Genomic DNA, 123798 nt, shown 5'->3' on the forward strand with positions numbered 1-123798 from the left:
TGCTGAAGCATTTTAATCTACTCCATTTGGCAAGCCTGCCATTCATCATAGTTAAAGTGATGTTAAATGGATTACTAATCTCCTGTGTGCATGGAGTTTGTCACTGTGTGGTGTAAACAGGCCTTTTTGTGGTCACTGTGGTAAAATCAGCCATTGTTTCTAATCAGCTGCCCTGCCAAGAAGCAGTCCTGCCTGAAATCCGAGGCAAGCTGTTGTGGAAGTGGTAACGCACAGGCTTGACCCTGCAGATTGACCCATCAGGCGACGTGTGCCGGGCAATGGCCTCGGCCCTCGCAGGACGTCAGGAGGCAGGAGATCGCCTTCAGCAAGGCATGGCTTTACCAAGTTGGCTCCAGAACCGCCGGCACGGTGCGGCGGTTTAGCTGTCTAATCCCATTAGCTGTCTTAGGAGGAGCTATTTTGATTGTTCCACAAACCTCTTTGCTTTAAGCTCATAAACCCCGTGACTGGATAACGGTGGAGAGGAGGCGAGGGCAGCAGCATGCTGGCACAACGCAGCGGGCCGTGTACGCGGCGTGACCACGCTGCCCGGGGCCACCGCAGGTGGGCTCACCCTGAGCGTCCTCACTGCCCCTGGCCTCACAAGCTGGGCCCCCGTAACCCCATTTCTTAAATTCTCCCTTTTCCTGAGGGCAGGTTGAGGGACCTGTACCTTGTTGGGAAGGGCTGATCAGTGTGTGATCGTCAGAGCTTGCAGCTGACTGGGACAAAGAAGCGATTCTCATCTCAGTCTAATCCATTTTATTAACTCTGCTTGCCACTGCAAAACGTTTATGCATTACAGAAATATGTGACAACTGAGACCTGGCAGCATTGTCATGCCTGACACAGCCGCAGGAATTTATTTAGGTCCCTGGTTTGTCACGCAGCACAGGGCCTCAGCTCCACTGAGCCTGGCTCCGAGCCGGGGCGCTCGGCCTGCGGCCGCCATCAAGCCTCAGCTCTCTGTTCCTTTTTGCCTTGACATTTCCATCAGTGTCAGGGAGGTTCTGGGTCGTTCGGCCTTGCCAGAGACCAAAGTGCTTGGTTAAGGTCTAAATCAAATCATTATCAAAGGATGTTTTAAATTACTCTGCTCTTTTTTCCCCTTGAAGGAAAGGCACCTTACACTTGGTTCAAAGCCCAAAAAGACTTCTTGCATGGGCTTAGTGGGATTTCTCCTCCACAAAGTGCTGCTGTTTTTTGTGCTCATTTGTTTTGACAGAAATATTCATCAGCAAAACGATTTACATAGTTATGTATTATGAAAAATGTATGAAATTAAGGGAACTTCAGCTATGCTCTTAGATTTCTGGATTCTGACCCTAACTTGTGCAACTCTAGGAGGAGCTCTATACTTGGCATTGGTGTCAGGCGGCACTGCTTTATTTTCCATAACCTTGTGCTGTTTGTAACAATTGTTTTGCTTTTAGCACAGCACTGGTGGGTTTGTCTCCCAGATTCTGGGCAGGGTGTATGGCGTGCCCCTATCCCTGCCCCACTGGCTCTGCCTTTGCCATTGAACCAATAAAGAGGGATTTTCTCCCCCACTTCTGACTGCCAGGGATTGTTTCTCTTCCCTCTGTTTCGTAGCATGGTTAGGATCTTTCAGCTGTAGCTGTCTGGAGAGTTTAATTTACACGACATAGTGAGAATCTGTTATGTTCAAAGCTAAGCCCAGGAAAGATTTCAAATAGGTGGAAGTCCTCTAATGATCCTGGCAGTGCTCTGGGTGCAGCCCAGAGGCTCGGGTCCCTGTTTCCACCTGCTTCAGGCTGACTGTGCCATCATGTCTGCCCATGCTGCAGCTTCTCCAGCTGTGACATGCCTGTTATAGTGGCAGCTAATATTATTTTCCATGATCAGGTGTCAGTGACAGGCTTGTGAAGGAGCCCAGTAAGAGATCTCATAGCAGAGACAGGAATCTGTGCCATCAAACTCAGATAACCCCAGGAAGGTGGAACACCCACCTCTAACTTTGGGAATGTGTCTGTCACACAAGGCCACCTCCTCCCCACCCCTGCTGACCCATTTTTGGAACGGAGCAGCTGCTGGAGTTAGGAAACCCCAACCCCTTGGCCCCAGAGCAGCCACACCAAGGGAGGGAGCTCCATTGAGCAGGTCTGGTCACTGCCCGCTGCTGTTCAGCAAGGGGGTGCAGTGACTTCTGCAGAGTTGCAAGTGAAACCCGTTCGCAAATCTGTAAGAGGAGAGTTTGAAATGAATGCAGCTAGAGAGCACTGGTACCATATAAAATATTTATTGATTTTGCAAAATGTTGTAAAATGCATCTGTAATAAAAATAAGAAACCATGCTGTGCATCTTGCACATTTTTATACCAACAAAAGGTATTTTTTCCTACTGCTGCACAGCAGCAAATTATAACCATTCATTTCTTTCAAGTCTTGCACTTGCGGTCTCCCTCAGTCAGCCAAACCTTCGCTCTTCTTGCTGGAACCACCACCAGGTACAACAGGACAGCAGAGTCTCTTGTGCTTGGTTGCTCAGCAGACACCACTCAGGCTGTGGGGCTCTTAGGAGGCATGCTGCCTGGTCACCAGGGCCCGCTGCATCACCACCGGCTTCTTGCTCTTTTCCAAGATCAAATCCTCCTGTTTCTGAGGAAGCATTTGCCCTCGTGTCGGGGCAGGTTTCTTCTCCTCCTCCTCCTCTAGCCTCCCTTCGGAGGTGAAAGGACTGCACACTGCCTCCACCAGACCGATGACCACACCGAAGAAGGCCAGCACACTGCCCAGCATGTACAGCTTGACCATTTTCCTGTTGGGCTTCTGGCTGAGCAGTTCTTTGGCAAAGGGGATCAGCTCATGCATGGTTTCCATTTTTTATTTTTTTTGCAGCAGGTTTGGAAGATGTCAGTTCTACAGGGGAAGAGCGAGGGAGAGGCATGTTAGTTAAATCCGGCGGCTTTCTCCAGCAGTGTCAGAGCGCTCCCCTCGGCCCCCGCTCCCTACAGCCACCCCCGGCCACGTGTACGTGGGGAATTTTAATTTCTGCCAGAGGAGAACGCAGCCGGTGGAGGAGCCCCGCGGCTCAGCAGATGCTCGGGGCTGCGGGAAGGGGGGGTCCCCGCAGCATCCCCCCGCATTTCGCGCAGCGTCCCCCCGCGTCCCCCCGGGCTCCCCCTTACCAGAGGCGGCTGCTGCGGGGCCGGGGCAGGGGCGGTGAGCGCTGCGGGCTGGCTCGGCTCGGCTCTGCTGGTCTGGCCGCGGCTCGGCTCTGCAGCTGCTGCCGGCCGCCCGCTGCCCCCGCCTTATATCGCCGCCGGGGCGGGCGGGGCCGAAGCGGGGGGGCCGGGCACGCCGCGAGCACGCCGCTAGCACGGGTCCCCCGGTGCCCCCCCCCCGCTGCCCGCAGGAGCCGGGCCAGCCCCCGGCAGTCCCCCGGGGGCCGCTTGGCAGCGGGGCTGGCCCGAGCGGGCGCTGGGAGCCGTGCTGCGGGCGGTAGCGGGCGCCTCGGGGGGGTGCGAGGGGACAGAGAGCGTGTGGGCAGCTCCCAGGCGGGGTGCTGGGGTGGGGGGCTCGGGGCTGGGCTTCCCTCGGCTGGTGGGGTCAGTAAAACTTCGTGTCTTCCTGCTGCCCCTTCTCACAGCGAGGCAGGTAAAACGCGTCTCGGCGAGCACAACGGAGATGTTGCGGTGTGAGGGTATTTGTTAAAGGCTTCACGCGCGGCTCGTGGCCAAGGGAGCCGGCAGAAAGCTGCTGGATGCAGCGTGGGACGGCACCTTGGTTTGTTGGGAATCAGAGTAACTGGAAATGACCCCCGCAGTGAAACCTCCAGGCTGCCTGTTAGATCATATTGTCACTTCCCTGTGTTTGATGCTGAAACTCCGTAACACCCCATTGTAATCTTAACTCCCTTATGATTCACAAAAAGGACAGCATATTTCCTTTTTGGGGAGAAAAGAACTCGGCACTGTCACACTTCTTCCCTGGCTCGCTGCCCAAGAGCGTTGCATCAATAACATACAGCCCGTTGCATCAACTGCGCCGCTGCCCTTCTGCTGCCGGCTCCGTCAGCGCACGTATGCTGCTCCGGCCGGGAGAGCCGCGTACCCCTCAGCTGCTGCTGACCTTAGCTAAAGCCACGAGGAGCTGCTGGGACCGACAGCTTCTGAATTTGCAGGGTCCGGACAGGCTTCCCACCCGATCAGTATGGCTGAGATGCTGGGGGTTTCTCTGCTAGGGCAGCCTACGTAAATACATGTGGTGCGAGCTGATGCGCAGGGGCTGGTGGTGTCTGTGGAGAGAGGTAAAGCCCAGAGAGAGCCTCGGTGAACGATGCTGTGAAGGAGACTGCTGGCTCCCCTGGGTCTCCTCCGGGGTGGCTGGATGGCCACGAGCCCTGGTGAGGCTCAGCCCCACAGGGACCAAAACAGGGCTCATCCTCCAAGCAGCAGGGGAAACGGGGGGGCTCTCCACCTGCCTCCCCACAGCACATGGGATGGGGGGATGGTGGTGCGGGGGGGGGGGCTTGATGCCCCTGAGCTGGCTTTTAGCACAGCCTGCCTGGGAGAGACCCCTCTGACACCTTCCTGCCCCTGCACCCAGCGTGGGTGGGACACAGCCAGGGAGCCAGCACTGGCTTCGTCTCTCTGAGGGGGAAAGAGGCACGGAGAGAAATTCAAGGAATTTGGGAATTCCTGGAGCTTGTGTCAGTTATCCGTGTCACTTCTTTCCTCTTCTTCAAGGATCTAAACACCTTCCCTTCTGAAAAACTGCTCTAAGAGGCAATATTGCCCAAATTATGCCCTAAAATCACTGGACTGGGTCAAAATTAAATGAATCTAAAGTCTGCCTTGTGTCAGGATGGCAATGCCAAGCTTCTATTTGCAGTCCTCGTGCTGTTTTCCTCCCCTTCTCTCCTGGCACACCTGGGTGCACGACTCACTGGCCATGTGAGGCTCAGCAGTGGTGGGAGGTGAATACCTGGGATCCTCACAAAGGAAAGTGTTCATTAAATGTGTTGGCTTTTTTTTTTTTTTTCTCTTCCTTGCTGAGCTCTTCCCTGGGCGCATGTGAGCGAGTGACTCACCTCCTGCTCCTCACATCCCGCACGTAGTGGGGAGGCTGAAAGTTTCCCCACAGTCACATGGGGTGGGAGAGCTTGCGCTGCAAGCAGGGCTCCAAGGAACCTCTGCCAGTGAAAACTCGGGGGTGTTTTTTTCTTTTTGCAAGTTTTGAATGCACTTAGGAAATTGTATTGCAAGACTGGCTGTAAAAGTTGCTAAAGACTTGTCTATCCCTCCTTAGTGTCTTTTTTTTTTTTTTTTTTGCTTCTTAAAATAAAGTCCTTATCTTTTCTGCCAACTTGGCAGCAAAGGTTGTGGCCAATTCTTATATTTAAGCCACATTTTTCCCTTCTGCAGTGTCTTGAAAAATGAACATTGCAGAAAAGATAGCTGGAGGAGACAGCAATTAGACAGGAAAAGTTCAAGGTCACTGTTCCTGCAGCCAGGGCTGGCTGCTACAGCGTGAGATGTGGTCTCCCTTTCCAGCCTGGGCAAGCGGTGAGTGCTGCAAGCTGCTTGGGCCCTGCACAAACATCAGAAAGCTCCGAGCTGTGCAGGGTGTAATCCCAGAAACAAAGGTCAGCGTGAAGTGCTTGAATCATGACATTTTGCCTTAAAAATAAAAATAAAATTGAGACAGGATTTTTCTTTGCCTCCTGAACCGTTTATTTGAAAGCCTCTTTTCCAACCTGGGGGCTAGAAAAGGAACTTTGTATTAATAAAATATAGATGGGGATGTCTGCAAGCACAGCATACTAAGAGCTGGAGCTGCAGGGAGCACGCAGTGCTCGGGATAATGTCGAGGGTTACCCAAGCAGCTGATAATTCCTCTGTGGCAAATGCTTCCTATGGCAGCACTCAAGTTGTGTTGATTTAACTAAATAATATTTAATTCAGTTTTGTTTTAAACTGGAGTAACAAAGTCTGTGCAGGCTCGTTGTGTGGACATTTAAATTGGATTAAGAATGGATAAAAGGATTAATGATTAACATTAAATTAGACTAATTTTAGCTGTTCCTAATCTTATTTAGGAGAGTCCACACAAGGAGGTTGTCAGGCTTAATTGCAATTTTGATTAAGCCGGGCATTATAGCTGGGAAAATGACAAGAGTTTAACGTCATCTGGAAGAAGAGCTCTGCCTGAATTCGCAAAGCGGCATAAGCACCCGAGGTTTAACCTAAATACTGGCGGCAGGGAGGCCGGGGCGTGCGATGGCTCGCCAGGCGATGCCCCTGGCCCCGCACGTGCTGAGCTCGGCCGGAGCCGTGCTGTGCCCAGCGCCGGAGCCACCAGCTCAGGTGAGGCTGCTCTGAAATGGCCGCAGGGCACAGGCTGTGCTGCATGGGGCTGCTCCCGGGGAGCTCTGCCTGTGGTTAAGCCGTGTCCTGCTGCTGCGGCTCGTGTTGCATGGGGATGATGGTGCTGATGCTCCCGGGGATGCTCGGAGCTGCTGCAGGGGGATGCACTGGAGGGGCAATTCTGAATCCGAATACTGTATTTTCATTTAATATAATTTACCTTGGAGAAGGGGTTCAAATGCAGTTAACACAACACGTTTGTGCACAAACAGCGAGTCTGAGGGCTCCTGACTAGCTGTGTGTGGCTGGCCACACGCCTGGGTTGGACGAGGCCCCCCCTGCCCAGCTCCACTCGCAGCTCTGGGCTTTGCAGAGCCACGGAGGTGACCTCTGGCTGTCAGTGAAACTTCCCAAAACGTGGCTTAGCGTCATCCCTGCATCTCAGCAGCAGCAAGATGAGGTGGGAGTATTTGTTGCCTCATCTTCCACGTGTCCATGCCCGGACAAGGCTCAGGCTCTTCTGGACCCTGTGGCGGCGGGGGCTGAGCGGTGCTGGCACCACTCAGCATGGGCGGCTGGCCCCGGTGTGGTTGGAGATGCCCGGGAACAGCCGGAGCAGCTGGGGAGCAGAGGGATGGGGACACGTGGGGCAAAGATGGGGAAAAACATGGGTTTACCACAGCAGGATCAAAACCTGCACAAGCTGAGTCCCTGGTTTCAACTCCAGCAGGTGGGGGGAGGAACAAACTGGCAGTCGGGAGCAGAAAATAGTGTGACTTCCCCTGCAGTCATCACTCGCGGTGTCAAAGAGGACACGGGGCTTAGAGGGAGCTCTTGAAATTATTTTAACCCTCCTGCTGTTGATTGTTGTGGGCACAGGGCTGTGCTGAGGGTCCCTGCTGGCCAGCAGGGGTGGGAGCGTAGGAAACCCCTCCCTGCTCCCCTGCCATGGCCCGAAAAAGCCGCCTCCAAATCCTCCAGCCTGCAGCCGCCTGCTATCCTAACGGGATGATTTCTCCTTTAGACAATGGGGACATGACCAAAATAAAGATGTTCCCCTGCAATTATAGTTGTGTCCAACCTGCCAGTGGAAACAGGCAGGCTGCCCAGGCCCCTCTGCCTGCCTGCTATCACGCCCGTGGCCGCAGAGCAGGCGTGTGGAGGGGCAGCAGGCCGCAGGCTGGGCCCGAGGGCGCTGCGCCCTGCAACAAGCCCCTGGGGTAACCCCATTTAGACCTAAACTAGGTCAATGATTTTTCAGTTCAAAGTTTTATTTGTTTTCAAAGCAGGCGTAGGGGTTTCAGGAGATGAGCTGGAACTGCGTTAGAAATTCCTGAAACGCTTTTAGAAGATGACAATTAGCAAAGGCAGTGTTTTAGCTCATCTGCACGTGCCGTAGTGAGGAGGTGGTTTGCCGGCCGGGTTTAATTAAAATAGGAAATTAAAAGATTCTGTGGAGGAAACATCGTTTTGTTACTGAAGTCAGTGGAGACAGCTGCCCAAAAGCTGTGACACTGGCAGGGTTTCTTACCTCTGAACAGATTTTCCCCGATTTTCTTCTTCTCGTGTAGCTCCAGTGCTATAGAGTTATACTAAGTTAGTGTCCTTTTTCCTGTAATGGAGGTTTTATGTTTCAAGAGATTAAGTGTCCTTGCAAGCAGTGCTCTGCCCCTGATTTCCAGTTACTTTTGTGTTCCTCTGAGCTCAGCAGAGAGAGACTTAAAGTAATTGAAGGCAGCCATTCAGGGCTGGTCAGTGCTTGCTAACGGGTGTCACGCCTCGACAACTGGATCGAAAGCTGCTGTATTCGGACGGTATCCCTGGAAAAGCTCCCGACAGACTAAGGCACTTGTGTGCCTTTCACCCCAACAGACAGCAAACATAGGAGGGAGGAAACAAAACAAAGCTACTCACACACGACTCATCCTTTTCAGCTCTGGCTGCCCGGGGGCACTCACTACTGGGTTCACACCGGGCACAGCACCTGGGGAGTATTTGCCCGCGGTGCCTCCCTCGTGCCGTGGCTCATCCCGCTCATCCTGCTCATCCCACTCATCCCGCCTCGGCACCCAGCTCAGAGCCCGGTGACCTGAAGGCACGTGGTGCTGGGCTCTGTCTGCTTGTCAAGCTGGGGGCCTTAATTTTAAAAGCAGGGGCTTGGTGTTCGCTAGCTGTTACAGTGTGAGCTTGTGACACTGGCCAATGTGCATGGGCTGCTCTTCCCACCCTCACAGGAAGGTGAGCTTTTGAACCACTGGCTGTGATGCGTTTCTGTTCTAAACGTTGAGACCTCTCTCCACCTGAAATTTAAACCCAACCCAGCAGCATCTCTCTTGGTTGCTGCTGTTGTGGAAGGGACAGGGTCCTCTGTTGTGTGTCCCCTTCAGACCATTGCTGGCACTAGGACCTGCTGATGCCAGCCCATGCCATGGGTATAGGATCGCATACAGTGGGGCTCTCCTGCCTCTGATGAGCACCTCAGGGGTAGGATACACAAGCTGCAAGGCTGATCACACACACACACCACAGAGCAGGAGCTGAAATGATCCTGTCCACAGGAATGTCACTGAGCACGAGGAGGGAGCGGCTCCATGTGGTGCATCTCATCTGGAGGAGACGCTTCCAGCAACGGCTTTTTTTTTTTTTTTCTCCTCTTTTTTGTGTGTGACTTACTGCTTTGCAGTAGGTATTCTGTAAAGGAGGCTGTTCCCACTCTTGTTCTTGTTTGAACTTGCCGAGCCTGGAATGCCAGGTGACTGCTCACCTTGTTTTGGCAAGCTGCTGGGACAGCCTGGAGGAGCAAAGGCTGGCTGAAGGTGGTTTGGATAGCTCATTTGAAAAGCTTGTGGTTAAGGTAGCATTTTCCAGGCCTACCTTTGTTTGCATGGGCGAATTGCAGCAGCCCGTGCTTTGCAGTAACCTGGGCTGGAGTTTTGACATTTCAGAGCAGCCTGGAGCTCAGCACTGCTGGCTCTGGCATGGTCGGTGTGCGGCGTTGGTGGGCTTCCCAAGAGTTGTCACCGTGCGGTGCCTCTGTTCTGCTGCTGCTGGGCCTGATTTACGTGGGGAAGGAAAGTCTGGAGGGAACTAGTGGGAAGATGAACTGAACAGCTTGGCTGCATGGAGACTGGGGACAGCTCGGATGGGTCGGAGGGCGGCTGGTCCTCCCTGGCGTCAGCAGTGCGGTTTCTGATGGAATGAGCATTAAACTGACCTGCTTGGCTTAGTGCTCTTGGGTTTGACTTTACACCAGACCGAAGAGGCACCCAGCTGCAGGCGTTCAGCCTAGGCTCACAGGATTGCTGTGTCCATCACCCTCAGCCTTGCCCGCCGAGCGGTGCGCAGGGAGGTACCTGAGCTGGCTGCGCGTTTCCTCTCTCTTTCTCTGAAAATCGCTTCAGTGTTTCCTTCCACTTCCCCTGCTCAGCCGGCCGAGACAGGAGGAGGCATCTTACAGGAGGAGGCATCTTTGCAGCAGGCGCAGGAATGCGGCGTTACCGCATTGCTGAGCGGTGGCTCAGGGCCGGCACGCCCAGCCCTGCTCCCTGCTCGCCAAGGCCGCGGGCACACCTAGGCAGAGGCGGATGCGGAACCAACACTTCACATTTTATAGCCTTAGGGACAGTATTTTTTTCCAGCTCTGTCGTGTACCATTTCTCTGAGCTCCTGAGCCTCAGTGCCCGTGCTGCTCGGTGTGAGGATGGGGAGGTAGGTAGCACCCACAGCACAGGCACAGGCGCACGGACCCGGAGTCGTCCGGCGCGATCATCTGAGCCCCCGGCAGCAGGGCAGGATGCGATGTTGGGGTTGAGTCAGTAAAGTAAATAGCAAAGACTCAGTGTGAGTTTTTTTCTGAGTATTGGCTTAGACCATAAAAACAGTTTGATAGAACAAGAGCTTGGGGGGGGGGGTCTGCATGGTTTGGGGGATTTGGCAAGGTAAATGCGGAGCTTTCCACCTCTGGCTCCAGCTGCAGCACAGCTTGTGAGAGGTGCCTGGGGGCACTGGGGGTGCAGCGAGCTGCTGGGCTGGGCTCCCCACCGCACACATGGAACAGCTGCCAGTTTAAACAGATGTTAGAAACTGGGAAAAAAAAAAAGAGAGAGAGAGAGAAAAAAGAAAAAAAACGGGGCAAGAAAAAGCCTCTGGTGCTACCTCATACTTGTTGCTGGCATAGTAAAAAAATAAACTTATGAGACTGTTTCCATTAATACTGATGTAAAGTAGCGGTGACCACTGAGGTGTAAAGCATAAGAGAGGTCTGCGTGAGGTCTGAAGCAGGGAGACGGGCTGCTGTCATCAGCTGGGCATGAAGCTATGGGTCTGGCTTTTCCATGGGCTCCCAAGGTGATATTAAATCCATCCTGGTTTGATAAATACAGAGTGCCTTTGGAAATCCTGGCACTTTCCTAGGTACCCAAATGAAAATTGTTTCTTAGAAAATTTGACTCTTCTTTGAATTTTTTTACAGCTGGTTAGTTTATGGTATTACATTCTGTAGATAATGTAAGCTGAGCTTGAGAATTATTTTGTGCCTTGAGGAACTCTGCTACCGGAGGCAGGAGAGGGTCTGTGAGCCCTGTACAGCCCCGTCTCTGTGCTCAAGGTCGTCTGCAGGCTGAAGCCTGCGATGTGAATACACAGTGCAATCGTAACTCACACAGAAGTCCCTGATCGGGCTTTAAATTGCCGGGTTCAGGCACTGATAGCGGCGCTGCCCTGTTGCTGTGGGGCTGATCCCGCTACACAAACCCACAAAACCTGCCCTAGAGGGTAGGCGCCGTGCAGCCCTGGCACTGGTGTGAGCGGGTTTCAGGCAGCCTGGTGATGTCCTGGCAGCGCCCACCCGAGCCCCAGGCACACCTCAGACATGTCCCATGGCTACAGGGATGTGTCCCGAGGTGCTCGCTGCCAGCTACCTGCACAGCCGCTTGTTCACGCTGCCGTCATCCCGGTCCCAAGTGACAGCTGTCTGCGGCGGTGCGCCCTGTCTGGGAGCTGTCCGGAGCTCCCTGGGAACTGGGTGGGGATGCCTGCGGACGCCTGAATCACGCCTTTATCGTTACTACACCCACAGGCACCTCTCTCCCAGGTGAGGCAGCCATCTGTTAAAAACCGAGGGAGGACGGAGGCAGCTCTCAGAGGCTGCTGCGATTGTGGATCAGCCGCAGGTAGCGCCGGGGAGAGCCCTCGCCGTCAGCCAGGTATGTGGGGACGCCGAGGGGACTGGGGACGTCGTGGGGACTGGGAACGGGGCTCCTGGTCACACCGGGAAGGTGACAGGGGAAGCTTCTTGACGCAGGAGCATGCTGGTGGCTGTTCCTACGTGCTGTCCTGCGGGGCTCCCCGCAGAAACCCCGCGGCATGCACTTCTCTGCAGCATTTCTGCAAGCCCGAGGCTCCCGGCCATCGGGCGCTTTGATCTGGAAGCACAGCAAGGGTGGGGCTGGAGGACACAGGGCAGGGCGGCTGCCGGGCTCATCGCCGCATCGTCCCTGGCGGTGCTGGCACCGCTCCCTGCCCGCTGCGGTGGCCGTGCTGGGTCTGCGGCTCCTCGAAGTCCCCAGGAGCCGGACAAGCAGAAATCAGCTCTGCTGGGGGCGAGGAGCTGTGCCCGCCTCTGTGGTTCACCTCTGCAATACCATAAAGATCCAAAGATAGCGTCGGGGTGAGAGGGCTGTCTTTGCACAGCTTGGGAGGATCCTGGGTGTGCTTCGTGAGTCCAAAGAGAAGCCGGGATTCTTTGTGCGGGTTTGTTTTGCTGCACGGTCTGAGGGGCTGATCTTCCTCTGTTATTCCTGATTATCACCCATGCTGCTGTGTTGTAGGCCAATTAAAATTACCTCACCATAGAAAAGTAAGGAATGTGAAGGACCCAGGCAGAGGTTTAAGCTGACATTTTCTGCTCGTTTTTGCTTACGCTGCATATTCCTCCTTAGGTGTGTCCTTGTCCTCGCCAGTATGGAGTCTCGCTGCCAGCTTTGGCCATGGGCATTATTTGTCCTCCTGGGTAAGGCTTGCCGTACAGTGTTTCTAGAAAAAATGGTGGAAAGCTGACTAAATGTTTGCTGCCTATTGGAAATGACCTTTCTCTTTTAATTGGGGTTGTATATGAGTAATGAAGTGAGTTATATTGCCTAGAGCCTCCATGTGTACCATGATTTAAGCGAGGTGGGTTTATGTACAGCTAAACGTCTTGCAAAGGGAATTGGAAAATTAAGTTTATTGATGAGAAGTGAATGATAGGAAGTATATGAGGCTAATAAATGCTGCTAGAGTAAGTGCTGTATTAGTAGCAGTATTGTGGCAGCAACTGGGAGATTGGTGTTCAATAACAGTGCTGGTCCTTTGGCAAAAGGTTTCTCTCTGACCTGAGCATCCTGCTTTAGGGGTCTGGAGGTAAATGGGGAAAACCAGTGTGGGCTGTTCAGCACAATGGGCAGGGAACTGAGCATCCCTGAAACCCAGACACAGGGGATTTTGGGTAGGTGTCACGTCAAGGAAGAGTTTCAGAAGTAATAGCTAACAGAAGGTGTTTTAAGTGCTTTGTACTTTTTAAAACGAAGGCAATTCAGGGGCTAAATACCCTTGTCCTTTCTGGTGTGCGCATTTGTGGCTTTGTCCCACACACGACCTGGTAGCTGATCTGTTGTGGGAAGTGGCAGGGCTGCTGGTTGATGACCGCGTGCCACCCTGCCCCAGCCCCAAGTCCTCTCCTGCTGTTCCAGCCTCTCTGCGGCTGCTGGGCGCACAGCACGACTGCTCCAGCGGCGCCTGCTACCCACCCGGGGGGGATCTCCTGCTGGGACGAGTCCAGCACCTGCGAGCCTCCTCCACCTGCGGCCTCACCAAGCCCGAGACGTACTGCACGCCCCACGGAGAGGTACGTGCTCCTCCCTGCTCCGCGCTCCTGAACCCCGCGTGGGGATGCTAATGCCTTTACCCGTCCTTCCTGCCCTTTACAGTGATGTCTTTAACCTACTTCAGGTATTATTCCCCTCCCGATCTCGTGGGGTCACTGCACAGTCTGTCGTGTCCCCTCCAGCCCTGGAGTCCTCCTCTGTCCCCTTGTTAGAGCAGAGGAGCTGAGCATGGCTCATGGGAAGGGGCTGTGAAGGGGCCAAAATGGAAGCTTTTGCATCGAAAAGAATCCCAAGCCTTCTGATCCCCAGCCTCTTCAGCTATAAACTGAACTCATATTTCAGTTGTCAAAGTGGGAGCATTCCAGGTCTTTCACTGGAAAAGCTGCTGAGCCGAGCGGCTGTTTCCAATTCCTCGGTTGTGTGGGGGTAGGAAGTCGTGCTCAGGGGATAGCATTGCAGCCAGCTGCAGATTCCCAGGCTCCAAAGCCACCATCAAACTCAGAGTTTATGGATAATTCTGTAGCATTTTAAGCTCTGTTCTCTGCCAAGGGTGATGTCTGTGACACGAACACTTCCTAAAGCCTTTCTGTGTTGGTCTGAAAATGCAGCTGCAGTGGGGGGAGCTCAGAAAGGAGCGGGTTCAGTGCAGGGCAGGCAAGAAGGGATTTGGGAGGGTGCTTGGAAGAGGTGCTCAAGAGGAAAGGAAATGGCAGACCTCCATGAGGCTCTCTACAGTGAAATCCAGCTCAAGTGAGTCAGCTTTCTTCTGCTTTAATTCCCCCTAAACCTGAAGACCCAGGTGTGGCAGCGAGCAGATGTGTTGCAGAGCTGGCGGTGGTCTCGCTGGGCTGCAGACCTCCTGCTGTGTGCGTCTGGGAGCTGCTGCTTGGTGTGAAGCTGGGGCAGCTCCCTGGCCAGCGGGTGTGAGCATCATGTCCCCTGGCTCCTCTGCTGGTGCACTGCCTGGCCTTTGTCAGGCCTGGGAGCTGCAGCCAGGCATCGCCTCCGCTCGGGCTCCCAGTGGCTCCCCAGGAGCAGGGCTGGTTGCTCACCTCCTGGGCAGAGCACAGAACCCCCCCGCTGCTTCTCAAGGGTGGGGAAAAAGGCAAGCAATTATTTCTGGTCGGACTTAATTTTTTTTTTCTTCCCGGTTTCTGTTTATACTTAAGCAGAATTGTTTGTGTAATAACTACCAGGGTTAAAAGGATTTTGGAACAATTAACAGTGGTATGTTAATTTGGATTCACCACTTCTAGCTTTAGGGCCTTTGGGCACCTAGAGCCTACACATCTGTGAACCTTTCCTTTACTGGAATCAGAGCCCCTCACTTCTGTTCTGTTTTGCAGCTGTAATGGCTTCTGCAAGTTATGGATACTCCAGCTCCTATCTTAGCAGAAGGAGAAATCCTCATGTATTGAACACTTCACAATTTAAGCAAAAATTAATCCCCTGAACTCACTTTTTCCTTTTCCCATCCCATGGAAAGTGGGACATTTTATTTGTTGACTCTTCTGACTTTTTTTGTTACACGTCTCGCTCATGATTTGGTGCCAAATAGGTACAAATCTGGAGTCAGTTTTGCAATCTCAGCAGAGGGCATGGGATGAGGGGTTGCTCTGGCTGCCGATGCCCCCGTGCCAGCTGGCGGGTGCGAGCTGTCTGGCCCCACCGCCAGCCCCGCGGCCCCCCGGGTGCTCTTTTGCAATCCTGCTGGGCCGCTCGCTGCGGGCACTGATCTCAGCCCCTGCTGCGTTGTCTGCTCCAGCATTCTGGCTCCAGATCCCTCTAACCTTTATACTTTGCACTACCGATTGCTCCATGCCTTGGCTGTGGGCTCAGTCTAGCGACAGCCAGGAGAGACTTGGTATGGCCATTTATAGCACAGGGACTGCGGCGATGATTAGAAAAGTGATGGGGGGTGGAAACCAGGCAGACCAATGGAAATCACTTAGTGCTCAGGAAATGACTGTTCGAGTCAGCGGGGAAGCGAGAGGAAAATGGAAAATAAAAGAGAAAAATAGGTGGCCCCAGATTTGGAGTCCTAAAGGCACTGATGTATGTGGAAAGACTCCCGAGCGAGGTGTGATTCAAGGCCCGGTTAGCTTATCTCTGTATTTAAATGCTAAGCATAGTGCTTTGATAGCAATATGGGCAGCTGATGCCGCCAGCTGTAGCCGAGGGAAGGTGTGGTGTGGTTTTCACGCGGATTATCAGGTTCCTGGCCTGGCTGCCCCTTCAGAGGACAGCCATTCGGCTCTGCAGCACCAGCTCCTTGGCTAGTTATTGCTGCATGAGATTAATGCTTCTCAGGAGATGCTTCTGTCCTCTGGGCTCCTGCAATGCTTTCAGCCTGAGGACTTATTCAGAACTAGAAAAGAGCTACAGACTTTTCTGCTTGTTTTCTTAATTTGGAGGTATCCAGAGCACCCTCCACATCACTGTGAAATCTTTTGTCAAAGAATAGGCAAGATAAGGGAAAAATTGGTTTCCTTCTGTTTGTGTTGCTGCTCTGCTTCCCACTTCCCAGAGCAAAGCAGTTTGTGTCCATGTGGCAATTTTGTGGGTCCTCACACCTTGACCCTGGGAAAGTTGGGATATTAAAATGTTGTTGTTTGCATAAGGTCAAGGACTAAGGTTTTCTGCCTTTTCTCACCTGCTTTTCATGGGCACGTGGTGGATGTGAGCAATGAAGGGCGAGAATCGCCAAGAACACTCCTCATGTTGTGATGAGAGACTAGCTGGGTGAGGGTGCGAGGTGGCAGGCACCAGATGAGCCTAATCCTTGCACGACTCAGTGTGGGAATGCAAGACCACCGGGCGGTGGCAGAGGGCTCCTCCTGGTGCTGGCTGGCAGGGCTGGTTGGTAACATTTCTCCCAATTGTGTCTAAGCACCAAGTTGTGTTTGGCTGTTTCCAAAAATACAGGGCAATGCCTGAGAAAGGACGTGAAAATGTGTTTAATTCTAATGCTTCTGTCTGCCTTATTGCTACCATCTGATGGCTACATCTGCTTGCCACCTGCACGAGCCTGGCCTCGGTGCTGGTCCAGGCCGTGCTGTCCGCTGGGTACTCCTGCAGGATCCCTACGTGTGCTGGAAGAGGGGACCTCACACTAAAACGGCCCTGTGCCCCCCAGCTCATCTGCTTTTTAGACCCCAGTCGTGAATCAAACTCAAGTCTTTTGCACAGAAAAAAAACATCCTCAGAACTGGGAAATGACTGTGGTCAGATGGGACCGCAGGGGGTCCCCCTGCTCAACGCAGGGCTCCTGGTGTAGGGTGTTGCTTCTTAACGTTGCGGGTCTGCACCGAATAATTTGTATTCCTGACCCAGCAGAGGTAGCGCAGCAGCCATGGCTTGCTGCCCTGTGCTTATCACATCCTGCTCTGGCATCCAGACACACCTCGTTCTTGGCTGCAGGGATGTGTCTCTACCTGCAGTGAATACAGAAGAAAAAGGCAATTTCCCACTTCTTTCCTCCTCCGCCTCCATTCTCTGTATCTTTTTTTGCTCCACAAGTGCAAATTGCCACATATGCTCTGAGACATCACGTCATCCCCTCGCAGACAAGCTGCAGAGGCAGCCGGGCCCCAGCAGTGTGTGGAGAGCTGGGACCAGCTCGTGCAGTATGGATTTGCAGACTGTCATCCTGGCAGGTTTTAAATAAAGCTTTTCTGAGGGGAGATGATGCGAGAACAGACTGGGTGAGGAAAACAGGCACCCACATGCTTGCTTTTAGGCAAGAGGAATGAACTTCCTTTCCTTAAGCCTCAGGCATGGGATGTTTGTCCTGCTCCTGCCAGCTCTGCGATCGCCTCTGAATTTGGGGGGTGCCAGTAAAACCAGCTGGGGAGACAGAGCTCAGTTCGTGTTTTGAGCACGACCTCAGAGCGCACAGTGTCACTTCTGACCAGCCGAGCGAGGAGGTGGCGTGGGATGTTATGGCTAACACATCCACCTATGCTTCAAGCCGAAGCACGGTCCAGCTTTGCAGATCCAAATTGCTCACTGAGAAGTTTAACCACGATGATGTCCATTGGTAACCTCTACAGCATCTTCCCATGGGAAGCATATGGAGCACTTACTGCTCTGCTGGCCTGGTGCGGAAATGTGCAGCTGGTGCTAGCAGGGAAGTCAAACGGGCTGGAAAAGGGAATTGCATAACTCAGCTTTAACAGGTGTCCTTGTTCCTAACATAACTTCTTGCTGCCAGCCCTATTTTCAAATAATGCTCTGTCTCTCTGTGTGCACACATATACATATAAATTCCTACCACCTTCCACACTGCCCCCAAATAAACCTGGAACAGCAATTACCGTCCCAGCGCGATACTAATCGTGCAAGACCCCACGAGGTCCCCTGTGGGAGGCAGCGTGCCAGGAGCCCGACTGACACAGTGCCTCTGACTGACACGGGCCTGGGACAAGAACAGGGCCTCCAAGGTCTCCACAGCGATTAAAGGTTTTCATTTCATGACTGGACAGAGGCAGCTTCCCATATTTGCTGATGAGTGACTTCAGTTTATTCTGGGTTACGTGCTTCTGCCAGCAGATTATGTTTCAAGGGCTCTCAACTCATATTGAAATGGCAGCTGAAGCTATGTCAAATACTTTGGTCAGAGTCCATCAGCTTCAAATTGTTTGAGGTTTTCTGCCCCTGCGTGTGTGGGGATGGGAAGCACGGGGGGTGAGTTGGTGACTGGTTCACAAAGTCAGAGCAGGAGAGCAGCAAAACCCTGAAGCAAAGCTGCAGGGCAGGGGACAGGCAAGGGCTGCACATGCAGCCGCGTCCCTGAGCTCTGCAAAGTGTCCCAGGTGTGCCCGTGGCCTTCGCAGGTGGTGGTCACCTGCGGAGACGTGGGTTGTTCCTCTCGTGCAGCACGTCATGCACGTGCTTTGCATCCCGGTTTGCAGCCTTGGTCTGCTTTTCCGTGTAATACGTGGACATCCACAACAGCTGGCTGTTCCTCTGCATAGATTATTTTTCCTTCACCGTTTATTTCTAAAACACGAATCTGTTTATTCTCAACGCGCTAGCTTTTTCTCTCAAGTGACCTTCTCATGAGCTACCTTTCAAAAGGCTGGAATGAATTTCCTGTGTTCTCAGGATCTCAGTAGCCCGAGGTTTGGGTGACTGTAAGGGTGGCGTTGCAGCTTTGAGGTGCCGGAGGGCAGCTAGCAGTTTCCAAGCAGACCTACATTTTCTTTTGCTTTCCTATAGCCCTTTCCAGCCCTGCATCTGATAGCTACTAGAGATCACGCCCCTTCTTCGTGCCGCGGTAGCACTCGGCCTGCGGTCTTCGCTGTTTGGCAGGGAGGGGAGGAGAGCCGGAGAGCCGGGGCCAGGGGCTTGGTGGCCAAGCTTGGGCCGTGCCCTCTGAATTTCCCTTTCTGTCACGTACTCCCAGGGCCCTGGTCTATTCCTGGCAAGCCCAGCTCAGATGAATCTACTGAGGCTGCTGCTCTGCTGCTGAAAATGAGGGGGAGAATTGGGGAATGATGTGCTCCTGGAAACTCTCCCCTCAACCCGGAGCTGGAATGTCATTTTTGGTAATTCCCTCTGTCCCAAGGAACTTTGAGACACATAGTCACAGTCAGTAATAGTGAATTCTTGTGTTGTGCAATAGAGGAGTTTCATAATATGCTCAGAGTACATGAAATGAGTTTTGTTTCCAGTGTTAATTTTAGACTTAATAAAAATTGGGGCAGGGGGAGGGGGGTAACAACACTCTTTTCACACTCAGGTCTGTGGCTGTGGGAGGAATTTTTTTTTTGTAATTTTTTTTGTATTTTTTTTTTAAATTTTTTTTTCACCCCTTGGCAGGGAGTGGAGCTGGATCCGGCCTGGGCCCTGGTGCTGTGGGGCCGGCAGCAGGCACAGCCCGTGCAGGGGTCTGGGATGAGCTGGGAGGGCCCCGCAGATAAAGCAGGGAAACTGCGAATTGGCCAAGGTTTTTGCACCGAGCCCAGCCCCCAGGCTAGGCTGGGTGGGAGCTCCATCCTTACTTAGCTCTGCGTTTAAGTGTGATTGCAGCTTTGCTGCCAGCTCTGCTTCGTAGCGGCTAGGATGTGTTTGTGTCTGTGGCCCTATGAATGGTCTTAATAAGTATGCATGAGTAACTCCTAATGAATAATTTAGCTGACATTGACCTTTCCCCTTGCAGGAAGCCTTCCTCCCCCCTGCTCTAATCACAGTCAGAACCGTTGTGAAGTGTAATCATTATTGGCAATTGTTCGCTAGATTATTTCTGTGGATAATTGCCGTAGCTTTCCTGACACTCTGCTGCTAGCAGTCATTATCTGAAACGAATTCTTCTGACTGGATCAGATAACGTTTCTGATTTTATTGGCAGAGCCAGGAGGAGTTGGTAAAGCCAGGGAAATTGCATGATTATATAGTCTGAAGTCTCTCTGTTTGCTTACTCTGCAATATTGTTATAAATATTGTAGTTAGCCAACTCCTGTTCTGGGATATTTATAGACTGAGAACATAAAGAGTGGAAAATATTATGGAAACAGATCGGTTTACGCTGAGGATCTTCTCCATGCCCAATGCAGTGCTGAGAGGCTCCTGGGCCTGGGCAGGGCGCTCAGCTTGGGGCGTTGCTGGAAGCTGAACCCAAACCGCTCGGTGCCCAGGACCCCCCAGCTCTGCTGCACCCCCAGCCAGCACCCATGGATGGGGACAGGCACGGCCCCAAGGGCAGCCTAGCACCCAGCGCGGTACCAAGCAGTGCTGCTGTTCAGAGCCAGCCCCAGCTCTGTATGGTTTTGTGTGGGAGCAAACAAGCAGGTAATCCTGGACAGTTGTCCCATTAATTTTTCCTTAAGTTAAAAAAAAAAAAGTGTTGATGAATTTGAGTCCCTTTTTGTAGAAATAAGAGACTCATCTGACTTAGATGATCCTAGCTCAGGAGCAAGGAAATATGAATAAACTGTGAATCGACCTTTTCATGGTTTAAAAGGCAAAACAGGAACCTTCATCCCACCGCGCTTTCTGGGCCACTGCCTCCTGCTGCCTCTCCCAGGCACAGATTTCTCCCCAAACCCAGCGCGTGTAGGATCATCAGCTGGAACCTGCTCATTTGTTTAAGCAGCAGATGGGGCGATTTTAGCACAGAGAGGGGTACAAAGCACTGCTTGTTGCCCACTGCGTGGCTCTGCTGCTGAAAACCGATCTCATCACTGGGGTCCCAGATACACCCGCGCCTCCGGTGTCATCTCACGCCAGCCCCGCGGCCCCAGCCCTCGCAGTGGGGTGTCGCGTTGCCGTCCCAGTGACAGCTGCTGTGCCCGGTGCCAGGCGCTCCCCTCCTCTCCCACCAAACCCAGTTCCTCCGGGACGACCTTTCCGCGCCGTCCTGGCTGATCCTGACACTGCGGGCAAATGCAGTTCTTGATCTTCTCCAATTTCTCAGCCTTTGGGATGCATCAGGGTGAAATGTGTGCCCCACCCCTGCATTTGGGAGGCTGCTTCACAGCTCTGGTGCCTGATGACTTCAGCTTCCAGCCTAAATGATTCACATCATTTTTGCTTTTGGGACAATGCTGCCCTATGCCTACTGCAGCTCACGGCCCGCCTTGGTGTGCAGCCTGGGGACCCTTCCCAGCGGGTGGCATCTGCTCTCCATCCTCGTGGTGCCAGGCAGGAGATGCTGAGCGCCCTTCTCGTGCCTCCCCTGCTGGCTGTCCCCTGCCCGATGGCCACCACAGCTCGGTGCTGGGTGCTGCAGCCAGGGCTGTCCTGCTGCGGGGCTACCGCAGGCTTGGCCATCGCCCGCGGCTACACCGGCCCCCGGCACCTTCCCCTCCCCACCTCAGCTTCACCTGGAGGGTTTCCCCATGTCATGGTGCCCTCGCCCAGCCCATCTCCCTGCTCTGTGCCCGGCTCTCCCCTTGGCCAGGTTCTGGACCTTTCCTACTCTGTCCCGTCTCTTGCTCAATCTCCTTTCTGCCCCTTTCCGCGTGTTTCTGAGCCTGCTCATGTGCCGCATGCACCCGGCAGCCGTTCGGAAGCACCGGCACGGCGCGTTGCTTGGTTGGTCAAAACCAGGGATTTGTTTGCTCCCCGGGGACCCTGTTTTCTCCAGTCCCCGTGTTCCCTGTGCCACATCTGTTTGCTCCTTGAATGACTTGCTTAAGTGAAGGGCTGAACTTTGAGCCACTCGACTTCCACCCGCTGACTTTTCACCCGCTGAGCTGTTTGCTGCCGCTTTGCTCGGAGGGGAGAGTGCAGAGGGGCCGAGCCCCGTGCAGGGTTTTGGATGCGAGAGAAAGGCCTTTCTGTTAGCCCAAACAAACAGCCTGCTCAGCCCTGTGCAAAAGGCACGCTGGTGCTGAAAAGCTGCAAAGAGCTTTTTATCACGAGCTGTCATTGTGGAAAACAGGGGGGGTTGGTTGAAAAAGACATTTTTTTGGTGTTTTGCCAAAAATATGTTTTAGTCAAAACATTTTGGTTTTGGTTTTTAATCCTTAAATCCATGAGTTGCTTTTTTTATTTTATTTTATGGGGAGTGAGGGCGACCACTCTGGTCCTGGGCATCACTAGCCATGTTCCCCAGGCCTCCAATAGCTCAGCTCCATCGATGCTGTGCGCTCCTCGGTTCAGTCCCTGCTGCACTGGGCCCTCGTCCTGTGCCAGCGGGGCCTTTGGTGGGTCCGTGCCCGGCCGGGCTCCCACCCACCCTTTCTCCTTTCAGTGGAACATGAGATGCTGCAGGTGCGACTCCCGGCTGCCGCACTCCCACAACGGGCACCGCGTCGCAAATGTGCTGTCCTCCGCCGGGCGCTCGCGCTGGTGGCAGTCCCAGAGCGGTGAGTGCCGGCCGGATGGGGGGAAATAGGCGTCTCAGCTTGGGCAGCAAAACGTTTGGTTTTTTGTCTGTAGCCTGCATCTCTGAAGCTGCCTTTCTGTGTCCGCAGGCATGGAGCGCGTCTATTTGCAGCTGGATCTGGATGAGAAGTTCCAGCTCAACAGCATCGTGCTTGACTTCAGGGTCTGTATGCAGCAGCACAGCTCGTGGGGATATCATGGGTGATGGTGGATGGGCATTGCCGGCTCTCAGTGACACGTGGGGATCTCGGTGCACGGCTCCCCCCAGGCTCCCGATAGGAAGCAGGCCAGCAATCACGCCCCATTCCCCCTTTCCCCTGTTCCCCTGGTGTTTGGGAGGAGCAGAGCAGGGCGGTGGGCTCCCATCCTGCTGAAAAATCCTGTCCCCCAGCCCTGCGTGGAAGCCAGCTGGGGGCACGGCCTTACAGATGTGCCTCTCCCCACTGCTGCAGTCGCCGCTGCCCACCGCGATGCTGATCGAGCGCTCCACTGACTTCGGCAAGACCTGGGAGGTGTACCAGTACCTGGCCTCCGACTGCGCCGCCGCCTTCCCCCACGTCCCCCGGGGCTCCCCCGAGAGCTGGGGGGACGCTCGGTGCCAGGCGCTGCAGGCCCAGCACGGGTACCCTGCGCACGGGGGCAAGGTGAGAACTGGGGAGGTTTGGGGGGTTGGGGAAGGGACCCAGCAGATGCCCGTGCCCTGCAGTGTGACCCTGGGTCTGGGGAGGGTGGCCAGCGTGATGTCCTGGAAACATGCAGAGGCCCAGAAATCTGCAGGTATTGCACCTGGCGAGGGATGGAGTTGGTGTGCATCCAGCACTGCTGGGGGGGAGCTCCTCTGAGAGGAAAGCCCTGCTCTGTGGTCTGTGTCGGTTCCTGCAAAACCCTCTGGGGCCTTTTCCCTGCCTTAAGTGATGGCTCTGCAGAGGAGGCAGGTCTGGAGCACACACAGCCTCACTGCCCAGGGCAGGAAAGGACAGCACCCTGCTTTTCCTGTGCTTTAACTTTTCTCTTTTTTTTTTTTTTTCTTTTTCCCCCTTCTAAGGTGAAATTCAGTGTCCAAGACGTGGCATCTACCATTACTACCTCGTACAGCCAGGCCGTCAACAGTAAGCCAACAGACTCTTTTATGTCTGGGAAGGGGAGGGAGGAGGCAGCTCGTGGCTATTCTGAGGCGCCATGGAGGGCACGGAGCCGGGTTAGGCCCCGCCGGGGAGCAGCTCCTCTGCAGCTCCTCTGCGAGCGAGGCCCCGAGCTGCTGCGTGTCCGACGGCCGCCCTGGCACCTCCGTCGTGTCGAGGAGCAGCTTTGGGTCTTTGCTGATGATTCAGCCGATGCTCTTTGTGCCGACGCTGGCATCTCCGTCGCTCCAAGCCCTGCACGTGCATCGTGAGGCACTTCTGCTGTGGTGCCCTGGTGCCTGCTGCCCCCTCACATCATGTCTCTGTCCCCAACAGAGCTGGGGCAATTCACCAACCTCAGAATCAACTTCACCCAGCTCCCGCACGTCATGCGCCAGGGCTACCGCTCGCCCAGCACCTTCTACGCCGTGACGGAAATGCAGGTCCTGGGAAGCTGCTTCTGCAACGGCCACGCCGACCGCTGCGCCCCTTCGGAAGACCCACACGCCGCGGTGAGCCTCGTGACAGAGAAAAGCCCGGGGATAGTGCCGTGGTGTCAGACCCTCCCTGAGCCTGGGGGGAACACCGGGCTCCATCACCCACCCAGGGGTGCTCCCCAGGAGGCTGTTTGTAACGGGGGGAACACTGCCCAGTTTGCCTGCAGCAATGGGGTGGTGGCTGTGACACAGCAGTCTCTGTTACCCCAGCACAAACCCATGTCTCGTATGGGATGGAGGTAGAGGGGTTTCAGTTAAGGAGCTCAGTGGCTGTGGGAGTTCATGGCTCTGGGGGTACCTGCTGCACCTGCACTGGGTCTCCTGGCCTGGCAGGGCACACGCAGAAGGCTTCAGCAGGCTCCTGCACCTCCAGGAGGGCTCTCCAGCACAGGTTGTTCACTGCTGTGGGGTTGTCTCATCCCCAGTCTCTGCTTGCCCTCTTCTTGAAGGTGTTTGTCCGTGGGCAGGCGGTGGGATGGGAATTGCACTGTCTCAGAGGATGAGCAGCAGCGCATCCATGGTGCCGTGGTGGGGCTGCCTGGGGGGCCGGAGCCCCGTCTCCACCTGGGGAGCTGGGCAGGACCAGGCCAGGCGCGGCATTGCTGGAAAGGCAGCAGGGCAGCGAAGCTCAGCCCCAAGCAGATGCTGTCCGCGAGGTGGGGTAAAGCCTGGTCTCTGCAGCAGGTCCACGGACGCTGCGAGTGCCAGCACAACACCGCCGGCCCCCACTGCGAGCGCTGCGCTGCCCTCTACAACGCCCGCCCGTGGGCCCCTGCGGAGGACAACGACCCCCACGAGTGCCAGCGTACGGTGACAGCCTTTCCCCTTTCCTCTCCCTGAACACGAAACATCTCTGCAAAATGCCTTCCTGGAGTGTTGGCATAGGCTTTGCTTTGCTGGGGCTGTGGCCAGGCGATGCCAAGGGTGCACTCGTGCTCCCCCACTCTGCCCAGTGGGCCCCAGCTCCGTACTGGGGCACTTACTGGGTGCCAATGCACCATGCAGGGGACTCGGGCACCCTCTAGTGACAGCGTGCCCTCCGGCTGCTGGAGGGTCTTGCACGCTTCCAGCACCAGATGGGCTGTTTTGGGGTTGTTTTAGGGTGCAACTGCAACGGCCACTCAACCTCGTGCCACTTCGACCCGGAGGTTTTCCGCAGCAGTGGCGGGGTGAGCGGGGGCGTCTGTGACAACTGCCAGCACAACACGGCGGGGAACAACTGTGAGCGCTGCCAAACTAACTATTTCCGCAACCAGCGGCAAGATCTTGCCCATCCTGAAGCCTGTCTGCGTGAGTGCCTGGTTAACCCCTCGTAATGCCCTCCCTGAGCCCCCCCCCTGCTCCCCGGGCTCCTCTGCCATGCCACTTCTCTCACGTTTCCAGCCTGCGAGTGCGACCCCGATGGCACAGTGCCGGGCTCCATCTGCGACCCGCTCTCGGGGCGCTGCGTCTGCAAGGAGAACGTGCAGGGCGAGCGCTGCCACCTCTGCAAGCCGGGCTTCGCCCAGCTGGCCCACGCCAACCCCATGGGCTGCCGCAGTGAGTACACCCGAGGCAGCCCCTGCTTCCCACCCGCCTCCTCCCTCGGCATCCTCAGCGGCTCTGAAAGGGCCGTGCTTCCCAGCCAGCGCTGGTTTGGGGTTTCCAAGACAAAGCCCTATTTGCAAAAGCTTACAAAGCTCCTTGCTCGGGCTGCAGCCTGTCTCCAGTACACATTTGGCCACAAGCAGAGGGAAAGCAGAGCTCAAGGCTTGCAGGGGGCTGTGTCCCCTTCCCGAGCACCTCCCTGGGCGTGGGAAGCTGCGGGGATGCTGCAGGCGATACCATGCGGGCGAGCCGGGCTGTGCGCAGCAGAGGGCAGCCACGGCTCGGCTCCAACACGCCGAGCTGGGCTGGGGACACGGAGGACTCTCAGGCTGCTGAGTCTGGCTGCAAGGCTCGGACGGGCACAGTGGTGCTACAGCAGGGATGTGTCCTTTGTGCCAAGCTGTGCTGCAAAGGGAGAGGAAGGAGAGCACGTCTTGGGCAGCAGCTTCCCAGCTTTGTGGGAAGCCGGGCCGCTGCTCAGCACCTGGTTTTTGATCCAAGGAAACCCTCCTCGTTTCAGGATGCTCCTGCAACGTGCTGGGAACGCGGCAGGACATGCCCTGCGACGATGAGACGGGGCAGTGCTCCTGCCTGCCCAACGTGGTGGGCACCGACTGCGACCAGTGCGCGGCCGAGCACTGGGACATGGCGAGCGGCCGGGGCTGCCGGCCCTGCGACTGCCACCCCGGCGGCTCCCTCAGCACCCACTGCAACCAGGTACCACTGCCACTGTGCCCCGAGCACCCTTGGGTGGTCGCCAGCGGTCTCTGCACTGATTTTTCTTTGGAAAAAAAAACAGCAGTATTTACTATTGATTTCCCTGCCTGGTTTCACACACGCACCTGTGAGCTCACTTTCTGTTTTCATTTCCAACTCTGCAAGCACTGCTCTGAGGGACTGTGGGGAATGGGGACGAGGGTGCCACTGCCAACAGGAGCTGTGTCCCCGCTGGGCAACACCGCAGCCCAGGATCGCTCAGAGCATCGAAAGCACCTGTCCCGTGGCTCCGTCAGCCCCGTCCCACCTTTGGGAGCCTCCACAAAGGGGCAGTGTGTTTCCTAAGACGTTCTGCTCTTGTTTTCTTCTTCCCATTTCCTAGAAGCACTATGACAGGGTATTCAGGAAAGTGAATGGAGGTGGTAATTATGAAGGCAAGATTAAGCCATTTTAAAAGGCCTGGTATTTATTTAGTAAGGAAATCCTAATAAGAGATCTTCACACAGGCAAGGCAAGTTAATTATCCTCATTTGTCAATGCAAAGCATGTGTGTCACTTCAGTCTTAATAGACAGCTGGGAAAATTAAAGCTAAATGTAAAAATGCCTTGACAAAATCTAAGAGCCAAAGATAGGTCCAAACAGTGCAGGGAGGAGACCTGAGCCCACAAACTGTTTGCTTGTGGGCGATGCCTTTGTCTTGGGAACAAAACCATTGCTCGGCTTTGCAGTGCCCATGAGTGGAGGCTTCCTGCAGATCTGGCCGCACGGCTCTGTGCTTTGCTGAGCCTGCGGCCACATCCGAGGGCACGGGCTGAGGAGAGGAGTGACAGCAGGTGACAAAAACACTTCCTTCCATCTCGCCCCCTCTGTACCGGGGAGCAGTGCTCGCTGCTTTGCCCCCGCAGAGAAGCCGCGTGGGGAACAAGCTGCTGCTTTTGCTTCAGGTGCTGCTTTTCTTCTGCTCTGTTTCATCCCTCTCCCTGGGCACCTCTCCCTGGCTGGGTACTCCAGGCTAGGCGGCCCTGTGGATTTTCCTGCCTGTAGGTAGGAGACTACTGAGAGGCAACAGAAAGACTGAGGAGCGGCTCAGCGCTCCCAGCTGCGGGCGCTCGGTGCTGCTCACGTCGCGGCTTGGCTCTCATTAGGGACTGGATGGTGCAGGAGAGCTGGGTGGCCGCAGCCTCAGCCCCTGCCAAGCTGCTGGCACCTGGGGGGCTCAGCAGCAGGGCCTGGGGGGGCTGGAGCGAGGTGTGCCACCAGTGCTGGGGGGCTGGCAGCAGGACTGTGCCTGGGAGGTGCAGGGAGAGCTGCAGCTGCGTGTTCCCGGGGTGGGAATTTCATCGGCAGAGGGTGGGAGCTCGGGCACTGGTGCTCGCTAGGGAGCTGAGCACTTTCTCTCCCAGGGAAGTGCTCAGGGCTGGGTCTCCCTGATGGTTTTCTCCTTCCCCAGTTCACAGGACAGTGTTCGTGCAGAGAAGGCTTCACGGGGCGGACGTGCTCTGCCGCGCAGCAGGAGCAGGCCTGCCCAGACAGGCACTATGGAAACGTCAGGGTAGGGTGCACAGGTAGGGAGCATCGGTTTTGGTTTGGCCTGGTGTTTCTTAGCACTGTGAAATCACAGCTATTCTGGAAGAGCAGCACCCAGCCCATGTCCTGACATCAGCATTTCCAACACTATTTTACAAGAGTAGCCCCCCGGCTCATCCCTGTTGCCCTCCACGTGTCCCCTCCTGGCAGCTGGGGCAGGACCCTGGGCGAGCAGCTGGGTTAGGGGCTGCTCCGTCCCCTCTGCCCCACCACCTCCGTCCCAGGCACTGCAGGGTGGGATGGACTGCACGTTGTGTTGGTGTCTGGTTATTGGGATCTGATTTATTTCCATTTTCCCCTTTCCACGGCCTTCAACCCTCTCCTCTCCGCTTTTTATCCCCCAGAGTGCAACTGCGACTTCCAGGGCACGGAGGACGTGGGGTGTGACAAGTCCACGGGCCGCTGCCTCTGCCGCCCGGGCGTCACCGGCCCCCGCTGCGACCAGTGCCAGCGGGACCACTGCAGCACCTACCCCAGCTGCGAGCCCTGCCACCCCTGCTTCCACGTCTACGACGGTGACATCCAGCGCCTGCGCCTGCGCCTGCACCAGTCTGCCCTGAGCAACTCCAGCGTGCTGCTGCCCGGGGGCACCGGGGGCTCCCGCCTGGGCCCCCGCCTCTCGCAGGCGGAGGGCATGGCGCAGCAGGCGCAGGGCATCCTCGGCCGCTCCCCCGGCACCGAGCAGGGCCTGGCCCAGGTGGGCAGCGCGCTCGCTGCCATCAGGTAAGGGACGAGGGACGTGCTGACAGGTCCCTCCCGCAGCTGGGAGGAGGTGCTGGCTTCTCCATGCATGCTGATGCCACTCCTTGCACCAAACTGCTGGGCAGTTTGCCCCTCTTTGCTGGGGCTGGAAAGTGGCTGCTCACCATGTGCTCACAGCATCCCGGCATGAGAGGGCCCTGGTCTGTGCCTGAGGGTGGTTTTCTCTCTACTTAGATTCACGTTTTCTGCTTTTTCTTTCCCAGAGATCAGATGCAAGGCATCAACCCCAACTTTCAGTTTCTGGATGTGACTGCCTCTCTATCGAGCGAGCTCGAAGCCCTCAACAGCAGCCTGGTTATTATTAACAACCAGTATCAGAGCAAGAAGACCCAGTTTGAAACCAGCCGCAGCACAGATCTGTCAGGTACAGCGCTGTGGCTCTAAAATCTCTTAATTTGCAGCCGTTAATTTACCTTGACGTGACTGCATGCCTGGTGGTTTCCCACCGGCCGGGTGGAGGAGATGAAGTTTTCAACCCTCTGTCAGCCCAGGCACAGCAAGCAGATCCTCCCTCCCTCCCTCCTTCCCACACGGGAGATGCTTTCTGCCCAGCCTCTCGCCACTGACCGATGATTTTGGGTTATTTGCTGTGGTGGCTAGGGCTGGGCAGCTCGGTGTGCAGACAGTGTTCCCGTGTCCTGCTGGGGCCGTGTCCCTCCCGGCCAGCTCAGCTCCGTGTGCCAGAGCACTGCCACTGCCACGGCCCGGTGGGGGACAGCAGAGGGGGTGTCACGGAGCTGAGCCCAGCAGAAGGGGTGTCGCCAAGCCAGGGGGCGGCTGCGGCAGTGAGGGCTGTGCACAGATGGAAGGGATGGAGAGGTGGGGAGGGGAGCCAGGCAGTGAGCTGTCAGGCGCTTAGAAGAGCTAATTAAGCCCTGCGATGCTGCTGGTTGTAGGTGGCCATTAAATCCCTGCAGCAGCTAATTCTCTCCGAGTGCCTTGTTGTCTGCTGCCTCCCCCGTGCTGAGCTGCAGACCGTGGCCGCTGCCCACGGGGGTTTGCAGCCCGAGCAGGCTCAGAGGTCTGCGCCCTAACCGCGGGACGGGGGCTGCCCAGGAGCGGTGGAAAGGGTTCAGGGGGACCCCTGTCCTGTCCTGGCCGAGCCCTTCTGCGCTGCAGAGCCCAGCATCAGCATGGGCATGGCTTTTGCTTTAGGTTTATTTCAGTCTTGTGGCCCCGAACCAGAGGTCAGTCCTTCAGGAAAGCTCTGCAACTCAGTGCGAAGGAATGGCTGAAAGGCATTTAGAAATAAAAGGAGCTTTTTGTTTGTGCCTTAGTGACTAATCACTCTGGCTGTGTCCCCCTCCTCACCGTGCACACATCCACTCGCAGGGTATAGTCAATGCCTTCCTTTAGGTAGCTCTGCTGCATTTATGAGTCATGGAGGCATCCGTGTCATTTAGTGCTCTTATTCCTGCAGGAGCCTTCCAGACGATCAGATCTGCTTACCAGACGTCCGCCAATGCCAGCGGCCTCGTCGCCGGTGCTGCCGCACTGCTGGCACGGTCCAGGGAGAACCGCAGGAACGCCGCGGCGCTGGAGGGGGCGGCCGGCGCGCACAGTGCCAAGCTGCTGGCCCTCAGGGCCGAGGTGGCCGTGTCCCCCAACCTCACCCCCGCAGTGAACAAGGTGAAAGCACAACGTGGGTTTCTGGCTGTGCGTGTCAGGTCGTCGGGGGGGCCTTGTCGTGCTCAGGAGGCAGAAATCTCACGCTGTGGTCAGCCCACTCAGCGTGGCAGAGTCTTTGCTCAGAGGGACTCAGCCCAATGGCATCCTGGCAAACTGCTGCTTTGGGATGTGAGGGGAGAATTGTCTGAGCATCCCCTGCCAAAGGAGAACAGATACCGAGTGTTCCCCTGCCCCCTCCCAGGCACGCGCATTTTCCTCCAAAGACTCTCACGTGTCAGTTCTCGTATCTCAAAGACCCACTTAATTTCTGGATAAGGTTTCTTTTCTTTCTCCTTCACTGCTTTGTTATTGCCATGGAGATCCATTTCAGTGCCTCCTAATGCACGGTTGCTGTGGAGACCACCAGCCTCCCCTCTCTGCTTTCCAGGGCACCAAAACGTTCCCAAGCCATCAGCCGGTGCTGGTTCTTGCGCTGGCTCTGGGCTTGCACGTGCCCCTGCTGCAGTGCCCCCTCCAGTGGGTGGCAACTTTAGAAGATGCTGGGCAATTAAAGCCGTTGGTGTCAGGTCTTCTCATCCCGTTCTCTCCCTAAAATCAAATTGCAGCAGTTGGATGGGATTCCCCTGCCACGAGGGGAAGAGTAGCTGTCGTGAGAGCCGATGAGATGTTTGCTCTGTCTTGCACTTCGTGAGCCATTGCTCTCCACACGCCTGGTGCCCTTCGTGCATTTGTGCTGTGCGGCGTGCTCAGGGCTGGTGCTGGCAGCCAAGGTGCTTCGGCCACTGCTGCCAGGTGGGCTGGCTCTGTCTGTGTCCCCGGGTGAGCTCCTGCTGCACAAGCCTACCACGTTCTCCAGCTCCCTTAGTGAGAGTCTGTGGAAATGATGTCCCCGTGGCATGCTGGTTTGTCTCCGCGAGGTCTCACCCAGCCGGCTGGGTGCCCTCAACACCCTGCTGCTCTCTTCCCTCTCCAGATCTGCGGCGGCTTCCGAGTGGAGAAGTGCACTCCTGCCCAGTGCGAGGGGCTGCTCTGCCCGCGAGACAACGGCACGGCCTGCGGGGCCGGCCTCTCCTGCCGCGGCGCCTTCCCGCGGTCCGCCGGGGCCCTCGGCACGGCCACCAAGGCCGCTGGGGAGCTGGGCAGCCTGAGCGCGCGGCTGCGGGACACGGCGCAGCTGGTGAGTGTGGGTCCCGGTGGGATGGCCTGGGGGGCAGCCCGTGGCAAAACGCCCGGGCTCAGGGCTTGGTCTGAGGCTTGGTCTTAGGGGCAGCGTCAGAAACACAACAGTGTTTGGGCACGAGATTTCTGCTGTCTCTGCCTCTCCTTAGTGGGTGGACCCAAGGAGATAAGGTGTCCTGAGAGCACCTCGCTTTGTATTTCCAGTCGTGCAGGTGGCAGAAGGCAGCCTGGCCTTCTTGTGGTTTTGGGATTGGCATGGCAGAGGGGGTAGGGATCTGGAAGCATCGCTGAACCCACAGGGATATTTGAGCCCTAGGGTTTTGTGCAGCCTACGGTACGTGTGTTCGTGCTGTCGCACGTTTTTTCTACAGCCTTGGAGGGCTTGCACAGATCAAGTGAGTTTTCAAAGTCATTCAAAATCCATTTCAAATGTGTTTTATGAAGCTAAATGGTACTGCCCCTCTTTGAGAGTTTTCCTTTGCAAATCCAGCCCTCGGTCTTTAACATTTGCAATCCTTTAAAGTGGTGGCGTGCTAAAAATGAGAAATGGTGGAATTGCAAAGTGCCCTGTCCAATTCATTCAGGTGGAGGTATAGCTGCTGGGATTCCAGGTCAAGTAGAAGCGACTCCATCAGGATTTTGTTGTTTGCAGATTAAAACAACGGAGACATCTGCTAATCAGATTCAGAGCAATGTCCGGCGGCTGGTGGAGCAGATGAGCGTAACAAGAACCCAGATTGAGGGAGATGTGCGGCGCATCCAGCAGTTCATCCAGCAAGTGCGAAACTTCTTGTCAGGTAGCACTGCCAAGCTCACCCTGTGCCTGTGCAGGTTGGCTTGCACATGGAAAACCTAATTTTTACAGTGATGTTATATATGAGAACAGGGTACGAGGGAGTCAGCTGAACAGCTCACCCTGGATAGGCTCTCAGCTATCCAATTTATCCAGATTGCTTTGGTGCCTTGCTCTGCCACTGTGCCTCTCGCCATCCCCAGGGCCTGGGGATAAACCTGTGCCCGTGGCTGGTGCTCTCCAAGGGTTTGCAGGCAGCACTGACCACGACGCAGAGAAGTTTACCAGCAACCCTCACTGACCGCAGGGAGATAAATGGACAGATCTCTGGAGCAGACTGTTAATCACACGAGAATTCCTCATTGTCCTATAAACCAGTGGGATGACTTATTGTTCACAGACAGATTGTAATAACATAATAGGCCTCATGAGCATTAGCTGAATAAGAAAATCAGGTCATTTGGTGCTGCCTGGTGTTAATGATGAGTGAAGATATTTCTGAGCTAATCACTGGGCTAATGTCCCTTGGGCTTTGCCTGCCTCTGATTCCTCAAATTTATTAACTTTTATTTGTGCAATAAAACAGGCTTGTGTTGAAACACAACCTCATGTACTCAGTGAGGTCTGCCTGACTCTGCTCTGGGCTTAGCCATATTTTTCTCCTTGCCAAATTAAAGGCAGTGTTTCAGTACTTTCCTGGAAGTTTTGCTGGTGTGAATGAGAAGTTCATATCGAATATAAAACAGTTCTTATTTTATCCTGTGTAGTAGGGAAGCTTCTCAATAGTGAGACAATTTTTTGTCTCACTGTTTTTGTGTTTATTTTATTTGTCCTCCTTTAAATGCAATAGAGTCCTGGAAATCTGTAACAGTAATAAATGGAAGATTTGGTTCAGTCTGAAGTTTAAGACCCTGAGCAAATCTCCAGGGCGAGGTAAAAACACTTAAGAGCATCAGGAAGTCTGAAGCATCAAATGTGCCAGAGAATGCTGACCAGCATGTTGAGGGCATGCTATGCTGAGTGGTAACATGGAGTCAGGCTGGGAAAAGATGTCAGAAATGTTATTCAGAATAACAGAAAGAATCACAGAGCATCAACAGGATGCTTAAACCCCCTGAAGATAGGGCACAAAACTGGAATAGGCAGCAGGAATGAATCCCAGCCCTACGCACCAGAACACAGAGGAAAGGAATGAAAAAGGGCAGAGCTGGGTGAAGGGTTGGTACTGCTGCTCTGCTCACCAGCTTGTCCTGCGATGGAAGCTGAGTGAGGGGACTGAATTTGGGGTGGACCCCGGCAGCTGTCTGAAAGGAAGAGGCTGTGCGTGTGAGAGCATCCACAGCTGGGCATCTGCCTTCACCCTGCCTTCTGTTTGCACTCCTACCCTCACCTCTCCTGCTTCTGACACTGTCCGTCTGTTTGCCTGCTCTGCAGACAAAGACACGGACCCTGCTACAATCCAGGAAATCAGTGAGTTTGTTCTCTCACTACGTCTCCCCACGGATGCTGCTGCAGTCCTGAGAAAAATGACTGAGATCCAAAATTTGGCTACTAAACTGCAGTGCCCAGAGAGCATCCTGGCCCAGACAGCCGAGGACATCGCGAAGGCCAAGCAGCTTCAGCAGGAGGCAGAACAAGCCAGGTCGGTTTGGTTGAAGGGCTTTTGGCAGCTTTGGCAGCTTTGAAGGACTTTTTTGGTCATTCAGCCAGAGTGAATGCGGTGATTCTCAGGATGAAATCTAGCTCGGCTGGAGCTGGACTGACTTACTTTTAGCCCAGAATCTTCTATGTATGTAGAGTGGCTAAGAGTGACTTTGCAATCTCTACAGACACTTCTCTGCTACCCCAATACAAATAAGAGTCTGGCTGCCAACAACAGAACTTGTTATGGATACTAAAACAAGCAGGTCTTTACCAAAAGTAACAGAGGCTTTTCTCTATCTCTTGAGCCCCTATGATGGGGGATGACAGGCTTGCTCTGGTATTACTTGATATTGGTGACCTACATCCTAATTGCACAAGAGAGCATGAGGGGATTAAATGGGCTATTTGTTTTCTGGGTGAAAGTTGGAAGGATTATCCCATGGCCCCTTAAAAAGCAATTACAGAGTGCCCTTGCAAATTTGGAGCATCTGCTTTGTCACGTGTTGACTTGCAGCAATATCCCAGCGAGAAGGTTAGCGGGATAAGTACGTAAACTCCTTGATAGCGTCTGACACCTGCTTAGCCTGCTGGAAGTGATGAGACAAGGCAGTCTGCCTTTCTGTGGGAAGCTCTGTCACCTGGTCGGAACAGTCCCACTGCTAGCAGAAAAGTATTCACTGAACTGGTTCTGAAGAAACTGGCAACTGAAGCTGTTGCTTCCCCTTTAATACTTTGTCTTGCACCACTTGCAAAATAGGTGTTTCTAGAACATTTAAAAGAAGGCTTTTCTCTCTCCTTCTCAGTTCATTTTCTCTGCTGGGGGATGTGAAATGGAAGTCACACTTCTCTTGAACAGAAACCTGCTCTGTGGCAGATTTGTATGGTGTTTGTGGACTGCAGCCTTCTCTGTTACAGTCCTGTCTTGCTTCTCCAGCTTATTTTGCCTCTGCCTCCTTGACCTCCAGTCCATGCGATTATCTACACTCACTCTCATCTGCTTTCTGTGTTTCCCCAGGAACCGGGCAAATGCCGTGGAGGGAGATGTGGAAGAGGTGGTTGGGTATCTGAGACGAGCAAACACGGTGTTGCTGGAGGCCCAGGGGGCTATCAGGGGCTCCAGTTCCTCACTCCGGTTCATCCAAGAGCGTGTTGAGGAAGTGAGTAGTGGCTGGTGACTTCTGAGTAACGGTGCTGGGCCTTGCTTGCTGCTGCTCTGAAATTCCCCAGCTTGGTAGAGGCCTGGACCAGCGAACTGGAGAAACAAGGCTTTTTGTGTAAAACCCCGTCTTCCTGCATGTCTCATTTGCCTGCTTCCCTGAGTTCCAACCATGGTCCCTAATGGAAATCCCAGGGACAAGTTTGGGACGTGTCCACCAGGCCGCATAGCTGCTCCCTGCGTGGTGCAAAAAGCGTTACAGACAGTTCTTGGCTGCGCTTTCCTTCTTGACGTGTGGCGCTCTGCTTTCAGATCGAGGCCGTTCTTGGCCCAGCCGAGAGGAACGCGCAGGCCGTGGCGGAGCAGCTGGCGGCGCTGAGGGAAGGGCTCCGGCAGCTGCAGCAGGCGGCGGGGCAGAACCGCCTGCGGGCCAGCGACGCGCAGCGGGCGGCGGCGGCAGCGGGCGAGAAGGCCGGCAGCGCGCAGCAGGTACCGCAGCCACGCACGTGCTCCTGGCACGGCACAGCCGAGCCAGCTGTGTCCTGGCACGCGTCTGGATGGGGCGAGGAGGCCACCGCCCAGGCACTGCCCTGTCGCCTCGTTCACCTGGTGCAGGATCCAGCTACTGAAGTTTTCCAGGACCTTTCTCCATCTCGCTGCCTTTTGCTGAAGACTTCTTAGCTTGACGTGAGCTGGCAGTGCGCAGTTGCAGCCTAGAAGGCCAACTGCATCCTGGGCTGCACCAACAGAGGGGTGGGCAGCAGGGGAGGGAGGGGATTGTGCCCCTCTGCTCTGCCCTTGGGAGGTCTCACTCGTAGTCCTGCATCCAGGGCTGGGGCCCGAGCGTTCCATGGTTCTGCTCTCTGCCCCACCTGAGGCAGAGGAGCTCGTACAGCTGGTCAGCATCACTGGGAGTGCACTGCAAACTGTCGTGTGTCTGCATAGTAATGTTATCACAGAGCTCGAGCACAGTATCTGTTTAATATTTAAAATGGGTTCTATCTTTTTTAAGCCAATCCGACATTGGAAAATCCCATTTCCACCAGTTTATTTGGTTATTTGCTTTTCCAGTCTTTCCAACAGGTGAAACAAATGTACGCTGAGCTGAAGAGTAGGATGCAACAGAGCCCAGCACTGGGAGGGCAAGGCAGCCGGGTGCAGAGCATAGACCAGGAGGCAAAAGATCTGTTTGAGGAAACTTCGGCCATGATGCTTAGGATGGCAGGTAAACCTGTGAGCTCAGTGTAATGGTCTCATGCACCTGGGGAGGGCTTTTGAGTGCCAGAGGGTAGTCACGTTGGGTTTTTTTTTGGTGCAGGAGGGAGGGGGAGGCTCAGGCTGGGGAGTAAAACTGGACATGACGCCTTCCTCTGGTTGTGATTTCACATTACCCTTTCCTGCACTCTCTCCTCAGCTTTAGAGACAGAAATTCAGGAAAGCAACAGAGCCTTGTTGTCCAAGTCAGCCAGGCTGTCAGGCCTGCAGGAGCGGGTGGGCAGGATTCGGGATGCCATCAGCAAGCGAGTCGCCTACTACGACAGCTGCTCCTGAGCGAGGCGGTGCCTTCCTCCACTGCACACACTGGCTGGAGTATTTACTCCCGTTTTCTGGCTGCAGTTCTCATGTTCCTAACGTCTGCATATTTAGCAAATGGAATTTCTGTCCCTCTGGAGAGGAGCTGCAGTGAAACCATGGAGAGGTTCACGTTGGACAGACTGGCTGAAGCTGCCTGGGCTCAGAGGAAAGGGGCAGAGACATCGATCATTAACTGCAAATAATGAACACGTCTGCAACGTTGTTATTTCCAGAAGGGTTTATAACCACCTCCTCCCCCCCCCCCCAAATTCTTTTTCATGTTTTAGCCAATTCAAGCTCTTGTAGCAGGATTTTGCTGTTCAAATTAAAACCCTTGTTTGGGGCTTTTCACACTGCAGTTAATCTTTACAACTTGCCATGGCTTCAGTACTTCCCTCCTAGCTCTTTCTTCAAAGAACCAGGTCACAGAAATGGAGAATTTTATCTCCATTGTATCTGTACAACATACCTATATTTCTACTACTAAGAGAAACGCAATCTCATACTCAGATGTGAAGTCAAATGTCTCATTTGACTTTCTGCCACAATCTGCTTATTTACCGTGTAACATTTTGCCAGAAAGTACCAGAGGGAGCAGGTCTGCAGCTGCACAGGGAACGCTTTAGAAGGGACTTAATAGACCGTTTCCACATCAAATTTCTATGAATAACCAACAGGCACTTTACAAAACAAAAGTCAGCTTTATTAAGCAAGTATTTATTGTGCAATTATGGACTTGGAAGCAGGGAATTTAGACCTCACTGTGATTATTATCAGACATATGGAGGTTGCTAGCAGGTTGTCTCCTTTTGTAGCTGAAGTGAGAACTGCACAGCCTGGGCAGCTGCTTGTCACCGAGCTGCAGAGAGCTGAAGCCTGGGAGGAACTGAAATCCGAGGAAGGGGTAGGGTGCAGGTTGTAAAAATAACTGAGCTGCCACTGAATAAAACTCTGCATGGCTTTGGTTTATAGGATTTATGCTGTGCTGTGCAGTGCACTTATTATGCATTGGACAATTAAACAGTATACAGAAAACAAAAGCTTTACAGCATCGAGCAATGTTGTATGGATAATATATACTGAATATGCTAGCAGCAGCCTCAGACTTTCCCTTGCTAAAGTGCCTTGTCCCAGCATTAACGATTCAGAAACACGCTGAGGTCACTGCACTGATGGATTCCCAGGACTGATGTGCCGCTCGTCACCTGTCGGTCGCTGCTCTCCGAGATGCTGCTGCCCGTCCGCTCCTGGCGGGACGCAGCCTCCTTTCTTCTTGCTTGCACTGCTGATGTCTGGCTTTGAAGTGCAGAAAAGAGTAAAACAGCCCTTCTGTTTCTGCAAGAGAGAGAATTTCAATTGGGGATTGAACTTTGTTTCACTAGACCGCTGCCTTCACAATGTGCTCTGTTAATAAGCAGCAGCACGGGGGTTAGGAACAGCTTAGATCCTTTTGTATGCTGCATTTATAAAGGGCTATTACATGACTGATCATTGGAATTGACCTGTTTGGAGTCTGTAGTAGATCTTACTTGCATTTGTCTCATCTATTGATCCTTTGTACATTACAGTTCTGTTTGTATAATCTCATCAGTAGAGAGGGTCATAAAAGATGAGAGGACATAGCTCACTTGATGTAGTTTTTAATGGAGAATTATGCTAGCATATGCTCACCTTTTGAGGAATGTTTTTTTCTCCCAGAATCTAATAGCAATAGGTCTTACTGCTTGTATACAACGTGGGGCAATATTTAATTCTGGACTAGCTAAGAAGTTACCTGAGCTATGGTCAAACCAGAGGAAATTTTCCTTTTTGTACTCTGTTATTTCTTGCTCACCTACAAAACAAACATCTCCATGCAATGCTCTCTGGTAACAAAGCAACCTGAACTGCCCTGCCTGGACTGAATCTGGGCAAGGGCTGGGCTGTTCAGGCTGCAGGACATCTCTCGTCTGTGCTCAGCCACCAGCCAGCAGCTCGTTGTCAGCCCTTTCCTCTTGGCTGCTGCTGAGACCCAGCTGAAGCCCCCTGATCCCAGCTGATGAAGCTGTTTGGTTCCAGTGTGATTCTCAAAGAGTAGTTATTAATAATTGAAGTGTTTGATATACCAGGTTCATGCTTTGCTTCCTTTCACACACTTCTTGTACAAGCCTGTTGTGGTATAAGAGGCTGGCAATAATTGCCTTTAAAACCAATTGGTTTTAGAGTCACTGGACTGGCCTAAATGGAAGCTGAAAAATGATTTCTTCCTTGGAAGATGATTTAGTTAAGGTGTTTTTCTGTTGCAGAAAAACTGCAAAGACAATTTATTTCATGCACAAGCACTTTGCTATTCTTGCCATTCCCTTTTTCATGCTGTAATGGGATTAATTGAAAGCAGCTTGGTCATTGGGTTGTGGTGCACTTACCGCTGGCAATGGGGGAGCCTGGTGGCTGCCATCCTCATCACATAATCAAACAAACTCCAGTCTGCCCAGTCCCACAGTGAGAAGAGTGCTTACTGTTTTTCATTGGAACAAGAACTTCTGACTTGAAATGACTGGATGAAAATGGAAGAATTGGAAGAGGAAGATTGAAAAATATATATATATAAATAACAATGTTTATGATCATTCTGCAGGTGAACTGAAGTTGTATTTTTAATATAAAGAATATCATCTGCTGAAAGCAGAGTAGGGGTGCAAGTCAACACTGCAGCAAAGGCAGGGTGCACTCAGTCAGCAGCAGCTGAATAACTGGCATCAGCAGCTTTAACCATAGGCAATTTCAGTTTCTGGAAAGCAAATGCACTGATGTAAATGGAGTGTGACAACCAAACCCCTGCCCCCTCAGCTCACTGCAAGCCTGGGCACCGTGCCTCACCTCATGCTCATACGAGCACAGAAGATGCTTGGCTGGGCACCGCCACCTAGCCAGTCCAACGTTTGCTTCTGGCCTTTTTTCTCCCTCCTTTCTACTCCACCTGGAGCTGGCAACTTATGTGCCAGGCAACTACTTCTAGGGAGGGTTAGTCCCATACACTTAGTCAGAAGTTATGCCTAATGATTTGGATACCTACTGGGATTTTCCAGGTCTTTTAAGGAGCACCGTCTCAGAGCAGAAGGACGCCTTGGCTTTCTCGTGCCCCATGCAGGCTGGGCTGCAGCCACAAGTTCTGGCTGGTGGGCTCTGGTTGTCCGGCGAGACCGGGCTGCTGCCCGCAGGCAGCGATCCGTTCACCGGGGGGTTTTGCAGCTTTCCCTCTCTCGTTCCTGTGTCTTGCTCCAGCAGAGCAGGAGGGTTGGGACAGGCTCGTGCAGGGACCAGAGGGAGCGACGTGTCCTTGTCATTGTTCGGCGTTGGTGGCCGGGTGGCGCTGGGCGTGCTGGGTCTGGATGCTTCTGAAACTTGTATAACGGGGAGGGTGCTTCCAGCTGCGGCGTGACCGTTCATGTGGAGCTTCTTCATGTGGTGCACCACGACTGCAGCATTGAAGGCTTGCTGGGGAGGAAGACAAAAACCCCATGGTGCGTGCCTAGCAGTGTGGTGCTGTGCGGCTGCAGAGGGATGAAGGGATGTCTCCTGCTATGGGATGAAGGGACGTCTCCCTGCAGCAGCACGGGGGGATGATGGCGCTGTACTGGTTAGCACTGCCTGAGTGTTTGCACAACGTGTAGAAAGTGGGACGTGCTCTTTCCTGGCATAAACACTGCGGTTTCCCCTGACTGCAAACTGCTGATGCTTTTGAAGATTACAACTATTTCTAGATAAGGAAATCAGGGGGAACAGCTGTAAATTACCCCACAGTGTGAAACAGAGACTCGAGCTGAATTTTGAATGTAAGTATTTAAAATACTATCATAGAAGTGGTTCCTATGGCATTCCTCTCTCCACCTAAATTCTCACTAAAACTCTTGATATAGATGAAGTACCAATTTATGTCCAAGGCTGAAAGAAGGAAAAGCTGAATTAAGCTCACAAACCTGCTGACGGAGCATCTATTTCATTCCCCTAGGACAGAGACAAGAGTCCTTTTTCCCTAGCCTTTATTTTGTTGGCAAGGGCACTATAGGGCAATGTATTTGGTAAATGTCCCAGTGTGCAATGCAGCAGAGAATATTGGTCCAAACACACTATAAACAGTAGCTGCATATGATTTTCAGGCAGCCTTTGGAGGATCTCAGCTTTTGGGTGCTTACCCACACAGCCGAAGCCTTGCTCATTGCTAGATGGCAGCAACTGGCATTTGTTATTGAAATGGCTCTAGGCTCCCAACAGCAAACAACTTACCCTCCATTTGCTCTTTGCAAAGTTTTTCTGAATCTGAGCGCTGACAGATGGGTATATGTCACGGTGAAGGGCTGTATTTCCATTAATCCTGCAGATGGGGAGAGAAGAAAATGGGCTCGTAGGCAGATGGCATTTGTAAGGCATTCCACATTCTGGAGGCAACTAACTGCTTTGTACATTCAATCAGCAATAATTAAACCCAAAGGAAAAACAGCAACAAAATGTAACACAAACACACACTTCAAAGCTTGGAAAAGCTCAGAATGGGATTTCTTCTTTGCCTCTGTTTATGGAGACAAATATTACACAAATTGCATCTTTAATTATTCATCATTTTCTTTCTTCGCACAGAAGAAAGAAAGACCCAGGGCCATGCGGAGGCAGCCGGTGACGTTAGCAAGGGGCTGGGGGGACACCTCCATTCTCAGCTACCACCCAGCACGGCGGCTGGCAAACCCCCAGGGGCAGCAGTCGCTGACGGCGCCCGCTCCGCTCACCATGGGTGCCGCAGGGCTTCTTCGCAGGTAAACCTCGTGTTCGGGTTCTTCTCTAGCAGGTGCCTGATGAAATCCTTGGCTGTTTGGGAGGAGAGGAGAAGCAGAGAGAGAAAAGGTTATTTCCTCCCCGTTCCAGGATGCAATCCTAATGGGACGTGACAAACGCTGGCAGACAAACACTGCAAAGGTCAGCCCCAAGAAGGAGGTGTTCGTACCGCCCTGTTACACTGGTAAAGGGAGGTGTTTGTAGTGAGGTGCTCCTGATGAAAAATTGTGTACTGGAGATGTACCTAACCTCACGCTGAGATTAGGTGAATCTGAACTGATTTTTTCACTGCCAATTGAAAAGAAAACAAAACAAAAAGTCTGAACTGAGCAGATTTAGAAGTTGCTTTACAGAGCAGCTGCAGAGCAGGGGCCGGGAGCGCGGCGGCTGTGCGGGGCACGGGGAGCAACGCGCTGCCGGTGTCTGAGCTCTACCTGACTCGGAGATATCATCCCAGAACGGAGACTCAAACTCGTAGTAGCCTTCCTTAATCTTTTCAAACAGTTTGGATTCAGTCTCTTCGTAGAAAGGAGGGTACCCACAGAGCCTAGAAGAGAGCAGCCCAACAGACGGCCTTCAGTGCCTGTGTCCGCACAAGCCTCCTGAGCCCGGGTGGGCTGGGCACACGCGTGCAGCACAAGGAAGCAAGTGACAGAGGAGGCTGCTCTAGGGATCCATCTGTCCCTCGCATCTGAGCGCATTGGGAAAGCTGCAGAAAAGAGTTAAAAACTTAACTGCAGCAGCAAAAGGACAAAGCCACAGCTGGAACATAACTGCATGGTGTGGGAGGAAACGAAACAAAATGTACAGAGGAAGATCGAACGATACTTGTAGGCAACTGAAAAAAAACAAAGGATAGGATGAGGCACATAATAGAGAAAAATGTGATTCCTTTCATCTCCGCTCTGTTTCTTGATTCCCAACATCCCTTTTGTTTTTATGGTGTGGTGAATCTGTGCAGAGGAAGAACACTGCTGTGGCGTTACTGCAGGGAAGGAGGAGATTCGGCATCGCCTCCACTCTCACTTCCACACTGCAGAGGTGTACGAAGCAGTACACGAGTTGGGAAACTCATGAAAAAATGGGATGCTCTTTGCTTCTACTCACAGGATGTAGGTGATGACTCCAATGGACCAGCAGTCCACGGCTTTGCTGTATGGTTTCTGGGCGAGGACTTCAGGGGCTGCAAAAAAGCAGAAAGAAATGAAAATTACAAGCAATAGTAAATGACTCAATACTGGGAGAAGGAGGAGTTTCTTGTACACTTGGTTCTGAGGTATCAGTGCAGAAGCCATTAACAGCCCTCTTTACCAGTTGGTCTCTGCTTTTTGTATCTACTTTATACCGTTGAACAGAAAGAACCACTGAGGATTTCTGCCTGCACCCTGAGGGTTTGACCAGCAAGCTGCTGATCAAGCCAATGCAGTTTGATTGACATTAAACAACACCCCATTGTGTTAAAATTATTTTTATAAATTTTCAATAAATACATGAGTAACAGAGAAATCTATTGCTTTTAGAATTATCCTTTTCTTGCGCTTTTAAACACTCTGGGATTCTGCAGTCTCTAAACTCATCTGCAATCCATTTCTTTATGTGGTCTCTGCAGTGCATCCGTGACTGACGTGTTGTTGTTAACGTGATTATGTATTTTTTCCTTTCTGCTAGGCAGCATGCTGTAAATGCACAGCCTTTTCCTCAACAGTCCACCTGTACAGCCCCGTTCCTGGTCCTTGGCTTACCAACGTATCCCGGAGTCCCGCAGGCAGTGGACATGATGCCATTCTGCTCCATTTTAGACAAGCCAAAGTCTGTGATCATGATTTTGGAGTTCTCTTCAGGAGTAAGGTAAAGAAGGTTTTCAGGCTGTGAATACAGAGAGTCAGGGGCTGAAATTTGTGGTGCAAAAATGAAACAGCAGAAAGTCATGGGACAGAGAAGGGGAAGCTAGGCAGCTGCAGAGGCAATGCTGTGGCTGAGGGACAGGCTTCACCTTTAAGTCGCGGTGAACTATTCCGTTTTCGTGGAGGTACTTCACTGCTGTCAGCACCTGGTGGATCACCACGCTCGCGTCTTTCTCAGTGTAAACCCCTCGCTCCAAAATCCGGTCAAACAACTCTCCACCAGACACCCTGTTGCAGTGGTAGTTCAGAAAGAAAAAGAAAATTAAACAAAGGCAGTCGTGCTCTCGCCTCTGAGGCGAGCTGACTTCCTCCTGCAGCAGAGCAGTTCCTCGAGCAGCAGCACCCTGAGGGGCTCAGAGCCAGCAGAGTCCCTGAGCCCACCTGCAGAGCACCAGCAAGCAGTCCTGGTAAAACGCACAAATTCACACAGAGCTGTGCTGAGATGCGGTGCCTTGCCCTGCTCCTGCCTCCTGCTTCCTCAGAGGCCTACACAAAACGGCCCTGCTCGTACTTACAGCTGCATGACCAGGTAGAAGTGGGTTGTGCTCTCGTAGATATCTTCCAAAGTCACAATGTTCTCATGCTTTATTCTGCAAAGATAATCATGGGTCAGAAACAAAGCTGAGAAGGAAAAAGGTTGAAGACCTGACAGTTGTCTTGCTCTTATCACAAATGCAAGTTCACTGGGCTGTTTTGTGGCCGATCCGTGCAGCAGGAATCGTTGATGCCACAGCAAGCTTCCTTCGGAGAACCTTCTGTGCCGGCATCAACACCAAGGGGCAAACCCTCAGTTTTTGAGCAGCTGCCTTCTCGGCATCAGGTGTATTACTTGGACTGCAAAAGTATTAACTCTGCTTCTCCCTTCCCTGCCTGCTCTTCTGCCTGATCTGTTACACTTCCCAGACTGGGACAGCGTGGCTGTGGTGGGGTTACAAACCCGGCAGGGGAATGAGAGAAGGAATGCTCCTAGTCTACTAAGTGGCACCAGTATTTATATATGCTTTAAAAAGATATACTTATTTCTTTGTATTAGTCTTGCTCTGGAGCCACATCTTGGGAAAGGATGTTTGTTCTACTTCGCTTTACAACATGTACACAGACTCACTTTTTCAACACTGCTATTTCATTCTCCAAGCTGCTGTCCCTTGTGAGAGGAGACTTCTTGATGCATTTCAGAGCAAAGAGCTTGCCAGTGCTTCTTTGTTTCACTAGGAAAACTTCCGAAAAGGCACCTCTGCAAAGAGGAGAAGTTGTATTTCAATAGATGCTGTTCCTGTGAACCGGGAGGATAGTTACAGCGAGAAAAAGAAAAAAGCAGAAAAAACACTCTGGTAGTAATTTAAGTCTAAGTGGATGCTGATTGTAAAGCTGGGACTACATTTCCAGCAGCCCCAAATTTAGGATATGCAATAAAAGATTTCGCAATATGTATATATATAATAAAAATTTTCTCTGTAGAGAAAAGGTTAAATTTGCATAGTTTATCATGAAGCTGTGTTGAGGGCGTGGACATATTTGCTCCCTGTGATGGAATTATGTCACATTTTTCAGGACTGTGCAATGACAGGAAGCGTTTTACTGCTGCATGTGCCAGGCTTTGCTTAACTTCAGCCGTCCAGGCTTGGAGCAGGCTGCTGGCGAGGCAGGTGGCCAGCAGCAGGCTCCTCCAATCCTTTGGGACCGCGGGGGATTTTCCCAGGCTAGGTGCGAGTCCTGCAGAGATGACCACCCCTCTAACGGGGCTGCCTGCAGCTTGAGTGCTCACTGCGGCTAACGGCCCCAGGGAATGACCAGTGACCTCCGTTCCAGCCAGGCCAAATTCCTGCTTAATACAGATTGTGTCTCCTCAAAGGGCCTTTGTTTTAGCCAAAGCAGTGCTCACTTTCCCTGGTCAGCATTGCCCTGAGGATTGAGACAGCCAAATTGCAGTGAGGAGAGCCCAGTTGTGTCGCAGTTGGAGTATATCAGTCAAAGTTTTGTGTATATAGAGAGGAAAATGACTGGACAACCTTAGCCTGTTCCTTAGTATTTCCATTCAGCATTTAATGGGTTTTTCTCTCTGTTTATACCTGCGTAACCTTAGTCACAAAGTGACAAGTGAGTGCCTAGTATGTTCCTGAGGGGGTTCAGCTCAGTGCACTGACAAGCGGGTATTTATAACATGTCTTAAGCTTGCAAGCCTGTTAAAGGTTTTTCTCAGGCAGCAGAACACGTGTCTCGGGACAGTGACAGTGCATACTTTGCCAGGTCACTCCCCAACAATCCTCATCAAATGAACAACAGATTAATTGATGGCAGTTAAATGGGACAAGCCACTGAGTCTGCAAGCCCTGCAGGGCGCTGGCAGGTAGGGTGAGGAAGGTGAGCGCGTGGAAGCATGCTGTCAGCTGGGATGTTATTGCAGCAAACCCAGTAAACAAGGGCAGGAAACCTATACCTCCTGTGATCCACTAACAAAGAACCCAGGGCACCGTGCAGATGGGTTTGGTGAGCACGGAGCTGTGCCCATCTGGCGCTTTGCTCGTGTGTCTGCGTTAGCTACTGGCAGCCAGCGATGATGCAGAGGGAGAGCAGGAGCCCAGGGCAGCTCCGCCGGGCCCTGCTTTCCTCCTGCTTTGGTGCTGCAAAAACCACGTGAAACACCATGGGGGCTGTGAGGAATTAGGACTGTGCCAGGACAGGTTCCCAGCAAGGTTAAGAAATTCTTTTAAAAACAACAACAAAATAAAAAATATTTACTTTCAGGAAAGCATCCCAACAGATGAATTTAAATCTTGGTTTCACTCAGTAAATTATTTGTAATGGCCTTCTGTCCTCTGGCTCAAAAATCAGCTGGCACGGGGACTTTTTCCTTGTTTCACACATTTTCCCTTTTTATCCATTTGAGCTCTGAAGGCTGTCTCATGGAAATTCTTTTCATGTTCCTGAAAACAAGGAATGGGCAGGGGTTTCCTCTCTAAGGTGCCTAATCCGACAGTTGTGGATGCTCTGGGAAGACGATGGGAAATTTCCAGGTAGTTTTAAGTCCCCGATCTTCATTTATTTTCGTCAGCTAGCTGAAGCAGTGCGTGTGGAAAAAATTCCAATTTCTTATACTAAATTTTCCTACTAATGTAATAGTAGGAAATGAACAACCTACAAATCAGATGCTGGGGCATCTGTTCTATATATCTGTCCCAAACAGTTTATAATAATTATGCCCCTTATTAAAAAATGATGAATCAACAAGTTGGCTAGGAGAGGCAAAACCTTTTTTCTAGCCTCATTCCTTTAGGGAAAACTGCTGGGTAATTTAACTAATTTCGGAGGCTGACCAGGAACACGATAATTTAAAACATAGCCGAGCTCTGGAGTAGCTGTTTTTTGGAAGCTTTGCTGTGGGTTCTAAAGTCAGGGAAAATCTGGACGTGGCAGAATCTCCTACTGGAGGTAATTCAATTCCTCCTCCGCCACCTTGGAAACGCTCTCTCGTCTCATTCACACAAATAGGCAAATTAAGCTGTTAACTCACAGAGAAATATCGTACAACTTGAACATCCTTGTTCTTGTTTCATCCCTCAAGTGATTCAGGGTTTATGAGCTAAATACACGACGTTATTATAGCTCTCAGAGCCATCCCTTGACCTTACTCGACCTTGCAGCAGCGAAGACCAGTGCGTTCACAAGGGAAAGAGCAAAAACTTAAACACAGAATCACACAGGATCACAAACACGCTGCATTGCAGGCTTGGAGGGCAAGGAGGGAAGCACAGGGCTCATGGGGTGCCATGCGATGGGGATGCAGGGCTGCTCCGGTGCCGCTCGGTGAGCATCAGCACCAGCGGGAAACCTGCGCTGGGCTGCGGCACCCCCAGCTCGTCGGGAGAGTGCTGCTGGCTCGCCAGGAGACGTCTGCTTGTGCCACTGGCCCACGCCACGGTGCCCTGGGAGGGACTCGCTGGGGAGGCGATCTCTGGTGTGGCTCTGCCTGGGGAGCAGCTGCAGTACTTACGATCCCAGGGCCTCCATGAAAATGAAAGTTTTTCGGATATTGCTCGTCTGTTTCTTCCAGGAGCTGCTGTCGTCCTCTTCCTTGCGGCCCATCTCCTCCAGAGTGGAAGCAGGGAATGCTGTGAGGAAGAGGAGGAGAGAGCTGAGAGATGTGGCAGAGGCTTGCGGGGAGAACAGGACTAACCAGGAGCTAGTGCGCTCAGGATGCCACGCACAGTGCTTGCTTGGATTCAGACTTTACAACAGCTTTGAAGGATGTAAAGTTTTGTACTTTTTGTACTACTTTTTCTACTTAACATATGTTAGAGCTGACTGTGTCCCTGCCATTACGTCCAGCTCCAGCTGCCCGTGCAGAGCAACACCAGATCAGCTGGGTAGGAACCAGTGGCCATATGGTAATCCAGTCTTGTCAGTACACCCCTCTAGTGCATGTTGGCAATTACAAATGTTTATATTGTGCTTCATATTGAGTGCTAAAAAGCCCTGCTGAATGGTTGCTAATTTTAGCTAAAGCATCCATGACTTAATGGATTAAAAAGTTAGGTACAACTAGCAATGCAGACGGATTATAGTTGAGCTGCTTTATTGCTTGAATAATAAATAGTTTAAAGAGCTCGTGACTGCAGGGAAGGGAATTGATATAAAACACTCTGTTGATCTGCCTTGGACAGTTTGCGCTGCTGTTGTCCTTAATTGCTGTTAATTGACTTCTCGATTCATTCTGGATCATGACCTTCCTGTTGCCTTTTCCTCGTAGGGCTCCCACGCCCTGGTGCCCGCTGCTGGTGTGGCAGGGGGTGCCTGTGTTCCCGCACGGGGCCAGGAGCCTGGTGCTGCCTCTCTGAGCCGCCCCTGCTCAGGGGAGGACAAAGGCAAAAGGGAAACGCAGCCGGGTTTTTACCAGGCTGACTAATCCTTGGCTCACGGTGGCACAACGGTCAGAGCAGAGAACGAGGAAAATGCAGCTTCATGCGGTAAAACCCCTGCTCTGCTGGGCGGTGGCCGGGCGCGTGTCATCAGCGTTGGAGTACGAGGGTGCACGTAATCCTGCCTGCTGGTCAGCACCTGGGTGCCATGCCCGGCTGGCAGCACCTCCGGGCGGCTTGCCCTTGGCTGGGTCCCAGCCCGCCTCCCCGGCTCCCCTCCCACCTGTAAGCGCTTTAGAGCCGGGGCTGAGCAGCGCCGCGGTAATGCAGAAGGTAAGAGACAGCGGTGTGGGAGCTCGCCGGCGTGGTGGGAGAATTAGTTACAGCTTACACAAGGTCTGGGAGGTGCGAAATGTTATACAAACATCTAAGCACTCTTAAGAAGATCAGGTCTAACGTTACAGAGCTAGGGGTGCACTGGAAGGTGAAAAAGAAGCCCTGAGATTAGAAAAAATTGTCAACAAACATGGCTTGTCGCACTATCGGGATACAAAAGAAATGGACTGAAAACATCCCTGGACAGAGGGGACTGGGTGCCGACAGCAGCAGCTCCGGCATGTGGAGCGTCTCCTTTCCCAGCAGCAAGAACAGCTGCCCTGCGGCCTGCAGGGTGCAGCTGAACCAAAGCCAAAGCAAACCTTTTGTGTACAAGTAAGTGTTTGGAAAAGGGGGAAGTACGAAAGCAGAGAAAAAGCTGAAAGATCTTGTTTCGTGACAGACAGCTCAGGCACTGAATTCCTCCTGAACCTAGTTTATCTCCTTAATTAGCATATTCAGGATTTTGAGATCCTTGACACAATTTTTAAAGGTTGATTTAACAGTATGGAAAACAAAATTGACTCCATTGCAAACAGTTGAAGGCTTCAGTCTATAAAATCACTAAAGGCCACTGTGCACTTGACCTTTATTTACTTTCTGGATTCTAATGCATGTGTAACTGTTATAAATACAAATCATTACAAAAAGCAGCCATGACTTGTTGCTTAGAATCAGTGAAGATCAAAAATTGTTCACAAAAATGCTGGTCACTTGGTAGAAACCTCTTTCTGCCAATATTCTGAGCCCCACAAATGAAGTTTTCACTCGCGGTCATCCATCCATCCATCCCACCCCTTCAAACCTCTCCAGAACAGGAACTTCCCCAAAAGAGGACTTTCAGCAGAGACGTCGAGCTGTGGATGGAAGGCGCCTTTTGTCTGCCCTCCCCAGACATAAATGCGTGATGCTGGGGGGTGCTGGACGGCGGGTGAGATGCAGATGACCTCTCAGTTTCTGTCAAGCCAAGGATACAAGCAGAACACAAAGCAGGTCAGCCCGGCCCAGGGCACGAGCCGTGTTTCCCTCTGGTCCCACCAGCCCCGTGGGGCCATGCTGCCCCGGCGAGGTGGGACCAGGCCGTGCAGGGGAGCCGCAGCCGGGTGGGCTCGGGGCTGCCACCGCATCGCAGCCGGTCCAGAGACCCCACGAGAGGGGCCCGAGCGCTGCGAGCCGGGGGGGAACCTGGAGGGAGCTGCGGGACGTGGCCAAAGGGTTGGGGAAATCATGGAAACTGATGGGTGTCTGTTACTTCACCCCCTGCGAGCACAAGTGTAAAATTTGCCCGATGTTGGCTATTTTAAGCTCGATTCTCTTAGTATTTTCACTTTTCACTCCTTATGAATTCAAGCAATTTCTATTTTAGATAGATTTTGCTTCTAGAAGGAAGATAGTAACGTGTTTTCTTTGGTATCCTGTGAATCATCTGTTCGTCTTATAGTTTCTCCTTCTGTCACTCCATGTCTACAGCATTTTGGTTTTGCTGATATCTGGAGGAAAGGCTGGATGAATAGCTCTGACTCCATACACGTGTATTTGATTTCCTGCTTTCTCAGTTTTTCTGTATCATCATGAACAAGTCATTTCCTGCCTCAGCTCGCCTTTCAGAGAGAAAGGGGAGTAAGTGGTGCTATTTTGGGAGCAAAATAATGCAATGTTTGAATTGCCCAAAATGTAAAGCTGCATATGTACTCAAGTGATAAACACTTGCCCACCTTCCTCCTTCCTCACGCTGGATCACATTCTTCTCAATACTTTTTCCTCTCCTGATGCACAGGAAGCTATTTGCACGGGGGCTTTGTGCAGAACACAGAGGCCTCGCAGTCTGGCTGTGATACTGGATTACAGGACCTGTGATTTTCCTGGTGCAGGATTTGTGAACTTGTCTTTCACTTTGTCTCTCGGTCTGGTTAAGCCACCTGTTGCACTTTGCAGCAGTTTGAGAAAATGCAATGTTTGATACATTTGTTGTCTTTTTTTTTCTTTTTTAATTTAAATTTATTTATTCAGTCTCTTGTCCAACAAAGTCCAGACCTTTCTCAGTGCCAGTACACGGCGTACAGGTAAACGGGGTTTAGTGGATCTATTCGTGTAGCTGAAGCAGCTTTGCTTTCCACAGGAATGGAAAACATCATAACAAAAGTTGGGCAAACAGACCTTGTGCTTGGGCTGGCAGGTTTACCTGCCGTGTGATGTGTCCGTCTGCATGCTCCTGGCGTGCTCCTGGCACGTGTCGATTGTCAGCTCCATCCTGACGCCCCCTTTGCCTGTGCAGCATCCCTTGCCTCGGTGGGCAGGTTTTCCAGCCACAGCAGTGGAATGTGTGGAGGGAGAATGGGATGGAGCGCACCCGACACGCACCTGCAGAACACACCATTTTAAACTCCTAATCCAGAGAAAGGTCTGGGTTTGCCCATTTGCCCATCCGCTCTTGACGGTGCAATAGCAATAATATGTTAGGATCGCATAAAAAAATGGAAATGCTTATTAATGTATGTAAAGACCTTTGAAGATGAAAAAAAAAACTACTTTACGCTGCTTTAATTTGTTTAGTTTCCTTTTCCTCATCATAACAAATTAAGCAGTATGTAGGACTTCAGCCTGATAAGTATATGCTGAAAGTAGTAAGTAGTTTCAAAATGAATGTCTAACCTTTGGGCTCTTCACAGGCTAAGTCAATAAATGTGACTGCTGCTGTACTCTGTCTGATCCAGCAAATGACACATCATTGCTTAGAATATAATGAGTGTTATTATGACCTTGCTTAAATATTTCCTGTAGAAATTTGTTCAGCTTTCATATCTCACAGTAACAAATCCATCTGCAGACAGACACTCTGCTTCTGAATGGATATACTGCACTAGCAAAATTATTGTAAGGCATGATTAATAGTCTTGTGACAAAGTTACATGTGTAGGGGGAAGAAACATGCTTCTTTCATGATTCTGCCTTTAGAATTAGAAAAAAAAAGTTTAAAGAAAAATAAGGGGGAGAATACAAAGTCAAAGGATTTGCTTTAAAAAAATACACGAAAACAAGCAATCTGCATGTGAATGAATTAACTGACAGGCCAGCCTCTGTGTTCAGGGACAAAAGAACAAGAAATCGAAAACATCAGCTCACCATTAAAAACAAATCTACATTAAACCACCCCATTGTTTCAAAAGCAGTGTGTTAACTTAGTAGCCCTTGATGACCACTTGCAAAATCACATTTTTCAATATAAATATGTCAGATTCTTAAAATACTTTTGAAGTAAAATGTCAGAAGGCAGCTTTCTATGAAACTGCTAAATATAACACATGAGTGCAGTAGGATACTAGACTAACAGCCTGTGCACAGAGGTCCTCCAGGATTTTCCTGTTAAGAGATACAATTCATTAAAAAAAACAAACAGGTTAGCCAGAATCCCACCTGCTTTGCTGCCCAGAACAGACAGGAAAGGTGAACGGTTATTAAGGAAATAATATTTTGCTTACCCAAGTCAGCAGAAACAAAGCAACTCCTGCTCCCCCGTGCTCCTGCTCGGCTCCCGCGGGTCTGGGGGACTGGAGCCTGCCTGGGCGCTGGCAGGCAGCCGGCTGGCAGGGAGGGAGGAAGGAGATGTCTCCGCCGTGCCGGTAGCTAGGCAGCACTTACAGGGGAGTAAATTGACACGAGAATAAGCTGCTTGTGGGTGTGCATGTGCGTGCACGTCTCTGTCAATAACAGCAGCGGTACCTGGCAGCGCTGGTGCGGGAAGAGGAGCGCTCCCCAGCAGGGCTGAGGAAGCTGCTCCGCTGCCTGGAGGATGCCCGGGCGCTCGCAGCTGCAGCAGCTGCCCTCGAGCAGCCAATTTGGTATTAAAACCGTCCTTGGTGGAATGCAGATGTAACTTGCCTTAATCAAACAAACACCGCGTTTTCTTCCTGTGAGGCTGGAAGGGCCGAGGGGCCATGTAGGACGGGACGGGGCTGGACAGAGTTCCCTACAGACCGACCTGGGCAAGTTGGGTGCTTCGGCACCTCAGCATTCACCGCCCGGGCTGGCAAGATGATGCTCTCCACCATCTTTATATGGCACAAAACCATGGAGAAAAATCATTGCAGCAGGGATTAATCTCTGTCAACAGAGTTTTGGACTATTTTAAACCATTTACTGCCTCTATTTTGACTTTCAAAACCCCTGTGCCTGTTGCCTTCCTGAGAAGCACAGCACATATGAATATAGGAAATACTAATTATTCATCATTTTTTTTCCATAATGTAGAATTTTTAGGGTTGGCAATAACAACTTTACTGACTGCGCTCTCAGTTGATTTACACTGCCATCTAGAATAATGCATGAAAAATGTACATATCATTGCAAAGTTTAGTTTTATGTCAGGCAGAAATCAGCTCTGAGGCAATACTAGGAAATCCTTTATTTTAAAGGCTTTTTAAATCTTCAGTAGCTTAATTCCAAGGAGAAGGCTGTTTAGTATTTTCCTTTTTTTGGCTGAACTCCATTACTCTAAGCTCCACAGCGTGAGGGATTTTGGTTAAAATTTCTGGATGTGGATTCAAATCTTAAGCTTTTCTTCAGCTTCAGGTTTTGGTGGAATTTGCATTGATCTGATCATGAAACCCTTGTAAAGCTTCACCTGTTCCTGCCTTCAATGCCTCTGGAATGGCAGCACCAGGAGCTGCTGGTCCTCAGCCCAGCGCTGAGTGGCCTCATCTGGTTTTCTTATTGACATCCGTTGGAATTTGTCTACTTTCTTACACTCTATCAGCAGCTCTTGTGCTAACTAGCAGTTGAACAGCCACAGCATGCTGCTGGTGGGTAGCTGCTGGTAGGTGAAACCTAGCTGGGTGCTTGGCAGTGCTGTTTCATTTTCCGTCTTTTCAGCCTCTCCTGGCCGGTGGCCGGGAGTGGGGCTGGGCACGGGGACACCCTGCCCATGGCTGCGGTGGGGGGCACGGCACAGGAGAGCTGGAGCACCGAGTCAGGCCAGGCTGAGATGGTCACAGGGCGATTAAGGGGAAATGAAATTAATGGTGACACTATGCAGGATAATGCGATTGCCTTGAGAGAAGTTTAAGGGAGAGATAATGAGAACAAAAGGGAAGCATTTACTGCACTCCAGTCCTTGGAGTTTGGGTGCTGCTGTCAGCTGTATTGAAAACGAGATGCCTGCGATAAACTCAGCTGGAGTGGGTAAGCACTCCTTGTTTTGCTCCTGTAGCACTTGTTGTCAGTGTCTTATAAATCTTATGGAAAGAGCACAGCTGCGGCAGGACAATGCCAGGCACAGTAAAAGCAGGAAGAAACTTGCTTGGTAACGTGGAAAGCAGAGCAGTGGGTGAGAGCTGCAAAGATCCCGGATCATCAGTGCTCAGGGTTTGGCCTTCAGAAACACACTGAGAAAAACACCAGCAACCCAGGGGGAGCGAGAGGTAAAAAGTCCCCTTGTGTGCTTTGTGGTGGAAAGAATCCATTGAGATGGCGGCGCTTGACCTTGCCTGACAGAAATCTGGGACAACAAGCAATTCAGTTCAGGGACTTTTGCCGAGCTCTCGATGGGCCTGCGTTAAAATAGCAGTTATTAACCAAAGACGCACAGAGCCAGCAACAATCTAGTTTTTAACAGCATGAATCAGAAGCGAGGAGGTGGGATGGAAGCGGCAGCACAACGCAGGCCTCTCAGAGACGCCAGAAAGGCTCCTGCAGCCCTGGCCCCGCATAGGCCTCGGCTGCTGCCCCTGGCATCAGGCGGCCACAGGGAGCGGCCTGCGAGGGACGTGCAAGAAAAACGCATCCGGTCTTCGGTCCTGGTGCTGGGTTTTGCCACCAGATGATGCCAGAAACCTTTGCCTTGGAAAAAATAAACCGGTGGGACTTAGCTCAGGTATCCTCTGGTGATGAGGGACCTGTAACGCATCTGTTTTTGTGAAGAAGTGAGACAAGGAAATGTCTCTGAGTATCATCAGTGAGAAGGCAAACAGGGCAGCCAGGCCATTTGTGCAGGAGGCTTCAGCAGGGTGGTTTTCAAGCAGAGCAATGTTTTGAGATGTGACGCCTGAAATGTAAACACAAGGTCAGAAAGCAAATACCAGGAACTAGTGTTGGTAGTCTCAGGGTTTTCCAGGAGCTTGACTCGTGGGTTGTAAGCCCTCAGGGCTGGCACAGCACCAGCGGGGCAATCCCCTGATGCGCAGAGGTTTCATGCCAAGTCCCACCCAGCGTCCTGGGCTGGGGACAAGCGACAGGGTGCAGGTGACGGGGTGCAGGGTGCAGGGCACGGCCCTGCTGCTGGCTTCGTTCTGCTGTGGCATCGCAGGAAATCCCAGGCTGGTGCCAGCAGAGAGCACTGCAGCACAGCCAATGAAAACACTGACTTTGGAGCAAAAATAGATAAATAAGGACTTTTATAAGCTGTGCAGCCAGGATTTCTGAGGAGTGGTCAAGGGAAGGTATTATTCTAGACAAGCTCCTTGCAGTACCGTGTAATTCAATTATGTACTCAGCACAAGTGGAATCTGTAGGCATTATTTGCTTTCCTTTGTTGCTTTAAGAGTAAAACACAGGCACTGGCTGCGAGGCAAGGAGGTTCATTCACTTACAGTGTGACCTGGAGTGTGTTGATCTGGAACTAGATGCTTCTTTGAATCTATACTGGCTCTATTGGAAAGAGTTGCTCTTTTCTACAGACTATTTTCTCTAAACAAAGTGGTTAAATTGTTAACTGAGATACCCAAAGACTTTAGCAGCAGGTTTTGCACATTCTTCCTAACCTGGTAATTAAGGTCCTGTGAACTAAGTGGTAACCATTCCTTTTAAAATGGTAAAGAATCATGTAATTAGCTCTTAATAAGCACATGCTGTTAATTAAGCTCTTCAGTGGTACATTTACTGTATAGCTTGATTACCTGCCTCTAAATAATTCCAGGTAGCACCTCTCTTATATTGCCATTGTTTTCATAGGCACCTGTCTTTTGGGGATGTGTCCTGATGTGATACGAGATCCACCATCCCCAAATTTACAACAAACCCATGACCTAAAGATCAAACACTGTGGGGTTGGGTTTGAGACTGGACGTCTTCATGTTAAGAATGGCTCCTTTTGAATCAAATTTAGTTTGTATTGCACAGCTGCAATCCACAGTGGGTATATTTGATCATGCCCCAGATGCTTGGCTGTCCTGCTTGTGGGCTTTTTAGCTTGGCATTCCCTGTCTGCATAGTTTCTGCGATATAGTGTATTTCCCATGTTGATAATTCATACTGAGAGTTGACTAATGGGAAGTAGCAGCCAATTAGGAACCTAAAAGGGCCTTTCATTAGCTTTTTGAAAAATTAAGTACTAATTATGTAGGTTTGAATAGATATTTACTCAAGGGGTTAATTATGCATCCATGAAAAGCAAAACTTAATTCTGTGCATCTGGGGGAGGAGAGGTCTAGGAAATCATGGCAAGTTCTGCCTGTTGAGCTGTGGGCATGAAGCTTTGGGACGTGCAGCCCTGCAGCCTCTTGTGGTTGGGGCTTCTCAGCACGTGGGGAGCACCAGAGGGAGCAAAGGATGGAGGTAACTTATGGGGGACAGGGGTAGGGAGGGCTGCCCCTCTCTAGCCTGCTGGAGAAGGTTACATCTGTCAATCTTTGCAGGGAAAAAGATCAATAGATGCACCTGAAATTCATAGTTTCCAAGCGATTATTTTGCCACCTGAGGCAGATGGCTGTTTTAAAAAATATAAAAAAGCATCAAATAACTCCCAGTAAAAATATGTTTCTCCAGTTATAAATATTTCAAGATGCTGAAATCTGGCTGAAATACTAAGAGCATTTTTTTTCTTTGTCTGCTTATTACTGTGTGCAGTAAATAACCAAGGAGATAACAGTACTGTAGAATTTAGCTTAAGAAGGAATCTAATTAGATTCTTTTCATCTTGTCTCATCTGGGATTATGTGTGTTTCTGCTAAGCTTTTTTTCCCTTTTGGGCCAGATAGCAGCTTCAAATCACTTTTTCTGTTTTATCTGCAGTTACGGGCACAAGCACGAGAAGAAAAAACCCTCTGCACTGTCTGTAGGTGAGACACCGACACCACTGCCTGCTCTGCTCAGCAGTCCCAGAGGAGGATGGGGACAGCCTGGACCTGGCTTTCCATTGCCTCTATTTCTGCTGGCATCACACAGCCGGTCATCCCTGGCTCTGCCAGTGCAGCGGGAACAGGGCAAAACACTGGGAAGGGACAGCTCAGTTATGACGATAAGATCCTGAAAAACTGCATGCGTCACTTCTGGAGAAACATGTGCAAGTCCTACCAAACCAGCTCTGCATTTTTTAGCTTCTCATGAGAATCATCACTGAGTTTGGAAACCATGACGGAATATCGGAGAGAAAACAGGCATTCATAATAAACTTATATCCTGGCTGCTTTTATGTTATTCTGAGTTTATAGGGAGCTCCACCTGCCTGTGAAATAACCCCTGGCAATGTAGAGGAACTCAGTGCAAATGCTGACAAATGTACAGACTAGGGATAGTGTTTAGGAAGTTATGCACGAAACGGGTTTTTGTGACTCCTTCTGGATTACCTTTCTCTCAGGTGCAGTATGATGTCATCTGAGATTTTGTTTAAATGAGTGATGTCTTCAGCATAATTGCCACATATTCCTCTTTCCGTAGTTTCCTTGGCTCACTATTGCTGCTTCACAGCAAGTTTTAAGGAACACAAAACTGAGCTACAGACCAAAAGTCACCCCTAAAGCCAGGGCAGCACGAGCAAGCATGCAGCTCAGCGACGCAGAGCAGGCAGGACGCGGGGGCTAACTCCTGCAGGAGCAGGCGTGTTTGTTTTGGATTTTGAGTGATGACAAGTGAGCAAACAAGATCTGAATCTCACATCTGCTCTGAAGACTTCTCATACTCTCTGTAAGTAGCCAAAACATATCAGGAATTGGTAAGACAACATGTCTGATGGATTTATGCTTTTTTTTCATCAGCTTACTGAAAAGTTGAAGCGAGATGACAAAACATTTCATAAGCAGTCACAGAGTCCATCCCTCTGCATGTGGGAGTACCAATAAAAGCCAGCTTTGTCTGAAAACGTAAACTGCACTTTAGCACCCTGGACTGGCACTTTTTGAAGTTGTCCTCACGCTTTCATGAGACTGACCAGCAGCACTTGGGAGCGTTTGCTTTACACACCTATGTGTAAACTGGCCAGAGAAACAGCGTAGTATGATTTCCCAAGGTGCTGTTACTCCTAATAAGCCATTACCTTGGTTTTGTGATGTTTGGAGAAATCTTTATCTTCCCGGATCCTGCTAGATGTAGTTACTCAGAATATCTGTTTCCTGACTATTCGGAAATAGCTCTGGGATGCCTGCTGGCAGCTACCATGGTCTGCTATGACACAGGGCATATATCCAAGCCTATTTAGACACTCCTTTCTCTGTTCTGTGTAAGTAGATGACAGTTATCCTTATGGGTAAATAGACGACCTTCCAGGTACTCCGTCATCTTCAGGCGCACCATGCAGTTCGTTACAGCAGCAGTAAATCCAAACCACCTCTTTTCAGAAGGATCCTTCCCACCTGCTTCCTATCACATCTGACACTGTACAAGACAGATGATGGCTTTCGTGCTCAGCTGACCTCAGCCTGCCTGGAGCCGCGCACCATCTCTGTTGAGTTGGTGACATCCCCACGTAGCCTCCTTCTTTTTTCTTTTTTTTTTTTCCCCCCTAAAAGTAAAACTTTTCTAAGCAGAACAGAGACTAAGACTAGAAGAGCTGTGTAAAGGAAGGGACAAATCAGCTGCAGGGGGGGATTGATGGGAGAGGTGCTGGCAGGTGCATGTGGTGAAAATGGTTGTTTCTTGTCAAGGTCTAAAAGTGAGTAGAGAGCTACCTAGTGGTCACTGGGAGGAAGGTGAGTTTTAATTTCCCACCCCAAGTATCACGCATTTACTAGCATTTTCTTTAGTGAGCCTGGTGGAGGTGAGCTGTTCCCCCAGGGATTGTTATGAAGTTAGGCTTAGGGAACAGTGGTGAACAAAAAACAAAAGTTAGGGGTGCAGGTGTGTTCTTTAAACTATCCTTTTGCTGAGAACTTTTCGTATAAGACCAGAACTATGACAATGCTTAAAAACAGCACTGAAGAGTGCTGTAACTTCTAAGCATCTGAGATTTATATTGATGGGTTTTGTACCAGAGCCGCCTCCCTCCTCATAAAGCTGCACATCGGTTTTGAGATGCCTGACAAGAGACCACCTGCCTTTCTCCTGATTTATTACGAGAGTCATCTGGTGCCATTTGATTCCTCCTGGTATGAAACCATTCATTATTTATACAGCCAAGAACTAGAAATAGCTGTCAGGTATCCATTTTCAGGTTGGCAATGGCAGAGAGGAAGGCAGGGTATTCTGAGCATCCCTATCAAAGAGTAAGGTGTAAAAGGCAAATTGCTCATGAGGCTGCCTTAGAAAGAGCAAAATCAGGAATGGAAGTGCTATTTCCATGTGAGAGGCTGCTCCAGACCCCTGGGGCTGCATGCAGCGTAGCAGCGTGCTGTGGGGAATGCACCCCCAGCATAACGCTGTCTGTGCGCTCACCAGCAGCCCCAGAAAGCACCAGGAGGAGCTGGCACTTTTATTTTCTTTCTGCTTAAACCAGCTTGTATGTTCTGAGCTCCACAGATCTCTGTCTGTCAGGCTCTCCTGACTTTAAACATCTGTTTTATTTTTGCTTCCCAAATATGTTTCTTGGCTATGATCCACGTTGCCTTGCATCTTAAAGTTTCAATCTTCTGGTTCATAATGATCTCACAGCTTGAATGGCAACAAAAACTCTAAGCTTCTCTCATAAGGCTATTTGTGAAAAATCAACAAAAGGCAATGGTGATAATGCTCAAGAGCTGCTTCTACACAAAATGAACATAGATTTAATACGAAAACTTCATAGTTACAATATCAAATTTTATATTTCTTGTGTGCATGTGTGTGATTTGATCAGTGAGTGCTGCCTTCTCTTGAGATACAGTGTAAAACCAGATTTCAAAAAAAAGAAAGGCAAAAGGCCAGACATGATGGGAGCTGGTAGGAGGCATGGGATTCGTGGCCAGGAAAAGCCAAGCTCCCTAAGAAAATATGGTCCTTCTGGAGAAGAAAAGCCTCTGTAGATTCAAATGAGGACTTGAACTCATTCTCACATGGTGTTTTCCTGAATCAAAATGGTAATATTTTCCCCAGATAGATGAAAAGCAAAGCCTGCACTTTACTGGACACTTCCTAGAAAAGCACTTTCTACTTTTTATTTTCAATTGCCTTCCTCCTCTGGTTTAAAAGAAATAAATCCAATCACACATGATATATTAATGCAGATCACTGCCAATGCAAGGAGCCAAGCAGTGAATATCCTGGAGGATGTGGATGCCAGCTCCTCGGGGGACAAGCAGGATGCTTGCCAAAAGGAAGAGAGTTTCCAGAAGTTACTAATGAATTTGCAGACATATCCCAAAATGGTATGTCCAGGCATCTCACTGGTATGAAAACTCTTGATTCAACGTGGCTTTATTATCTGTGCTTGTTCAGCACAAAACACTTCGCTTTTGATTTACTAAGACCGAACTAACAATGTTGCCTGCAATGGGGTGCACCAGTCACGCAATGTGCAGTTTGTACCAGCCACCACAGCCCACCCCTTCCATCATTCTCCAAATATCGCCCACCAAATCCTCTACATCCTCTGCTGAGAATGAAGCATTTTTAGATTTTAATAGTGAGTTCTCATTTTTTGTCACACGTTACCTGTCTACTCTACACGAAGCTGTGTCTGGCTGTGACACCAGTCCTGTTTAAGGTTCTCCTTCGGGCTGGGCTCCCTCCCAGCTCCCGCTGCGGGTGCAGCAGCCCGGTCCTGCTGCAGCTGCACTTGGCACCACTGCAGGCAGGGTAGCACGCTTTGTGTTAGCAGGTATTTAATTCCTGCCCGTTTCTCTTTGTTGTCTTTTTCATATATTTTGGATACACCTTTAGCAAACAGTGCTGCTTGCCTGAAGACAGCTCTCTGGTACCTTTTATCCGAAGTACAGGGCAGGTTCCTGCTGCTCGCTGCCTCTGCGGTGTAAATAGACTTTCACGGGCACCCCATGTTTTGCTTCAGCAATAACATACACTGTAGTCCATTAGCATGCTGTTAATTTGCGAAATTATTCCTTGAGGAAAGGCTTTGCCACAGAAAGGCTTTTGCTGTCAGGAGAGACCAGAATATCGGATAGTTTCCCTGGGTGCTACGGGAATGGATTTCAACCCGCTGCCTGGCATGCTGCTCGCGGGGAGCAGGCTGAGCTGGCACCGGGTTTGGATCACCCCCTGTGCTTCATGTTCTGCCAATGAAACCATGTTTATCAGCAGTAGTTCATTTGAACATTATTAAACTTGGATGTTCAATATTTGTTTGCTTCCCTCCTCATACCACAGAAGCCTGTGCTCACTTCTCCCCCTTAGGAAAAATAAATTAAAAAACTTTTTGTGCAAAGGAAGGAAGAGAAAATCAGACCATTTACCTGAGGCCACAGAATTTCTCAGATATCCATTTCAAGGTGTTTATTGCAGCCTTTCATCCCGTCCCCTGACTGCTAAGACTAAATTCCCTGCCTGGTAACAGATGGGATGCCAATTTATTTTTAGCAGTTTGTTTGCTTTGATTGAACCCTTAAACAGTATCCTGCTTTTAAGTCCTTGAATTGCCCTGGGGGCTGACAAGTGAGGCTGAACTCTGCACAAGGAAATTCAGGAGAGAAGCTACCTGTGTAGAGGAGCTATCTCCGCTGTATGAAAACAATGTTTTACTCTGCTTCAAGGAGACCTGGAGTTTGTTATAACTATTAACTGGCACACTGAGCAGTGAGTTATTCACTTTAGAAAAGGGGAAACAGCAGAATTTAACTCCATCGCAGTAAGGGCTGGATGGGCGTGTAAGGTTTTCTTCAGTCTTATTTCTCTGTGTCTGACAAAAGGCATACCAGCAGCATTGAGACAGGAACGTTGTCCTGCTCGCACCATCCTGTACACACTTTTTTTTTTTTCTTCCTGGGAAAACAATTGTTATATACAAATCTAATTTCTTCCAACTGAAAAAGGACTCACCTGGAGACATCAAGAACTTCCTTGCAATTTAAATAAAAGAGGGAAGATAAATTTCTCCACACTCCTTGCTTTCCAGTCCCCATGCGCTGCTGCACATGGAGCCCCTTCCTGCAGAGCTGGAGCGAGACGAGGCGGATGGTGAGATGCAGCAGTGGTAATGCAGGGATGCAAACAAAGAAATACAATTTTGCATCAAAATTAGAATATCCCACTGTGCAGGAATCTATTACATATTTGGAATGAGACACTCCTGCTAAACATATTCACATCAAAATAAAGTAATATTGTTCTCTGCCTTATGAATTTGTGAAAGCTAAAGCAGGATGAGGAAGGAGGCATATTGCTGGGAACAATGCTCTGCTCAGGTGGGGTGAAAGAAAGCACCTCTGCCAGCCCTGGCATCTGCTTCCTCACTCTTGGCTCTAACACCTAGTCATTGCGTTTCGGCTAAAAAACCAAACCCCAATCAAATCCTCACATATTGTCATAAGCATTCAGTATCAAGACTTGCTTTCTCCCTCTCCAGACAGGGAGATACACATTTGGATGCACAAATCCATGCAAAAAGGCTTAGGAGGACTTTAAAAAGTTTTCTGTAATTAATGTAATGGGGATCATTTCTGTAAATTGGCCAATGTCTCTGCAAGCTGTCAACCACTTTTGCTTAAAGAACAAAGCATTTCCCTCACATTCCACTGAAAAGGTCTTAATGAAGTTCTGCCCATTTCTGGGAAGCCTAAAAATCTTTATGCTCCTTCCAGAGGAGAGCTGTATACAAAACACCAGGGTTACCATCCCTCTGTGCTGGAGCCTGGCTAGGAATCGAATCACTTTTATTAAAAACACTTTACTTCTGGCCTCCTTTCACCCATTTATTCAGTTCTTTGCTGAAGTTTTCCTTTGAGTCATAGAGAGCTCTTTTAGACCCCTCATTTAGTTTTCCCCTCTAAATTGCTTTTAATAATTAAGTGTAATAGAGAAGCTTTGATTGGATTCCTTACTCAGATGGTTAATTAGGTGTATCTAAATAAGTTACAAAATGTATTCCTTTGGACTCAATTCCTTTTCCTTTATCCAAACTAAAATATGCCATTCTCCAGAGAGTTCTTGTTTGAGAATTGACTGAAGGTAATTATTTCAGATAATTAAGATCACTAAGCAAAGTAATTTAATTTTCCTCTCTGCCTTTTCCTCCCTCCAAGAAATGTAAACGTCTGTGTAACACTATATCAATAAAAAGCCTTTTAAAAGGTTAGGTTGGCAAAGTATGCTAGCATGAAGTGAAATCCAGTAGAGATGTTTAGGAAAGTAATGAAATTAAATGAATAGTTTATTATTATTATTATTATTCCCAAAATACTTTATTTTATTTTGATTCTGCTTCCATGAGAAGGGCAGAGCAGGGACAACAAGCACAAAGATAAGAACTTCTAGGGCCAAATTAGTTGGTTTGATAGCAGCTCTTCTGGGAAGGGCTGGCACTGGCTGGAGCCAGCAGGTGGAGGAGATGGAGAATCACTGGAAAAAGGTGAACGGCATTGAAATGATGAGGCTCCACCAATGTCATATGCAGCAAATTCTATTTTAAAAGGACTGTGGTCAGGGTAGTAAGGGGAAAGCAGTAGTTGTTCAGGACATTGAGAAGAGCTTGTTTTCTTTGCTTGTTCTCTTGTTTTTTTTTTTTTTTGTTTTTTTTTTTTTGTGTGTGTGTGTGTGGTGGTTTTATTTTTTTTTTTTTTTTATTTTTTATTTTTTTGCATCTTTGAATGTTTGTTTACTGTACAATAGGTGATTAGAAAAGTCTGGAAAAAATTTGCTCCAACCTTCTTGTTGGAGGGGGTAATCAGAGGAAGAGAGAATTATTTTTCTGTAAATCATAATGTATCAAATGTTTATTTTTTTTTTATTTAAAGCTGCAGAAGGGATGAAGTTCATATCTCTTTCCTTTTGTGTTTGGTCTTGGAGCTATGAGACAGGAGCTTGTTTACCAAACTGAATTTATTTAACCAAAGAGACTGAAAAGCAAATAGGTTTCTCTTCATTCAGTGAGACACTGAGTTACTTTAGTTCCTGCCCCTTACAGCTTTTTTTAGTTGTTTCTCTGCCCTCTTTACAAATGTTTGTCTTTGTGCAAGTTGTATCCTCTATCTCTGATGTTGCTTGTGAAGAGTTTTAGTGGTATTTCCATAGGAAGTGTCTTTTATAGCTCCTTTTTCCCTGTAACTCAGTGGCGTCTCAGCCTGTAAATTCAGGGAATGCTTGGTTTCTCATCAGTGCAGCATGAGTGGGTACCGAGAAGTGAAAAATAGCAATACGAAGACTTAAGCAGCTTTCAGGATTTAAGCTTCATTCAATCCTGTATCCTGGGCTGGGCCTTAAGCTCAAACCTCCTCTCCAGCTGAGTCAGACCTTCCTGACCTGGCAGTGCTGTTTGAATCCAAAAGCCTGGGGCTGCGGTCGGTCCCAGCGGTGCAGCCCTTCTCCTGGGTGTGGGGCTGGGGGTCTGGGAAGGAAGCACCCTGCATTGCTGCAGCAGTCCGGGCTGGCCTGGGCTGGAGGAATGAACGAGACAGTAAAAACATCGGGGATGCATCTGCATATCTTACGTACTTCTCAAATCATTTTAGCACAGAGGGGATGGATTCGCTGCTCACATTTACCTTAAACTGCTTTGGCTTCTCTTTTGGGAGTCTACCGGAAGCTATTGCTGCTTTTAAGGTCATTTGTAATATGATGCATGCTTTGGAGAAGCAAATGGTCCGGGACCATTTAAATGTTCTTTTGTAGAAAGGACAGAGCCTGGACAGGGTGTCCGCATCTCAGAGTGCCCACAAGGTGCTTAGGAATAGGGGCTGCTTTCCACAGCAGCAAGCTTCCCACCTGTTAATTTCCAAAGCCTAGCTCAGGATTTTTTTTTTCTTAGTTTTAGCCCCTCTCTAATGACTGCATGTTTCTTTATTAAAGCTTCCCGTGGTGTGTTCATTATAATTTGTCTTACGAGGGCCACTCACTGAAATGCACAAACACTTCAGCAGCCTGTCAGTGCTCGGCTTTGAAGCCAGCGCAGAGCCGAATACCATAGATCTGCTATCTTAATTAGTACAAGAGGTTACAGAGATGTTAATGCCTGATCTTGCAGGGATGACAGAGAGGATTAAAGGTTGTAGGATCAGATGCCTGTACAACAGAAGGGTTGTGGGCACTATTTTCCTGTGCTCAAGTTAGCAGGTTTGGGGGGGGTGAGCTTGTTGGTGCTGGTGTGAGGTAGGGCATACAAGGGCTCATGGCTTGCACTTGGGCTGGGATTGGGAACAGGCAGGGATGTCTCTATTCCTTCATACTTTAATGGTATCAAATTCCACTAAAAAATACTTGAAATAATGCCTAACCCTTGGGGCTATGAAATATCATCTTTCAGTGTGTTTGTTTTCTAAGTGGCCTTGCTGCTGTGATTAGGAAGCCCCGCGGGGTGCGGGCACATGGCACGCATCTACTTGGCTCCTCTTCCTGCAGCCAGCAGGGCCATGGTGACCTGAGTGCTGCCCCTGGCACCTGCACAAGGTCTGTGAGATAGCAAGCAGAAATATACTTTTTCCATTGCTTTGGGACAAACTGGAATGTGTGTTTCCATAGTGCTGCCATGCCGAGTAGCACATGTGAGAGGGGTGGAGTGGAGGTGGCACCTCGGGAACCCCCTAGGCTGCATGCAGGGATTATGCCAGGGAGAGGGCGTCTGCGGCATTAGCCCACTGCATGTTCTAGTGCCTTTTACTGGAAATCATATACTGGACAAGATGTACCTTTTGCAGACCTGTTCTCCCTGGCTTTGCCCGATCTGTTCTTGTGGTTCATGTGACGAAATTCCTGAGATGCAGACAGACCTCTGTAACAGCCGCAAGCCTTGCTTGAAATCCTTAAAGCAGGCACTGTGGAGGCATAGAATAACAGTGATATTTGTCTTATTTATAGCTCTTGGGTTTCTGTGTTGCAGTACAGCATTTGAGTCCTTGGCCTACATGCTTCCATGAATGGTCAGTCCCTGCCCAAAATGTTCATAGTTTCAGGTCCTGATTCTTGCAGTAATGTGGTTGTGGCTGAGTCTTTCAAGATGTCTGTATATGTTGAATAATACCCAGCATGTCTAAAAGTGCTAAAATCTTACTGTAATTAACTTATTGTATTTTATGATGTTTCGTGTGCCTCCTTGGCATGCGGAGGATCTCAGATCTTTGATCCAGAGGTGGTGATTTATTGGGCAATTACACATCTACACACCATCAGTCATGCTAGAAAGAGGCACTGTGATCTCATCAGTCTGAGAGAATGTGACATGGAAGGACTTTTATCAAATGAAGGGGGGCTGATGGATGGAGAAGTCATGGAAGTATTGATTCAAGCTAATATATTATCTTCTACATTAATACTGTGCAGACAGTAGCAAATAGGGACTCTCTGCTAGTGTTAGTACTCCCCCCCCCCCCCCCCCCCCTATGAAGAATTGCCCTTCTGTGAAGTTTCACTTCAGTGAGGAATGATATTTTGGAGACATTAAATGATTTCTTATGGAAATTTTAGTTCTTCCATTACAAAAAAAGAAATGGGCAAAATGCACAATTGTTTTTCTTGCATTATCAGGAAGAAATGGTGTGAGGTGATGACTCTGAAAACAGCACACTGCGGGTCCTGGCATGGCTATGTGATTACAAGGGTCAATCAGAGGCAGCACAGCCAGTGATAAACTGTAGGAGTTCTCTCCTAGATCAAGAAGTTGTGGTACTTTTCTATAGGGGCGTTAAAAGGAATGGTGGTCCAGGCCATCCACTTGTAGGTAAACCTTACTGCAGGGCTTGGGCCCGGGTGGTGACTAAGGAAAAGTGAGATCAGCAGGAAAAAATTTAATGTTTAGTACTGTTGACTTTCTAAACAACAAACTGCTCCCGAGTTAGGGTCAGAAAGTGTTATGTGACACAGGCTCTCCCCTACTATTACTTCTGCTTCTTAATTTGAAGGTCATTGCTCTGAGTTTAGCAGAGGCTTTTCTGTTGACTGACGCATTCTTCCTGCTGCCTGTTGCAACTTGTAATATTGGCTATATTAATGTATCAACGGAGTTCCTTTCATGTTCATTAGGCCCAGATGGTGATAAGAACAACTCTGCTTTAAGTTACCTTCTTCCCTTTCCTCCCAGGCCTTTCCTTTCCCACAAAGGAAAGAAAGGGAGGGGATTACTCTTAGACCAGAGGCATTTCTGTTGATGCCTGCCTCCAGAAGTCAGTAGTAGGATAAGCAAATAATGAGGCTAATGTAAGAGACCTTGACTTGTGTTGACAGAAGAAAGGGTGAGCCACCTTGAAGCTTTTATGTTTTATTTGGGATCAGGCTGCTTTGTACAGGATAGAGTACAGCCTTAAAATGCCAGCTGCTGATGGAGATGATCTTTGTTCTGCAGACCACACATGTCCAATAACTTTGGCACAGAGAACCCATCCCCACTGAAGAGAGTCAAGAATGCCTTTTTTTTTTTGTACACTACTTTTGGCTTGCATTTCCTTATATACTCAATTTAGGGGAGAAAACTAATTGAAATAACTAAGTGCACAAGTTAAAATATTCTGAACTTAAGATCGTAATGTCAAATTTATGAATAGTGTCCTTATTTCCTGTAGATTAATGCTCTTAGACTGAAAGGAGTTAAAGCTACTTTTCTCCTCACATCAATTATCCATTGGTTTTTCTCTAGGCACATTGCTCAGGTTTTTTTTTTTTTTTTTTCTCTCTCCTGTAACCCACAAAGCTTAGAGAGCATCAAAATCTCCATGGCTTTTTCCTCTTTTCCCCTTGTCATATCACTGAAGACTTTCAACTTGGAGTTGTCTACATGTTACTTGTATATGAAAGTTGGTATGAATTTGTATGGAAAAAATGCTAAGGAGGATATCTCGGACCACTTTGCCTGTTTGTTCATCAGGCAATAAAACTGAATAGTCTTTCCAGGGACACGTCAGTCCAAATGCTACAGGCTTTGTGGGGGAAATAAAGATTTCTGCTAAACCAGAGCTGAGGAAGGATGTATTTTCCCTGGTCCCCACTGGAGGTCACTGGAACATTGTTTACTATTGTCTTTTAGAACAAAGGAATTGCAAAACTAGTGTTTCATAAAATTAATGTTTTAAATTTTCTAGAGATTTTATCACTTTTACATATGAAATAAATCTCGAAATTACTCATAATCCCTATGTGTAATATGTATTTTATAAATATTTCTTATGACCTGAGGAGATCAGTACAGTCTTTATTTTACAGAATTATGAATTAACTGATAGGAAGTCCAAGACAGGCTTCTGTAATGAGCTGTCTGGGCTCCAGCTCTCTCTACCATACCCTGATGAAGGTGTCCTAAGTGCAAAACCAAAACCCGAGACATTCTATGTTCACCAGCAGGGAACATAAATGTTGCAATTTGCCATTCATTTTATTGTGTATACATTATTATATATGCTAGAAAGATGATGAGCAGTTTAATGTTCTGCAAGGGCCATCTGATTAAAATCAGCTCAGACCAGAGAGGTGAAGAATATATATATATATTTTTTATTCCTTCTGCCCTCGTGCAGGCAGCAGTGCCTGCTCGCTCAGATTTGTGGCAAGTCTGCTCAGATAACCCTCCTGTCCCGGGTGCAGACCCCTCGTGCACAAAGAGTCCTCTGCGTTTGCTGCCGGAGGAAAAGCAGATGCTAGACTAACAGGATCTAATTATCAGTAATAAGAAAAGTTTGGCAACTAGTCACAGAATCAGCAATAAAATGAAACAAAGCTGCTTCTCAACCCATCCATCAAAGTGTATGCAGTTGCTGTTAATGACAGACTGAATAATAATTACTATTAACTAAAAGGATCCATTTATACTTCTCAGTGATATTTAAAGCCAAGAAATACAGACTCCTGACTTTTGGGTGATATCCAATTTTGAGATAGCATTGGGATTTATATTTTAGTCTTTATATGGAAAGTGCATTTGAAATTTTTCAGCTTATGGCGAATTGTGCCATTTGCTGTGGGGTTTGTGAGAGTGTGAGCAGCTGACCGACTAGGGCAGTGGTGGGTCTGCTTGGAAAACGTGTGGGAGGAGTTGGGGATTTCCATTTCAGATGAAGATACTTCCTTTAAATCTGTTCCCACAGAATGCTGATGGACCAAAAAAAAAAAAAATCCTCCTGGATCATTTCTCAAATAGAAATGCATACATGAAAAATGTCTGAATGCAGCACCCTCCACAAGCATTTCCGTTAGTGAAAAATGGGATGTATTGCTGAAAAATTTTTGAACCACGATTTAAGCTGTTTGCGAGCCCATGGAAAACAACCTGGATTTGGGGTGAGGGCACGGGGTCAGCCTGAACTGTCTCCGTTCACAGGCTGCGTGTGGGCCTCGTCCTAATGAAATCCCTGACTGCGCTGGGTAGAGGCTGCCTGCTGACCACACGAAGGGAGTGCTTCTCTGGGCCAGTGATGGTCAACACGGCAAGGATTTTAACAGCTGACAACACGTTCCTGTGTTCTCGCAGCTCTCTCCTTTTAAGCCTTCTCCCAGCTCCACAGTAAGGAAAAAGGTGGTCGAGGAAAAGCTCGGCTTTTGGAGGAAAACTCCTCCCCAGGCCGCGGCCCGGCCCTGCGGGGACCCCTGGCGGCAGGGGCCAGGCGGATGCGGCCTCGCTCTTCGCGACAGAGGGCTCCTGTTATGAAGACTTCAGAGAAGTAATGCTTGATTATGTTTAGTGAGTAATTTTCTGAACCTAAATAATAGGTTCATCTTGAATTGATGATGAATGCGGGGACTTCAGGCCTGGAACACGGATTTGATTAATGCATTAAAATGATGAGGTACTTGCTTGGAATAAGAATGTACTTCCCGATCAGCGCTCTGAAATACGTTGTGACTGAGAGGGATCCTCACTGAATTTTTGTCAACACGGAGCTTTTTGTGGGTTTGGCTCCGCCGAAACCCTGCTGCTGGGCCTGAAGGTGGAGGTCTCTGGTGCTGCCCTTTTTCGAGGCTTTTGGCTGAGGCGGGGCAGGAAAGGCGCTTGGCGTACGATTGTGCTCAGAAGTGTTTGGGTGCAAATGAAAACGTGTGTCTGCGGCTGGGAAAGGCTGCTGGGTGGTAAATAGCTGCAGTCTGTGGCACAGGAGGTGAGCGTGCCAGGCCTGTGGGCCTGGGCCTGCCTGTGGTTCTCCTGGCAGGGAGGCCGCAGCGGTGCCATGCCGGTGTTGCAGGCAGATTTTCCTGTGCTTGCAGTGGTGTAAGGACACCACACATCGCCTTTGGCCTTTAGAGGGGGTCTCCTGTCCTGAACTATCCTATGGAATCAGCATTCCTGGTTAAATAGGTTTGTTGTTTCCAATGATCAAACATGGGGAGGGAAGGATGAAAGGCTGTCATGTTGTTGTGGAAAAGATTTACTACAGCAGAATCGAAACCAGGGATAGCAGGATTTGGCCCTAAAAACAGAAATAGTTTCAAGTAGCAAAAGTGGCATGCAGTTTATGCGTCTTTGTAGAATTGCAGCCCAGGCATGCTGGAGGTGTCCTGCCAAGAGCCAGGTGTCCACCAACATGCCAAAGAAATGTCCCTGTAATCAGACCATTTATTTATGAAACTCATCAGTTAGATATTCAGAATTGCCTATTAGGATGTATGGTATCCAAGCAAGTCAGGAGGACACAGCTCTGTTTACAGTCTGAGCCTGAACTGCTTCTGGAGCAGTACTTCTGCTTTTACTTTGTTTAAAAGCTATTCTTAAATGTTAGCTTTAAAACCCTGGAGCCAAATAACTTCACTGTGTTCCCAGGAAAGCAATTAAGAATCTGTGTTAATAAGAAATCAAGTTGTTTGTAAATTTTAATGGTTTAAAAGATGCCCTAGGGAAATCACCAACAAATAGGACACTTTCATATGGAACTTTGCTAGCCAAGCAGCTCTGTCTATGTTGTAGATGTGATCAATTAAGAATTATCAAGAGAAAAGGACATATTCTTTTAATATAACACGCATAGCCAGAAGGATTTTCTAACATAAAGATTAGGGGCTAGAAGGAGAATGTGCTTTTGTTTCATCTCATCCCCACTTAAGAAGAGGGGAAACATACTGTCTTGCTATAGCCTCATTGGCAGTGTAGGAAGCAAAATCAGGGTGAAGGTGCATAGTGATGGAGGAAGGAAGCAAAATCTGGGTGAAGGTGCATAGTGATGGAGGAAGGAAGCAAAATCTGGGTGAAGGTGCATAGTGATGGAGGAAGTTGCATTCATGTTGCATGTAATGACCCAAAGTGGATTTAAGTGTGCTGGTAGCCAAACAGCATAAACTGCACTCACTTGACTGTAAGCACTTCTCAGTAGTGTGGGTCTGTAAAATATTTACTGGTAGCCTGACAACACCTCAAACACTGATGGAAAACATCCAGGATGAGATTCATCAATTGGACATCAGTAATGATCGAAGTCTGTGCTAGCTTCTCTCTGCAGTCAAAGGAGACAGATACCTCCGATAGGGCAGCAGATGTAAGTTTTAAAATATGATGAATTGTTCTCTGGAGGTGCTGCTCTTTCTCCATTGATTTCTCCTCCCTGATTATTTTAGACAGACAATTGGCATCTCCTTTCAGGTGAGATTAACCCTTTCCTCACACAGCTTCACTGTGGGAATCACATCATTCCCTGAGCAGGTTGTGTGCTGTTCTGCTGCAGTACCTGGCTGCGTTGTGGGTGCAGGCAGTCACTGGGCTGGATCAGGTTGATGTGGTTTCATGCAGCTTTGAGATGGTGATGCAGAGGGGCATCTTCTCATTTGTGCTGGTGGAATAGAGCAGGGGGGTGGCCTAAAGTGGTACTGTAGCAGTGTGCATTTGTACGGGGGGTCAGCTTTGTTTCATACTGTGTTTTTGCCCATGGTAGTTAATCCCTGCTCCTTTTTGACGTGCTTGCTGTAGCACAGTCTGCCCGCTGAACTGATGCAGGCTGGCACAAGGTAATGCTGCATTTTGTCACTGGTGTACAGTGGGCTGAAAAAAGAACTGCATATAGTCAGAAGTTTAGAAGCAAAAACCATTAACCTCATTTTTTTTTCTTTCAATTCCATGATTGCAAAGACCATTTCATCATTTTAAGGCCCAACTTGTGCTTTAAATAACCTGAGGGCTGGCAACACTGCTTTTATTGTGGCTTGGAAACAATCCTGTGAAGAAGTCCTCTTAGTTTCTAAATGTGCTAATATCTGACATATGCAAAGAGCATGAGCTGAGGTTTTCATACCGCCTTCGTAGCTGAGGAAAATATTTATGTGACAGGAATAGAAGATAGAGCTTAAGGCAGAATACTTGTGTTTGAGGCGGGTGAGAAACAGGGGAACTGACTAAGTGACATTAGTCTTTACTGTGATTTGGGCACGTGATAGGTATGTGGTATCCATAGGGCTGAATTATTGTAGTTTATAAGAAATTCATGGAATTACATTTAGTTTTCTGTAATGTATGTCTACACATACATGAAAATCAACAGAAGATTTCATTACTGCTGTGACATGTTCCTTCCAACTTGTTCACTCCTGTGATTATTGCAATTTGTTTCTCCTGAAATTTCTGTAAGGTATGACAAGACACCAAAGTTATGGTGAGTTACACAAAGGACTCCTTTGCATATTAAAGACTTTGTATTGTCACTTGACTAAATTTGGGAAAACATCTACCACTGTGAATGTCATTAGAGAGATGAATTCCAGTGCTCATTACTGGGGTGCTGTGACAAATAGGTGGAGGAAGGACTATAAAGTGGCTGCGTGCTTTCTTCCCAAGCCTTGTCGGTGCTCGTTTTACTTCCCTCCATCTCTAGCAGTCTCAATCCCTTGATAATAAATGCAGCTCGCATATGAACAACCCCCCAGACTGATTTCTCTCCACTGGAAGAAGTGATTTAAAAGAACAAGAAAAGGCATTGAATGTGTTCATTATTGATAATCTTAAAGATTTACTGTAGGCTTTCGGAAAAGCTGCTGCTTTAAAGCAAACTGCTTTTATCTCCTTTTTTGTTTGTCTAGTTGGCTTTTGTGGGTTTTGTGTTTTTTTTTTTTTCTTCACTCGGTAGCTAATGTAGGTAGAGGTTTGATTTTTTTTAATTTTTTTTATTTTTTGTGATGGAAATTTGTATGCCTCCGTTATCAGTGGGAAAGCTCCCTGGGATCCGCACGAGGAGGTGTTCTGCTTGCAGCAGTGTGCGCAGTCTCAGACAGCGCGCTCTGCCCGCGTTGTGAGCTCAGCAGCTGGTTGCCCTGGTCGTGGAGAAGGGGCTGTGATTCTGCCTGTTGGGCATCAGGCTTCTTTAAAGCTTTCTGACTTGTAAATATTTAAAACCAATAAAAGTCTTGGCAAAATAATGGAGAAATCTGCTTGGCGACCAAAACTTTCCAGTCTGGTCCTTCTGAGCCCATGCGGTAATGCCTGCTGCTCTTTCTGGTTCGTGTTTCCCCGTGCTGTTTCAGAGCACCTGTCCGGGGCTTCAGGTTAAAATGTTCTTCATGTGGTGCGTTACTGGAGTGCAAGAAGCCAGCGGAAATGGAAGAGGAAGTGGAGTTTAATTCAGATGAATTCCCAGCTGCTCCTTGTGGTAGCTTAAGAGAAGATGTCGACAAGGTAATTATCACAGCGTTCTGTTTCATTGCCTCCAGCTTTCTCCTCGAGGGAACAGAAGCAGTTGGTGCAGTGCAAGAGATGGGATGGCAGATGGGAGTCAGGTGCGTACTGACTAAGCTGGAACGTAGGAAACCAGGAGAATGGGAATCCATACTAAAAAGCCAAGGAACGGTGAATTTCTCCGTTGGGTTCTGACCTTTCTCAGTGCACATCAAAGGGCAGAGTAAGTCAACCAGTGCTCAGAGTCATTAGACATTAGAGATGTTTAAAGTACAAGGTATCAAGCTGGGAGGTGTAGACCAGATGTACTCATTCACCTCTATGCCCTTCAGTCTCCAGAAGTTCCAAAATTTCTAATTAAATCTGAAAATAGGTTCAGGGATGAGCAGATGGCATTAGGAATCAGGAGGTGTGAATGAGCTGCCACGGGGATGTGAACTTGTCACCCTCATAATCTGTTGATGGGCACAGCGAGACCTCCATGCTGTCCTGAAATTGCTGGCTTTTCGGAAGGTTGCTGCCAGAGCCAGGTGAGGAGCTGGTGGAGATTATCACGGGGAGAGCAGGTGGGTCACAAGCCTGGGCTTGATTCTGTGCAAAGCATGCTCGTTATTTTAGAGTAATTAGGTTTTCTATATGGATGATTGTCAGGAAGCAGACAGCACTGACCCCAAAGGTCCGTGCAATTGGAGAAGCATCAGCTGATCAATACCTTGAACAATCAGGACCTCCAGTAGGAACTTGTTCACCTCTTCCCCTCTGTCTGGACATAAGCACCCTGAACTTGAGGGCGTTTGTAAACAAACACAAACTCTCCAGAAACAAAACTGCAAAACCAAAAAGGGAGGGCCTGACTCTTGCGTGTAGCGGGGAAGGAACATGACAGCCTAATAATTTCTTAGCTAAGATGAGGTGTGCAAATGGATACTGAAAAAGCAGAGCAGGGACAAATTTACCCTAATATTTAGAGCAAGGAAATAACTTTGCTGTCCGCTTTTTTGGGAGCAAGTCACCTTCCTGCTGCTTTATGCTCTCCCGTTCTGGTGTGCTTTCCTCAGCAGGACCTTGGGAGAAAAGTGCCACTGAAGCGTGTTTTTGCACAGAAGGCATAACTGGCTGTTTTGAACTTGCACACATTTAGAGGCCTGATGGCTAATGAAGGTTCACAGGGTTAAAAGTTTAAAAAAATAAATAAAAATAAAACCCAATAAATTGTATAACGCTTACCAGGATGCCAATAGGGCACAGAGAACTTGGTGTATTCGGTGATCAGATTCAGCATGATGTATGTCGAAGTCCGTCTGATCTAGGCTTTTCCAGCATGTGTAAGTGCCAATGTATCAGGCAAACGTAAATTTGGTGACACATTGGAGCAAAACCAGAACTGAATGAACTTTGTTTTTTGCCCTAAGTAGCTGGAATGAGCCAGGTAATTTGTGTGGAAACCGGTCAATTGGGTGCTGTCATTCAGTTTTCTAGAGTGCCTCTGCCTTCCGCAATGTGCTATTTGCTTCTGAAGCAAAAGATATTTCCCAAAGGTCTCTGAGCATGTGTAGCTGTATTTCATCCCAATAGTTAATTCAACAAAGAATACTGGAACACAGAGTATCAGAAAACATTTTCTCTGTGTGCAGAAAGCAAAACCATATGCTCAAACCCCATCATCAGTTCAGAGGCATTTTAATAACCTCATACTTCACCAATCAGAATAATTAAACAGGCTCATTATTTAAAATATTCATTGTATCCCGATTCCATGTTTGGCTTTCTTGGTCAATTTGGTTCTTGCTAATCTGGGGGAAGGAAAGAATGTTCTCTAGTGCTTAATTTGCATTAAAAACACTATAATTTGTAAGTAAATTGGAAAGCTTTTAAGTGGAGAGGGAACATCAGTGACTTGACAGTCAAAGCTCTCCTTTGTTTTTTCAAGCATAATGTTCCAGAAAGATGCTCTTCCTTTCTTGGAATTACATGGCAGTAAGAATGAAGCCTTGTAATTGTTCATTAATCTATGGTTATTAGGAGACTGGTAGGAGAAAGCACCAGAAAAGGAAAAACCCAAAGTGAGTAGCATCTTTCCTGTGATGCCTTTATTAGAAAAGTGGTTTTAAATTTTGTAAGTTATGTTACGGGAGGGGGAAGTTATTGTCAGAAGACCCACAGCTGGTCTGTGCAGTCGAGGCTGGGGAAATGGCGGAATTGCACCGCTCCACGAGCTGCAGGGAGACCTCTCCTGCCTGCTCCCCACCCCGAGCCTGGTCCAGCTGCTCAGCCTGGTTTCTTGGATCCGATTTCTCTTTTTTCCCTACTGCCAAGTGTGCAAAACTTCCTCTTACTGGTGAGCTGATAGGAGTGGCCCACAAGGACTAATAACTAAAACTTGGCCAAAAGAAATAAAAGGGTATTACAAACACTTCCCTGTAGCTAAATAACAAAAAGTTCCTCCTTGATCCTCATCGCGTATAAAATTTATACTTTCCCTATGTCACTAACCTGACACAAAGGAAATGTCTTATTGGTTTCATTTGAAAAATGGCCAAAGTGTGAATCTACTTTTCTTCCTTTTTTTGATATATCTGATTGCATGGATATTTTTGGAAAAAAGTCTTATCTGTTATATTTAAAACATTGCTTTCTTTGTTACTTCCACCTCTTTATTTAGGAGGATGGTAGAGGAGTGAGAACTGCAGTGGAGAAGCTTATTTCAATGCAAATCTATCGTTGATAATTGCGGTTTTAAAATCTTCTCAACCTCCAGCTGAACAGTGATAAAAGAATAATGGCTGTGAATTATGAGCTGTTCCACTTACCTTCAAAATAGTTCTTACATTGTTGTGATACTTGAATGTATTTATTTTTGTACATCTTTTGTTTAACACACATATGGTTCTTGTGGGTTTTATTATATTTTAGGACCTCTCTGGTAATTCTGCATCCATATTTTTGTTGTGGGCATAGGAGGCTAAAATAATTGGTTCTCTTCCATGCTTCTAAAGCAATCAGATCCGCTTTGTATATTATTCTGTTTTGAGGCTAGGATAACGCACCAAATATGTTGGTATCAAAAGTGATCTAGGGAAGTCTAACGGGCTAGTTTTGTGCTGCTTTGAACACTTTCTGGGTAGGTATTTGCAGAGGTGGGCTTAATTCGGAGCTGTTAAGCTGCTTGTCATCACTGAAGTCCAAATTTCTACCAGCTGTGGATATTGTGATGAGTGCAGAGGGACTATGAAATGCAACAGGGGTGAGGCGGCAGCTTTTTACACCCATTATGTATTTCTTCTGCATATAAATGACCCTAGAGGTTGTGGCACGGAGGGACCTCAGCCAAGGGAACTCTTACCCTGCGTGCAAATGTTTGACGGTCTGGATCAACTCATGAGAATTTGTTCACTTTCAATCTGATTTTTGGATTTCTTGATTATTTTTTTTTGAAAATGTTTGTTTTAATGGTAACCGTGAAAGTTACCCTGAAGCAAAGGGCGAGGCATTCTAAATAGCACTAAGTCCGGAAAACGTAAGGCTCCTAAATGTGTTCTTAAAACCACAAAGCCACAAGCTCTGCTTTTTTTCCAGGCCTAGTGATAACACCTTTCCCTCAAATCGTGGTCTTGGTTGGTTGTAGCAGGCAGGTGCTATAACTGATGGCTATATTTATCTGCCATGGTAGAAGAATGGCAAATCAAGATGGATAAGTTTCCACCTGCCTGAACTGACAATTTATCACCCTAATTCCTAATGGATCAAGCACTTGCTAAAAGAGGGTAATTGTTTGGATGTGAACTTGGTTTTCTGACGTAAGGGATTTATGATGTGTCAGGTTGTGGACATAAAGTATAATACAGTATGCTAATTCTTGTCATGCTCATGCATGTCATATGATGGTGCAAGGCAATGTGACTACCTAACGTGTAAAAGTGGCAAGCGTCTCTAATGGGAAATGCCCCCTGCACGTTCCTGGGGCGCTTATCAAACGAAGTCAGCCTAATGGGAGTCGTAGCATCTTGCAGAGCAGAACGGTATCTAGCTGTGTGTCACTTAACACTGGAAACAAAAGCTATTTTTTGAGTGTGCTCAGAAGAGATCACGGGGCTTGTGCTTCTGTGCTTTGTTTCTGTACAGTTCGCAGGCCTGCTGGAGAACCAAATGAAAGACGCTTGGGGAGACAAATTCCTCCCGAGCTGAGTGTGCTCTGAAGAGGCAGGGTTTTTTGGTCCCAGCAACTCGATGAGAATGACGTTAAGGACAGAACTAATAACAAGCAGATGAAGGGAGCTCAGCCTCACAAAATGGCTTTCGCAGCTTGCCAAGGTAGGAAAGAGATGTCTGATCTCAATCAGCAGGATAGGACCAGACTGCTAATGTATAAGTAGGAAGATAAATTGTCAGCATAAGGAGCTGGATCATCTTCTGAAACCCCGTAGTTCAGCATGTTCTCCTTCTCACTAAACCTTTTAATTGGCCATCTGGATGGGCTGGGCTGGATTTGGACAGAAAGAAAAGCCTGTCTCATCGTGGAGGATATTACTTCCCTGAAATTGTTGCACCTTTAATTTGAGGCTGCTGCTGGCATTTGTTATCCATGGCTGTTGAACATACATTTGATTCTGAAGACAAACACTGAGTTGTCAAGGATTGGATTTTTTTCTCACCTGCCGGAGGAGTGTTAGACCCTATTGTTTTTGACAATGCACCTCAATTAGGTCTTAAATAAAATGGGTAGTACATGCTCTGAGAAATTGGAGGACAGAACTGCTTGATTTAGGCTTAAGGATGATGTTTCTCCACAAGGGAGCCACCAGTCACAATAATTACATTGCTGTCTTCTCATAATATGATTTATTTAGATGTTGCTGTATGAATTAATTCTCTCTAATTGCTGCTCTTCTCACTGTAAATCAAGGTTTCTTGCTTTCTGGAGAGTAGTGAACATGATCCTACACTGAAGTAATTAGTCCAATTAGAAAGGAAAGCAGATGTGGAAAACCAATTACTTTCAGGAATATGCCGACTCCTATGTAGTCCAAATGCTGTTCAATCAAAATGTAACAGTAATTTAATAAAACATTGTTTTATTCATAAACTCTCTTCAGCAGTAGGACTCCCCTGGCTTACACGGAGAAGCCAGTTTGTGAGCTTTGTGGTTGGTGAGCTTCCTTTTAACCTGCTCACAATTTGCACAGTTGCAGCTCCGCTGAAAGAAACCACCTGGAGGTCACAGTGAGCGAGGGCAGGTTTCCTTCCTTCTCCGAGACACCGAGCTGTCACCCTGCAGTGGGAGTGAAATGAGCTGCTCTCCTTGGCATTAGTGCACTTGTCAAAAAAATATCCAGCAGAGAAGATCACCAGCAGAGGTGGGTTGTCGTGGTTGCACCGCTGACTGTAACAGTTGTTCTGCAGGTGGTGTGAGAGCCCGCAGTCCCTGCAGGGAAAGGCAGGAAAGGTTTCAGTGAAACTCTCCGTGGTACGTGACCCGTGTGCACCGTGCCACTTGCTCTGCCTTGACCCTATCGGTGGGGTTGCACCGATTGATGCTGGTGGAGAATTTGAACTTCATAAGCTTGCGGAACTTCACAAACTAAATAAATCTATGAGGAGAAATGCAGGTACTGAAGTGAGAGGAAGAATGGTGTTTAGCGGAGATTTAAAAGGAAACTGAGAGTTGACAACAGCATCGCAGGGGTCTGAGGATGAATCGTGCTGCTCGGCTGCGAGTCTGCAGGAGGGGACTGGAGCTGAACCTGACAAAGCGTAAGGAGTGAGGAGGAGGGAAAGCACAGAAGATCTTAGTGCACGTTGCAGAACTGAATGAGCAGAACCTAGTCCTCTTCATGCAGTGCACTCACCTGTACTACTGCTGGAGCAGAGTGGAGCCCGCGATGAGGTGCCGCTTACCAGCAGTAGCACTGCATGTGTGGCTGCGCCTGCCTGTCCCTTTCATGCCCTCACTTTAAGCTGTGACTTTTGCACCAGCAGGGATCTTTCAAATTTATATCACCTTGGGAGAAAACAGAATGAGGCCAAGTAGCATGTAACTGCTATGTTATCCCAGACCTAACCATGTTCTTGCACAGCTTTTGTGCTTGGGGAAGTACCCCAGTGTGACTCGAGCAGTAAGGTACTCCGGTCTCTTCCACGCGATATAGGTCAAATCCACCATATGCTCCTTTAGGGTCGGCACATCTGAAGTTACCTGTTTTCTTCTGAGAGAAAGGCTGCCACGCCGCGGCCAGCACTTGCAGTCAGGTTTCATCAAAGCAACTCTGCAAAGTTTCAGTCTCAACGTTTCCATTAGGCAAGGAGGAGCTCAGGTATTTGGGTGTAAGTGGTCGGTCCTATTGCCCATCTCATGCTGCTTCTAGTTTGGGAACAGGATGTATTTTACAACGAATGCACTTTGTTTAGCATACAGAAGTAATCAATAAAGCATCAAGTGTGAGAAATGGAGGGAAGCAAATGCTCAGCACTTTTCCCTGTAATTAATTTTACAGTGGGGTTCTTGGGGCTGTGGCTGTCCCAGCCCTCCCCAGGAGAGGCATGGCCAGAGACTGAAACACGGTGTGTCTGCAGCATGAGCCAAACAAAACCAGGATTGTCTCTTTGGGGGTTGTTTTTAAGCTCTTTGTTACAATATGCATAGAGGAGTTTTGCTCTGGAAGTTCACCCATCTATTTTCTTCTATCTACTGCACGGAAGACAAGTGTTCTCATAATTGGGCCATTAAAGAAGGTGTTGAAATGTTGCTAATTGTCAAAGGCAATTAAGTGTAGCAACATGTCACAGGTAAATTAACAAGACTCCAGGTGTTTTGAGCAAATTGCATTTCTGTGGGTGTGGAACAATTCCTATCCTTTCTGCTAGCTGTCTGTACGGTTTTGGTGTGCCGGTTTTTGGATTTTTTTCAGTTGTGCACTGGTGTCTGTGATGCGCTGTGTATTGCACAGCCCCAATTCTAGTTGTTAAAATCCGTACTACTGTTTTCTGGAAAAGGTTCCCTTTTCTAACCCAGCCTGTACGCTCAAACTGTTGTCGGTCTCGCTCTGACCCAGCCGAAGCAGAGCCGGTGGCAGTTTGATGGTTTCAGACTTGGGGCCCTCTGGAGGGAGATCCCAGTGATGGGGGCAATACCTGGGAACCGGCAGCCCAGCGAGTGCAGTTGTGTGCCCTGTCCCCTCTTGCTTTTGAGGTTGGCAGTCATTAATTGAGAGAATTTTGGTGCCTCTCTCATGGCCTTTGAGGAGATGCCTGAGCAGCTGCTGCAAGAAGTGCCTCGGCGTGAAGGGTGGATTCAGAGGCAGGAGCCCAGATCCTATTTGCTACTGCAGCATCTGTGCTGTGCTTTGCAGGTGGCATCCTCCCCTCCTCTCATCCCTTCTGCAGTCCTTCAGCTTCCCTTTGATCCACACATTTCAGTACCTCGTTGCTGTTCACATGGTGCCCAGCCGCTGCCTTCCCGCTCTGTGCGTGCTGCCGCAGCGTGGGGCGGCGCAGCGGTTGTCATTCACCTGCTGTAACTCACCTGCGCCTGCTGCCCTCTTTGTACCTCTGAAGAGGAGACGTGGAGCTTTGCTCGGTGCATGTACAAGGACGATGTTGTAGGAGAGGGAAGCCACCTCCAGCAGAGCTGTGTGCACCTGGGAGCATGCAGCCGGGCGGCACGGGGCTGTGGGACAACCCTAAAATGCTTCCTGAGGAGCGTTGCTGGAGGGATAACAGCGGGCTTGGTTTACCCTCCTCTGCTACGTCGCCCAGGTCTTGACTCCAGGTCTGCCACGGAGCTCCTGGGTGGCCTGAGCTTGCTGCTGCCCAGGGAAGTTTTCAAAGAGGCAGATAAGAATCGCAGGTCAGTCTGTGCTCAAATCCTTAGCGGTAGTAGTGGTGCCAGTGCTTGGCAATGTGGTGAGGGTAAGTGCGCTGATGTTGGGGTTCCCACAACGATTCACATGCTTCAGCAGTGGAAGTATCAAATACCCTGCAGCTGTTTGTTCTTAGTAACTACCACGCCTAGTTAATGACCAGATTTTCTAAATATGACTTTACTCTGTTATTTTACTTAGAAATCCTAACAATTTAGGATCTTTTAGCGATAAAAATACTAAGAAACGATGTGTAAAAACAGACTAGTTCTGTTTTGTTTGTGCATTGTGTGCTCTGTACATGCAAGCTGCTACAGCAGGGGTTTAAGGTTTGTGTTCAGTAAAATGCTCATTTGTCTGAGAAATACGGGAGACGTAGTCACAAGGCTGCTGCAGACATTTCTTACTACGAACAGCAGCAATGCTGTGATTTGTGGTGTTCCTGCATAGCTGTTTTCAGGAAGGCCTGCAGTGCCCCAAAAGAATTGCTGAGAATATTTAGTTTTAACCTTTGAGTAAATATCATGGCTTTTTATTTTTAATTACAATTTGAGCACAAAATCTGGAGTTCCTAGACTGGGTGGCCAGCAGCTGTATCGCTCCTGCCAAAACCCATGGCATAATGCCCTCCCCTGCCGCTCACAACACTGTGGATGTTAGGAGAGACCACAAAAGGGTGGAACCGCCACGTGGTCCCATAATTAGCACTCTTTGTCTCTTTTCTCTTCCCGATGCATTAGATGCCCTCCCTGCAAAAAGATTTGTGATTGTGTGTACGTGCAAACGCGCGCTTGAGGGTGGGTGAAACCTAATTGTATATTATTAAAATATTATGATTTTTCCCCTTCCAAGCTGTAGGCGATACGGAGCACCTCCCTGATGTCTCGTGCAGCTGGCTTTGACTGGCACTTGCAAGGTTGTCCTCCAGGTGCTGCATCAGAAATCTTTTGACACAGTGTCAGTAATTAAGTGTACAATTAAGAGAATGTCTGCAATTAAGTTCAATCAGTCAGTCAATCAAATCTACATTTGTAAAGGGTTTCTAAAGGGCCTCTTATCCAAGCCTCCCCTCTGCTTCAGAGCTCTGCAGAGTTACCACCAGACACGAGGCGGTGCTTATGGCAAGAGGACCCAAAAAAAGGGCTGGGGGGTTTGTAGTACAGGCAGCAGAGGGTATTCGAGTAAAATAATAAAACTACTTTTAGGTAAGGAATTTAGATTCATCACTAAAATACAACTGTTGAGTCAAAAACTTTGCTTTCTCTAGCTGTCTCCCTGGCTGCTCACCTCAGCTCAGTCATCGGTGTCACTGCTGATCTTTCTCCCTGTGGGGGACAAGGACAGAGGGCAGGTACGCTGGTGGCGTGAGCTGTGCTGGCTTCACGGCCTTCCAAGCATCGTTCAGCTCCCAATGCTTTTGGCAGGGAAGGACTTCTGTGGAGTGGCTGCGTACTTGCTGCTCTTGTGGCTGCCCTGCTGCGTGTGCCGCCCAGGAGATGAATCTTGAGTGAAAGCATTGCCTAGTTTGTTAGAGGTATTTGAAATATTCTCTTCAGCTGTACGAGTTACAGCCTATACCATGCTTGGATTTCTTTTCATGCTCCTCAGTACAGCAAATGGCTTGTGTGCAGAGGGCTGGGCCATGGCTTGAGAGGTGCCAAAGGCCCCTGGGAGCAGGGCTGCAGCGACAGGCACCGCTCAGGACGGGGGATCCCCAAGGAAGTGCACTGGTCCCAGGTTCTCCGTGTGGAGCCGAACCTCGCGTGTCGGCGTGAGTGAGCCTGCACGTGCAGGCTTGTTGGGGCTGGAAAAGGGCCGTGTTTTGTGGATGGATGCACCTGGAGCTAATAAGGCACCAAGTACCAACAGTGGCAACCTCAAGAAGAGGCTGCCAAATGCATGAGCCAAGCCTAGCAGTTGGTGATACTTGGGCTGGTTTTTGTTTGTTTGTTTGTTTGATCTCATTCCTTTTACCTTAAAGTAAATTCTTCTTGTCTGAATAGCCAAATTTAAATCTTAGGTGCTAAGAGGTGGAAATACTCGATCTTTAGACTGCACATATTACTCAGAAGAGTAACTTGAGGGTTTTTTCTTGTCTGTGGTGCTGCATCAATTTGAGCAGTGAGCCATGGTTTCTTTGATAATGAGCCTGCATTTACATAGTGCCTGTCATCGCTGAGGAGTTGTGCTAACTGCGCCGTGTATTGACAAAGACTTGTCCATAGCAGTGCGCCTCTCTGGTAGGTTGTCTGCTATCTCGTTATGTTCATTGCGTTAATGTATGGATGTTCATTGCTTTAATGTACGGAAAGCTGTTAGGCAAAGTGTCCTTTGTATTGGCGGGGGGGGACAAATGGCTAGGTAATATATTACTGTGAGTGCTGTAAACATTCCCTAGCATATCATTAATACCCAACTGTATTTCTGTTTTCAGAGAGCTCACAGTGCCCCACGAAGAAGGCCTCTCAAGCCCAGGAAGCTGAAGCCAGCCAGGGAAGGAAGGGTGAGAGGGCAGCCCGTGCAGCATCACACCTCGGGGGGCTTGGAGCAAAACCGAGCAGTTTCTCTGTGCCAGGTGCAGCTCCTTGGACCAGGCAGTGGGAAGGTAGGTACACTTACTTTATTACCTTTATGCACAAGTTTTCTTGTTTACCAAATCTTTCATCTGCTTATGTTTGGCACATTATACGTACACTTCTGCACTTTTACTCTGTCTACTTAGATTGATCCCCTTCCTTATCTTTTTGTTCCTAGTGTTCTTGTTACTGCTGTGCAGTAATCACAACCAGAACTCTAAGGAATGGCTTGTTAAAAATCTCAGTTCTGAGATTCCCTGAGAAAAATATTTAATGGGGAAAAAAAATCTCTTTTTGGTTATGTATTTCAAGATACCTACAGAGATAGAGTGCTATATGGATAAGTGTATTAAAAAAAAAAAAAGTAAAGGATTGGCAGGATCCTGGTTTGAATATATGCTGTGCTCCTGGTATTGTAATGATTTGGTTTGGAATCAAGAGTGTAACTTTAATTATTAGTATTAAACAGGAAAATTATTTTTTTGTAAGATGTCCAAGACAAGCTGCGTGTTATGCTTAAGAATGAGCCTGGAAATAAATGTCAGAAGCTTTGGGAACTTTCAATGCTGACTGGAAGGGCTCAGTGCTACCTTGTGGAAGCTGGCCGTTGGCTTTCCAAGGAGCATACATACCCTGTGGTGGTCTGCATTTGAAAGAAAAGGGTGTCAGCAAGTAGATTTTTTGAGTGCTTTTAAAGTCAGTCAAATAAAAGGGTGGGGGGGGGGACAGGGAGGGAGGAAGGACATTGATTAGGCAAGTAGCTGAGAAGTAATACAGAATAATTGATTACTGAAATCCAGCACTAAGTCTATCAAAGAAAGTAATTCCTTCTGGTGGTAGAAGGACGTTTTGTTTTTGTTTTAAACCTGCCAGACCTAATATTTTTGGGCATTCATCTCAGGGAGGTGAGGACTTCAAAAAGGCAATTACAATTGGTGAATGATTGGTGTTGAATGCAATGCTCTTATGCATCAAAATGTTTAACTGCATTAACCTTTGGGGATTTTACACAGATACCTTAGAAGAACCATCTGGTGTTCAGCCTGAAAAAATCTAAATTCTCCCTCAACTTGAATTTTATTTACATTCATTTTATTACAAAATAAATGGACCAAAAATTTTAATGGTGTTTTGCCACATTCTGAAGGTACTGTGGCAGGGGGTGTTGGAGGGAGGCAGGCATTGCCCATGGATGCTTAGAGAAAGATCCTTAAGGAAACGCACTGTGGTACATATGCCCTAAAACAAAGTTATATTCTGGTTTCTTGACTATACTATCCTAGAGATAAGATGACTGAAAGCAATGGTTACACATCTAATTTATCCACATTAGAGTTTAATTTCCTGCTAATAAGGTATTTAAGCCTTCGAGAAAGCAGCTTGCGGTCTTTGTAGACGTTTTAATTTTTATGTATTATGTAAAAAGTAAGTACATTTTCAAAATGGGCTCTTACTGGAGATTTTCAAGAAATATTCAGGTTATTAAAATGCTCAGTGTACTGCTCCTCTCCATTTCCCAGCATGCTTGATCTCTGGATGCTTGGCGTATCCAAATTTCCATGTAGTTTCCTTTCTTTGGCAGTGGGAAGCAGTTCCTCTTGTTGCTGATTCATCTCCATGTCTCTTGTGCTTCACTCCACTGAAATCTGGTTAGGTATGAGACAGACTCCGGTGGAATGAAGGACAACAGAACCCATGGACCGTCCTTATTTCACTCGGAAAATGCAGGCAAGCTCATCGCATGTTAATATACATCTTAGGGTAGTACAGCTGGTGCATCTGCAATGTTCAAATTCTACGTAGGAGGTGTGAAACTGTCTACAATCCATGCTCGTGGGAATGTAAGAGCCTGAAACTTTTGTTTGCTCACTGATTAATTTGTTTCCTCTTTCCCTCTTTTCAATCTTTTTAACTTCATCCCGTAACAAGTTGCCAGGTATGATTCGTAATGTTAACTGTGGGAAAAACTTTACCAATGGATATGGCAATTCTCCATCTTTTGAAGGTCTTAAACTACTGAAAGCTTCTCCAAATGATATTCTGTAGCTCTACTGATGGAGAATCTACGTTTTTTTAAGAGGGAGGTTCAACAGGATAATGTTCATAGTCCCTTCCGGCCTTAAACCTCCGAATCTACAAAATCCAAAGAATGCAGATAGACAATTTTCTTCTACGTGCCTGGCCATATCTGCAATACTGAGACTGTGTTAAGCTACTACTTTCCTTTAGCCTAGGTAGGGGAGAAATAATCTTTCTTATGAACGGCCCCACATGATATGGTAATTGGAGATGGATGCTGGAGGCTTCTTGTAATGCGTGGGCAGGCAGAACAGGGAACACTCTGCTTGTCCTAACATGGTAGTGTCAACCTACCACTGCTCTTGCACACACCTTAGCGCATCTGGGAATTTATGCTATGGGGGTGCCAGAAGCACTCTGAAGATGCAAAGCCCTAAGCTAAGCGCTGTCCAAACCCTCCAGAAGACGTTAATCTTCTTCCAAAGAGCTTCCTATCTGTGAAACAAAGAAAAAAAAAAACTGTTAAAAATATATTAAGTGCCTCTAATATACAAAGTGGACTCCAAGTGCCTAGTGAAACGCAGGGTCCAGTTCTGACTAGCAGCAGGCTTTGGTATTCCCAGGCACTTGATTAACTTAGGAAAATTTCAAATTTAATTTGCTTAAACTTTGCAGCTTAGGAAAAGATTGGTTGGAATGCAAAAACTTGAATTGAAGATAAACTGCAATGCTTGGCTGCACTTAAAAAAGAAAAAAAAAGAAACCCGCTATGGAGGTGCTGATAGAGGATTTAGCAGAACAAATAGCTTAGGGTGTTCCTCTCACTTTTTCTTTTCCTTTTAAACATAAACCTGCTGTCTGCTGCTGCATTGAAGCCTCTCCCTTTGCTTTGTCAAGACATGTTAAAAGCTTTTGGATAAGTCCTGAGAAAGAGTGGCCTAGGCAGGAACTCATCAACTGAAATTCCTCTATGCAATCCTGGCTTATTTGAAATGCCTTTTATCAGGCAAGTTGCAACGGGCTTTAGTGCCATAAATGCCTAATGCACAGCTTCCAGCTATTAACCGCTTGGTGCCTGGAATCCACTTTGCCAGTATGCCTTCAAGAGAAAAGGAACAGCTGCAAATCTGGCTTTGGCTTTCTTTGGGAACAGCTCAGATTGTGAAGTAAAGGTGCATATCAACAAAGCCTTACATAAAAACATGGTAATAAAAACCTGAAATACAAGCTCTGGAGGCCTGTATCTGACTGACTACCCCTCAATCTTGAATAACCAATTTAAACTGCATTAAAGGTGAACAGTATTGGCTTTTTTTAGCTTTTTTAATTAGACACCACTAGGTCTTTGCTTCTCCTTGGGGAGAAGTCTTAAGAGTCAGGCTGCAGTCTGCTGCAGGGATCTCCTACCTGGGCACCAGCTGCGATCCACTGCGTCCTCACAAGTGGCAGACCTTTAAAGGTCAGATAAAATGTAGTGGACTTCTCTGAACTTTAATGTGAGCAAATGTTTCTATATTTCTGTGTCTACAGGGGGACTAAGAGATGCACTGACCAAAGTTTGTAGCATTTCTATTGTATTAAAAGGACTTTGCATTAGGCCCAGTGATTACAAGCCCTTGAAATTTTCAGTCCAGTACCCTTCGTGCTCCCAAAAGTGCCCGTAACTGGGATTCCTGTTTAGAAAAGTATATGATAACCTGTTTCACTGTAACATAAGCTTGCATTTAAAATTAGCATCAGTGAAACTACTGTCTGAAGCTGCGACCAAGTGAGACTTTCCAAAGCAATGCATTGCTACCCTTACCTGATTCAGCTATGTCTGAAAATGCCCTTTGCCCCGGCCTTTTCTAGGAAATGCATTCAAAGCGCAGTCTGTTCATTCTGGGTTTTCCACTGGTCTTTTTCACTCTGGTGCTGCTTCACACTTTTCCAAAGCCTTTGTTTAAAATCAGCTGCTATTGGTTTTTAGAGGTAAAACAGCTTTATATTCTCTTAATTTTGAGCCAGTTTTACAACACAGTAATTTAAACGTGGTCAGCTATGCAATTGTGCGTTGCTCGTTGCAGAGGAACCCGTTCTTACAGCAGTAGCTGAAGTCATTTACAAAGCTCTGGTTCTGTTTTAAGTGACTGAGAAGGCCTTTGGACTCTTCTCTTTTGCTAGTACTTAGCAGCCAGAGGAAAGTAGAAGTGCACAGCAGGGGAAGAAGCATCCTCAGGCCACTGGCTCCTCTGATCCCAGAGATAAGCTCTGCCTGCTCAGGAGAGCGCTCAACTACCCTCATGCTTCAGCATCCCTAAAGCCACACGGCAGTATAGGAATTTAGGACTTCAGAGAACTTTGCAAACATCATTGAGCTCATGGTTGTTTAAACTTTTCTAGGGAAAAATAACAAATTCACATTCTCAATAAGCTCTCCAATTTTTCATTGTATCTCTGGATAGATAAGAAACCATTTTTCAAGTGGTTTGCATAGAAAACTATGAGTTAAAATCAACTCACTGAAACTAAGCTAAACTTTCATATACGGCAGATCAAACCTGTTATTCGTTGCACCGATATAAATCCAGAGCAACTCCGCGGGTTTTAATGCAATTACATGGCTCCTAACGAGCACCAGTGTAGTAAGTGTTCTTAGGGGAGCTCTCAGTGCATCATCAATTGATGCTCTGAATAAGTTAGCTATTAATTGCAACAACTTAAAACACCAATAAGAAACACTAAAGATGTTTGCAATTTTCCCTCTTTAAGCCTATTTCTTGGCCTCAGCTTCCAGACGGCAAAGGGCAGCGGCTCAGGTGTTGGTACTGAACAAGCAGTGTGTGTCTCTGCTGCACGAGCAGGACCGATACCACTGGCTGCAGCCGTCTGCATCCTCCTCGTGCCGCAGCCTTCCAGAGAAACCCCGGCCATGCGCAAAGCCTCCCAGCCACGCCGCTCCCCCAGCTCCAAGCTTGGTACGCTGCGTGTGCCCCGCTGTGCACTCACCTGTCTCGTTAACTAGGCACAACTCCCGTCTGGCAACTGCTTTACTGAACCCTTCAGCCGAAATAAAAAAACTCGAAAGAGGGCTATGGAGACAGGGAACTAAAATAAAACAGCTGGTAAATAAGACTGTTAGTGGCTATGGTTTTCTTCTTTTTCTTCCTTCTGTTGCGCAGAATTCCAGGGGAAGTGGAACAAACGGGAGGAAAGGAGAGCTCCCTCGTTGGGTGCACCAGGCTGGCTTGTGCCAGCGGCAGGCAGCGAGCGGGAAGGTGCAGGAAGGAGACTTTGGGCGAGGGAGAACACGGTAGGAAGAGGAGCGGAGAGCGGTGGAGAGGCACCAAAAAAAAAGCGTAAGGGAGGGGAAAAAATCTTTAAAAAGCGCTGGAGCGGGCGAGGGGAAGTTCTGCCCACTTAAGGTGGTGTCCCCAGGTGCAGTCTTTATTTGCGCGCCTGCTCTGGGGGCTCCGCGCTCCCGCGGGCGCAGCCAATGGAGAGGGCGCGGCGGCCGCGGCTCCTCCCCGCGCTCAGCGCCCGCGGCCTCCTCCTGCGCGGCCTCCCTGCCTCCCTGCTTGCCTCCTTCCCTCCTGCGAGCCCTCCTTGCCTCCCTCCCTGCCTCCTTCCCTCCTGCGCGGCCTCCCTCCGCGCTGGGGCCGGCTGGGTGCGCGCCTTCCCCCAAGCGCGTCACCTTGGCGAAAAGCGCGGAGCAGCCTCAAAGGAGGCAGCTGCGTTGCTTTTGCATCTCCAAAGCGAAGGTTTCAAGGTGTCTTTTGCCCTTAACAGGCTTAAAAAAAAAACCACAAAACATTTATACTGCAACAGACCGGTTCAAAAGGAAGCGTTCGTATTCTTCTCAGATCACACTGCCTAATTCTTGTACTTGCTTTCAGCATAGCAGATGCTTCATTTTGGTTTTCCAGAGCTTGCTAAGGACCTGGAAAGCTTGTTGCAGAGCTAGCTCTGGAGCATGCAGCATATCGTGAGATCGAGGTCACAGCACAATCCCTGTAAGCTATGGAGGAGGAGATCTGTAAATAGTTTGGCTATAGGAACTTTGGGACATCTGGGCATGTCTTTCAGAGTGCTTCAGTGCATTCATCTCAATTCTAGCTCTAAAGGAAATCCATTTAAAAGGAGACTCCAAGTTAACTTGTGTATTTTGCAAATCCCTTGAGTCTCTTTCTTTATTTCTAAACTTTCATCCTTGACTTCCTTACACGGGGTCCAACTGACCCATGGAATTCCTCTTGCTCTAACCGGTCGGTCAGTCTTCAGTTTGGAAACTGCAGCCAGCACTGGATTTCTCTTCCCTGAGGGTTTGGGGCCCCACACTTTCAACCACATTTTGGGCTTTTGTCACATGCCCAATGGGTGCTTGTGGTGCTGAGCGGGCGCTGAGCTCCTGGGGTGGCTGGGGCAGGGTCTGGCCTTCAGCCTCCCAAGCCATTGCTGTGGGAGTGCTCTGCAGGCCTGGCTCGCAGTGTCCATGCTTAATATTTTGCAAAAATATTCTGGAAGGCAAACTTCTTCTGGATTTTTAAGTCTCCCAATCTACAAAAATAAAAATATTTCAGTAAGCTTGCCATTTTAATACAGCAGTGTGTAGGTAACTGAGTAAACATTAAAAAAAATCCTGTCTATTTCTTTGTATAGTGCTATTAGTACCATTCTTCCTTGCTGTTTCCCACATAAGGACTGCTTCTTTTGTTTGTTTATTGGGTAAGCTGGAGATTCAGAATTCAAGCTGCTTTGGTTAGGACACAGGTCACAAGGTTTGTCTTTAATTCTGATCGTGCTGAATTGCACTTAGCAGCAGTATCCATCATGACTACCCACAATTATAAATAAAATGCTTGGATTTTTGCCACACTTATTTAAAATGTCAGGTTGAACATGTCAGCCTATAAATGTGTTTGCTAGAGTACTTCTCAAGAAAAGGAAGTCAAGGTTTTTCATACATGAAATATGCACTGTAGATTATCACTATTGGGGTTATTTTTTCATGCTTATTGTACTTATTGCTACCTTTTATTTTCTTAGGGCTCTGTGAAACAATAAGCCAAGGGCTTATTCATAAAACTCAGAGTTTTACGCTGCTGCACAGTTTGAAGCTAGGGCAGTAGTTCTCCTAGATACAAATCAGACCTTTATTTGCTACTGTAAAACAATAAAAATCTTTACAATTTACAACTACTACTGTCAAGGACGGGTATGGTGGGACCGGCTGCGGTGCGGATAGCTTGGTAAGAACATAACGCTGTTCCGTGGTACCCAGTCATTTCGACTGTTGGTGCCCTTAAGCTCTAAACATGTACCCGTTAGGTGGAAAAAGTTGCCAACACATCATAAAACTGCTGCTGCAAGCTCCCAAGCCTTGCTGATGGAAATATGTCAGGGGATGAAGGCTCTTCCCTGCCGTATCTGAAAGGCACATTCCACCACCGGTTGGCTTCCAAGGAGGAAACCTGTGTGGTCTTGAAGGCTTGTCAGCTTTGACCTCTAAATTTGTCCAATAAATGAAATCAAATTATTTACTTGGTCTGCAGGTCTGAGACATCAAACACAGCAGAAGAAAGCTCAGGGCCACGTCTCTTGAAATTGCCTACTGTAAATTCAGTCCACAAGCAGGCAGAGAATAATTACTTGATGTTTTTCTCCTTTCGCCTCCAAAGTTTATTTATGATTGGTGAAAAACTGCTCTGTAAAGCAACTGCTTACCTAGGAGTAAAGATTAAATAGAGCCATCAGACTCTGCATTCTTAATATTTCCTATCTCTGAAAAATGAACCAGAGGGGAACATTGTTCACTTTTATTTTGCATCCTTTCTGTGACTGCTGTGCTGCAGCATAACCGGCCTGCCTGCACCCTTTCTCCCTGCAGCACTTACTCTCCTTCATGCATAAAGTGAAACAGTCTTGTAACCTTTCTGAAGTGAGGCCAAAAAAATTGTGTTTGATCACAGGGAGCCGTCATCTCCTCTCTGTTCTCCTGCAGCCTGCTCAGACCGGACCTGTGGGGGTCCCTGGGGAGCGCTGCTGGCGGGTCTGTGGGAGCTCGGCTCGGTCGTGCTCAGTGCCGGGATGAGGGATGAACGTGTGCCTTCAGTCAGTCCATTTCTTCAACTGCTCTTGCTCCTCACAAGATGGGCATGTGCTGAAGCTTATTGCTCTGAATAGAGGGAAATGCTAGCTGCAAAGTTAAGACTGAAGGCTGTAAGAGAGGTCTTTGTATTCCAGAACAATAGCACAAAGGCAAGGTTGAGACTCCTCAGGTTTCTTTGAGGCTTATTCGTGTACCATCACCTACCACTTGTTTGATACTACAGCTCTATCATTTGAATTGCCAGTTAGTGTTATTTCTTTTTAAACCCAGCTTCACAGGCACTTTTGCTTTCTACTGATAGCTCTTCACAAATTTTTGTTCTTTGCAACGTGGCAGTACAGGGAACACGTGGCGTTTCACTATTCACACAGCCTGCTCAGATGAGTTCTGCCCTTCACTGGCATGCAGACATCTCTGCGGTGTCACAGGTCATCCATAGCAACTTTAAGACTACACGTCCTGGCAATCGTAAGGAAGAAGGCAAACTGTGCTGAAATGTTTCCAGGACGCTTGTCCTGACGAATCGCTTCTACGCTAAACAGCATTAGACCTGTAATGGTTTGAAATCGCCAAGACTTCAGTTGTGCTCCTCATTTAACAAGACATCTGTACAGAGGTCAAGCAACAGATGACAGGTTCCAGTAATTTTATTTTAAATATTCCCAGCCATAATTGCTTATTTGCAATTTGCAGAGGAAAGAAAACTGATTGCACCAACCTCTCTTGTCATCTTCACCCCATCCCCAGGCTCCACGCAAGTTTACATTCTCCCTTTCACTTCCAAATTTAAAAGAAAACACTGCCTCTATTCTCTTCCCATTCCCCCTTTGGCAATGGGAGTTGGCATTAGGTTACACACCTGGTTCTGCAGCTTAGTTAAATATCTGGCTCTTCCATGTTAATACATTTGTTTTTTTTCTTCCTTTAGAGGCATCCGATTTAACTGTAACATGTGTCCCTGGCAGTCCTGTGCATCTTTTTGGAGAGTTCAGTGTTAATGAGCCTGCAGCAGAACAGGAAGGCGCCCAGCTTCTCATCCCTTGGACATCCAGGGAGCAGGGCTTCTTCGTGCTCAAACTCCCAACTTCTGGCCACAGGGATTATATGGCAAAGCAAGCTGTTAGGACTTTAGGATCTTTTAGTCTCTTCTAGTTGTTTTCCCTTTGTTCTGCTCTTTCATCACTGAAGAAATAAGCAGAAAAAGGATGGAAAATAGAGAAAAGGAGGAAGAAAACCATTTTGGGGGTGGGGGGGGGATTTGATTTTGTCTTTGCAACAGGGACCATTTCTGTGAAAATACTTGCTCCTTTAAAAGAAGGAAGTTTCTGAGAAAAAATATTTGTATTTTTTTTTCTTTTGTGCAGCTTTATTTAGTTGCTTCAGAAGGCATCACTCACTTCAGATCCCACTGAAAATAGTCAACAAGCTGTAACCTGCTCTCTTGCTGTTGCTTCTAGGGGCTGTGCCCGTGTTTCAACAGAGCACTCTGGGTTTATAAAAGGATGCTGGTGACACATCGCATTAGCTCTGTGTTTTCCGTGAGTCTTTATGGGATGACAGACTAAGGCTGAGTTTAAGAGCATGCCTGGGGGGGCTGAGACACCGGAAAGGATCTTTTTGCTTCTGCAGTTCAGCAGAAAACTGGAAACCTCACTGTTCCTTCCATAGCATTTTTAAAATTTTGCTGTTTCAAGCTTACACGTTCTCAGAAGTATGAAATATTAGCCAGCTAAATCCTGATGCATTAAACCAAGAAAATGAAGGAAGCCCAACCTTTAAGGGTAGATGAGATGGTCTTTTCTGCTGTTTCAGTAACTGGAAGAATAAGTGTTAATGCAATGCACATTTATGTTGGTGAAAAAGTGACTTTTGACAGGAACAGCTGGGAAAAGTACATAAATTTGAGCATGAAAATGCCAGTGTAAATGGCTTTACATTGTCACAGGATGTAGTTGCATTGATGAAGTGAGGTAGTATGGACACGAAGCTGCTTCAGAAGACAACGAGGCACCTTTGTGCCAACATATCTTCTCCTGCTAGACCATGTGCTGCTGTCTGCTTATTCCTGTGCTCTCATGGCTGCACCAGTGGTACGAGGTCTGTACCAAAGCAGCGCGGTGGTGCTGGCTCCTGACGCTGCTGCGAGCACCTCTGGGGAGAGGAGGAGACTCAGCAGCTGCTGCCCTGTCTTTGCCGAGGCTTCCCAAAGGGGCTGTCATAAGGGAAGGGCTTAAATAACCTTCAAAGAAAATAATTAAAGATTGATTATACCATAATTGTTAAACAGTGTCCCAAGGCTCTGAAGGTAGCAGACCTTTCTTTTCTTCTCTGCGTTTGAAGATAAGAAAGAATGACCCTGCTTTAATTATTGGAAGGTTACTTGCATTTTCTTTGTCTGAAAGGAGCCCAAACCTGAAATTTATCGTGATGCATGCATTTCCACTTTAGAACGTAACTAAGCGCTGTTAAAATTTTGCTTGGTCTGGATTTAAAAATAGCAGCGTTGGAAGATGGATAAAATACAGGCTTTGGTTGTCAATTTCTCTCTTCATTTATTGGTTTCAGTTCTGCAATAATACATCGCTACCCAGCCCGTGCTTGTGAGTAACCCTAAAAGCCAAACAGCTCTATGCATGATGCAACAAATCAGTGCGTGGGACAACTTTAATGAGTCACGTTTTAATAATCAGTCAGGCCAACAGTGTTAAAAGTGTTTTGGCTGGGGTGACCAACTCAGGCTCATTGGTCTCAGTGCATTTGAGCATCGAAGTCCATCTCAAACCATAGTGAACAAAGATATTTATACCAAGTTCCACGTTCCAGGCTGGTGTGCTCCAGAACTATCAGACAAAACAGGGCCTGTGCTCACAGGTTGCTTCAGAATTAAAGCTCTCTATGCACACTTGGGTCTGCACGCCTCCTTTGATAGCAAGAAGGCAGAATGCTTCATCCTGCTGACAAGGCTAAGGCAACAAGAATTTAAAAATAAACCTTTTAAGCTGATGTAGGAGGCCCAAAGCCACCAAAGCGCTGCTCGGGAGTGTGCTTTCCAGCTTGGTGAACTGAGGGGAGGGGGAAGCAAGAGAAAAGTGAAGAATCTTGGCATCGACCCTCATAGGGAATGAACTTTAAAGCCACAAAGATGAAATTTCTAACTTTTCTGTAAATTTTAATGCCGTAGCGATGCACTGCAAGAAACATCTGGCCTTGTTGTAGCCATCATTCTGAGGAGGTTTCTACCTCTCCGTGCACAGCTGCATTTTAGGAGCCTGTTTGCGTGTTCCCAGGCTGGAGCCTTGCCTGCTGCACGCTCCCAACCAAATGAGATAACTGATGGCAGAAATTCAGGACTGAGGAGGGAACCTATCAGGAAGCTAATATAACTGAATCACGGGTACAGATATATGTCTACAGAGATCTGTGTTATTTATACTATAAAAATGTATAGAGAAGCATAGCACAGGGTGGAAAACTAAATTACTCAGAAACCTATTACCTGGAAAATACGGAGGTAATATTCCTCCCTCTGTTCGGTTGTTTAGAGCAACACTAAAAACTTGTATTCCACAAGAACAGGCATTTTAAGGAATCTGATAACTCTTGTGGGTGGCAGGGACAGAAGGACAGCTTCCAAGGAGGCTGCAGACTGCAAGCACAATATTTTTGTTTTTTATTTTAAACAAGGAAAGCGACGAACAACAAGCCACGTCTCTTTGAAAACACTATGGGCACACAGCTGTAGCTACGCCAACTGTAAATCACAAGTATGTCTGAGGAAGACAAATAAATTGTATTGCTTTAAGCCCAATATGATGGGAGACCCAGGCCCAAAAATTTCCCAGGGCCCTCACCCTCAGGAGAGTATCGATTCCTTGGTGGCTCCGCCTAACTGAGGCACACTGCCTGCTCTTTTAGAAGGCTTTTCCTAAAAGCTGTAGGATTTCGGTTTCCTTCCCCTTACCTGGCTCCAGCAGACCACTCGTGTGAAGTTCTGATCAGTGTGCAAATAGACGAAGAGAATATTGAATTCCACAGTTAAACAAACAAAGCGGAATGAGCGCAGCTCTGCAGCTGGTGGGCTAATGCTGGAGCTCGGCAGCCCGTTGGTACGCAGGGTGCTGCAGTGTGCGAGGCTGAGCTTAGGGTTTCAGGAGCAGCTGGCTCTGACTTCTACCATGTTCCTATTTAGGGTACGGATGGGAACGCTCCTGACAGGTCTGGCATTATTTGCAGATGGAGTTTTCCCCCAGTTCTTGCAATTAATCTATTTGTGATTTCATGCAGGTTAGGTTTCATTTCCTGCAGTGGCACTTTCGTTACCTTAGCATGTGCCAGCACGTTCCTTTCAAACAGATGCGTTTCTTCATTATCATTTGAAACAGCAGCTCCTCTTCCTGCAGCAAACCTCGGGCCTCCCAGAACGGAGAAGATGTAGGAAAGCTGTGTGCTCAGAGACTCCCTGCTTGTGGGACGGGCTGGCCAACGCCGATAAGGATTATATAAAGCAGTCGGCGTAGGTGTGCATCACCTGGAGAGCGCTTCTTCCACCGTGCTGGGAGTGCTGGTCGCTGTAAGGAGGGGTGTGAATCCCAGGAATCCAACCCTGGGCTCAAAGCAGTCCCTGTACACGGCGGCCTGTTCCCCTTGTGTGGCTGGGGCGCAGCGTGCCGGGAGAGCCCTCGCGGCCAGCCCTGGGCAGCCCCTGCGCCAGGCAGAGGTTCCCCTTGCAGCGGGACCGAGGGTGTCCTCCAGCCACATCAGAGGTCAGAGTTTTCTCGAAGGAAAGCAGAGGGTGCCACAAGCAGTCGTAGAGCCTCGCTGGTGGCTTTGCCTTTTTTGTGCCAGTTTCTAAATAACGGATTTGGGCATAAATATCTTCCTTGGGAAACCGTGTGCATTGCTGCACCGGGACGATGCAGTCGCTGTTCATGAGGACGTTTGTGTTCGCAGTGCAGTGACACCAGCAGTTGTCCTGACTGCCATCCATATGGCATCCTACAAGTACCACCAAAGCTGAGTTTTAAAATGGGGTAGTGAAAAATACGAGTTTAGTTTGGATAAATATCCTTGGCTTCTGGAGGGTTTTTCATACCGTTTGAGCCTTTTCTGATACTTTTTTCTAACTCTGTTTACTGGCAATGTTAAGTCAGAGCATGGCAAAACTGGGTTTTATGGCTTGAGCAAAGCTGAAAACACCAAGAAGTGTGTTTTCTGTTTTCTTTTTTTTTTTTTTTCCTTTCTATTTTTACTGACTGAAGCGGGTAACAACTTTTTACAGGCTTCTGCAGCCATTAACTATGCATCTGCCTGTGGCTCTGCGTGCTAGGGGAAGAGTCTCTCCCTGGCATTTGCCAGATGCAATTAAGAGAGCATCCTTGAAGAAGTGACCGTGCTGGGGACACGTTGCAACCCCCGTCCTGATCCAGCCCACCAGCCCACTCCCTCCTCCAAGCAGGCACAGAGCTCTCCCCTCGGCGTCTCCGTGACCCTTGTGCCCATCTCCATCCGTGGGACGCGCTCGTTTCCTGGAGGTCGGTGGCAGGCAGCCCTTCCTGTAAGCGCGCCCCGATGTGTTCCAGCACGCCGAGCTGCGCCGCTTTGTCAACTCATTCTTGGCCTTTTGTCTGCAGCTCAGAGCGCAGCTTGGGAGTAACCCGAGCCCTTCCCTTCGGCCGACGTGCAGGTACACGCTGCCTTATCGAGCCCCATCCCAGCCCCAGCCAGGGACACGCCTTTGGGAACGTTCCTTTCTTCAGCATTATTCAGCTTTGGGTTGTCTCGACTTGTTCTGCGATGCTCTCCGGACTAACCGTGCAGCAGCGAGGGAGCCGTGCGTGTGAGCTTTCAGTGCACCACAGAGTCCCCTCAGATCCAGGCCAAGTGGCTTAGTGTTCGATTGCAGGCGTGCTGCTTTGGTGTGCCCTACATGTGGGCTTCTGAAAAGCTGGGAAAATCCAGACACTGCCCCAGATAGCATGTATTAGGTATGGATCCCAGCTTTATTGGAGTGGGGTATGTTAACGTGCACGTTCTTTTATATGGTGTCTAAATCAATAATTTTTAACTTCAGGCTTCATTCTTCTGACCAAGTCCAGTCTTGGCAGCATTTAGGAACACACACATGGAGACTGGCAGCTGTTTAACACCGTCTGAAATTTGAAGCATGCTGCGCTGAAGGGAAAAATAATCATTTCCATTTCTAGCAGGTCCGCAGGCAACATCTCCAAAGGCAAAGTCACCTTATTAAGAGTCTGTGAAACTTCCCTTACAAACCCTGCGTCGTGTCCCACCTGGAAATGACCGGGAGAGGTGAAGCACCGCCACAGGCTGCTTGTGGGACCGCAGCACGGTCCCGGGCAGCTGTGATGCAGCCAGGGCTGAGCTCAGGTCAGGGCTGTCAGAGCTGGTCCCTCCAGCCTCCTCCTGGCCTCTGGCGTGTGGGAACGATTGCATCCCTCTGTTCAGAGCTGTGCATTAAAATACAGGATGGATGATTTTAATCGTTCTGCATAATAGCTGATGTTCTGATCTTCATGTAGATTGGGGGGAACAGAAGAGCATTCGTCTACGTGTGGCTTTAGTTTAGCAGGAGATGAAAGGGTTCAGAGAAATATCTAAAATAGATGCCTCAGCTTTGCTGGAGGTCACTGGGACTGAGGCCCAGCCAACGCTAATATTACTAATTGACTTATTTTGGTTAGAAGCGTGATGTTTTTACCAGGGCAGTTATTTAGAGACATCCCCACGAGTGGCAGGTTGCGAGCCGGCCGCACCCCGGTGGAACTCGCTCCCCCACGTTGACAAGAACGGGTCACGGCGGTGAGCGGCGTCTGCGGAACCCCAGACCTGCACCCGCGCCGCACGGACTGCCCTGCTCTGCCCACTGGGGTAGCTGGAGCAATAAAAAGCGGCTGGCAAGGTCTGAAGCACGCGCTTTAAGCTGCAGGCACCTTGCAGTGCTTTGCTGAACCAGGACCCGGACGGCCCCTGCGTGTTAGCCGTAACAGCTGAGTGCTGCTGGGCCAGCGGCCGCCTCTGCAGGGCTCGTGGCTCCCATCTGAGCTTTCCCCTGAGCCTTCTGCCTTTCCCACTGTGCGATGCATAACTGGAGGGCATATTCACTCACTGAGCAGTATCTACCCAAGTAACTTTGACCACACCTTGGGAAAAAAAAAAATTAAGAAGTGCAAGGTACTCTACTTGCAAATGATGGGCTGTTATTACCTTCCAGCATCACGCAAGCAAAAGACTTAAAAAGGGTGCTATGCACTAATCTACTCCTCTTGCATTATTTACTGTTGCAATGCATATTCCCATGCTCTGCTGTCTAAGGTGACATCTTAGCTCTGGATTTTTGATGACAACAATTATAATGAGATAAAGGAAGACAGGCAGCTCAGGTTTGATTGGGATCCCTTTGCCTTTTTAAAAATTGAAGATTTCTAACTCTCAGCAAAATCCCCGTTGCGTGAGCCTGTGTTTTACATCCTGCCTTTTTGCAGAACTTGGTCTGTAGGGGCTTTATGCAGGGTCCCAGTATGCCAATGTTCTGTTAATGATTTAGAATGAGATGTTAGATTCCCTTTCCTGATGTTATCTGGTATTTTCATGTTCTGAGAGGGCATTTTTGGATGTGCAAGAAACCAATGTTGAATATAAACACAGGCACTACTTTAGGGAATCTGTTTCATTCATGAAAGGGTGAAGGCTGTTTCACAGTTAATTTTGTTTGTTTCTTTGTTTGACAAAGGGATTTATCTTGATTCAGAATGGAGAGAAGGGAATTTTGCAGACATCGTAGGTGTTCCCAGAAAAAAACAAGAGCCACTGCTCTCCATCCCTTTGAAAAAAGTGCAGAATTCTTCCTTTGCTCCTGCAAAGCAGAGCCAGGGGCTGAGCTTGAAAGCAATCAAGAGAATTCACACCAAAACCGTGCTCCCTCCATTCAAACCCCTTTAGCTGAGGTTGGCTCTGTTCACTGCGAAGGAGTTATTCCAGATCTATACCAGCACAGGGAAGCAGAAGATAAGGCTGAAACCCTGCCAGTATTTTCATGCCCTGCCTCTGCCCGAGCCTTTCTGTGGCTGAACGTGGCTCTGGCTGGGTGTTCTGTCCAGGGAAATCTGCGGCTGAAACTGGAGGGGGTCCAGGAGGAGGGGAACAGGGCCGTGGCCCCTGCTCTGAGCTGCCAGGCTCTCGGCGGGGGCTCAGACCCACGTGTGGGGCTGTCCCCCTCCTGCCCTGGCTGTGAGGAGCTCTGCTGCACACGTGTGTTTGAAGGTGGCATAATGTGGCCCTTGGCTGGTCCTTGACTTCATTACAGTTTTGGAGCACCCGCCACCGATTTCACATGACTTGCCCTTTTCAAACAAATCTAAATATAAGCAGTGCTGGTCCACGGCTCACACTTTGCAGCAACTGTCCTTCAATATCACCAGCAACACCCAATGGCACAGCTAAGCTCTCATCCACGTTGAATTAATTTCTTTTTTATCTAGGCAGCGGACATGAAGCAACTTGCTTCATCAATGTATTGCTCTGGAATTACTGCGGCAGAGGCATCAGGCAGCCAGGGGAGTCTGACATCAGTCGCTGTCCTGCAGGTCTATGCAGTTTCTCAATCACATGCAAGCTGTTCTTTGTCTGTACTTGCAAAACCTCGCAAAGCCACTGGATTTGAGAAGCTGGCATTCACTCCTGCTGCAAAGCTACAATGAATTCGGCCCATCAGATCCCACGTTTGTGTTTTTCACTGTCTTTTCATTCTCCGTGTCGTGCTGTACCTGCCTGCCAGCGTGCCGCGAGCTGGTGCTTTCACAGCTCACCGAGGAGCTCTGCACCAGGCTCGTGTGGGATGGCAGCGTCTCCTGCATGCACCAGGTGATGGAGTAAGGTTTGCGAGCAGCTGCCTGGGCTCAAGTGAGTAGTTTGAGAGGCACAGCAGAGCTCAGCGCATGCTGACCTTACACTCAGGTCTCCCTTCCGCCGCAGGAAGGGGTGTAGGTGACGTGTAGGTGACACCAGATGTCCTTAGGGGACGGTCTCTGCCTGTGGCTGCCCACATTTGCTGCCTGGTGACTCACTGAAGCGTGTGATGTGAGCTGTGGAGGAGCAGTGCTACGGCCTCACCTTTGCTCTGTGTCTGTTCTAAGTCTGGTAAGGGAATAAGAGACACCAATATTCGCACCTCTGCTGCTCATTTATTCCTGTTGCAGGTCTGTAGCCGTACAGACTGCAGGTTACAAAACCACGGAGTATGTGCCTGTGTCCGAGGAGGCCGTGGGCAGCTGGGCAGGTCCCTAACACTACGAGCAGGCACTGATGTCTGTCTGGAGAGCACACAGACCTGAGGGAAAGAATCCCTTTTCGTCCCTTGTACGTATCCAAGCATATAAATAAAACATTGGTCCAATAGGCATTAGTGAAGGAATAAAAATCAGTACTTAAAATCTAACCAGTATTTTCAGGTTTTTATATATATATATATTAAAAAAAAATAACCCTGATGGGTATCATCCATTACCCGAGATACAGCACAACTTGTGGGATGATACGAGGTAGTCCAGGAGGTCTGTTTTTCCTTCTGAGTTCTGGGAGTGGAGAGTATGTTTTAAGGGGTTCAAGCTCATTTGTATTTTAAAGCTTCTTATTTGGAAGTGCAGGACCAGGGGCTACATCTTCAGCTGGCATAAATCTGCCTGGCTGCATGGAGATAAACTGATTTACGCTGGCTGAAGATCTGGCCCTGGATGTAAGAAATGGAAGCAGGTGGATGTAATTTCTCTAAATTTCCACTCAAGCTGCACATGCCTGGAGCATCAGAAATTGAACGGCACTTTCCCTAAGAGTAAAAAAGTTATTAGCTTCATATTTGTGTTAGTGCTTCGCTGCCCTCCCTCTTGACTTGATCATCGCACGTAGCCACGGGCTGTCTCTAGCAATGACTCTGTCTCCCCAATAAAATTAAAAATCACTTTTGTTTCATATCTTTTTAATAAGACGTGTCCTTTTTAATAAAGGACTCCGCTCTTTAACGGGTGATGCGCTGATGAACAGCAGGCTCGGAGATTATTGCATTTCCCTGATTTGAATTTCCCTTCTGCATTTTAGCTGTAACAATGAAGCTAAGTAAGAATCCCTGAAGACTCTGTACATGCAACACAAACACAGTTTTGTTACCACTGGTGGGTTGAAATGGATGTCCAGTGCAAGTGGTTGCGTGGCTGTCGTGCACTTAGATGTGAGGAACAGATTTTATTCCTGAATGTGTAATATGGGAAAGAAGAGAGGTACAGGTTTGGGAACCTACAGGCCAGGTCCACAAGTTTCAGTGCAGTTAATGGCGTTCTGAGAGCTGAGGTTCAACCCTGCCATAAACAACTGATGCCTTTAGGGTCAGTGCTCATAAAGGAAATAAGGACAAGGTACAGTACGGTGCGGGAGGGAAGGAAACGCTTCTGTGGCCACTGGCTGTGTGTGCAGAAATACACGCACAGGCACACGCAGCTGCTGGCTAGATGAAGTCCATATCTAGTTTTTACTTTTATTTTTACCTTGTTTAGAATTCTTTCAGCTGCAGTACAAGTGCTAACCCTGCAGCACGAGCGGAGCTGAGCCCTTGGGTAGGACAGTGTCCCCATTTAGCTGTTGCACTACAGCTGATATTTCCCCACTCGTTGCAGTGCTTTGCAGTACCCAAGGTGCTTTATCCTCGTCCGTGGGATGCAGCTTGGGGGGGGGGGCGTGTCTCAGACTGGAAGTATACCAGCAGCATGAAGAAACCTGTGGGGTTTGTTTTGTCTTTAATGTCTTTGCTAGCCCCAGGCCCTTGGTCGCCGAACCAAGCGGTGCCCTGAAATCCAGATCCCAGCGTGCGGCCCGTTCATTAACGTGTTCTTCAGGAACCGCTGTGCTCTCCGGGAACACTGGGGGTGTTCGGGAAATTCCATTTCCAAAAGCAGAGACCGAGCTGCATCCCGCTGTGGATAATCGCAAGCTGCCTCTGCAGTCAGTCTGGGAAATTCCAGTTCCTTCGTTCGCTGCTCCGACCCGTCGGGAGGTGTGGTTACGTGGTCCTAGGCAGCTCCTGGGTTTGCTGGTGGGTAAAGGCACTGTGGTATAAATACCATAAGAAACATTTTAAGAGCCTCTGGTGGAAAGAACTGTGAGATAGGGGAACATTACAAACCCAGCCGGAGCGATCATCCAGGCAAGGTCAGCAGCGCTTGCAGCATCGCTGACATGTCCATGGCTGCAGCTCAGCCAGTTTTCATAGCTGGAAATATAATTCACTTCTTCTGTTTCATCTACTAAACTGCAGTGGGAGAAAATTTGGATTGTGTCTCGTATTTATGTCAAAACGGGCATCTTCCCTCATTGCTGGGGCTCAGAGATGCTGTGTAATCACAGCTGAAAATGAGCCCAGTGTAGGGCGGTGGACATAAGATTTCCTCTGTCATTAGCTGTTTGAGGAGAAATAGGAACTTCTAGCTGTATGAAGTGACTCTGAAATGTTCAAAAACGGAATTATTTTTGGGTGGAATGAAGCACTTCCTTTGAGCAAAATGCTTTGTTGTGATTTCATGAACATTTGAAAAGGAAAAGCTATTTTTGATTGATTTTTTTAAAAGTCATTAAATATGTTTTAAAAATATTTTCCAGGAATGTTTATGGGTTTTTGTATGGTTTTATTACAAAATCAGTTCAGTGATATTAAAATTTGTGAGACCTTTTGATATTATCAAGGTTGTACTGGAAACAACTTCGGTTAAGCTAAGATTGCCCGTTCTGCTCCTTCACACAACACTCAATAGACTGTCTCTAGCCCCAGAAAAAGAGACAAAGGTTAAATTCCAGGGATTTGCTGAGTATTAATTTTATTCAAATAATTTATGCAGATTTCCTGCCTCTAAATTGTTCCAAGGTTAAAGAATTGAACAAAACCAAATTCCTCTCTATGTTTAGCTTGTTGTATCGATTCATCTGTTCCTGGGATTATTTCCAACACAGAGCCGAGGAAACTTTGAGCCAGGTTTTTTTCAGAAGTGAAGAAGCACGGCAGCGAAACCCCAGGGGTTCAGGAGGCTTTGGAAACAGCGTGCTTCTGTTCTGTGTCGTGGGATGGGTGCTCTGGATTTCCAGTGGGGCACCCACGGATCTGGGGCAGGTTTTCACGGAGCCCCCCGGGCTGTATCAGGCAGGGACATCGTGGGGCGCCCAACAGTGACCCTACCCCGCATGGGTTAAACTGAATTGATGGGAAATACGTGCAGAATAGCAGGAAATGTGGCCAGAGTGGACTCTAGCTTTAGAAGATCACAAAATGCAATATAAATAAAAAATAGGTGGGCTTGGGCACACATGTTTCTCCTGAGCTTTCCTTCCCAAAGCCGTGCTCTTGGTTTCTGAGCAGCGCACCTGGGGACAGCCATCCCCTGGCAGGGATTGTCCTCCCACGTGCACAGGGGATGGCTTTATTCACTTCTTCAGGCCAACGAGGACAAATGCTGGCACTGCCAGGTGCTGTCTGGGTGTAGGTCACTCCAGAACCTGCTTCTCTTTCCTCTTTCCTGTGTGGAAAGTGAGATGATGAAGGTAACGCAGTCCCAGACCCTAACACTGTTGAGTTTTAACTGGGTTTGGGTGTTTGCTCCCATCACCCTGGCCTGTCTTCTTCCAGCTCTTCAGAGGCAATGAGACAAGAGGGACGCAGTGGGAGGATTTGCGCAGATTTTTAATTTCTTATCCCCATAGGTTAAACATGATTTGCTTTAAACCTTACTGAGAATACGAAGGCTGATGCCATTCTGCTGCACAAAGTAGACGCAAGGACTGAGAGCATCGTTGCCCTCCTTCCTTCGGTGCAGTCCCATCCCGTTTGCAGTCTGCGATGCTCCAGCTGCGAGCAGGCAGCCTGACGGTCGAGCCACGCTCCCCGGGGCTTTGGCTGGGGGTGCTCGAACTGCTCCAGGTGTGGGCTGTGTGTGCCCCTGCTCCTCGAGCCCAGAGCACTCTGCGAGTGATAAAATTTCTTTTAATTAAGCCCGAACCTCCAGCTCCCGCTGCTACTCGTGTGCTGTGGTTTGCGGGGTTTTCCAGCCCAGAAAGCATAACTGTGGGCTATGTTTTCCGGGATGGCAGAGGAAAGGCGATACAGTTGCAGCCGTTTTGCATACCTCTAATCCTCGGGCTTTTCTGTGCCGGTTCATTCCTGTGGCACAAGTTACAACAGCACCGCGCTACCCTCTGCCCAAATCCACGCCGGGAGCTGCGGAGTTCAAGGCAGGCGCTGCTGCTGCGTGGAGCTGGGGCCGGCTCCGGCCCTCCTGGGGCCGTGGACTGGCCTTACAGAGGGCTCAGCTCTCTCCAAATCCAAGTGTGCAGCAAGCAAAGTTTAAAAGAGAAAATAACCCAAAATAACTGACTGATTTCAGCAGGTTTTCTTTTGCTTTATCAGCCCCCTATGGCAAATTTGGCAGTGGCTTATGACTAATCATGGCATCACTTGGGCGGTTAATTAAGGGAAGGTAAGGTACAGTTAACATTGAGCTGTCATACCGGGGGATATCCCATTCAAATGCCCACCCTGCGCCTAGGTCTTGTAGCAGGAAAGTTCTTAATATTCAGACTGTGGCTGAGGCTTTGCAGCACTCCCTCCTCGTTCGTCCAGGCACTGTAACACGAATTTGGGTGTTAGTGGATGAACACCTGAGCACCGAGCTGTGCTGCAGCCTGACTGAAAACCACGGCTGGGGACAGCCACGCTGCAGCACTGGGATGGGGAAGCTGAGCGTAAAATGATCCTAACCCAGGCCCTGCGGTTACAAAACTCTGAACCCAAATATGTTCCTATTTGAAAGGATTATAGTGTTGGCTTCCCAGGGGCTCTGTGGGCAAGTGGAAGGTCACTTCACCTGTTCTCTTGTCCAGGTAAAACCCGCGTCATCCTCTGTAGGCCTGGTGGACTTGGTTGGCACGGGGTGTAGGCAGAACGTGCTGCCACCAGGAGCGATGCCCCCGAGATGCTGAGCAGCTCTCTGTGAAGAACGCTTGGTGGAGGAGCTGAGGAGTAAATGCTCGTCTGAGCACTGGCTGCGGGTCGCTGCCGGATCATCTCAGCCGGTGCCACCACTGCTGCGGTCGCACTGAGACCTCTGCTCATTTTTAGAAGGTGAAACTTTTTTTTTTTTAAATGGACTTGGACAAGTAAATAGGAAGACAAGTTAACATGCATTTTTAAATTTCTGTGAAAGTTTAAAGTACTGTGGGCATTCGTCTTTTGGAATAGGCTGTGCTCTTTCTGTCGTGGCTTTTCATGTGCTTCCTCCCACTGTTTTTCTTCTTCTGTGGCTGAGCAGTGATGGAGAGGATTGGATTCCAGGTGCGTGAGCCATGAGACGTTTACTGGTTGAGGTTCAGAAATTCCTACCCTGGGGTGGAGGGGGAAGTTAGAGGGAGGAGAAGAAAAAGAAGAGAAATGAGAAAATAAGGTAGGCTCCACCACCTGCCATGTAATGATCAGTTCTGGAGATAAGGCTGTTTTAAGGTGCATTCCAGACATAAGGGTCCTGCCCAGACACAGCACAAAAGAAAAGAGAGACTTAAAACAACAGCCAGCTCCTCCTACCCCCGGATCAGGTGCGCGCACACATAAGAGAATAGCTAACCCTAATAAAAGCCTTTCTCCCGGCCGATGGTTTTTTTTTTACAGTTTTAATTCTACCCCCCTTTAAGCACAGGGGCACATACAGCCCCTCTAATCAAGTTGACACCTGTCACTGGGGCTGAAATGTGCAGGATCCAAAGCCAATCCAAGCCTAATACCACCCGGAGGAGCTGCTGGCAAGTGCTGCGTGGGGACTGGAAAATGCCCCGGCCCCCTCAGTGATCATTGCACGGATACTTGTCTCGGGCGTTAGAAAACTCAGTTAAAAACAGCCACACAGCACTCCCTTGAAATGGGAAGATTCCCTACAGCCACGCCACGTGTGTGTGTGCGCCTCAAAATGAGAGCAGGATTAGCCTTTAATTTTACACCTCGTGCTGCGATTACACGAACACGGGGCCCGATTCTGTTCCCGAGGAGCCTGCTCCTCGGCTGGGCGAGATCGCTGCGTGCCGGAGAGGGCAGGGGCACGAGCCGTGGAGGCGGACGCACGGTGAGGATGGCAAGATGTGCTTCACGAGGCCGGGCCAGCCTCTCTGCAGCTCCTCTTGTTTGTATGCTCCCGTGGCTGCGAGTCACTCCCGATGGAGATAAGCAGAAGGCCTTTATATATTTTTGAGACGCTGCTGATGGCGCTGTAAATTTACGTCTCGGAGGTATGCGGCATGTCTCTGAGGGTGACAAGGGTAATATAAAGTTGCTAATTCACCGGGATTTGTCCCAGTGAAAACCGAGGAAAGAACAATGGGTAATTGTAGCAGCATCTTAGGAAAATGCCAGTGTGATAAAAGTGGAATCACCCAGTAAAAATGTGTCGTAAAGCTCCTAAATTTCAGCCTCACTTGTCATGCTGTCGCCAAGTAAATTTGTTCTCTGTTGGACTGTAAAAATCAAGTGGTAAACACTGGCGTTTGATGCGGGAATGGGAACATAGCTCTGCAAGACAAAAGTTTTATCTCAAATTGTAGAGAGGTCTGAGGCAGGGGATGTCTGTTTCTTTTGGAAAGACAGTTATTTTTAGAAAGTAAGAGAATTAACGTTCTAATACCTTTCAAAATTCTCTAAAATTAATATTGGTGTGTGTCTCAGTAAGTGCAAAAATAACAACCTGTAAGGTCACGCCGCGTGCTTGTGTAAGTGATCACACAAAGGGAAGCACACAGTAAGCATCACCTCCCTTCTGCTTTTCTCTGTACTTATGGTACATGTGCTCAGGTTAATTATAGCAAAAAATGGTTCATTTTTATCTAATCAAGGAATTATTTCACCCCCAAGGACCTTGTTAACGTGTCCCCGTGCCTGTGTGCCCGTTGTGGGCTGCAGGTACCCAGGGGGGCGCAGGGCAGGCTGGGTCCGAGCAGCAGCTCCCGCTGCCAGCACCGGGCTCAGCTCCCCGCTGGGCTCCGCTGCGTCAGCGCTGCTGTTCCCGGAGCTCGGAAATCCCTGCTTAGTTTTAAATCCACACCGGAGTTCGCTTGCTTAAAATCGGTGTAGTTTCTTTATGTGAGTCTTGCGAGTACGATGCCTGCTGGCCCAAGTGGAGAGCGAGAGGAAGCGTTAGATATGCCGAGATTTTTTTTGGGGGAAGTTCGGGTCCTTTTTTTTTCCAGGTTACATTTTTAATATGGGGGGAATTATTTGGAAATGATACAGCAATACTAAGAAGAAAGTACGGAGATGCAGCTGCTAACGCCACATTCCTTCATAAATATTCAATGCAGAAAGAAATGAAACTGTGGAACTTAAAGAATTAAAATCTCTGCTGCCATTTTATGCTCTGCCCCTGGCATTTCACCCTCAGTAACAGATGATCTCTCTTTACAAATAACTTGCCTTAAAATTAAATCCTTGTGAGCTTTCTTGTGCCCTCCAGTAAAAGAACTTTATTTCAGCTGCATCTTCAGAACCCTAAAGTGGAGGAGGCTGAAAAGACATCGAGGTGCTGGGCCGGGGCAGGCAGCTTGGGTGTCTCTGCCTTCGGGCGGTACCCCAACCTGCTCGGGGTCACTGGTCCTCACCTAAGGCTGTAGCTGGCTGCACCACACAGCTCAGTGAATCATCTGGGACAATGCAAAGTGGAAAAATAGCATTTTTTTAAAAAATTATCCCTTTCTTCCATGTTTCTTATCCATTCAAAACCATACAGCAGCTTCGCTTTATTTCTCTCACAGTGATTTCTGGTTCTGGCCGGGAACCTCTCCCCAGACCACCTCGACGTCCCGTTGTGCAGTTACATAAAGAATTGCAACACCGACCCGATTCTGCCAGCAGGCAGGGCTGCAGCCGGGGAGGAGCTTGTGCAGGTGATCCCCTCTGTTCAATACGGGGAGCAGTTGTGATGATACGCCACCAGCACAGGGCTCTGTAAAAGACGGCAGCATTTCGGCTGCGGTGCGTGCGCCCAGCCGCGTGCTGAGCCTGCGGGGTCCGGGCCCCCTCGCCTCCTGCTTCACATTCACCCACTGCCCGCACTGGGGTCTGCCTTGGCGATGGTGTAACCTCGCGGTGAGGTCCCTGGCAGCCCCTGACCGTACAGGACCTCCGAGGAGCTGCGGTGTGACAGTAAAAGTCACTGCAGCATTTTGATGTGGGGCTGGACACTCCTCTGCGCAGCTTGCCTGAAGGCACGGCTTCTCTCTCTCCTCAAATGGAAGTAAAAAACCTTTCTTTTTTATTAAAAAAGATGCGACAAGTAGTAATAAATGCTTGTGTGAACTGCTGCAGGCAACTCTCTTTATATCTATAGGTGATGACTTCTCAAATAGTTGTGTTCATAAAATTTTAGTGCGATTTCTCTCATCTCCCAGAGCTTGCAGGAGGTAGGGGTATCCGAAGTCACTGGTGGGGCTCTACTTTTGTAACTTCGTAATTATTAACCCCTGCAAACTTGCTGCACTACCCCATGTGTAGGACTTAGACGGCACACAGTCATCTGTTGTTTTCACCATAGGAACTTCCACACCGTGCCCTTTTCGGCGTTACCATCGCACGCAGGTCTGAGCCCGTTCCCAGCGAGCTGCTCGCGGTAGGTGCAGGAGTCGCGGTGTGAGTCAGAGCGACACACAGGCACGTCGGGACAGAAAGCAGCCTTGCTTTCCTGGTTTAACTGCAGAGCTGAGGGCAGGCGATATGGCTTCTGGAGACTGCTCGGAAGACTTCTTAAGGCTGCTTCTATTCGGTGAATGTCACTCTGCTGCATTTCCAGAAATGGTTTTTCCTCATTTTCTTGGCAGTCTCTTATTTACTCCAACAGCACTCGCTCAATCCTTTGGGGCAGTGCTAAATCCGGCCCTGAATTTCCTCTGAATGATTTCTATTATGTGAGCTCATACCCTGCCAGGTTTGACTTCTGATGGATCTGTGTGTGTAACTCTCATTTTCACTTATTTCATAAATACGTTGCTTCTGCTCATCCCTGCACTTGAAGCCAAAATTTCTTTCCAAATTTTAGTTCTTATCTAAATATTAATTCCCATCCTCTCATTCCCATGAGTTTTTCAGTAGATTTGGCCAACAATGGAGATGTTGGAATTTTGTTAGAGATGAATATGAAATTCAAATTAAGGTCAAAATAGAAAATATATCTATACGTATTTGAAAAGGTCTGAACTGAGGCAGATTTCTTCCCCTTTGGGTCAAAGTCAGTCCAGATATACAAAGGTGTCTTGGCACTTTTGATCAGACAGTTTTAAACAGCCTTTAAAATATATATTCAAATCAATTCAAAACAGGCAGAAAGGTTAAACTATCTTTTTTAGTCATTTCCTGAATTTTAGCTTCCTTATCTTAATGCATTGTATAGCTTTCTGCCCATTTAGTCCATTTCTATTCAACTCATGGAAGTTTCCTCATAATTACTTAGCCCCATCTAATTCCCTAAGGTTCCAAAATGCAAAACAATTCTTCACAAGACAGAGATTGCTTTTTACAAGCTTTAACAGGAGAAAAAAAAAGAGCATTAAAATGATGTGATCTAAGGTAGAGTTTCACTGCTGAACCATTTTCTACAAGACTTCATTTAGCAGATAGAAGATATTATGTGATTTAATGTAAGAGGGGTTTTCAGTCTGTCCTTGCTCACACTGGTGGCAAATTACCTTTCATATCAGCAGGGCAAATTCTTAGAGGGTGCAAACTGGCATTATTTCACTGAATTCAACATAATCTATGCAATCTGCAGACCCTACTGTAGGAGCAATATCCTGATGTAAATGAGAAGAAAACCAAGCCCAATGGGGTTCTGAGCCCATGGGTGATAAGAAGGTGCATTTGTATTTTCTCTGTTGAAACACTCATTCAGCTGACATAGTTTTCCCCTCATATATTTGTCATTAGAGCCAGATATTGCATCCATTTCCTCCGATCAAAAAGCTGGCGTTCAATACTGCTATCCCGACCCTCTTAAATTCCCTTCACTTCCATTGCCTTATCTACCAAATTGATAAAACGGTTTTCCAAGCACAAAACTTCTGAAGTTTCAGTGAAAGGAATTTCATTGCTGTGAGGAAAGGAGAAAGCTTATGTACCAATTTGTGCTGATGGCATGGCACAACTTGTAAAAATCAATGGATTTATCTCAAGCAGCACAGAGCAGCAATGCAGTTAAAGGTGAGCTTACAGCAACTCCCATTTCTGGCCTAGCACTTGATTCACACGGATAAGTTGCTTTGCAGACATGATGCCGGGCTGCGGGGCCGAGGTTGCTGCAGGAGCTGGGCAGACCGAAGGGGACGTGCCGTGGGGGTTATTTACACCTTGCGTGTGCCGACGAGCTCCGTGCCCAGCCGGCGCTGTGCTGAGATAAGCCATCACCCGCGGCTGTGAGCAGTGTACGGGGTGCACGGAGACAGGTTTGGTCTGTGGTGGTCTGAGAGGGAGGATGGAAGACAGCGAGAAGTCACAGGAGGGCTGTTAGCCCAAGAGATGCGTGCTGTGAGCGGAGCAGAACCGGGGAAAGCCGGGCACGAGGAGTGAGGTTCATGACCCCACAGACCTCTGCGGAGCGCTGGAGAGTGCTCTGAAAGCTTGTCTTGCCCTGGAAAATGCAGAGCAAGGGCAGGAACTGAGGGAATGGAAATGGCCCGGCTTTAGGAAAGCCTAAAGGGAAGTTGTCTGAATATTCGAATTAATGCTGTGACCACATTTGTCAGGAGCAAGAGGTGGGAGGAACAGGACATACCCTGGGAAGCTTGAACCCGTGCTCGTTCTCTGAACCTCTTCTGAGGATCCGCGTGCTCGAAAGGAGCTTTCGGGCACGATGAGGTGGTGCTTTGCAGGTGCATCGCAAGCAAAAAAAGGCTCCTTGCCTGCTCCTTCAATCCTCTTGGATTGTGGGAACCGCAATTTGTCACTGCAGAAAGGACTTTCAATATTTTATGAAAAAAGCGTTTTAACACAGGACTTTGGTGAATATCAGCATAATTTAACTGTGATTTAAAAGAACCTTTCATTGACTTTTTAAATTATGCCTCTCTAACACCTACCCTATGGGTTTCCTTGCGTTCCATCTTGCAAATCCCATTACTTATTAATTTCCCCATAATACATAATAGAGGGAGAAAAGCTTATAGCATCCCACTCAGTGATGATTTACAAGTCTTTTAGTTTTGAAGCAACATAAGAAAGAGCAGACATTTTATGAGTTTCCTCTGGATGTTTTCTTTGGAAAAAAATATAAAGCAATGCATATGAACTTCAGACTTCCTTGGGCATGATCTCATGACTGCAGCTAGTACGGCTCTGCTGAAGATGCAATCTGGTGCAGATTACAGAAGCACAGTCAGGGCAGAAATAGCAAGAAGATGGTGAGCAAGATTTACCTCATCCTCATTATGATAATGGATGTAATATCCATGGAAATGCTGATGGGCTTTGCTTAGAGAGGAAGAACTGCAGGCAAAGAACAAACACACAAACCGGCATTATTTACCCACATTCCCAATCAGGCTTTTGCTAACATGTTAATCTTTCTACAGGGGGCCCATGAGAAACTTTGATTCCCCCGGCATTTGGAGAAAATGGCTAGCACACATCATGAATCAGAGGGGCTCATTTAGGAATGAAGACACTATTACTCATCCTGCTCTGGCATGAGTGAGCATCTGGCAGCATAGTCTAAAATTCTGTGAAGACAACAGGAGGCAAAAGAAAAAAAATCTAGCTCCAGTACACCTCTTGTCAGCTCAGCAGGCAGCATATGAGAATTGGAAGGAGGTAGCACAAAGACAGATCTGCTGAGCTGAGCCCTTACATGCTTTGCTTTCTGTTTCCATCTATCTACTCTTTCCGGCTTTTTTTTAGTACAAGCTCGGGATCACAATGGAATACATGAAGACAAATTCTCCTGGTTAATGCTGCACCGGGTCCTTCCTGGAAGATGCCTTCCAGAAATCTGTGGGCTGCAGCAGTTCCAAGCAGACGGCGTGCCTGGTCGGTGCTGTGGCCCCACTGAGCTGCAGCTAGCAGAGTCCTGAGCTAATCAGATTTGCCTGTGTGTGTGCTTGGGCCCCTTGTGGTATAGCCAATGCACAGGAGGGTGAATGTGCTGTATTCCTGGGAACAGACACACAACAGTAAGCATCAGAACAGCGAAGTGCTTCTTATTTTTTTGAGGTGAAGCCCACACCAAGGTCAGTAGCTGGCCAAGGACCAAGCAAAGTTTCTCACAGCGGAGAGGCAGAGGGGGCTGCAAAGCAGGGAGTAAGAAATCAAGGCTCATTCTGAGTTTTAATGCTTGTGTTCCCTGATCATTTACAACATGCTGCGTTGTCTCCTCTGCCCCCTTACCCATGCATAGAAGTGAAACTTAGGCTGAGTGAGCCGTTTCACGTGCACGTTGTTTTTTCTCCTACCAATGGATATCAGAAGTCAGTGTGACCACCAGTGGAGGCTGAGGTTGCTCGGGATCGGAACACTGATCCACCGTGCTGTCCTGGACTGGCTCCGGCATGCTCCTCCGCAGCCTCTGCCTTTATGGAACACCAGGCGATGCTGCGCTGCTACTCAAGGACTCGTAAGGAGACCAAACTAAGCACGAAATGCGGAACTGGGGCCATCTTAGCAGCATTTGAGTATTTTACTTCTTCTTTTCAAAGCGGCCAAGCTGGAAGCGCGGGGCAGGACGACAGGAGGTGGAATTTTCCTGGGGCTGCACAGACTTGCCTCGGCCGCAGGAATGCGCACAAGACGCGGCACGCTGCCCTGCCGATTGTCTGCCTGCATTCCCCCTCCAGGTGTAGGCAGCTGCTGATGCTGCTCTCAGAGTTTAATGTGACATTTTTCTAATTATTATTATTTCTCACTGGCCTTCTTTTCTCTCTGCTATGTATATTTTTTCTTTTTTTTCCCCCTGCTACTTTCCTATAGCTGCTTGCTTTTATCATAACTGTCAGGCTTCCTGAAATGGGCATTCCTACGGGCAAAACCAGATTGTCAAAACAACTCCGTCTTCGTATTTTTTCTTGTTTCCTCATCATGGAAAAACCTTCTTGTACAAAAAAAGTCATTTTCTCCTGTTCTCTTCCCCTAGGTATTCTGTTGAATTGATTTCTCCTCTCATTTTACAGATGAGATATTCCAAGAACAATTGAACTAATATTAGTTCTGTCAAGCTTAATCTAGGATACATTAATCTAGGATATAGGAGGGAATCAGATCCAGAAAACCCTGACTTCCTTTTTTATTGAAGACCTAGTAAACTAGAAGGATGATGACCGTCTACTGAAATTTCAACAACCAAGAACAGGAAAGATTTGTTATTCAGTAGTTGGGGTAAGACTTGATTTTCCAGAGATTTCAAGGGCTGCAAACAAATAGGAGAGTAAAGAGAAAGGTAACTGATTTTTTTTTTTTCAGAAGTAAATTAACAAGCCTTTTTCTTTCTTTTAAGGCTGTCTTTGTTCATATATTCTCCTTCTTCTTAAAACAGACATAAAGCCAGAGAATGTCTGACCCCCGAGAGTGCCTGCAGTGGGCACCCCTCACCTGCAGGGTTTCTGTGTCAGGCAGACGTGGTCAGCCCAGCCCCTGCTCATGGGCAGCCGAGGGAGACGTGTCCACGTGTGCTTCCTCTGAGCAGCTGTAGCTGTCTACCTGGGGATGAGATGAATCACACCTTGCACGTGCTGATTTCTCTTTCTTATCTCTCAAGGGAGCCTAAGGTGACTAGTTTAGATCCAGACATTTAGACAGATGAATCAGATCCTGAAGGCCACAGAGAAAATAATAAAAATTTGTAAGCCAAGGCCCAAATCTTTCTAGTCATCTTGAATAATTTTACTGTTTTACTGAACAGAATGATCAAATGCCTTTAAAAGCCTTATGCTTTAACGGTAGAAAATGAAGATACATAAATTCTCTCCCAGAACAAAAGCACCTTACTTTTTATTTTTTTCTGAGACAGAGTAGGCAAAGATGTTCCTTTCAGTATGCGTTGTTTTTAGTTGGCCTCTTCCTTTCATAAATAAACACATAATTTACCTCTGTGTGCAGCCTCCTCATGCCTTTCTCAGTCAAAATTTCAAAGGGATTACCTGATCAGACTTAATTTCACACCATCTGGTTTCTGTACTTTGTGTCAAGGTTTCCAAACTGCCTTGGTGTTTTCCAAACCTTCAATGGCTTGTTTCAAGTTCTGCTGTCCTTTGAGATGTGTGTGCGAGCGTGAAGTTCTTACCTAGGAAACTCTTCTCCCTGTGTAAGTAGGTAATATAATGATGGTAGAAAGTTTCGTTCTTCCAAGAGACCAGCTTAAGTGTGTTACCCCCTGGGAACTGAAATTCAGTGATGTGTACTGCCTTCTTCCACATCCCTTCCTAAAGTAATCCTTGGTGGCGACAGATCATTTGAAAACAGGGTAAGAAGACTAGGAAATGAGGGTATGGAAAATGATACTTTGTGAACTGGTCAGGATTGCTTCAGTACTTATCACTTCCTCTTTGTTTATTTCTTTGCTTGACTTCTATTACTGAATTACCATCACCCTGTAAATGCGTCGTGCTCTCTCTGAGCAGGAACTAGCCATTCTGTTTTAATACACTATTTTGCACAGAAAGGTCTAGCTCTTTGATCGAGTGCTGCAACGGCTACCATAAGAAGTTAATACTACCAGAAGCAAAATATATTTTCTTGTGCATCCCCTTTCCAGAGAGGTATAAACCAAATACTGACTTCAAAGGATAAATCTTTGTACTAAATATAATGCTCAGAAATGTTTTATAGTCAATTATTTGCAATTAGAATTAAAGGAGAAAGCCCCTTCCCCAAACAACCTATAATTACAGCTGATCCTTTCATGAAGTATAAATCCAGTAATTAAGCAGTTTCAAAACTTTTAATTCACTGGGCGATTAAAAAGAAGTACGTTGGGCGCTGAGACAGAGAACAATGCCGCTGTGTGGTTAGGGTCTGAAGTTATCAATGCAACTTTTAGCAGAAAGATTTTTCTATTGATTCTCTTGGTCTTTAGAGGTAATCCTTTAGTGTGCAGTCATTACCCGTTTTAACAACTCCTTTCAGAAGCCACCACTGAAACTGTGATCAATAGAAAGAAACCGACTGTCAGAGTTGTCCTGGCACCCAGATGAGGCTCCTGAACCTTTCCCTCCTCCCTCCCCACACAGGTTTGTGTTGCCAGCATCTGAACCGAATGCTGGTTGTCTTTGAAATACCTGTGTGGAGGAGTGAAATCCTTGTTTTCACTAAAAAATACAGCTTGGACCCACTGGAGGAGCAAAATTGCTGTTTGTTCCAGCAGAGCAGTAACGCCTCTGTGTCCTGTAAAGGCTTCAGGATACCCTGCCAGTTATTACAGAGCTTATTTGGGGAAATCATATTGAAGCTTTCAGTGATGGGAAATTTAACTAAAGAGGCCTTCTCTTGACTAATTGTGGTCGTAGTACCAATGGTGATGTTTCAGTGCATGTTATACACTGCACAATGCATGCCCTCATTCTCATCTTCATGATATTTAAATAGTATGAGTTCAAAGTACACACTGAGATGGTTCCTTACAGTCATGTCGGGCATCATGGTGGTGCCTTCTCATGTTGTCCTATAAAATCCCATTTTTGGTTCATTCAGTCTTGCCTTTTACATGCTTATCCTTTGGATAAAGGGCTTGGGACTAAAGTATTGGTATGAGTTTAAGAAAAAGAAACATTTCATTTTTTTCAGAGAATTTTTCATTTCTCAACTGCTTAATGGAATGTGTAAATATGATCAGTCAAATATACATTATTTTATAGACTTCTGAAGAAAACATATATCTGTTCCTCAAGATGATCTCTTGGTTGTAAAACAATTTAGAGTTCCAGTAAAATTATTAGTTTGCTGTTTAATGCTGAAAAGGCAGAGCTCGGGGCAGGATTTACACACGTCATCTCAGCTTCTCTTTCCATCCCACTGGAAGAAAGAATGAGCAGAGATTGTGAAAGCGTCAGGATGAGTAAGTTAAATAGTCTGTAGCAACTTTTTGGTTGTGCTGTTCTTGTCAGAGAGCAGACAGCATGTTTGGAACATTGGAGGAAGCGACAAAGAAAATGGATTTGAGATCAATAAAGATAATACCAAATGCATGGCTGTAAAATGTCAATAAGATCCTTGACAAGTTTATGTGGCTGTTGATAGCAATAGATGTCAACATATTTGGTAGTTCAAATACGTAAAACATTAATTACCAATAATAACTTGCTGAGGAAAGAAGCTAAGGCATGGCAAGGGCATAGGAATGTCTGTTATGTCTCCGGCAGAGATTGTTTAGCTGCTGGAAAAGGTGGTTGCTACACAGGACAGTTACAGAGTCTAGCATTTTATATGAAAACAGAAATATAAACAGTTAAATTACTGAGATGAATTCTAGGATGGGTAATAAATAAATGATTTATGGGCATGATCTATTAGGGAAATGAGGGACGTCAGTGGACAGCAACATAAAGTAACAGTGTTGAAGCGCTAAAGCTGCAGACTAGCACAGAATTTATATTTTCAACAGGACCTTGAATATAACTGAGCTTGTGCATGTGCAATAGAATAAGATTTGGAAGCAATTAATCGTTGTGGAAACAACACTAGTTGTGTAATGTTTTCATGTTTTCCAATATCAAATCATTAGATAGAAATATAGGGAAATAAAAGCAACATAGGTAATTTGAGTTTGTAAATGATCTTTCGCTGTTGTTATTTAATCCCACAATTCACATTTTCCCTCCAGGATGCTTTTGCTTTAGCTAGTGCTGTGTACTAAGCAGAGTTACTGAAGGACATTCCAAGCATAGTATCTGCAACGTTGCCATTAGACATTTTCAGTCCCTCTCCTTGCCCTTTTTCCAGTAAGTGCCTAAAAAATTCAAGAGGTGCATGTCAGCCAGACTCCGTGAGGTGTTATATCCATGTTTGGATATAGGATGTATAGAATGGAAACCATAGGTCTTAATCCTGTCTCCCCAGCTCATGAAGTTAGGAGGAGGAACAGAGTTGCTGAAACACTGATATTTTGAAATTGGGACTTAAATTTATTGACATCATTGCATAAGGCAGGCATATTTCCTCTAGATATTTATTGGTCTTTGGTAATAGGTTATATGTGAAATCCCTTGGCAACTGCACAAAGAGAAAGCGTGAAGCGATTCCATAAGGTTCCCAGATTTTCTCATTTATAAAGTAGGTGTTCCTTTGTTCGGCTTCATGATTCACAGTCCTACATCCCGTATTCCTGACGATGTGCTGCGCTGTCTGTGCTGCGTCCCGTGTGGATGTTCGTGGTACTGTGGCGAGGGGAGGTGCCACTCACGAGGAGCTAACAAGGAGCACGGTTGTGTTTCAACATTGTGGAGGTAGAAATATACCTAGAGAACTGAAGGTAGTGCAGAAATTCTGAAAATCAAACCCAATTAACATCTGGTCATAATCTGTTTCCACGGAGAGAGAGCACTGATGATAGAAAAGGGAACTCGGCAGCTTCCCAGTCCTTTCCAGGGCCCTTACACATCTGTGCCGTTTTCAAAGACGGTGACAGATGCCACGTCTGGGCGAACGCAGGAATGAAGAGAGGAAGAACAGGGCTATGTGTTTGCGTTTTAACCACCTGACAGCAACACCCAAATTTGTCTTTTTACTTGGTTCAATCACAGAACAAGTCTGATAAGCAAAATTTAAGGCTACTCAAGTGTGTGGCCATGAAGGAGGAGCTGTAGTTTTTCTCCTCTGAGGCCATGTTGATACACCTTTCTGCAGGCACAGCAAACAGTGGAAAAAGAACTGGTGGTTTTTCTTGAAATTTCGTTGTAATTCAAGATACTATTTTTAGATGTCCCTTCAACCAGGAGGAGTAATAAAGGGTAAATTCTCAGTGGTTAACTACATATTTTTTTTAGAATAGGGAATATCCGTGTGCCTCTAACACACCCAGCCTGATGCTCTTCTCCAGGTGTGAGGACAGCGTGAGAATCACTGGCAGTCCTGTTTTCAGGGGTACCGAACAGTCGCGGTTTCTAGTGGCTGCAAATGGAGCCACACATTCTCAGTATATCTGAAACTGAAGATACACTTGCTGGTCTGCCTAGTCTGTACACTACCATTTAAAATAAAGATGTCTGGTGCTTCCTGACTGTCTCTGCTAAAACTTTGTTCAGGTGCTTGATTCTGATTTAGAGGAAAGCCTTTGACATCTTGCAGAGCCCTAGTGAGGCTGTGTGCTAGAAGGGGTTGAAAAACCAGAGACTTTGTATGAAGCCAAATGTTGAGGTCTTTTCACATTTTCCCTATTTGGTAAAAGAGCTTTCTCGTATGCTTTTTCACTTGCCACCCTCCCCCATTGCCTTTCTCCCTCCCGAGCGTAGGTAGCCACACGTTTTGATTGAGGTTTAATCTCCTTTCTTCCTTCCTTTGCAAACCCACCTCCTCCCTTGCCCAAGGCGATCTGTCAACTCAAACGCATCACAAATCAACCTGACAGAGGAGATCTCCCCTGGAGCAAGGCACTGGGAGCTGCGCTCCCGCCGATTCTCAGATAGGGAGGGTGGGGTGCGTTTTCCACATAAAACCCAGGCGCAGCTAAATGGAAGTAAATTTCCATTCCTCGCTCGCCTTTGTTTCGAACTTCTGCTTTCAGCAAGGCAAATCCACAACCTCAAGAGGGTGTGCAGGAAGGTACACAAATGCAGGGAGGTTTGGAGAGGTGCAGTGGCCAAGGTCAGGTGAACTGCAGTGGCCGTCCTTGGGCTCTTGGCAGCGCCGGGGGTTGCTCACGCGTCTGTCGCTGCCTTCCGTACTGCTGCGGAGCTGAGGGTCTCAGACTACAAAAAGCTGAACAAACTTCCCAGATCAACCATGACTTGAGCACCCGTTATGCTGATAGAGAAGCTGAGGGTGAAAGAAAGTGAGAAAGATGTTCGAGATGAGAACATAAAGAGTCGTGTGATTTTCCGTTTTACTCTTTCTCAGCATGAGAAGTGCAGAGAAGACGCTGAGGTGCTGCTCAGCTCTGCCAGTAACACAAACCAGCTCAACTCTCTGCTTACCCTTGGACCTGAATCTGCAGCTGTTCCGGCCTTAGGCAGACGGCTCATCCCTGGTTCAAGGAAAAGGACCAGGTCTTCCTTGGTTTTATGGGCATAATGTTGTTACTACTGCAAGGAAAAAAAGCTAGAAAGTAGCCTTAACTGGCATTGCTTTTTTTGGGACTTTTTCAGGGTGGTGGCAGAGCCTGCTCAAGCATCCTCATGAGAACAGGCTAAGATACACCATGAAAATGTAAACATCTCCTTCCTTTCCTTAAAAGCCTTACTTTTACCTGTAAGTTGGTTAGAGTGTTTGCAGGAACATTTCCTCACCTAGTTAAAGCCAGTAAAAACCTCTTACTACAGATCTGAGAACCTCTACGTGATCCCTTTTCCAAAAATACATCGCCATCAATGCATGGCTTCGGAAGTTGCTCCTGTTTGTATCAGCGAAATAAAGCACTTGGAGCAAGACACAAGAAAGAGAAGGAAAGGAAACGAGGCAGCTCCCGATCAGCTTCACGTGGCAGACGGTTTCGTGTGAATCCTGGAGTGCCAACAGGCTGACCAGCCATTGCAAAACCTGCTGCTGATTCAATGGTTTTCGGAGGCAGAGTTCTTTCAAGTGCATAACCTTTCCTGTGATTTGGGGAAGTGAAACTGCACCCATTATCTAGATTTAGCCAGAAGTTGAACACTTACTATGTTTGATTTATTAGTTTTATAAAATGCAAGGTCTTTAATGTTTAGTGCTTGGAGCACACCGTAATTTTAGCTACATTATTACAGTTGTTGACCAATGTATGAATTATCTTCAAAGACTTTTGAGTTCCTCTTAGCTAGCTTTCCCACTCCAGCTACCAAGTCAAAGGAAGCCAGGAAGGTCTCTTCTTTCAAGGAAAGAAGCAAAGTGTCACAGGTCAAATGTGTGTGAATGGTCTGGAAACACAGCCAGCAGAAGCCCCAGCGAGAGCACAAGAATTATTTGTTAGCTCAGGAACCTTACCAGTACTATTCATAATATGTAATTTTAATGCCTCATGACTAGGTTCTTAGAAATGAGTTGTTAGTCCCAAAATCTTAGAAAAGAAGTGGCCACATTAAAAATATCTATCAGCTAGCCCCTTTGGTAAGTTCACTGGACCATGTAGGCTAAACTCGTGTCTGAGTGCAAGTATCTCTCCAAGCCACATCTGAAACGGCAGCACGGCAGACGGGTGTTTGTGCTACTTGTCCCTGCTTAGCCTTTCCTCAGAGCACTTTGCCTTCAGGAACTGTCACAATGAAAACTATTCCCACCAGAATTAAACGCATTTAAAGTCATTTTTGGAAATTGTCTGGGCACAGCCTGCTGTAAAAATGAGATGGCACAGAGCTGATTAAATAATGTTTATGCAAATACAAATGTTGTCAGGGCGTTGTTTTCTTATTCTTCAAGATCCAGCTTGTCAAAGACTTTGGCTAAGTGTCAGGTTCATTGAGCTCAACCGAGCTAGTAGGAGCTTGATTTGGGGTGGGCAACTGCCAGAACCCTGCAGAAACTTTTCTCCGGTGCATCTCCTTCCCATCTCCAACCTCAGCGGTCTGTGGGGCCTCCAGACTCTCCACCCATAGATCTTGCTGCTCCACTACATCCTAGAGTTCCACTTTTCACCTCCTCTTTCACCTGGGTGCCTTAAAAGTCCCACGCTGTTCAGGCATGGTGTCTATCATGAAGTAACAGCAGCCCTGTTTTGATTTTTACAATGCTTTGGTCCCTCCGATGCTCAAGTAGGTAGTTAGCTTGTTGGGTGAATATTGGCATTGCTAAAGCCACGATATCAGGAAATCACTGACGGGTGCTAAGAAGACAGATGCCTGCAGCAGCCTTGGGATATACAGATTCCTGCACGACGAGGAATTCAGAGGCTTTTAAGTGAATTGGGCGATATGAGGAATAGTTTTCAAAGATATTAAAGTGACTTTCTAATCAGGGGAAAGATGCTGGATTGGATCTTAGTAGAAGTACTAATAAATTCTACCCAAACTGGCAAACGGCAGTGCCTTTCACTGATCCACATTAATTTCCACGCAGCACATTCTAGACTCCTAAGCAGACGACTCCCTTGTTCACAAATAGCGTGAAAAGTCCTTGATGTCATTAGTCATCAGAGGAAATATTTACGTAACCGCTCCGAATCGAGCATGTATTTGCCTGCATTTTTATGATGCTTTGTCTGAATATTCTTTTAAACAACAGTTCATTTGTGCAAATGCTCCAGGAGAGTGTACAAGAGACGTTGTGACTCGTGGGTACTATTGAAACTAATTCCAAGCTCTCATTTGAACAAATGTTTGCAAATTCTTTTCTATGGTATTTACACAGTTCTGATCTAAGCTTCATTAGCTCAGCAGATTCATTTCTGTGCTGCGACACCTACCTGGCCAGCTGGAACCTCTGAATATTGTGCCATTTTTGAGGGGAACCCTGGGGAGAGTCAGCCACTTGCCGATAAGACATACAGAACTGGTAAAGTGTGCATCTCTTGGTGTTCTCCTCTGCTGATGAGCCACATCCGAAAGGACCACTTCTCGTGGTATTTCTGCCCAGAGCAGTTCTGTATCCTTCGTAAATGCAGTTTAAAATCAGAAAATAAGTCAACTTTTGTGGGTACATATAGTTTTCCTTGTACATAGAGTCTATTACCGGTAGCATAGCAGTCTGGGAGTCACAGCAGTGTGTTCAGATAGATACAGAAAATGACAAAATGACAAATGTGTTTTTCTGTGCGACTTGCAAGGGTAGAAAAGAGCTATAACAGGTCGATAGTGCGTGCCCTACAGACCCATGAAGTTCAGGTGAATTAGACAGAAATGAGTCCTTCTCCCCGCATTGCATATATATCTGGTTTAGATATTTGTAAAACTAGCTGAACACATAGATAGGTAATTGTCCACGTAGCTGCTTTTTGCCATTTTAAAATGGTTTTAGGTGCCTGCCTGAAATAGGCACTCATAACACAGGCCTAGGGCTTGAATCTGATCTCACCGTAGTTGCACTGGCAAAAGACCATTGTCTCCTGAGTGCTAATAGTGGTTTCGGTTTTGCCATGCTGGGAATAACATCAGAATATATACCTGGTGCTGGGCTAGGTAGTGGTGTGAGATGAAGACTGAATGTACTAAGGCTCTGATGAGTGGCCTCACCTGCGTACCTCCAGCATATACCTTTGCTAAATTGCAGGTAGCCCTTATACGAGTGGGTCTTCTGTAGGTGAATCTGTGTAACAGAGTAGTGGGGTTATCTGTACAATTTTTGTTTTTACTGCTTTGAGTAGTACTCTGCGATGTCAGGAGAATTTTATCACAGAATTTTTCTTTGAAATGAAAAACGTGTGCTGCAGGTGAATGTTTGAATTGGTCCAGAACCCAATAAATCAGAAACGTGGAATGCAGTAGTTATTGTCGTTTGTATTTGTCTTTTTTCCTGAATACTTATGGTCTCGGCCAACACTGGAAACAGAACTGCATCCCAGAGTGTGTTTCCTCTGTTATTTTGTCCGGTTTCAACTTCTCGGTAGGAATCAGACTTCAGAATGCAGTTACGATACTCCCGAATCCCAGCTGCCTGGATTTGAATCTCAAGTCATCTCTTCCCACTTAACTACTCGGTTGGTTCAGATTTAAGCTTCAGGCTTTGGCCCTTCTCAACCTTCTAAAAGCATGCTTTAATCTCCTGAAAATCATGAGCCTGATAGCTCCTGGGTGCTTTAATTAAGTGAAATGAAAGACGTTAATTTCCATAAATAGAAGAGCTTCCAAGAACAGCACCGGGGTTCCAGCCCAGCCACCCACCCGAACGCGCGCTGTGAGAACAACCTCAGCCTAATTAACGCTCCCTGGAGGAGGGAGCAAGGGTGGCTTGAACTTTATCCTGAAAGATGCCACTGATACGGTAATGGGAGAAAAGGGAGAGCGGGTTTTGAGCGCCCTGTCAATGTGATAAAGAGCAGGGAAGATGGAAAGCACTTCTTTTATCTACCAAGTGCTCTTAGCAGAGCATGTGGCACCAGCAGCGCCAGCAGCACCAGCACCACCAGCACCACAAGC

The 123798-nt window shown here is 48.2% G+C and overlaps 3 protein-coding genes and 2 long non-coding RNA genes across 9 annotated transcripts; 2 read left to right on the forward strand and 3 right to left on the reverse strand.

Moving 5' to 3' along the window:
- Positions 1-2244: 2244 nt before the first annotated feature.
- On the reverse strand, positions 2245-3294 carry G0S2 (G0/G1 switch 2). The gene is made up of 2 exons (XM_083812480.1): positions 3150-3294; positions 2245-2880 (listed from the first exon to the last, which is right to left on the reverse strand). The coding sequence occupies exon 2, from the start codon at positions 2839-2841 to the stop codon at positions 2536-2538; it is 306 nt and encodes a 101-aa protein (XP_083668606.1). The 5' UTR covers positions 2842-2880; positions 3150-3294; the 3' UTR covers positions 2245-2535.
- A 157-nt stretch (positions 3295-3451) lies between these two features.
- On the forward strand, positions 3452-36630 carry LAMB3 (laminin subunit beta 3). Of its 5 annotated transcripts, none has more exons than XM_083812477.1 (24): positions 3452-3618; positions 11407-11533; positions 12269-12339; positions 13058-13212; positions 21891-22005; positions 22114-22187; positions 22477-22668; positions 23070-23133; positions 23482-23657; positions 24324-24447; positions 24744-24932; positions 25026-25181; positions 25750-25946; positions 27398-27512; positions 27879-28257; positions 28500-28660; positions 29717-29925; positions 30899-31102; positions 31757-31901; positions 33332-33539; positions 34557-34698; positions 35010-35186; positions 35769-35922; positions 36112-36630. In XM_083812477.1, the coding sequence occupies exons 3-24, from the start codon at positions 12291-12293 to the stop codon at positions 36246-36248; spliced, it is 3522 nt and encodes a 1173-aa protein (XP_083668603.1). In that variant the 5' UTR covers positions 3452-3618; positions 11407-11533; positions 12269-12290; the 3' UTR covers positions 36249-36630. The 5 variants fall into 5 exon arrangements, with proteins under 5 accessions (XP_083668603.1, XP_083668602.1, XP_083668604.1 ...); XM_083812476.1 differs by lacking the exon at positions 3452-3618 and adding an exon at positions 9372-10037; XM_083812475.1 differs by lacking the exon at positions 3452-3618 and adding an exon at positions 10984-11309.
- Positions 36631-36971: 341 nt separating this feature from the next.
- Positions 36972-52559, reverse strand: CAMK1G (calcium/calmodulin dependent protein kinase IG). Its single transcript, XM_083812479.1, has 13 exons — positions 51696-52559; positions 46977-47094; positions 44091-44219; positions 43501-43575; positions 43075-43213; positions 42824-42947; positions 42189-42264; positions 41516-41628; positions 41036-41114; positions 40539-40626; positions 39328-39749; positions 38678-38808; positions 36972-37607 (listed from the first exon to the last, which is right to left on the reverse strand). The coding sequence occupies exons 2-12, from the start codon at positions 47066-47068 to the stop codon at positions 38715-38717; spliced, it is 1431 nt and encodes a 476-aa protein (XP_083668605.1). The 5' UTR covers positions 47069-47094; positions 51696-52559; the 3' UTR covers positions 36972-37607; positions 38678-38714.
- Positions 52560-55367: 2808 nt separating this feature from the next.
- LOC310887051 lies at positions 55368-90297 on the forward strand. Its single transcript, XR_014575626.1, has 4 exons — positions 55368-55764; positions 56221-57111; positions 83300-83470; positions 88622-90297. It is a non-coding gene; the product is annotated as an uncharacterized lncRNA (long non-coding RNA).
- LOC310887050 lies at positions 84758-88628 on the reverse strand. The gene is made up of 2 exons (XR_014575625.1): positions 88449-88628; positions 84758-85955 (listed from the first exon to the last, which is right to left on the reverse strand). It is a non-coding gene; the product is annotated as an uncharacterized lncRNA (long non-coding RNA).
- Positions 90298-123798: the final 33501 nt, after the last annotated feature.

Source organism: Anser anser (assembly GCF_964211835.1).
Source record: "Anser anser genome assembly, chromosome: 27".
Lineage (NCBI taxonomy): Eukaryota > Metazoa > Chordata > Aves > Anseriformes > Anatidae > Anser > Anser anser.

Bases quoted from the DNA above. Each gene is read 5' to 3' on its own strand.
- G0S2 (XM_083812480.1), bottom strand. From the start codon at position 2,841: ATGGAAACCATGCATGAGCTGATCCCCTTTGCCAAAGAACTGCTCAGC.
- LAMB3 (XM_083812477.1), top strand. From the start codon at position 12,291: ATGGAGTCTCGCTGCCAGCTTTGGCCATGGGCATTATTTGTCCTCCTG. The intron at 27,513-27,878 runs GTAGGGAGCATC...TTTATCCCCCAG, and splicing joins CGTCAGGGTAGGGTGCACAG to AGTGCAACTGCGACTTCCAG. The intron at 34,699-35,009 runs GTGAGTAGTGGC...CTCTGCTTTCAG, and splicing joins TCCAAGAGCGTGTTGAGGAA to ATCGAGGCCGTTCTTGGCCC.
- CAMK1G (XM_083812479.1), bottom strand. From the start codon at position 47,068: ATGGGCCGCAAGGAAGAGGACGACAGCAGCTCCTGGAAGAAACAGACG. The intron at 43,576-44,090 runs GTGAGTCTGTGT...TTATCTTTGCAG, and splicing joins GAAATAGCAGTGTTGAAAAA to AATAAAGCATGAGAACATTG. The intron at 39,750-40,538 runs GTAAGTTGTTTG...CTTCCTCCCCAG, and splicing joins TTGCAAAGAGCAAATGGAGG to CAAGCCTTCAATGCTGCAGT.